This window comes from Anomalospiza imberbis, chromosome 5, assembly GCF_031753505.1.
Source record: "Anomalospiza imberbis isolate Cuckoo-Finch-1a 21T00152 chromosome 5, ASM3175350v1, whole genome shotgun sequence".
NCBI classification, from domain to species: domain Eukaryota; kingdom Metazoa; phylum Chordata; class Aves; order Passeriformes; family Viduidae; genus Anomalospiza; species Anomalospiza imberbis.
In genome coordinates this window covers 41,474,026-41,618,204 of record NC_089685.1, presented here as the reverse complement: position 1 = coordinate 41,618,204, position 144,179 = coordinate 41,474,026, and the positions used below count along the sequence as shown (strand labels likewise).

The window sequence follows — 144,179 nt, the reverse complement described above, 5'->3', positions numbered from 1 at the left end:
ATGCTGATCTTTGCTGCAAGTAACATTTGTACTTGGATCAAATACAATAGTTTGTCCTTTAATTGTAGATATTCCAAAATGCTGTATTTCAGAATGTGGGAAAACTTCTCAGTCTTCAAGTTTCTGTTTTTGTGTTTCATTCTGGCTGCATAATGATTTAGGGAAGTTATATTCAATAGTTCTGCAAAATATCCTGTATTTGACATTATCTATCCATATTGTTAAGTGGGAAGAAATGTTTGATTGAATGGCATAACAAATCTGTATCTCAGATGAAAATTCTCATTTTGCTTTGTGATAGCTCTCAAAAAGCAGAGATGTTCTTCAGCTCAAGCATTTTTCACTGGGCTGATCTGTTAGCATATCAGTAAGGCATAATACAGCCTTTTCATCAGACAGAGGCTTAAAAGTCTGCTGCAGGTTTTTTCTAGTGACAGAAGAAGATCCCAGCAGAGAGGAGGCTGTAGTCAAATGTTTTACTTGGTTATAAATAAAGGATTGAAAAAGCAGTTCTCCATTCTTGACAGATCCATTGATTTCTTGAATTTTTGGCAGGTTTGTTATGGCAGATGTGCTCAGTGGAACTGTAGGGTATGCTCATAGCTCATTACAGATTTTTGGAAGCTGCTGTTTCTGCTAAGTTATTCAGTTAAGAAGTAGAAATCCACATTTTATAATAAAACTTGATGACATCTGTCACAGTTTGATTACTTATATTGAGGTAGTAACTTAATTCCTTTCATATGATTAAGCAACAGTGTGGTAGTTTATGTCTAATGCTGCCATCTATCCAAAGGCTCAAATCAGTTTTTGATCAAGTCTTGAAACAAAAAAAGGCTTCAAATAGATATAATGCCAAACCTTTTCACCACAAGGATGGTCAAGCATTGGAACAGGTTTCCCAGAGAAGCTTGTGTAGCCTCATTCTTTTCAACATAGACTGGTTAAAGCCCTCAGCAATGTGATCTGACCCTGCTTTAAGAAGGACCTCTTGAGGTGTCTTCCAACCTGAACTTGCCTATGATTTTGTAAAACCTATTTTGTTCCTGATTTAGGAACATCAGTGTTTTATTATTGCTCTATAGAAGTGCTAAGTCAACTGTACATCATCTTAATCAGACATTGGCTAATATGACACCTCCAATGAACTACTCTATAATTTTAACTATTGAAGTTCTAGTTTTTATATATAATATAAAAAGAAATTTTTAAAAACTTACACAAACTTGGGATGACTTTCCCCATAATCTGTAATTCTTAAACTTAGGCAACAGAAATTAAATTGCTTAAGATATAATAAGGAAGTACACTAAAATACCAGACTTCTATTGATAGTCTGGTTTTGGTCTACAATTTTATACTTTTCAGTGCTAATCCAAAGAAAAAAATTATTAATATTCTTTTTTTCATAGTTGGCAATTCAATACTCTAAGAACATGGATTAATCAGAGAAAGATAAGATCAGAGTGTAAGAGCAGCCATGACTACAAAAAAATGTTCACATGACTTGAGACATCTCCAGAAACAAGACTGAATTCAGACACAGCAGAGTAACAGAGAAGGGAGAGGAAATTTTGTTTTTCTTGAAGAGCATTTTTAGTAGCAACAGTGGTAGGAAGGCACTACTGAAATTTCAAAATATATTGCATTGCTCTGTACTCTAAAATGAAGGGTATAAAAATATTTAATAGCAGTTCTTCAGAAATAGAACTGCACAATGTATACCATAATTTGTAACAGTTCTGCTTTCATGTGCCAGCTCTACCTGCAAATTGCCCAAAGTTATCATCTACATGAGAATTAAACACAGTATTTTACAGAACTGGCACTGAAAGGCTAGGATTTTGGGTGGATTTTAGGAGGTTAAATGAGTTTGTGGTGTCAAGGAATCAAACACTAGTTTAGTATTTTGTGACCAAAACTTCTCTCTAGAGACTGAATTTCTCAAATAACAATGGAGTCCATTAAAATGTACTGAAATATGAAAAAAACAGACTAGGGCTGTAGGAGAAAACTACTTCAGCTCATGTGAAAAGTAAATTGGACTTATCCAAGATTTTTGCTTCTGATAAAGAGAGAACAAAAGGGAAATATATGTTAAAAGAGATTAACAATGTTAATCTCTTTAATTTTTCACATTTTAACTATAAAATAAGGAGGAATAAGGCAGTTATCATTATACTTGACTAGTCTGAGGGTTCTATTACAATTCTCTTTGTAACCCTAAAACTGGGTAACTTCTGAGCATTCATGTAAAACTAAACTTGTTCTGCCGAGTTAAAAAATATTTTCAATGCCAGTAGTAATTTAGAATCTATTTTTTGGAAATGTATCCAATGTAGATAACTGTTTATTAGATTTTATAGTGGTCCTCAGGCACATAATATTTATTGCAAACTCCATCTGTGGGTACCTTTTGTTGTGCTTGGCTGCGAACAGATGCATCTAACATTAGCATCTTACATTAACATCTAAGAGTAGCTCTCAGAAGTTCCTCCGCACACCAAAAAAAGAGGAAAAAAAAAAAAAAAAGGAAGAAAATGTCCAGTTTATATAAAATTGACCTAATTACTAGGAGCTTGGCAAATGCAGTAATTTTTTTGGGCATGCTCACAGGTAGGCTACACAGAAGTACATTGGACTTCAGGGTTTAAGTATAATGCAACTAAATAAAAAGACTAATTCTTGTCCTGAAAAGCAGTTAGATGAGATGGAGCTGGGAACAAGCACTAAATCTTTCAACAGCCAAAGTCCCTACAAACTGCTTCATGCAACAGATGTATTCTAAAAGTGGAGGTGTGAAAAGTGTATTTCTAGTATCCTTTAAAGGAAAGCAGACGGCCGAACACAAACACCCCAGATAGGAATGATTCAGATCAGAAGTCTTCCTTCTCTCAGAGCCCATACTGATCTTTGGGGGGAAACAGCCCATAAGAGAAAGGATGCTATGACCATAATTATTTGTAATCACACGGAGAAATTACAAGATGAGGCAAAGACACTGACTACAGCGTCCAGGCACACTGATCCATTTGCATTTGGTCACCCAAACTGTGAAGGACAGGTAATATTTTAAACTATTCTGTTGTCTTACATAATGCTATGCACCAACAAGGCAAAGAGTGTTCTGTGGAGGTAGGCTATTTGCACAGAGTACAAAGAGTGTTCTCAGCCTGCAGGTTTATGAGGACTGCCTGCACTGTGGGCTGCTGTGCCTCATGGTGCATGCATACTCTGCTGATGCAAGGGGCTCCTTCTAATAGCACTTGACTCTTACCCTGCCAGACACTGTTGGGGGCACTGGAACTACAAGATACCCTCGACATGCACATCTCTATAAACATGCCATGAGTTCAGCTGGTGCCAAGGCATAAGGGAACTTGTTGGTCTGCAGCAAGAACAGAATAAAAGAACATGTGATGGCATGACTGGTTAGAAAACAAACCAGCTTTTAGATAGCCTGACTTTATGATGTTTTAGGCTCAGTGATGCCTGTCCCGTGGTTCTTCTCCTCACTATCCCCAGCAAGCTGGTTTTCTCTTTCTGGTGCTTTCTCTTTCTGGCCTTTGTTGTGCTCAAACAATCCAGAATGCTGAAGCTGCCTCACCTGGAACAATACCCACAGCCATGGGCCCAGAAGAGACCTGGGCCTGAGCTAGAGGAGCACTGGTGGGTGGTTTAGGCAGGTCATAGCTGGTGGGGGACCATGTTGACCCAGTACCAACTTGCAGGCTGACTCCCTGGTTTTACTGAGCTTTGCCTCATAACTGTGTACCCACCAGGTGCTTTCTGGACCTGATCCTGATCCACAGATTGAATTCCAGGCTTGACTTCAGAACTACTTCCTCACTGTACTACTGATCTGGACTGGAGGTCAGTCCTGGCTGCCATTCATGTTCAGATGTGCTCCCTGGTTGCTATATGTGTATCCCTATTGTTTCCACCCCTCATCCCAAAGGGAGAAGCTGGCCTGGTGGCCCAGGCATATTTTATTTGCCAGTATGAATTTATAAACGCAGTGCCTGCGCTGACAGGCTGTCAGCCCCCCAGTTCCAGCGCTGGTGCTCAGAGCAGTTCCTCAAGGAAGCATTCTCCAAGGAGGGACCCTTCGGCAGTCCCTCTGTCAGTGCCATCAAACCAGTTAGGGGCACCAGTGTATTCCAGGTTCTGTGCTAGCAGTAATTTGGGAAAAGTTTCAAAGCTGGTTTCAGTGTCTTGGGTTTGATTTGGGTTTGTTTGTTTGTTTTGGGGTTTTTGTTTTGTTTTTTTTTTTTTGACACAGAGGTTTTGTGAGGTCTTTTGTCAATCTGTTCTGATTTTAAAAGGAGCTCATGACATTGCTGATGGATCTGGCCAATGTCAAGGCTTGACATTCCTCTAGCAGGCTGGTTTTGACTCTCAGTGCTGCAAGGGGCTGGTACACCTGCTGTAGTCTTGTAGTCGTATTTAAGAAAATACTTCTATGACATAAGTACAAGCAGGAGAGTGGGAAGAAATGCTCTAGTATAGAGGCATTATCTAGAGCTTGCTGTGCATATGAGCATATGTTCTCAGCGATTGCCACCATGTTTGACTAAAACTTTTAACAGGTGATTTTTATGCTCAATGTTTCTGTTGCAGGTCTGTAAGAAGCATAAGTTTGTTTGCCTGAGAGCTGGGTAAAAAATAAACTTAAAATGCAAATGTTGGAATGAATAAGCAGTGCTAACTTATATAATCCTATTATGCATCATTTGCAGATCTGCCCAAAGAAAGCTTTTCTTTGTATAGTAGGCATCTGCTTCAAGAATGGTCCATAACAAGACCTCTGAGAATTCTTGGTAATTACACTAAAGGTTGCAGTATTAAAAACATTCTAAAATACCAAGGAAGATTTTGTACCACTTAAGGTACTTTCTTCTATTAACTACTTTCATCATTCAAAAGTGAATTGCTTCTTTGATAATTAATCTGTAAGTCTTCCGTGTTATCAGCTATTTGCAAAGTGATTGATTTTATGGGAGATTGTAATTTGTGGATTTAAGCAGCCTAATATTGTGTGATGAGTTATGAAAATTCTGAACTTAGTATCTGGTGCCTGTAAGATGAACAATTGTCTTTACAAGAAATGGAAGGATAAGGAAAAAAAAAGTTTATTACAACATAAATGCTAGTTACAATGTTTCAAAGCACAACTACCCTTGCACTGAGAGTTAAGTTTCTGACACCATAACAAAAAGAGCAAAAAAACATTTAAATTTTAGTCTCATCCATGTGCCTCTTCCTCATCTTAGTCCCTCTCCCTTACATTCACATGCACACATGCACGTCTTTGCATCCTGTTTCCTCACTGTTGTGCCTGCCTAAGTCATTATTTCCACATTGAGGAGGTGCTAGCAGCCACTCAGCAGGAGGCAGCTCCCGAGAGAGCTCTGGTTCCTGAGAAAAAGAGACCATGTTTCACCACCATGGTATGCTATGTGTTACATGACTCCACAACTGAATCCTAAGAAATTGAACATGGCAGTCGCCCGAACACAACACTGTTTTGGGAAAATTACAGCTTGAGTACAGTGGAAATGCCGATACTCCCCTATGGCAAATATTCTTGAAAAACAGAGAGACTGAAAACAGTCCTTGAAAGCATGTAACAGCTGCAGACAGACTCAGAGCATAATAGCTCTTTGATCTTGTGTATGATGGGAAGAGCAACACTGGGAGCTTAATGCCATCAATTTATGCAAATGTCACGGAAGGAGACTCCATGTAGTTAAATTGTTCCGTCTCGAGTGCAACATTTATGAAAGGCATCACTTCTTCATCATCCTCCAGGTGGACACAATAGATCGTTATATAATATAAATTAAGTCTAAATATTATCTTTGAGTCTGAAGAACTTGAAGATGCTTTAAAGAGAAGGAAAAGTGCCTGTGATATATATAAGCCTGTTTGCAAAAAGCTACTTTTGAGAAATGCTGACTGTAACTAATAATTCAAACCCTATAATATCATAAGGAAAGCCCCATATAAAGTAGCAACTGAAAATGCACAAAGAAAAACAACAGTCATTGTAAGAAAAAGAAAAATCTGGGACACAATTTTCATTTACTTTGTGCAATCTTACTGTGGCTGAGATCAGCAGAGATTTTTTACAAAATGGACTCTGCAAATAAATTATTTTTGAAAATATGGTTATCAGAAAATATGGTTTTGAAAATATGGTTATTTTGAAAATATGATTATGTTTACAGACACTGTCTTTATATTAAAGAATAAGATTTCTCCTACCTGATCTTGAGAACAAAATAAGAGCAGTAGAGCAGTACTGATTTCTGACCCTGCTCTAAATTCAGCCTTTTTTTTCTTTTTTTTTTTTTTTTTTCCTCAGAGACGTCAAGGGAATTTTTCTTTTATTTATCTAAATAAAAGTGTGTTTGTTTGGTTATAGCTTTCTCATCTTTCATGGGATGAGTGAGTTTTAAAACTCCATGGAAACAACAACGATCATCTGAAAAAACTGCATCTTTTAACTTGCAGCAAATATTTTTACAGTATAGATAGAAAACACATAATGAGAAATTTGAAGATAAAAAAATACTCAAAATTGCTTGCTAGTAAAAATAGATACATAATTTAAATAAAATTCAGCATAAAACTCCTTGGTTAAAAACAACTGAGATCATAACATTTTTTGTTCAGTCCTATGCAGCCAAAACCAAAGCCAACTAAAATATAAAAGTTAAGGGTAAATTCTTATCCTGGACACAAAGTTACTAGATTTTTTTCTCTTGATGTAATTGTTACAAGGTACTGATTATGGCTTAAATTAAAAAAACTAATGTGGACATAATTGATATGTAAGATTTCTTCTTTAAGCATAAGGATTTGACAGCTATAGATGACAACTCCCTGTTAGCTCCAATATGGATATATCCTGCACTTTTAATGACTAGCAACAAAGCGAATGCAGTAATTCAACAACTGAGATCCACTCGCTAAAGAAACAGCAGAGCTTTAGATCACATTGCAGTTAGCTGCTATTACCACTCAGGAATAAAGTGGTGGTAGATTGGTCATGCTGCTTCCAGTGGAAAGTCTATGAGTTTTATTTGCTCACTTATTTTTGCAGTAGCAGTAGTAGCAATTGCAGTAAATGTCATACTTTAGCAAATATAGAAATGAGGGACTGCAGTAGGAGACAAGGATTTGTAAACTGAACCCCACTCCAGTGGGTTAATGATCAACAAAGCCTTATTCCTCTGTGATTTATGACCGTTGGGTAAAAGTAGCCAGCTCTGCCCATGAGCCATTCTGCAGGAGCCCCAACTCCTCCACTATGTTTCCCTCTTAGCTTTGGATTAGGGGATGTGACCACTGGCCACGCACGTCCTATTCGACTGTTACTGTAAGGATGGTGGTGTGCTGCACTGATTTCTTTTTTTCTTGTGTGCCAGCGCACATCAGAGCACAGTAAAACCCTTCTTTGGCTCTCCTTCAGAAATCTTTCCTAAAAAGGAAAGAAAAATAAATCTCTCCTCTACCCTACTTCAATTTTTTTACAAAGCTTATACAGTCTGGTGTTATTTTGATAGCTCTACTGCTCTGATAAATTTGGTTGCAATTATACAGTAAGTTCAAAAGCTATTGAGAAAGTATCAGCAAGAGATAAATATGCCATCTCCATCATATAACTGAAATTATATCTGCCAAATCAAATGCACTGGGAAAAAAATAGGCTACATTAGGAAAAAATAATTAAATCAGTTAAAAAAAATGGTAGCAGAAAACATAATTGATTAATCAATTTTAGCACGATTTAAAAGGAGAAATGAAAGATCAAGTAGGCTTCTCATAAAATAAGTAACAGGCAGCACACCTTTTTCTATTTACTACCTATTATTGAAAATGTTTGTAAAAAGTATAGGGTTGCTTTTGCAAGGATATTCACTTAGGAAATTTTTTAAAATTTTATCAAACAAAAGGATTGATCTATTAGAGAAAAACCTGAGATGATTCCCTTTTCACATAATGCTGACAAGCACAGTATGTTTGCTAAGGTAATGCCTAATAAAAATTCCATTGGAGAGCCAACCCTGGTATCACTGGCACACTGCAACAGCAGATGTTTCTTGCTCTAACATAGCTGAAATACATAGCTCTTAACTGTATCCTAGAAATGAAGAGTACAAGGGGGAAAACTTGACAAGAATATGGTATTGTGATTGATAAGAATTGGACATCATAGAAAGGCTCCTGAGAAAATGGAATTGTCTCCTAAGCTCAGGGAAGTCTTTTGTCATGGACTAACTTTGTTCCCATGCTCTTTTATGAGAAAACATTTTCATAGTGTTTTTAGTAGTTTTCCCTGAATCTTCTTTTAAATACTTCATGTTATTTCATGAATCAAGAATTCTGTTCTCAAAACCATACAGCTTGGTGCCATTTTTGGTCCCGAGCCCTGCTCCAACAATGGATTTAAATATATAATGAGACGTAGATCAAGGTTCAGATTTTTCCTGGGGGGTAATCCAGCTAGATGCACTATTACTTCTGGGATTTAAGCTAGTAGTTCTGCCTACTGCCTCTCTTTTCAGGACGACACACCCTACAACTTTGAGCAACATTTAGGTCTGATCAGGAATTCCTGGCATCCTTGTCAGGGCACATGGTGTCAGCTACTGCATTTTTGTACTGATTAGCACAATGGAGCTCTGTTCTTGGATGTCCCTGGGATGCCACCCTGTTAGAAATGATAATATCCTTTCCTGCTCTCTGACCATCTGAATTTCTCTGAGAAATTCTGAATACTGATGGCATTACAGACAGAAAAGCCAAAACTTTCTTTGAGTTTTATTTCTTGATATGCTTCTCAAAATTAAATTACTGCCTTAAATGTCATGGGCCATGTCTACAAGTCATGCATTATACTGATTTTCACAGGGTTTTTTGCAGATCCATCAATAAAGGAACTATAGGGAAGATTCATTATAGCTTGCACTCTGCTTTCAGTAAAGGGAGGAGCAGTCATATGAGTAACTGCTGGTAAATATTATCTTACCTTTCTCACATTAAAATATCTTTCACCTACAACCTGAACAAGATGTATCAAATTACTACATTATAAATAATCACTTTCCACTCATCACTCAAAGTGCTTCTTCCGCTATTAGTCATTTTCTTTCCTTATAAGATGTGTAATTAACTACTCAAGATGAAATACAGAGGCCATTCCAAGTTCTGAGCAACAGCAAGTTCTGAGCTTTATATGAACTTAATGTGCTGTCAAAACTCAGTAGGGTTTTCTGGTTTTCTTCTTATTTTTCCTAAAATGAAATGCAAACAGTTTGAATATTGAATAGTCATTGAAAATGGGTTTAATTTTGATTTGCAGAAGCCATGTGTCAATCCCTCAAAATCACTAGATTTTTATATGGGTTGCGGTCCCTAATAGAGCTAACTACAAGCTGTGGGCTCAAAACACCATTTTAAAACATATTTGAAGAGATAATTCTTTCTGTGTTGGGTAAATACCACAGGAGAAACAGAAGTGTTCAAGTTTTTTTCTGTGTTCTATGAGTATGCTGTAAGTTGATAATTCCTAACTTGAATAGAAATCCGTCACATGTCCTTTCAAACAAAGGAAGTCTAGAATCATAGGAATGTGATTGCTGTGGACATAAGGTATGGTTGGATGGGGTTGTGCTGATGTGTATCTACAAAGAAGAGGAAAAGAAGCAAGAAAGCACCACTGGGCTAAGACCTCTTAGATGACTAACTTTTTACCAAAAAAAAAAAAAAGTACCTTGGGAAAGAAAAAGCATTAAAAAAAAGAAAGTAGTTTTTGTTTCCTATAACCACAGTAGAATTCCCAACCCTATTTATCCCCATGAATGAAGAATTCAGATTCCAACACCTGGTTAAAAGTATTCATAATGCCCACTACTATGGGAGGACATGGACATCTCTAATTGCAAAAGCACCTGACAGATAGAATTGCACTGGCAGAGATAAAGCTCAAGAGGTTTCAGGCAGAAAATAGCTTTTAAGAATGACACTTGGATTCTTCAGCCCTGCCATATTCATCAGAGTCCTGACATGGCTTCTGTTGATGCTCTCAGAGCACTGGCACAGCCAAGTGCTACTGGTGGTTTAGGAGACAAGTCCTGGGGTCGTATCTTACAGTTCCTTGAGGTCTGTTATTTTCCAGTGCTTTCTTGTTGTATAAGCTCAACAAACTTTTCCATTGCTAAAGTATCATACATGCACTCAAGTGCAACTGTGAACATTTACATCTACTATTTTTACATCTACATTTTTACAAATTTTTTATTTTTTACCAAATATGTAGGCCTATGAGTATTATATCTAAAATGTCTATCTCCTGTCAGTAGAAGACAGTGTGACAATCTAAAATCAAACATATCAGAAAACAATAGTGATTAGTTACCATATCTAAGTGCTGCAATCAGGGCTTTTTTATGTTCATTTGAATTATGCTAGCTTGGTGTGTCCAAGTTTCGAATGTGAATCCAATGTGTCTCATAATCAAAGACAAATACTGTCCCTCAAATAACAAATAGAAGGTATCATATGTAGTGTAATAAAGATGCACTGCCAGTTATGACCCTCAGTTTCTCTTTCCTAAAATCTATTACTGGCTCCAAAGACACTAATCCTTATCTTTCAATGCACCACTCCACCACCTGCTGTAAAGCCCTGTAGCACATCATCAACTTCAACTTTCAACTTCACGTGCTCTACCTCATCTCTGTTGAGCACATCATCAATGGCATTTGGTGGGATCACAGATATTGCACTTGTCTAATGAGAACTCTGGATTTAAATTCTTCTTTCTACATCTGATGTGCTGCCATGGTTCAGGGCTTTCATGAAACAAAAAAATGACTATCTATAACCTCTAATTACATGCAGACATAAAATAAATAGTTTTTTAAGAAGTTCTTCACTTTTGTTTATTGTTTTGGAATCTCCAAGGGATCTGACTCCTTCCTTTCAGGCTCACTCACAAGAGAGTAACCCTGGCACTTAAAACAGTTTGTCAGTATGTTTTCCATACTCTTCAGTCAGGTCTATAAAGTAATCTGATACCCCCTTAAATATATTATCTTGCCTTTCTCTTATTTACAGTCTCCAGGGTAAAGAAGCATTCAGTATGTTGGGACAGTTAGACATGCTTGTGTTACTCCCTTCCAAAGATACTCCCTTCCAGAATATGGACAAGAGAGGAAAGATTTACAGAAAAAAAAAAAAAAAAAACAAGCAAATAAAATAAAACCAAAAAAGTATTACACAAAACACCAAGAGTATTCTGACAGGTAAGTGCCAGCACAGTACAGAACCAAACACACTGCCACAGGCCATGCACAGCACAGAGCTCCTGTCATTTACATTCAGAGATATGCTGAAATGCAGGGTACTGAGCTGCACATTGCAAGAAATATTGCTGTGAATAACAGCCCACTTTTCTAGTAGTCTGAGAGACAATAGCTGTATTCACATGAATCTTTAATCTTGCTTATATTAAGCAAGAATGGCCTGGAATCTGTGGTGATACAAAACTATGGGATTTCTGGAGACAGTAGATCCCCCTAACACATAGGAAAAGGCAACCAGGCACAGGTAGAGTATTGACATTCATGGTTTGCCTCATAGCTTGTACAATGGCTTTCCCTCAGTTAATACAAAACAGATTAGTGTCTCAGGAGGTGATAGAGGAATTGAACTGTCTTGCAGGAGCAGAAATAATGGCCTAAGACAGGGAGAGGAAGGAAGCCCATAATCTGGCATTACTTGTGTAACTGCTGCACTGGGGGAAGCACCCATTGCTTTAATTTCCCTTACCATCCAGGCCTCCTAATGAACTACAGCTTATTGAATATCTGGGGCTTTGCACACATCCAATTGTTTTAAATTACACCTTCATTTTTAGCCAAAAGGAGAAATTAACAAGTTTAATTAAAGCAAGATTGCAGTTCATGCCTTGCATTTATTTATTTTCAAAGAAGCCATTAAGCATTATATATACATATATATGTGTGTGTGTGTGTATTATGTGTGTGTATTATGTGTATGTGTATGTGATAGATATATTATATATATAATATTTTAAAATATATGTGTGCAAATACATAGTCAAAACAGGCAATGTATTATGGGCATTGCATATAAATATGTTTGTGTGAGCATATATATAGATATATATGTGTGTGGAATAATACTGTGTACATATTGATACATATATATTCTTTAGTTTGTTGACTTTTCCCTTTTGTACTTTGACAGGAATCTCGCAAATGAAATTATCAAAATTTTCTGCTCCCCTGTTTTTTTAAAAAGTAGTAGAATTTCTAGCTGAAGATCTAGCTAGTCTCCAAAATTGAAGCTAAATTACTAGTAGCACTTATTTAGCACAGACATGTTTTCCTGCCAGAAATAAATGTTTATAACTTTCAGATTTGTTAGTTTGATTCCAAAACAACTTAGGAAGACAGTAAACTCCTTTTGTAAACTAGAATTAGTATGGAAAAGTTCATTACTGCTAATGTTATCTAAACCTTACATTATTAAATCCTTTGAAACCATTCTGAGATATCATCTTTGACAAGAGATCACCCAGATACCACTCAGATGATGTAGATTGACTGAAAACTGTGTTGTCAGTACAACATTTATCCTTACACAGTCTGTCAACATGACTGTTTTTTTACCCAACAAAAATTACAAATATTTCTAAGAAATCCAAACAAATGCAAAGGGAATACCAAACCCATAGATATAAGACAGAAGCAATGAAAGGTTTCAGGTATCATGATTAATATATCCTCTGTCTTTGGATTTTTTTTTATTAACTACTTAGAGATATTTATTGCAAATCCTGCTAACTAAATTTCAGCACTCACTGTTTCAAAGTAGCTACTTGGTCATACTGATCATTCCAGGTTCACAGCATACAGTTTATCCCTATGACTTCTTACAAAGCAAGAGAAAAGCTCATGTGGACAGAAGATGTTATTATGGGAATTGAAAATATCTAGTTCTAACTAAAAAGTAAGCCAAAGTGAGCAGTCACTCTAACAGATGATCCCTGAGGGTATACACTGAAAAAAAAAGTATTATGTAGTAAGAAATATATTCTGAAGTGTCATATCATGCATATCTCGCTGTTATGGCTGACTTTTCTGAACTAAAATAAGCCTCTGTTATTGAAGACTTCCTCTATTCATTGTTTCCTGATATGAATGCAACAGGAGTCTCTTCCTGCTTCTCTGTAAGGGAAGAGATAAGAAGAGCAGCATCATACCAAAACCAGTTTGAATGAACATTTATAAAATCATTCCTCTTTAGTATACTTTGAAAAATTACACAATTGCAGTCTGTTTTTCTGTAATTATTTTTTCCTTTACATTAATGAGTGACAAGTTCAGGTGGCCATGTTAGAGTTTGGGGCAGGGGGGTGAGGAGGGCAATGTCACATGACATTCCTAATGTGTAAGGTCTAGTGATGTGTCTAAGATGTCCAAGGAGTTTCAGTGTTTCTAGTTTATGCATTATGTATACCCATAATTTGAGGCAAAAGAGAAAAGGATATCATGCAAATATCTAATGGTATAAAAGCTGGCCTCTTCTCTCCAAGTAATTAACTGAAATACAGCTTAACTGAATTTTGCAAGTAATAGGCAATATGTGAACAAAAACAACCAATAGGACCAAGAGACCAACAATATATGCTCAGATTATGCAGTCACCACATTCTTATGATATTTTCTTTACATTATGGATCATCTACTTAAAAAGAAACAATTATCAGACAAATCTTTTTCCTAATGAATAAAATAACTTATGCCTTTATTTTTTCTATACCAGGAACTCAGTTTTAACATGGACAATACAGAAGTGCATGTTTATTGAAAAAAAAAAAACAACATTGCTGAGAAAGTCTCCCAGTACCTGTACCAGCAATTGCCGTTTGAATGGCAGGGCTGGCCCACTGTAGCACACTTATAGTTAAACCCAAAGATCTAGCATAAGGGGAGTGGCTTAATTAAATATGACACAGTTCTGTTTGATTTATTTCCTGAGAGCTGTTTTAATAAAACACCAATGTCTGCAATACTGTCTGTCCCAGACATCCTGTCTTCAAAGTGAAGTTGCTATAAAGACTGTTTGTAACAGCACATCTTCACTTGCCAGACCAGCGAAGCACCAACAATAGCTGTTATGCAATACAGAGCTTCAAGGCCTTCTAAAATTGTTCAGTTAGTCTCTGACATACCTTATTCTGCCTTTTGGACTTGGAAAACTTCTTGTTCTAAACATTGCTGAGAGATGGAAAAAGTAATTTCTTATAACAGTACCATGTCCTGCTATTTACGTGTCTTAAATTGATGTTTCTTTCCAGGAAAAAGTGCAGAATAAATGTTCTTATTCCTCACCAACTGAACACAGGAAACATGGCAGTAAATCCTTTCCATTATGAGTCTAACTAGGGTGGATGTATAACAGCATCCTTAATGTTTCAATGTCTGGCAATCACTGACTCCTACCATCTCTAGCACCTGCACTTTTCTTCTGAAACACAATATTATACAAGTAATTTTGAAATCTTATCTCTCCATTTCTTTTTTTTTTCCTTAATTCCCAGTTCTTGAGTATTATGTCAGTGTCTAATAGCATGTTAATCTGTGCTCTTCCATGGCAACCATGCTAAATATGGATCTGTGTCTGACTGCATTCTTTTTTAGTATGCATTTTATTAGTCTGAGCATTTTCTTTCTGTCAGCCTTTGACACTGGGTTATAAGCACTAGCAGTTACATATCTAAATCCATATTTCTTTGTAAACTGCCTAAATCATGCCCACATCTCTCAACAAATAGACCCCTGTGACTATAGCATGACTGAAACAAAAAATGAAACATATTATTTACTTCTTATCTAATAGAAGTAAAATAATTAAAATAAATGAATAATTTAGTGAATTCAAACCTGTTTATACATATTTACTTTATTTACTCACAGTTTGGTGTATATATAAAAGACAAATTTCCCTCAACATTTCTAGTTTTAGGGATGAATACGCTACTGAAAGACAGGATAAAAAAAAGAACATGGCATGCAGAGAGACTGTAAAACTTGCAACCTCTTTTCACCACCAACCAAGAATGCTTAGTGCTGTATATTAACATGTGTGCAGGGAAGGTCAGATTTTCTAATAACTAAAGAGTTGTGATCTTGAAGCTATCAAGCAAACCACTCCAGTGAACTTTTGCCTTCTTCTGGCCTATATAGGCGTGGGTCTGTTTGGAAGGTGCTTCTAGAAAACTGTCCTGTAGAGAAGAGAGTCCCAGGAGAGCTGGTGATTTTCAGGGATCTTCTCCTACAGGACCAAGAAAGACAGATCTTGACGAGTAAGAAATCAGGCAAGGGTGGCAGGAGGCCTTCATAGATACCCAAGTAACCTTTAAAAATCCCAGCTTCAAAAGCAGACACACAAGAAATGGAAGCAGGATCCCATCACACAAAAAGAATACAAAACCACTGTCCAGTTGTGCAGAGATGGTGTTAGAAAATGCTCAGCAGGAGCTGAATCTGTTAAGAGGCATGAAAGGCAGCATGAAAAGCTTCTACAGACAGATAAGCAGTAGAGTAAGAAAAGGGAAAACAGAACTACAGCTGACATGGATGGGACACCCAGTGACAAAGAACATGGAATAGGCTGAGGTATGCAGTGTTTTCTTTGGCTTGTCTTTACCAGTTAGACCAACTTTCAGTAATCCAAATTTCCTGAGACAAGTGAGAAAATCAGGAACAAAGACCATCTACCCTTGGTGTAGTACCAGTAATTTTAGGGGGTGCTTAAACAAACAACACACCCTTAAGTCCATTGAGCCTGGTGGGATGCACATTATAACCCATTCAACGCTATAAATCCAATCACATTCAGTAAGATCCCAGATGCACCCAATAGCATGGGTTATACTATAAATGTCTGTTCTCATTCATGATCACAGGTTCACATGTAGTGTGGTTTACCAATTCAACACTTTAAGTCTGGTTGAGCCCAACAGGAATTTTCATGAGCAAAGATACAGTACTAGTAGGAGCAACAGATTCTTCTACACTGATGGTCATAAATTCACTAGACTTGCAAAATATAAATGTATAGTGCTGTGTACAAGTGTTCCTGAGTATAGTCTGATGTGATTGGAGATGCAAATATTACTGAAGAGATGTCTTTGATTTGGGGAGGAGAGATGAGAAAGCCCACCAACTTGCCTGTAGGTGGTCATAGTCTTATCCTCTGCCCCTGAGGATTTCAAATTCCAATTTATACTTTTAGGAAAGTGAAGGTGAGACTGTAGTCAAACATTCTGTTACTGCCATCATCAGTGTTGGAAAGATTATAAAAATAAAGATTACAAAAGCTGTGGGTCTTGTGCAAGGGTGGAACAGAACTGTGACATCTTAATATCACTGCCTATTCCATCTGGTTGATTGCATTGCACAGGTTGTCCAGTCTCCATCTGGCAACCTCTTGGGCCACCAACATGCCACCATGTCCATGGGAATCCTGTAGAGGAATTTCTGAGAGAAATGGGTCACGATCTAGATGTGCGTGATTTATATATTTAAAGTGAAGGTTGAGCTACCCCCACCTAGGCCTCAGATGTGGGCCTCGGTGAGGCCTTGAAGCCTGTGGCGCAGTTAAGAATGAGTTTGTGGCACAGTCAGAAATTATGTTAAGGTATAACAGAAAGTACTGAGCTATCTAGGTGTGAATTAGTATAGGTCTGCAGTGTGAAACTTTAGCCACCTTAAGACAGGAACAAACAATGTTTGTTTGTCAATGAGAGTGTGCTCACGATTGTAAACTGTCTAGAAGTGTATAAAAACTACTGTCTGTAAACAATAAACGGAGAACGTGGATAAACCATATTGGTTTGGATCTGCGTTTGTTCCTGTGCAGCTCACCTTTTTCTTTTTGGTCCCTGTATCGAATCCTATCACCACCACATATCTCACAGGATATCACATGGCTGTAGGCCCCATTCCCACAAGGCTATGGAGTGTTCACCTCCATTTTACAACATACTGCTGTAAAAATTACCTTTGTACTTTGATTAATTAGATTTTTTGCAAGTTTTTTAAAGATTGTGTCTGCGACACTCTAGCAGTTGTAGCACAGGTCACTTATTGAATTCCTCCCATGTTAAACTGTAACACATGCATTTATTTCCTACCCAGTTTTAAACAACAGCAGCATTAGTTTATAATCTGATTCATACAGACTTAGTTAAAGACATGAAACTTTCTCATATGCATTATCTGTTCAAACTAATTTTGTGTGTATATATATATACACATACATATATACATACATATATATAGATATATATATTTGGAGGTACTTAAAGTAGGTATAATATGACCAAATCCGAATAAATAATAAATAAAGAAGAATAATCATGCCTGTTCTTTTCCATTTTTTCAAAGGCCATCTTGTTCAACACAGATAGAAGCATTTCAGTGGGGGTTTCATAGTACAGTAATAAACATCTTAGGATAAATTATACTTTCAATCGTCATTAGTACTCAAAATTCCTAAATCTCTACATTTGCTTCTAATTCTTTAGAAGAGAACTATATCTCTCCATGGAAGTACCTGTGGGGAACTAAATTTCATAGTTGTCTCTGACTGGGAATTTGAACCTTTATAAGTTTTCATTTTTTCAGTCTTTTATCTTTACTGTGTATCTGTGGAGAAACATCGCTCAACAGCGAATGTTTGAAGACAAGACCTGCAAGACACCAGGTTAAGTAACAAAATTTAATAAAAATTTTCAAGAATAACCTGTCTCATGGACACTCTCCTCACCAGTAAAGGCAGACACATTGGTGGTTAACTCAGCTGTGCTGTGATCTATGTATACATGTCCTGTCTTAATTTCTTTCAGATCCCTTTTGTCTCTGAGAGACGTTTTTAAACTATTTAATTGCCCTGAACCTCTAAACCCACCATGAGGCTATTCTTCTGACAATAGCATAGACCTTGGTGCTTGGCTAGTCCAATAACAGCAGCTCTTTTCCTTTGCACTATATCTCTTTAAATGTGTTATTCACCAATGTACATATTTCATATTCCTCCTTCCTTTAGGAGGAATGTGCATATTTCAACTTCTATTGTTTCAATCTTTAAATATGCCAATAACTCAAGCTGTTGTATTCATTCACTCATTATTGTCATAGTTTGAAAACTTTATTTTTTTATTTTAGGAATTAGTTCCAAGTCTTGCAGCAATCCTTCCCTCTCTAAATTTGTCTACAGTGCCAGATGCCAAGAAAAACAAAAACAGGAGAAACTAAGACTCTCTGGGAGAGATTGTCTATATAAAGGTGTGGTGGGTGAATATCTACTCCACAGTGGATCATAGGCTGCAGGGGCACAGCTGCCTCACCATGGCATTGACCACAGGCTGCAGGGAATCTCTGCCTCTGGTACCCGAAGCATCTTCTCTTCCTCCATCCGCAGTGATCTTGCTGTCTGCAGGGCTGCTTCTCTGAAATATTTTCATTTCTTTCTCTCATCTGCTGTTGTGCAGTGTGTTTTTACCCCCTTCTTGGAACACTATCACGAAGATGTTCCCTGCATCACTGACAGGATCAGCTTTGGACAGCTGTCCGCATCTGGCTTTGTCCAATGTGGGAGCAGCATCTGACATCTTCTCACAGATGCCATCCTTGCAGTTCTGTCAGCATCAAAACCTTGTCACATAAACCCAATACATTTTCTCACAATCCAGCACCTGAATGTCTAGTCACTTCAGATCTCAGCTAGGGTATGCTCTGTTCATTCACAAACACAGGATCCTACCTTGAAAGTATTTGTACTTGGTCAGATCCAAGTCATAATTTTGTCTTCCATAGCCCTTGGTGAGTACTCCTTAGTTTTGCCAAGTCTATCATACTCCAAATTATTAGTGTCTTCAACTGAGTTAACTAAAACTTTGTGAACTTAGTCAGTGTTACATAACAATCAAAAATAAAGCTGCCTTTTTCAGCTGGCCAGCCATGATCTGTTGAGCATCTCTTACAACTTCCACTAAAATTAATGTTGATGTTTAATTCTCAGTATGCCATGATTCATATAAATTACTCCTTCTTTGTTCTTAGAAAAAGTTTCTGTATCTATTTTCACAGTTTGCAAACATTCATACACACACACAAATATATACCCATATATATTTTTTCTATAACCAGATTATGCTTCACTAGGAGAAAAGCTTTTACTCAAGAGAATAATAATAAATATATATATATATATATACACACATGCTGAATTAGCTCTTGCTTAGCCTTAAGCTCTTTAGAAATTGAATACAGTTTAAAATAAGAGTTAAGTATATGGTTGAAGCATGAAATAAGTGTGTGAATTAACTCCAACACCCCAGACAAATACTAACTCTACTCATTATCTTCTATTGCACCTTCTGTTTCAGCTCCATCTTTTTATGCCTGAGTGAATGATTATGGAAAAGGTAAAGAAGTATTTGTAAAGCTAATTGTAAGCACATCTTAAAGACTAAAGATAGAATTAAAACTCCAAGGTACAAAAGGGGGACTGACATAATATTGCAAAGGCAAATTTATTTCCAGTGTTTCCTAAATTTTAAGAGCATCCCTTTGCAACCTAATGATGATACATGAAAAGAGCTGCATTTAGGTGGATGAAATGTAAAGATGACTCTTTGATGCAGTTAGACATGAAAGACCTACTTTCCCCAGAATTCAAACTCTTTTAATTCTCTGACCAGCTTAAATTGAAATTGGAAGTGAAAATAGGGACATGTTTTGTGTTTAAAGAATAAAGACAATGTTAAATTTTAGAACAGAGGACAAGGTACTGACTACAATAACTGCGTCTTTAAAGATGCCAGACAATTCTGGGAAGTTTATCAAAAGTATCCATTTTTAAAGAACAATAATATATAGAACATCAAAGAAAAAAATCTTGCCAAGATTTTAATTAACTTCTGGAAATAACAAAAGCTGCATTTAATTCAGATATTTTTAATTTGCTTGTTGGTCTGCTATTACACCTAACAAATATATTCACATATATACACTTGCCTGTGTAACTGCTTCTGCATAAGTAATGTAGCCATGGAATATCTGCATTTAATTTCAAAATAGAAGTCCTACCATCTCAATTATTTGGATTAATTTTCACATGAGAGCTATACTTGCTTTTCAGTTGTCCCATAAGTAGAAATTTGTTCTTTAAAGGGGAAACCATTAGAAATGCTTCAATTTCTGCAATTAGTCTCCATTCTCCATTCTCTAAAAAGATGTGCTTTCCTGTTGACAGTAATGGGATCATGCTAACACAGCTTCTAGACAAATTTGTGAAAGAAAAATAGTGTTATATTTGATGTAATCAAAGAATGATGAATCATAGAATGATCTGTGTGACTTGATAACGTGACAGGTTACAAGCATGGCAGCTTGTAGTTATATGTCCTTTCTTAGCACAGAACATTGAGGGAAAAATTACTTTTCTTCAAGTGAAATTTAGATAACTGTTGACTCTAAAACTCAAACAGAGACAGTGGACAATAGTGTTTAGCCATCAAATTTTGCCTCATTCAGGTGAACTGCAGGCTTTGTTCACTTCTCAAATTACACCTGTCTGATATACTTTAGAATAGAAGATTTAATTGCTTTGACATATCTCACCTGCACATTGCTTCTTATGTTCAAAATACATCAGATCTACCATCCACTTCTCATACCAGCTTCCCATTAAAAAACCCACACATCAGTAACACACAGAGTTTCACAGAATCCTAGAATGGCTTGGATTGAAAAAGACCTTAAATATAATCTATTTCCAGCCCCTCTGCCGGGGGCAGGGACACCTTCCACTAGACCAGGTTACTCAAAGCCCCATCCAACCTGGCCTTGAACACTGCGAAGAATGGGGCACCCATGGCTTCTCCAGACTGAAGAACCCCAGCTCTCAGCCTGTCTACATAGGAGACATGCTCCAGGCCTTTGATCAGCTTCATGGCCCTCCTCTGCACCTGCTCCATGTCCTCCTTACGCTGCAAGCCTGAGACCTGGACACACTATTCCAGGCAGGGACTCGTAAGAGCAAAGAAGGGGAGAATTACCTGCCTTGACCTACTGATCACTAATACTAGTTCTATTACTTACCACTAACACTATTCTAAAAACCTGTCATATTAAGTTTTGTTTTATTTGTTTGTGTTTTTCTGAGTGAAACTGAGCCTTAATTTCATTTAAAGACTGACGCAGTAACCAAATTAAAAACCAGTACAACAAATAACTACAGGTTAATACAAGTATTAAATTGTCACTTATTAAATTAAATATTAATTTAATTTAATTAAGGTTTTATAAGAAGAGGATCGAATTGTAATTCTTAGGCAAAGGTCATTTAAAAATCAAATATTTTGAAGGAGAAAAGATAGAGCTTTCCTTAGTGGGGCTAATGTACTCTGCCTTTGACTCAGTCATGGCAGAGCATCTTCATCCATCTAATCCTCTAAAATATTTCACAGGAACACCTACCTGAAAAACAGTGATGAATCTTTAAGTTTACAAATTCTTCATTTCATAGAATCATACTGCTTCAATAATTCTTAAGTCTTGTTTTTTTAAAACAAAGTCTTAATTTTTCTTTTGCTGGAAAACATACAAACAAAAGAACTGTAATATGTCTTCATGCAGAAACATTTAACATAACATTTGTTATTATAAAAGACAGTGCATGTTTTGTTAAAAAGCTTAATAAAGGCCTCTGAGTGCAAGACAAGAATTTAGCAGTGTCAGAAACAGTAATTAATGACCTTCCTTAAAAAATTAATCAATAATAAGTAAAGCAGGTATGGGTTTTTAAAGGATTTTCAAATTATTTTGGTACTAATTAGTGAAAATCCTGAAAATAATTTTTTCTCACATCTCTTCCATATTATTCCCATTTATTCTGTTCTCATAATATTCATTAAGCCAGCACTTGAATGTAAAAAGGTAATTTAAAGTCTTGTGCTGCCTCTCATCCGCACAGCTACCTATAATTTTTCTTTTGTCAACAAATGAGTGTCAGAGTACAGCTTTTCTGAAAAAGTCATTTATCTTCTCTGTATTCAGGAGAATGGAGCCTATGTGATAAGCAGTCCTACCATTTTAAATGAATTCAGAATACTGTTCAGAAAAACATATATTCTGTTTTTAAAATTATTATTAATTTACAGCATAAGATTTTTTTAACTAGATCATCAGATACAATTTTAATTAAATCCATTATATTTCATGTGATTACTTCTTTTTCCAACACATCAAGTCATCAATGTTTACAGAGAGGAGCAGCAGGCAAGAATAAGGTAAAATACATAGAAAATAAAAGGAAAAATAAAATGCAGGACCCTAAAATAAAAAATTGTGTCACTGTATTTAATAAAGTACAGTGTTTAAGACCAGAAATATAAACCCCATTTTTATTTCAAAGCATGGTAAAGCAAAATTTATCTTTCATTTTCTATAAATAAGGAACAACCATCAACTGCATAATTAACATGTAATGCAAGGCAGCCTCAGCTCTGTTGTCAATCTGCTCATCTTTGGAAGGTCATTGTGTGCAAGCCCACTACAGTCTGCTGTAAGAATTTAGTCTTGGTATACTGGAAGTACTGACGACGTTCCCACATTTTCTTTGTGAACAAAATGATAAATCTGAAGTATTGTTCGTTATGCAGCTGCAGTGCCAGCCTTTGGTCCAGTTTATGCTTAGTTAGTGATTGTGGCCTTCAGAAAGTGGCTTTCATTAGAACTATATAGCAGATTATTTTTGGGTTTTTTTTTTTTAATCAGGCCTAATTAATCATTCTGTAAAATATGCACTCTTCAATGACCTAAGAATCAGACACATTTCTGATTCCTTTAGAATATAAAATTCAGAGGGATTGGGTAATTTTGCAATACTGCCTTTCTTAAAAATTTTCTAGAAACTAACGTTAACAGTCTTAACAAAATTTGGTAATAAGGTACTGCATTAACAGACTCCTTATTGACAGCTGATTGTGAAAGGTGATTTCTAATCCCCTTTCCACTGATTGCTTATGATGAAATACTGAAGCATACCCTAGAAGCAAGCGTTGGTCTAGTTTATGGTAAGTGAACGTACTGACCAGCTGAATCACCATGATTCAACTAATACTTTCACACAGGACATGCAGTGCAAGAAATACAGACATTCTTTTGCTATTCCATCTATTCCCTCAGTTTGCAGGCCTTAGTGTTTTAAATCTGCCAGGGCTGAAATGTAGGTTTGTTGGTGAAAAGGGAAAAGGCCATGACAGGTTAAAGTCTAGCTGGAGTGAGGCTGTCCACATGTTGGCCATAGCACTAGAGCAGAGCAAGCCATCAAAAGAACCTGGCACTGTACTGGCTGTAGGACTGGAGGAAATTAGATATTTGCTCCTCTTTATCCCTTGTACACAGACACACTCCTTGGAACATGACCTCAAAGTGAGGATCTTGAACAAATATCTGCACAATATTTAATATTGTTTGGTACTTGACTGAGAATTCTTGTTTGCGTCCTTCATACCAGGTGAGTGTGGAACACTGAACTCATCAACTTATTTCTACTTTTTTTTAAACATTATCTTCTGATACCAGAAAATTTTGCCTGCTGGACTCACATCATATATTCAGATTTTACAGAGAAAGTACTTTGTTTCCCTAGAAAAATAATCATCTTGCAAAAAACACTTGTCATGGTTAAAAGCACAATGAAATGCTGCCAAGAAAAATCAGGCAATTTAGATTTCTAACAAGACTAGGTATATAGTACATGGCATTGAGAAAGTTGTCTAAACTCTATCTGCACTTTTTAGATCAATAAGACAGATTTGACATACATACAAACCACAAAAAAGTAAGTGGGTGAAATGCATAATTACTGCTATTGGTATGAACTTAAGGGTTTTCAGTTAGAACTTCTGATCCATATTTCAGTCAGAGCACAAGCTCTGTTAACAGAACACTGGGAAATGCTTTGTAATAATGTAAATACTATATTCTGATTCTGTTTAGCTTCAATATAAATTACACATCTTGATTTAATGGGCTGTGCAGGACTGTCACCTTGTCTCAAAAGTTTATCAAACTCACTGTATTTGAAGTAGAAATTATTAGCTTCAGTAAATAATAATCAATAGGCTTAATATATGTTGCAAAAGTTTAAAAACTGCACGGAATTAAAACTGTACAGAACACAGAGAACAGGACAGAAATCCAGATAGATGAATTCCGATGTTTGGTACACTTAGTTTGTTCATTGCCCAAAACCCAAATACATTAAAAAAATAAAAGTTCAAAGATATTGAAAAGTACTTCTGGAAATTAAAACAGACCAGGACATTTAAGACAGAAACAGAATTAAATTAAATATACCACATGCAGAATTGGTAAAAAAAGCAAGAACTGAAAACAAAATCAACTACTTGCTCAACTAAGACATAGAATACTTACACACAAAAAAAAGGTATTAAATTATATTTACTTAAAAGAAAGGTTGCTCTATCCAGAAGCTGAGACAGAATAAGAACAGCCAAAGAAATGGACATTTCTCAAATTCATATAACAAAATAGTTTGAAGAATGAAACTGAATTTCTATTTTCTGAATTTTTACTGAAAGAGGATAGATATACATGGCCTAAAGTGACTCAAAAGATAAACATTTATCAAAAAAAGAAAAGAGCTTCATCTGCAAAACTTGGGATTTCACATCTGTTGGGAGATGAACCAAAACAAATCCTGTCACGCTCTGAGTGTTTCCTGTAAAAGTGCAGAATGAGCCAGGTTCTCTCTTACAAATATCATCACTATGTGCTATGCATGGCTACAGCTTCCTCTCAGGTCTGCCTCATCAGTCACTTATCAGAAAGTGCTGTAGAAAGAGACATTTTGCTGATAAGCACCAGGTGATTTTGTCCCCCAAATTAGTACTAATACGTAGCCTACAGGAAAAGAAAAGGCAGGCCATCCAAATATTTCCTGAAAATAGTTTGGGAGTTGGAACTACTGGGAGCAGGTCAGGGAGTTTTCACTCCTCACCTACACCAATTTAAGAGATGCAGCACAAAGACAATAAAGCTACACACACCTCTTAAAAACAGCTACCTTACTAATAAAAATAATTTAGAAAAGGAAATAATCTAAATAAATGCAATAAAATTGGAACATAGAAAAAAATTTCCCAAATTCTTAGTTTTCACTTCAATGATATTTTCTGATTTTCCAGTTCACAGAGATTTTCCAACAGACATTACAGTTTCAGAATATTAGAACAAGAATTGATCTAATCTCCTACAAAAAAGAGAAGACCAAAGTTTATTTCACCATAACCTATAGCAGGTCTTACCTAAGTGCAGGAATTAAAAGGTTGGAGCATTAAAAGCTAACTTCAGGCTTATTTAACAATTATTGACAGAAAAATTAAAATTAGTATCTCTGTAACAGCACTAAGCTGAACATTTTATTACTAATAAGTGAGCCTCCAGATGCTCCATTAAACTAAATGTTGATTTTTGGTACTGTACCATGGCTTCTTTCTTCCTTTCTGTTGTTTTGCTGCTGCTCATGGCTTGCTAACGAGACTGATTTCAGTACTGAAAGAGCACGAGAAAAAAAATTGCGCAGCAGAGAAAACTGGAAATCAGGAAGCAAAACCAGATTAATTATTAATCTTTCTCCAAGGTGTCACCAAAGTTGGGAGAGTTTTCTCAACTTAGATGTACTCAGCTAATACCCTTCAATGTTTTTCAGTTTTCAAAATTGTAATCAGAATAAGCTTTAGTGTATTCTTGACCTCAGTTGTCTTAATAGAAAATCCTCTACTTCATTGTTCTATTTGTTGTTGTTTGTTTTGGGCTTTTTTGTTTGTTTGTTTTGCAGAGAGAATGAATAAATTATCCTTAATATTAGTGTTCTAACTATATTTGTTTCATTGGTGTTCTTGTAATTCTGTTGGGAGGTAATACTAATAAAAACTTTCTTTGGACCAAAAAATAAATATATTTTAATGTCAAGAAATGTAAAAGTATTCTTTTCTTTATCACTTTCTTAATGATAATTAATTAGAGTACCTAAGTACCTTCCTTTATTTGCACATCAACCATTAATTTTCACATAAAAGAGCTATCAGGCTCGCATTACACAAATTTTTACATTTAAATACGTGTAAATAAATATAATAACATCGATTTGAAGAGAGAGATAATCAAATACTGGTAAATGCCAGGATCTTTGACTCAGTACTTAGATAGTATTGCAGGGTACTATGGGTTTATTTCAGAAGAAACTGGGCCATAATTTCTTGTGACTATTAAAATCAAAACATGATAAACAGAACAAGAGAAGTGATGCACCATTTTGTTACCTACATTCACAGACAGGAATTTCTTTATCCATTTAACTCTAGTTTCTGAAATGGAAATATTTCCCAAATATTTCTTAATCCTTACTAGCTACACAATTGATTTTTTTTTTCTTTTTCTTTTATTTTTAAATATTTTTTCCAGATTTGGGTCACAACGAATTACTGTACTTTTACATATATATTCATAGCATACTTAATACTGATTACTAGGTAAACCTCACCAGTGTAACTCAACTTACTGCTTTTGGGATTTTTCAGACTGACAGGCTTTAGAAGAAGAAGGTAGAAAGTAACCCAAACTAATGAACATTTTACAAAGACAAAAAGTATTTTCATTTGCAAGCAGAAGGTGGGCTGGACATTACCAAGATATCATCTAAAATACTTCAGTCATTAATGTTTTACTACACAGCAGTGAGAACCTGTGTGCCTTCACCAAGAACCTGTGAGAACCTGTGTGCACTGAGAAACGTGTGTGCCTTTAAACTACACTTCAGTCTACGCACCTTTAGAGTTCTGATTTATAACTAAAGGCTATCTCTCAGTGAAGGCAAAAAATATTCACACATGGTACTTCTAATAAACATACAACGCCCCTGAAGAGTAGGATTCTGCTTTGATAGAATTTGTTTACTTTCTGAAAGTACTTTCCAGTAAATTGGAAGATTTTGGCCCTGACTTTCCTCCTATGTTCTTGGCTACCTCACTGCTAAGAGAATTGGCAAATCTCCTAAGAAGACCTAATTCACAAGGTCATTTACAAGATTACTCACAAGGTCAATTACCAGGTCATTACAAGATTGGTGGCCACACTGCTTCCAGCAATGCAGCTTTTCTCAACCTGCTGCTCATCCACCAAACATCCTGACAGATTTTCCCTCTCCCAAAGAGACTGCTATGCTGATATTGCCCAGAATTTATTGAATCTTCAAAAGTTCAATACACAATAAAGCTCTATAAATTTGATTTTTTAACAACGCTTTACTTAACCATATTTATTATCCAGTATACTGTTGAATCGCTAAAATATGACTCTTAGGAATAGCATAACTGATTTTCCTATGACCCTTGATATAATTAACTCCCATTTAAATAATAAATTTTCTGAAGCATGGGAGTAATTGCTAAACAATTTATATACAAATATCTCTTTTAAATGGGAATATTTGTTACAATTGAGATTATTTATTTTTATTTATTGATTTTCCTAAATGATTCTTTCCTAATTTTATCTGCCATCTGTATGATGGCAGTGGTCCAGTAATAATGGTGGTGCCTTGGGTTCAAAACAGAGTATTTTAAAACCTGCCTTTAGAATACATGCATAGTATCTGTTCTGTGAGATAGAAACATACCTCACTACCACCAAGAAAGAAAGACCAGTGGTTAATGACACCACAAAGATTTCTTTGGAATTTAATTATTTGATCCTTAGTTCCATTGTGAGTCGAAAAATTCTATCTCTGAAAAATCATTGAATCAAAAGTCACAACAACTTCATTTTTCGTACAAGTTTTGAAGTGTTCAATGCAAGTTACATACACAATATGTACATAGAATTCATTTCTGCTCAGAATACATAGATAATTTGGATTTCATTCAGTTCACTAGCCAGCATTTCAAGAAGTGTACTGGAAAAGATTCCAACAAAATTTTCACGGAGAGTAGTGTTTCATACTAATTTTTTAATATATTTTTGACTTTAAAAGCTAAGAATTTTTATTTTAGTCATATAAAAATGCAAAAGGAAAGAAAACCAAAGATCACATAGAGTGTTTTCTTCTGATCATTCAAAAAAAAAAAAAAAAAGCCTAGAGTTTATTCTAACAGCATGAAATCTTATAGATCTACTAGAAAAATGGTCTGGCATGCAATCAGAAGTGCTGACCTCTACAAATGCAAAAGAAAAGCTGAATCTCCAGTAAGGTCAAATAAACATCGGGATTATTGAGATACTCTGAGGCATTTAATGTTTTGCATACTGTTAAATATCTACTATTAGTAGCATTAATTATTAACAGGCTAACTGCAACAAACTATTGACCAACAGATTTTCAGGATTCATTTTTCAGGTCACTTTGAAAATTATTCCTCAGATTCTCAGTCTGTTAGGTTTGATTTCTGATATGTACATTCTAATACACAGAAAAGGCTTTACAAATATTCTTCTTTTAAAATATTGCTCTCATCAAAGATCCCACATCCTGAAGTACAGGTCTACAGAATTTGTGATTAGCATTATTAAAATTATATTCCCTCCACCACATTACCTATGTTTTTAAAATCTCATTACAAATTTAATCTTTAATCAGGATTTTACAACAAAGTTAAATGAATTCATTGCTGACTCTAATGTTCAGGTACCTGCATAGTCAGTGTTTTAAACCCACATGAATTTCTTTGGAGTTAATGTGTTTTTTCATGTGTTTAATTCATTAGAGATTAAAAAATCCAAACAAACACTGTGATTTAAGAGCAGAACAGTTTGTAAGCATGTGAGAGTTATGAAAGAGGAGATTTAATCCCAGGACCTCATTTTCTTTCAAGTCTTCTTGCTCTAGATCCCACACAGTTTTCTTCCACATCCGATTTCACTTACCTCTCTGTGTGATGTACTTACACATATTACCTGAAAATGTATGTAAAAATTTCTATTATTAAAGGAGTTATTCTATTTGGATAACATTATTTCCAAATATAATTACTCAAGTGGAATAAAAGAACAACCAAAGTGTAAGTAGAAGTACAGCTTCCATTTTGAATGTTTTCAATGTGTTTACATAGTAAAAAACATCTGTGAGAATAGCTGTGATAATGACTTATGAAATCTTTCTGGGAATACTATTTGAATGGGGAATACAGTGACAACTCCACATTCATTATACAAAATTCTACTTAATCAAAGTAATATCTTGCAGAACACATCTACTGAAATATTAGGACAACATTTTTTGTAGTTTATTTACTTACTAATTTGAGTGATATGGCAGGCTGACAGTACTGTTGAAATCCCATCCTCCCAGATTTCTCTCTTCACTTCACTGTTGCTTATAATTTTTGGGTCCGAAGCTGCAACGCTGTCCTTGGTTCTCAGGCTGGAAAAGAATTGTTTTGTCTAAAGAGAACTTGCTAACACTTTATATGAAGTTCAGAGTTATATACTATATGCAGTACTGAATCCGGAAAATATGAAAGCCAAAACTCAAGGCATCATTGTAACCAATATTGTTATTGGCTCACATTCACTTATTGTGAGAAAAAGGCAGGCTATGAATCTGTAATGCATTAGTTGATTGGAAGCTGCCACCTTCAGCCTAGTGTTACATTCTTTTCATTTACTGTGGAATGAAGACATGGGCACAATCAATTAGGATGGGGTGAGTACTCTGCAAGCATTTGTTCGGTCACACTAGATTTCCCACTTCAGTCATACAATAGCTTATCCATGTGGCAAATACGAATCTTTCTGAAAATTTCAACCCCCCACAGGATCTGATCAAATGTGCTTTCTGCTTTAAAAGGAAAGGATACAGAAAAGGATACAGAGCTATGAAAAATAACATAGAGGCATAGACTCTTCTCAGAAAACCATGAAAATGTATGAATAACAATGTGGTAAAACAGCCAGAAAACTTTTAAGGACATATACATTATATAATATATAATCTTTAGTAGACAATATTATATACCAGTATGAAATAGTATATGTGGGTGAGTACAAATCTTGCATATACATATATAATATATAGGTATAATTTCCCCTCTTCCTTACTCCCATGGGTTTTTTCCAACATATTCCTTTCGAATTACACTCCAATTATATTTTGGAAGTAAAATTGCCTCAATAGATAAATGAGAGTTGCTTTTGCCTGAGATTTATTTGCCCTATTATCATTATCCTTGTATTACCTTTAACATTTCCTATTGATGCTAAACATCTCTCTCTCTATTTCATATGTTTTTCTATAATTATAGAAGAATGCAAGATCTTCTTCACAAATTGAATCAATTTTTTCCTGGATTAACCGAGTATGTCTTCTACATAATGAGACAACTAACAAACAGTGATTTAAACAGACAATTTTCCCAAAAAGAAAATTAAAGCAAAACAGTTTTTCTTCACCAGATTCATAGTACAGAACAAAGAAACAAAAAAACATACTCTGGAATAGAAATGACAGGAGGAGGAGGAAACATTTTTTCCATAACTAGTCGTATTTATCCCAGACTGGGGAAATCAAGAGACATATCTGGGGTCTGAGTTCAAAGCAGAATAACTAAGCACTTAGTTGTTGTAGGTCAGAACTCAGAGATATTTAAAAAGCAAAATCCTTATGTTTTTCCATTAGATAGTTTAAAAATGTTTTTTTCCTTTACAAAATAGATCATTCTAGCTAGAAAAACAAAACAAAACAAAACAAAAAAAAAAAAAAAAACCCGCCCAAACAAGATCTTCTCTGTGAATACAGGAGAGAATTAAATAAAAAAGCCCCAAAACTGTCATTTTCAATAAAGATGAGATAAAGCAGTATGAAAGATGATGCAAGAACTCAGATGTAATGTGACTAGGTCCAGTGTCCAGGGAATTCCTGACTCCTAACAGCTTGTGTCCTAATGAAGAACTAAACTAAATCCCTATAGTTCTTAATGGAGTATTCTCAGGCAGAGAGGATGAGAAGCTTGCCTTAGAATGTAGCCCCTCTGCAGACTGAGGCCAGTCTCAGTCTTTGCATACCAAGCAAACCTGTACTAACAGTTGCTAGAAGCAAAAAGACCAACCACAACCCCCCACAAAACAACAAAAATCCCCAAAACCCAACCAAAGAAATAAAGAAAGAAACAAACATTTAAAAAAAATTAAATGTAAAAAGATTAAATGTATTTTTCTTATGTTTTGGGCAAATCTGAATCTTCCCAATGCATTTTAAGAACAGCCGAGGGAGTAAGTGCCCATAGGAACATGAGCTCACTTGTTTCCACCTCCTAAAGGCTGAGAACTGAGCACCTGGGTGCCTTTAATGACTTGGAACACACAAGCATGTAGTAACAGAAACATCACCCCAAAAGATCTCGACAAGTAGGAGCTGAAGGTGCCCTTGAGGTGCATGAAGAAACCTCTGCAGGGCAGCAGAGTAGGGTTACTGAGGACTGGCACTTCAGCCCCGTATCCCTCATGCCAACCATTTAAGCACCTCGCAGGTCTAGCACATGAATGCATAGAAGTGTTCAGAAACAGGTGAAACCATACATCTTCTAGGAAATAAAAGTTTTGAAGGCAGCCAAGAGTTGCTGGAAAGATTGCAGGTAAGGGAAGAATATGATCCTTAAGGGAGGAAAAAAGTGGGAAAAGCTATAATATCAGAATGAACACAAAAAAAGCCTCTTTGGATTGTTAAATTAACTGTGTAGCTAACTGGTTTTGTGTAATAAAAATCTGAAATAAAGCTATATTTACTTTTTAGAATTTGTTGAATAGGGATGGGTGGCAAAGTGCCTTTATCCTTTTTTTTAGAATACAGACACAGAAGGATTTGACTCTAGCACAGCAGGTAAAGACACAGAGGGACCTGTGCCCAGAGGGAAGTAAACTCTGGAAAAGAGGTTTTTATACATCAAGAAGGCACTGAGGGATGAATACTCGGACACCTTCCTAGGTTTTGGATTAAACCTCTGCTGCTCAGGAAGATTATTTTAAATAAGGCACAACATTTTATATTTAAGGATACATACTCTATGTCTTTGGGATTGTCATTCCTGACTTCTGAACTTAGATTTTTTTTCACTGCTCTTTTCTTCGTCTGTTTTTTTTTTAATTGAAATTTAACAAATTACTTCAGCAACCATTTTCTCCTTATATCTTGAATAACAGAATACAGTAAGTTCTACTATTACATTGTAATTATTTTTTTACCTTAACTATTTAAAAATGTTTCTGGGAAACAATTCTGTGCCTATAATTTACTTTTCATATAAAGTCAGAATTGCATATTATAGTAGAAACCAAGAATATCATCCAGTACTAATAATACATTTTCAATTTTTAAAATTTACAACCAGTTTTTCATCATCATAATAATGATAATATTATTGTTATTATTATTATTTAGAATAAATAATTTTCATAACATAAATGTTTGTAGCAAACTGACCTACCAGGCAGAGGGCATGGAAGCAAAAAAAGGATGGCAGAGACCTGCATGCTCTTCTCTAACTTCACAATACTGATTCACTCTAATATTTTGTAAGGCTTTTAATACCATCTCCAATACATATAAAAAGGCAATTATTTGCATCTTCAGAAAAAAATGAATTCTACTGCAAATGATCAGTTAACCTCATGTACTACCTCATGAATTGCACCAGTAATTTGGCACACACAGCTGTGGGACTTGTACATCAAATTGTCTTAACATCATTGAGTTGGCTCTTTAAAAGGTCATTTATTTAACCTGTAGAGAGACCATCTCAGTACAAAGGAATAAGATGGCAAAATAATTCCAGAAGACAATAAACATGCAAGTTTAGACAACTTTTCACTGCTACATTAAGATTTCAGTAAAATTATAACCACTGAAAACAAGACATTTTAATGTGATCTATTTTTGTATTGTTCTGTGCAGAATGATTTCACATGTCAAATGTTTGCAATAGACATTGTTGCTTTCACAAGAGTACCTCCAATTTAAACATATGCTTTAAAATAAACAGAGGATAGGATGCAAATTCCTATCATTTCTCTAGCTTAGAGTGCTTTCAGGAAGCACAAAATTAGAATAAACTTCCTGGATCACAAAATTTACTTCTTTATTATTACAGGTAGCATTTGATGAATTCACTTTCAAAACTGTTCATAGCCTTAGCTTAAAATAACTTTTTTTCCTTCCCCCACCATTCTCCTTCAAAGATAGTCCCAAAATATATTGTTCCAGTAGACTGGGCCTTTTGCCTCATTTCCAGCTTAAGTGTATTTATAATTGTTTTCTCCCTTTTTGTTCTTGTACAAACATTGGCTTTTAGCCTAAATAGCAATATTTCTTCCAGTTTTAACCCTCCTACTGAATATCTCAACAAAGACCTGCCCTTTTGACTTGTTTAGCCTCAGATAACAAGCTCTGGCTCTTTGCAGAAGACATTCCTCCTGTTTACTTTTTCATCCAGCAGAGATTTTGCGTAATTATTTTAGTTTTAATTTATTGATCTTGGACATAGACAATGAAAACTAAGAAAGTATTCCAGATAAGCATCACCAGTGTCTTTTTTTCTACTGGAGCTGCCTTTCCAACACAGTCATATAATTTTTGGGCTAAATTAATTCACTAATTTTTAATCTCGCTGTTATGTAGGACAGCCAAGTACATTTCCACTTTATTTCTTTGCTAAATTCTAGTTTTCAACAAAAGTGGGATACCAGTATCTGGGTTGTGATGACCCACCCTTTAGAGGAAGAGTGCATCACTTTATATTACCTATTATTGAATTTAATCTTATTTCTGATCATCCACCTGAAATAAGCTATTTTTCTACAAGACCATACCCTATATTGACAATGTTTAAATGTTTGTATCATCAACAAGCTCAATCAGTATTTTTACTGTATTTCCACCACGGTCATGACTGACATAATAATAAAGTTCAGTGACAAGATATTTTTGGAACATCTCTAGTAACTACTGTGCTATCAGATATTGCAGAACTGTCTTTCCCTGTTAGAAAGCTTTTATCCATCTTCTAATAATTCCATTAATTCTTGTCATTTGTAGTTTAATTATTAGTTTCTCCTGAGCTCAATTTCAGGAAGATTGTATCAGGTGTTTTATTCATCTGTTAAATCAACCAAAAAATAGCATTTCAATTTACATCGATTGAGAACTTCCACCTTTTGCTGTGGTCTGTTGAATTGTTTCAGTATATCTGTACATAAAATCTGCCTTTTGCAGATCCAGACATGAATTACAGCCATTTAATTCCATTTAATTTTAAATAAATCCTTTTTTTTTTAATTTTTTCATGAAATCCCAGTTTTGATAGGCTGGGATTTTTTTACAGTCATAATCTTTTAAATACGCTACTCCTTATCAAAAATAATTTTAAATAATGCTACTTTCTGCAGGTTCATAACCTAACTAAAAAATGGCTGGTCAGGATGCATACAAATACCCAGGTCTTATCAAAGCCTCAGCATTTTTCCCCAGTCTGTACCTGCACAAACTTCCCAAACATTTCTCTGGTCAAATACATCATAGCAAGACCTTCATTTATATTGATATAGCCAAAGCTCGGTTACAATAGATAATTTTTCATTCCATGTTACTCCAAGCGAAACATTCCTACTTTTTTTCTCTAATGATTTTGAAGTTGAGAATAATATTTTTTATGGCACAGGTCAGACCTAAAGTCCATTTAGCTTTATGGAAACCCTGACTGTTTCTACTGCCAAATGGTTAGGGGAGGAGTTTAGGAACAAGTTTTGGAACTGTGCATGGTGGATTCTTCTCTTGGTACGTCCTATGAGGTTTTGGGAGTTTGCACACAGGTACCTTCCTAAATCAAAAGTTTTATGGCATTTTACAGATCTTCACTTTCATGAATTTAGCTATTTGGTTCTTGTTATCTTTAATACCTCACCAACCCTAACATCTTGCAATGAACAACAAAATTTAATTGTGTTCTGTAAAGATATTATTTTTACCAACAAAATTTTCATCCATTTAAGTCATTCAGCCTTCTATTAAGAGAAATAGTGAGTCACTTCCTGTTCACCTGTACTGTAAGTTGCATGATTCTTATCTGGAAAATCCTCACATAAGTAATGCTTGACATTGCAATGCCTCTGCATTAATTGAGCTGCTGTTATCTTTCTCTGTACATTTTTGAATTCTAACACAGATGCCAGGAGTTAGCCCCAGTGGTATTTGTCATGCAAAATGTCTTACTCTGGCTCTACTGAAGTGGTTGGCCAGCACAGTGCTGTCCTCACCAGGGCATGACTGCTGAGGAGCCTGCAGAAGGCAATATGCCAAGGGGGTGACGAGCCTCTGAATAGCAGGATCATCTGCAAATGGGAATGCTGAGAACAATTATTTTCTTGCATTTATTTAGAACTACCCTTGCTGCAGCTTGTGTTCATTACCTTTCAAATTATTTGCTTCTGTGTAAACACTGTCAAGAGTTGAAGATGGCAGTAAGAAGCCTCTCTAAATTCTGTCTCTTGAGGCAAAAATTAATCAGCTACTTCAGCCTCTCTTTACACATCACATGCCACAGCCTCTGGCCCCCTTGGATACGCTGCAGAATTCCTTCTCAGACAGCCACACCAAATGAAACCAGTCTATGTAACCCACTTTCTGTATCTGAAAGCAAATGCTTAGAAAAAGTGCAAAGCAAGTTGGAAGTGATATTAATCTAGGGTTTACTCAAGTATCCAGTAATCTGGATGTATGTGGAATATACATGTCTTGACTCACTGGTGGTATCTTTGTGCACAAAAATCTTATTAATTTTTTATTATTCCACTTAAGCCTTTCCAGTCACGTTGTACCTGCAATATTCCAAACATGGTCTTCCCAGCAGTCTCACTATTTGGTGCCATTGTATGCACATGAGCTTCAGGATCTATGCATAATCATCTTGAATTAAAACTAAAAAATAATTGATATAGAAATTGACGGTAACATTAAAAAGCAAATTGGTATTTTCTCTTTAATTATGCAGTTGAAGAAAAGCAATAAATTCTTCAGAAGAAAATCACAGGCTTGGAGGAAAGTTAACAAAAAATAGCATGAAGACTGTTATATTTCAGTAGAATTAAGAAGCTTTGTAAGACGCTAGATTTTTTTTTGCTAGTCCCAAATATATAATGAAAATGCCATTTTTATTTATTTCTTGGTTTAGATCATCACATTCTTCCATGATGATAAGTTTCTCAGGTCAAAGGCCACATCTTACAGTGGTGTTATTTAGAGCACTGCAATTTATCCTGTCACATGGAGAACATGGGTTGGATTGTTGCTTAAGATTTATAGTTAGTTGCCTAAGGTATACAAAAGTTGCTACCAAGACTATGAAGAAAACATTCAGTAAATAGGTGAATTCAGGACAGAAATACAGAACAATTGTGTCTAATTTTGTCCTCAACTGTAGAGTGATACAATCACGATCTTCTGCAAATCGTGTTCTGGTTTAGCCTGTTGAATGAACCCTCTGTTTCACATTTTAACGAGATACTTACCAAGACGTACAAAGATAGCAGCCTTCACCTCTGAAGTGGTAATGAACAGCAGATAACAAGTTTGAACAGCTGCTGCCCTTGGAAGCAGAAACTCTCACCTTCTCAAAACCCCGCCAGATCACGAGCAAAAGAAATTCAATCACAATACACAACAGCAAAATCAGCCACATGTTGTTATTCTCTATATATTATGCAACTATACTGATTTATTTATGTAAGTCACTGCTTTCAGCTGATCATTTGTGTGATTTATGAAGCTGCCTCACAATGGGTAATAACCTGAAGCAGCTACTTGGTCATCAGTCCCTGTAGGTATTTTTCTACATTGCTGTTCCAAGGACAATAATGAAAGTTTTGAATAATAAAGCAAAATTAGCACTTTTCATAGTGAATGTGTTCCACTTTTTTGGCAAAGACTTACATGTGCAATTTATATACATATATAAATATATATATTGCATATGTATTTAACCAAAAGCAAAGAGCAGAACACTTAAGATGCTTATTAGTTATAGAGAAAGACTTTAATCCTTCAGTTACCTCCTCTTTTCAGCTATCTGTCCTGGAACACTGGCAGTGTGTGAAAGTATCACTACCACAGAAACAAACAAAAAAAAAAGATGAGAACAAAGGAAAGAGAATATAAAGACATCACAAACAACACAGAGACTGTGCTGCTGAAATCCAATCTCACCACCAATCCCTTTAAGCTGGTTCATCTAGAGCTAAAGAAGTAGCATCATAAATACTAAAAACAGCCAGATGGCACAGCTTTTAGACTCCGAAGCTGAGATTGTCAGTAATTGATGAGTTAAAAGTTTGTTTTATTTCCTCATAAGCCAGAAGGCTCTTAAGACACCCAGACACAAAACAGCCTAAGATAACAGTGTTTGTTTTTTGGTTCTTAATTTTTAAACTGAACTACCCCATTTGCTTTCTTGCATTTCAGTTGCTTTCTCTCTTTTTCTAGTCACAATATGTCTTATGTTTGTAAGCTGAAGGATCATCAGTCAATTTTATACTCACAATTGTTTAAAAAGCTGTTACTTAGGGGAAGAGGTCTTACAGTCAGTAAAATAATCAAAATATAAAGGAAGTAAATGGAAAGAAAGATCCTTTTTAGTATAAGATAAACCACTGCAGATAATTGGAAAATCTTAAAAAAATCTTTATGCATCTTTGTAATTTCAGTGGTGCTTTTATCTTCATGCAATACATCTATTTTTTGGACAAATACATAATTTTTCGTGCATGCTGATCAGAAGGAAAAAACTCCCTAAACTCAATTATACTTATTTTTGCTTTTCCTGAACATGCAAATTAGCTCCTTTGCAATATCTGTTAAACCATCTGAAGGATTATCCTTGGAATGGTAAATTTAAACCTACTAAATATTTGTACTAAAACTTTGACTATAATCACCCAAGAGGCCGAAATACAGTGTGAATTATACAAATAGTAGTCAGTGTTACAGATCATACTGTAATGTCATGAAAACCCTCTCATAGAAATACATCTGAAGAAGTAGTACAGAATTCAGCTTCTTTTATGTTTTTGTCCCATATTTGAATTTAATGAGATTTAAGCTGTCACATTCCTTTCCATTCTTTTTATTTATTTGTTTGCAGATATTTATACTGGAAAATTGATAAAAGTATATGCATAGAGTTGACGAAAACCCAGTATTTCAGACCTTTTAAAAATTTGTTAAAGGGGTAGAAAGGGGGTTCAGAAGCTCCCTTTAAGCCTCTTTTATCAACAGAAAAATTACTGGATCTGGCAAACTGAGATAATCATCCAAAATGTCTGATATTCCTGTAGATGAAACGAGCAGTGCACCCAAACAAACAAGCAATCCTTGATTATTCAGCTGGAGGCTGAGGAGTGGTAACAACTAATCCCCCAACCTGTCAGCTCCCGTTGTCACAACCTCCCGCCAGCTCTTGGTACTGGGGAGTCGGTGCTACAGATCGTGCTCCAGTGATGCTCACGTACAACTAACGTGTAGGGCTGGGTTAACAACTGCAAATGAAATCAAGGTGAGTGCATGTTCTAGATGGTATTTTAAAAGCCAAGATTTATGACTTCTACTTTTGGTAAGACATCCTGCAATTGTTGTATTTTCCTCCTCCACCTACTCTCATTGTGAGCAGATGAATACTCATGCAATTAAAAATACCTTGCCATGCCTATTTAAAAAGACAATACGCTGATAATGACATGCAAGGAACAAACATATATGCTAAAGAGGGGTAGGATATCTGAACAACATGCTTTGTTCCAATGCATAGAGTACTACGTGGAGTCCTTCAAGGCTTCGCATTCAAAGCAATTACAGAATTCACAGCCTCATATAAATCTTCTAAGTTGTATGACACTGCAAAACTGCATCAAATATACCAAATTGCCTGCTACAGTGATCTATGAGTAACTAAAATTTCGGAAAGTACATATAAATTTTTCCTCGATAAAAAAGGTGTAGTCTTGCATGCAACACCTCAAGCCAAGCTTTTAATTTCTTTGTTTCTGTCCATAACCTCAAAAGACTGAACTCACCCATGCAAGCAGGTAACCCCTAAATTTACTGTAATGTTATTGCCTCTGTATGAGTATTTAGCAAAAGACATTTACAGTTCTGTAAGCACTGGTGAAGATACAAGCTGAACAAGAATTTTTTACTCCCCTTTTTTTTGGTAGTATCTTTCTTATACTGGTAAAGATGTAGCAGCTAACAGTTGTTTGCATCATGCTGGAGTAATAACATGATATTAATTTTATTCTAAACAGAATTCCTTAGTTGACAGTAGATGTTATCAAAAATTCCAATTCTCTTTCCAGCAATTTTTTAAATTTTGACCATGCCAGAGAGGGTTAAATGTTTTTCTGGGATGATTTCCTAGCCCAGGAAAATTATAGAGTTTATTATGTTGTTCCCAAACCAGGATAATTATGAATAAAGTTCTCTAATTTGTTTTTTTTTTTGTTTTTTTTTTTTTTTTTTTTTTTTTTTGTTTTTTTTTTTTTTTTTTTTTTTTTTTGTTGTTTTTTTTTTTTTTTTCTTTTTTTTCTTTTTTTTTTCTTTTCCTGGTTTGATTTTGATTTTGTCATTATTGCTTTCCATTAGTTAATATCTGTATGTGATTTCCTCTGGCTGTTTGCAAGGGACATATAACTCACATGCTGAACCACTAGTTTGTAGACAGGCACTAGATTGTAGAAAGCAGTTTTAAAGGTTTTCTAAGAATATTAACTGCACTACCACTCAGAACTATAAAAATGTCATATCTACCTAAGATGTAGTATTGCAGTATTTGTAACATACCAAGCTATGTTATTTTGATTTCCAGAAGGAATGTCTTATGCTTTTATAAGCTCTGTTGGAGGTTTGGGGGATAGGTTCTTCTTCCTGTAGTTGAAACACTGCACAGAGTGTTGTATTTTTGTATGGAAAGGAATTGAGGCAAAGGATGGGTGGAAGGTGTCTTACATCCTTTCCGTTCTCAAGGTTTCTGTCTAAGCAAAGCAGGATTCCTAGGCTCAAAGTCCAAGCATAGTTTTAGTTACATAGCAGCAGGTGAAGCAGGACTTTCCTGGAACAGCAGGTTCTGCTGCAATTTCAGACACTGTGCCAGGCAGAAGTGAATTATAGAATTTGCCAGGAAAAGCCTAGCCGTGTACACTCACCCAAACAAGTACCCTTCCTGGAGCTTTTGTGCAATGCAAAGTCTGCAAAAGACTGGGATGGGCTGAAAACTTCCCTGAATTGTTTTGATCTTCATTGAGTCTTTCCATAAGAAACTTCAGGAAGGCACAGATGCCTGCATTCTTAGCCCAAAGGTCCACACCTCTGATGAAGGCATGTGAGCTACAAGGCTGTCATAGTTTGACATGGGAGGAACTCAGGGAAATGAAGGAAAAGTTTTTGTGTAACAAAATTGCTTTTTTGTTGCTCCTCTACATATGCACAACCTCTAGGTATCCGAGTGTCCCAACTATATGCATTCATATCCAATTAATCCATATGCTTATGAGTCTATCTATGCATATACTCACCTGCAAAAGATCAAAAAAGTAATCTGACAAATGCATGTGTCTGTACTCAAATCACATGCACAAATACGTGTAACGCTTAAAACGCTTACTCTGCAGCTCTATGTGTAAGTGGGAAAAATTTTGCATATGGATGCAAAGATGATATAAGACATCCATTCAATTTTTTCAGCAACCACAGTAATTGAACTGTATGAATAGAGATACAAATTATTTTAGTATGCCTGCCCCACTCTTAGAAATTCCTACTTCTTGCATTTTCAGTGAAATTAGGGAATTCAGAAAAGGGATGATATTTATGGTGTTTTGCACATGATGATGGCAGGAAGAGAAAAGATAGATTGAACTGGAAGGGGAAAAAATATCTGTTGATTATTCTGTTCTACCTGCAAGCAGAAAAAGTGAAAATCACTCTCTTTTTGACAGTTTTCCTATGTGCAAATGCTATTTTGATAGCTTTTCACAAGCTATGTCACTTCAATTTACTGAACCATTTTGTTGTGAAAGCCTAATTTTAAAATGGCTGACCCATCCTAATAGGATAAATACAACTTGTTAGTCAAAATACTTGTTTCTACTAACATTTCTTTGAGAGAGACAAAGGGGGAATAGAACTTGAGAACAGACTGAAAAACATCGACCAACATTCAGTATACATCCATCTGATGATTACCTGATGGCACTTCTTAGCATCAATAAATCTAACACTTCTTGCTAGTACGTAAAGAGCTACTTGGATGGTCAAGATGAGACATAACAAGAGGCTCAGATGCAGAGACTGAGACTGTGTCTTGACTCCCCTTTTCAATTTACACATCAAATAAATATGGTGTGTCAATGGCAATAACAGGACGTCTTGATATAGAAGAGAGGAGAATCCTGACCTTCTCTATCAGAATACCTTTTCATACTATGTAGTTCCTACCATTTTCAAATGAATGTTCCTTCATCTTGCCCAGAACAATGGCTAATCCTTTTGTAAAACAAAGATTTGGAGGAAGACTTAATATGCAATTTAAAGTTTCTATAAAAATCAACATACTCGCTATTTTAGGTGCAAGTATCTGAGTTATTCACAGACAAGTGATTTTCAAGGTGTGGTCTACAGATTCCTGTGAGCACTTCTTTAAAAGCAGCACTTAAATATTCTTTTGTATGATGAACAGCTGCACACCATGTACTTGCTCCTGTCAGCTGCTTGTAAATAACGTTTTTTAAAACATACTCCCCCCCTGCCCCACTCCTCCAGTTATTACCATGCAAGCAATTGTTGTGCTGACATTAAGAATGACATGTAATAAATAAAAGGTCTGTGCAGGGAAGCCCTTTACCCATTTAAGATCTCTCCCACAGAGATAATTATTACATCTTACAGCTAGATTACTACCTGAGGCAGAAAGTTGAGCAGGTACAGAAAGGATTAAGTTTGAACAGCAGAATTGTCAAGGAATACTTCCACATCATGAAATAAGACAAAACATGAAGAGTAAGAGTTAGATTTAATGATCAGTGAAAATTATGAGTGAACTCAGCTCTTACACTTCTTTTCTTTCTGAGAATTAAGGAAAACATCAGTTTTAGGTAATCAGTAGCATATTTAAACAAAAATGTATGCATTGCATAAGGATAAAAGCAATACTGAAATTGCAAAGATTTTCATTTAGTGTAAGAAATTAAAATGATGCATTAGTGAAAAAGTGTAAATGGGAATATTTTAGTAGTCAAAATAAATATTTAATAAAAACCACACACCCAAGACAAAGTATCAAAACAACAGAACTTAGTATTTGAAAGGACACTACCTACATTGTCTTGTGTTAAACATGACTAAATTCAGTGGTTTAATTATCACACTGCCTTGACCAAACATTACTTATATTAGTGTTGTAAAAAGTCATGAGACTAGAAATACTGTTGCAATGATAGAAATAGAAAAACCAGATTGCTATAAACAAGGAAGAATTTACTACACCAAGGAGTCAATCCACAGCCATTGATATAAAGTCAGCAAAATGGACTACTGCATAGCATGCTGGTTACTGTACCAAAGTGCATTTATCAGCATTCAATGAACTGGGGAAGAAACCACCCTTTATAATATAATTTTTAAAAACAATCAGATGATTGACAGTTGAAGAAACCCCACGCATTTACTTTAAAATAAAAAAGCAGTCTAAAGATTTTAAGAGCACTGTAAGACTTCTTACCAGATAAAAGAGTACAAACCATTAGCATTGTAAAGAAAGAACATCTAAAAGTTAATATAGCATTCCATATTTAGAATGCAACTGAAAATTTTAGTGTGTTGTTGCATCCTCCTATACTACATCCAGTGGCGTTTTGATGACTTCATTAAGTTCTGGAAACAATGCAAAGAAAAACTGTTTTTCTTGCACAGCAGAGGTCTACACGAATTTCTGCTGATGTTTAAACTGAAATGTAGATAATGAGAATACAAACAGATTTGTTAGGGGAAAGAAGGAGTGCCTGGCTTATCCCACTAATTCACCATTCAGTTCTTCCACTGAATCTTTGAAAGTAGCATTACTTAGTATCCCTGACTACCAATGACTTTTATGAGTGCTATTTTCTCATTATTAAGGATTCTGCATTGAAGATTTTTCTCAACCCTTTATCCTTCAATTCCCACCCATCCCTCCATCATATTTAAAAGTTGTGGTTTTCTCACATAGAGCATTGTAATGCCTTATGCTGCTTGATAAGTGATATGCAGTCAACATTATTTCTATTTTCAAAGCACTGAGAACACTTTCCAGTTGGCTCACAAATGAAACAATAATTAAAAATAGTATTCTCCCCTTATTCTTTTGTGACATGGTAAAGACTATTCACCATTTAATATACGTTCAATTTCTTCTAGTCTTTTCAATGCAGCAACTCTCTTTTTCTCAATGTCTTTGATTTCTTTTGTAGATTTTTTGGGAGTCTCATTGTCCACAATGCTTTTCTCAATTGATTTCTTAGTTTTTGAGTACTCTTTATTATCATCTGTTGATTGGGTGGTTCTCTTCTCACTTTTTGCTTCTTTCAAATTCTGAAATGAATTTTTTTTTGCTTCTGTAGCTGCAGTCCCATCTGATGGAAGTGATAACTGTTCCATAGCACCAAGTGATGCAATTTTACTTCTAACTATGTTTAGATGACGCTGAATGTACTCTTCATGAGGTGCCAGTGCTAGTGTTTCAACCAGACATTTTTCTGCCTTTATTAAATCTTTTTCTTCAAAATAAACCACACAAAGATTGTGTTTTCCTTGTACATTGTTGGGATCCAGTTCCAAAATCTTTTCAAAACACATTTTTGCTCCAACAATATCCTTCTTTTGGTTCATAAGGATATCTCCTTTCAAAATCAGACCTTTGGTATGATCAGGGTAGTATCTCAGTAGGTCTTCCAAGACAGGCAAAGCCATTAATTCTTTTCCTGTCTGAGAATAAAGCAGAGCCAAATTGAACAACGCACTTCGGAAGTTCGGTTGTAACCTTATAGCTTTCTTCATCCATGCCTCTGCTTCCATGTCTTTTTTGTCATCCATTGCTAGCATACCCAAATTGAAGTATCCATTTGAATCCTGTGGTTCTTCTTTCACATAATGTAGCAGTCTTTGTTTAGCTTCAGGTCTAAGTCGAGCATCACCTAAGTAATAGAAAACACATTCAATTCTCAAGATATTTCCCGAAACATTTATTTGAAGTATTTTTAGACTGTAAAATGGTAATCTTTATAGAAGTTAAAATACAACTGTAAAAGGGAAAGGGTTTAAAAATGCTACTTTTCATCATAGCAAAACCATTTCAACAGCAAAACCAAACGTTATCTACCTTCTTTATAGAATGAAACTATATACAGTTGACTTCTAGCCAAAGTCAGCATCATTATTCTATTAGCTGTTGAATGATAGTTAGGTTTGGTATAACAGATACAAGAGGTGTCTCTACAAGCTTAAGAGAAATTATTTTCATGCGCAGTTGAGCAAATGGAATGCAGAGCAGACATGAGTTCTGACAAACCAGCTCCTACAGAGGCAAACTTTGAGTGGAAGATCTCATTTTATTAAAGATAGATTTGAAGAGTTTAGACAGAGAGCATATAGGGTGACTTCTAACATAGCCAGGCTGAGATACCTTCTAACACCAAAACAATAAAACCTATAACCCCTATATTTTAATTTGCATCAAAGTTTAAAAAAGATTTAGTAAAACAATTTTATCTGACAATACCAGGATTAGCTAGACACGCTTGTGGTCTGTGCTATTTTACTGTGAACATATTTTAGTAACAAATTCCAGGCACAGACTTACTGTAGGATAGGTGAGCTGCTTTCATCTGCCCTCTTTCACACCCTGAAACAATACTGCACCTTCTAGTATGAATAAGTGAGTACTAAACAGTTAATACTTCTGTTTGTTTGAAGCTGCTTGTACTTCTACAGATAAGGAACAAAGCATGTCTTGAACTACTTAATTTACCATGTGAGAAGAGATGGAAAATTATCAAGTGTCTTCAGCTTCAATCAACTCTGTTTTATTTTTCTTAGGGTCAGTTTACCATCTCAACAAAAGGGAAACAAATTTTAGCAGCTCACCTGCCAAATACTCTTTGCAACAGCCTTAATTCACTAAGGGCTCAGCCTTATCCACAGAGCTATACATATGAAAAAACAAACACATGAAAATCCAATTGAATTCATCCTAATTAGCAGTATCACAGAAAAACCTATGAAAACATTCGTATTTCTAGAGCTGGATTCAAGTCCAGAGACGTAAGCTAGATTTTTGAGTCAATAATTAAATCTATTACTATAAATGTGAACAAGGTATTAAACATATTTTACTAAATATTATCTTTAAAGATTATACAGGCATTATTTTGAAGATGTTTGAGTAACACTATTCTTTATACATATATTGTAAAATAGCACTTGTATAAAAGATGCTGATCAACTAAGGTGTATGTACACTTCGCACAAATTCCATACACTACAAATTACAAAGCTATAATAGTTTCTTTTTTGATGATGTTATGTACTTCTCCTTTCCAAAAACAAAAGAGTTAAAAGCAAATAAATAGTATGGATCCTATAAAGGCAAACATGCAATATGGATAGAAGGGACAATTAACATACCAGATTCCTGCATTAGCAGCGCTGAATTGAATAACGCCAGTTTATGTGTTGGGTTGAGTTCTAGAGCTCGGTTGAAATTCTTCAGGGCTTCTGTTGGATCTTTCAGTTCAATGTAAACAATTGCCAAGTTGTACCACAGGTCTGCATTGGTCCTGTCTAGTTCTAGAGCTCTAAGGTAAGCTTCCTTTGCTTTCAGAGGTTTATTCATTTTTAAAAGTAATTCTCCCCTGTTGAAGAACCATAGTCGTTACCCATATGAAAATTGACAGGTTTTTTTAAAGTTTGTCTTCCTACAGACAGCAGATGTTAGATAACAGTGTTTTTTAATTTAGTTTTAAGCACAAAACAATACAACACCCTCTTTTCCTTTCCACCTTCCTTTCCACATTCTATTCCTAAAGCTTTCAGTTCTCAAAAACTTGTATACAACAAATGCATAAGCAGCACAAGAACAAAAAAGGAAGTGATCAACAGTGCCTGATTTGGCTCTATAATTACACTGCAAAGCATAGTTCAGGCATCTTTGAACATCCCTAAGTCCCAGTGAGAATCACAACAAACAAAGTAGAGGACAGAGCCTCAATACCCACATCCACATTACTCTTAACTAAAATGCAATAATGTCAACTAAATAGTTAGACTTGCATTTTCTGGACCATTTTTAACAAAAAAGTATAAAGAAAGCTCCATGATTCACATTAACCAAAGGCTTTTTAGATCAAAACTAAACTATGAGGTAAGAAATTAGAGATTCATAAAGAAATCTAATGGAAGTGTCTTTCTATACAATGTTTGAATACAGAACTTACATGGAAATTTGCCATTTGAAGCAGGAATTTAAAAGAACAGACTTGTAATGAATAATTGATTATTGTCCTAAATCTTCATAATCTCACTTGGAAATGAAACAATTTCAGCAGCTAATTGAACTGTACAAACTAAGTACTGTTCATAGTACTACAAACACATATTTTTGAACAAACTTTTTTATGTCTCTAAAATTAGAAAATATACCTGCTGATGTAAGCCTGCTTGAAATCCGGCCTCATACTAATTGCTTGTCGATATAACTGATCTGCTTCTTCGAGGCGAGATTCGTTCGTTCGAATTAAGTTTGCAAGATTGATATAAACATTTAGATGGTTAGGAGCAACTCTTGCTGCATACTTTTTCCCTGGAATAATCTGTCAAAGACAATATATACACCAAACACAGATGGGCAAAAATACGAAAGGTGATCAGTATAGAACTCCTTTTCACTCTTCCACATTTGTTTTAGGATACTACTGGACATTATTGTGTAGGCTATTGATAATGACAAAGAGCAGCAATTCTTTTCCAGAAAAATCATACTGAAAAAAAAATAGAATATTATCTGTGGTTTTTATAGAAATAAAGAATAAAAAACTTGTACAATATTTAAGCTCTGCTGCTACTTAATTTGGTTCATGTAGATAGCCATTTGAAACCAAAAAGACCTGGCAAAACTTTCCCAAGTCAGACAAAAATATTTCCTAAAGCCTAAACTGACATTCAGTCAGACATTTTAATTCCTTTTTATGATCCTTCAGCCTAAGAAAAGTGTAAATAAGATTTTACAGCCAATGATTTCCCGACTGATATAGAAAATGAAAAGTAACAAGGAAAGATGAAAATGCTATGACATTGAAACTGCTGTACTGTTTATACTTTATCCATTTAGAATCTTCATAATGTTTCACAGAGCAAACTTTTAAATGCCATGCTTCTGCTCAACAGGCTGCTCGTTTTTGTTGCCAATCTCATTTTCAGCACAGTTCTTATTATCTTCACATGTTCTTCAAAATACTAGTCTGCTTTTCTCTAAAGTAAAGTTTCGTAGGTATAAATATAACTTAACACCTAGAAAAGGTATCAAAACACATGTTTATAAAAGCATGTTAAGGCAAAATTATTTTGTTGCTGCTGGGGCTACCTTCTCCAACCTCCAATGCTGTATTTAAGCTTTCTCTGAAGGGCTCAGAAACTCAGTCACCATCAATGTATTAGCTGTAAGTGAAAATAAACCAATTGTGACAAGAAACTGTAGGTTTTGGCTGCTGCTTTCTTTCATAACCTTAATTTCAGAAAAAAAACCCCCCAAAAAAACCTTAAAACATGACACAGCAGTATAAAAAGTAAATTAAAACAACTGTAGCAGAGTTCCAAGTTAGCATTTTTTAACAGCCATGAGTATATAGCTTATTTTTTTCATAGATAGCTTTTAAAAGAACACTGGTAAACTTTAAAGTATACAACCACACAAAGCAATAGGAAAAAAACAAAAATTGTATCACAAATAGAGGTTCTGTGCTGCAATGGTAGATAAAGTTCCTAATTACCTGTGGCATCAATGATTTAGCAATCATATATGATTCTTCAGCTTCTTTTGTTTTGTTTAGGTTCTTGTAAGTTCTTCCTACATTCATGTGGGCACCAATATCATCTTAATAAGAAAAGAATGAAATTTAATATATTTCCATGCACTGAGTATCATGAAATTAAAGACTTCTGCGTTCAGGTAGCGTGAAGTACAGGTACTCTGATGAAACATGTCCATCACCAAAAGAAGAAAGCAATTCTATAATTTTTCCTCTTAATGATAAAGCTAATAATTTAACCAGGAACTGGTTAAAGGGGGATTATAAAATTATGTGGGAAACTAAAAAGTTTAAGGCCCTATCATACTTCCCTGTATCTAATTTCTTGCTATAATAGAGGCATATAAATTGAAGGTTATTTGTTAATCTTCTTAAAGGAAAGATTATCCAGTACTACCTAGAAGTTCTTTTGTAACAATATGTAAAATGGATTAAATGTGCATTTTGATATTATCTAGATTTTTAAAAATTTTCTTACATACTTCTTTAGTTTTGAATAAAAAAATAAAGCAATATTTATACTCCATAAGAAATCACAATTTAAGTCAATACATGAAGAATGTCATGCAAAGAATATTTTTGAAAGTATTTGCAGCTTTTTATAGATAGAAACCTTTTATGGAGGAATTTTTTAGTTTATTTCCAAAAACCCCGGATCAATTAACTTACTATATGACTTTGTTTGATGTTCAGTTGAAGTAAACAGTTCATTGAGCAACTGTTAGTAAGCCAAATATACTGAAATGTCAGGAGTGAAGAGATGGCAACTAATCAAAGCTTTACCTGGTTGCACTTGTGTAGCCTGTATGAAAAACTGCAGAGCTCTTTCAAAATTTTTTTCATTTTCTAATGCATGCCCCACATTGTTCCATAGTTTTGCATTGTTCTTATTTACCTAAAAAGAAAAAGATACCAAAGCATAAGGTTTTAAGTTGAAATTACTTAACAATTTAGTTTCTCTTAACAATATCAAGACATAAAAACGTACTGCAAATGACAGAATTCATCAAGCTTCTATATGCAAAGAATAACAGAACACTGCATATGGAATGATTACATTGATCTTGTTGTGCAACATCAATTTATTTTAGTTATTTGCTCCTAGAAATACTAAACATCTTAAAATTCACTTTAACTGTTATGGGATATATTGCAAACTGCCTTATCATGCCATATGAACTTAGGAGAAATAATTCTATGCCTCAAACTTTTTGTAGATTTTTGCATTGAAACGTATCCAGCTTTCATCCAGACAACAGAATAAATGCAACTGCTTTGACACAAGAAAAATTATCATCTATTTTCTGCATATGAATTTCTATGTGTGCATCACACTGCTTTTAAAGCATTCCCAAAAGCGACTAATTAGATGCCAATACTCTCAATAAAGAAATTAATGTGCTGAAACAAGCATCATTTTTGTCCGTTTTTATCATGTTCCACTGCAGCTTCTCAAGAACAGCAACAAGAACTTCCCATTTTCCTTTCCAAACAGAATACAGTACCTTCAAAGCAGACATAAACAAAGTGTACTCCGACTCCCAATCCCAGTTTCTGTGCAGAGTTTTTAAGGCATGAGTGAAAAGCACCGCAGCCAAACAAACCCAAGAAATTTTTCTTAGCACACTATTAAATAAAACAAACAGACTTGTTGTTAGCACACCAACAATTCTAATTTTTATTAGAATAAGTATCTCATATGCTAAAAGGCAAACAAAGGACCACATTTGTGATTAGCACACTCTAGAGTTTGAAAAGAAATAACATTCAATTTCAAATTAATTTTGTTTACCTGCTTTTGTTGTTATGCCCATGCAAGTCCCTTAATAAGAACAAGCCCAATTTGCACAACACAACACAAGTTGTGTGGAATGTTTACAGAAATTATACTTCTCTTAAAACATATCTGTAATGTAGGACAATAAATACGATGCCAAAAAGTGAGGTTCTCCAAAACACTATACAAAATATTAAAAAATGAAAAAAACAACTAAAAATCATTTCATACTTTTGTTTCACATCAGACAATTCCATGCACATTCTTTACTGCACATATTGCCAATCTTTCCCACACTGAAGAACACACCTTAATGGAGAGGTCTGTGGAGACTACTCAATCTTCCATAAGCAAATGTAATCCTAGTGCTACTGTAATATCTAAGTAGGAGAAAGGTTTAGTGTCTTTATAGCAATTTTATTTTTAAAGCTGCAAACTGGGGCAAAGGTCACTCTCTGTGACAAGTTTGTCAGGAATAATCTTCATTTTGTGCAGTTTATTTTTCTGGAGTTTAAACATGACAGATAGAAAACATACACATTAACATGCTGATCATTTGGTTTCTGGATTCTAATTCAAATATGAAAAAAGATGTCAAACATTCAATAGCCTTCCCACAATTATGAATACAGTTTGTTTTAAAATAAAATCTCATTCTTGAGTGGACATACAGGTGCTCACCCTTAACCGCCATTTCTCACAAATTTACTTATGGAACAGCTGTTCACTTTGCTACCTACTTCACAAGGGTTTGCTAAAAACTGCAAGGTTCTTTCCCTATCCACTTCTAAGAGAAACAAAATGCATATTTTGTCTACCATTTTTGGTTTTAAAAATACTAAAAAAGTGGAACTGTAAAATTAAGAGAGTAATTCTAAAACACTACCAAAGTGATCAATAAGAACTGGCATATACAGTAATCTGCAAACCCATCAGGCTTATAACAAAGTTTTCTTCTTTCTACATATTTCTAAAGCAAGGAACCTTTTCTTTCTCATTTTAGAGAGCTGATTTCCAATATTTTTTGTAGTAAATGACACTAGCGGCCTAATTTTTCTCCCCAGACATCCTCTCTCTCCTGGTTCCTTGCTTTCTTTCACATCACTTCTATTTTTACTGCCTCATAGTGGGATTTGTGATAAATCCACACTCCCACAATATATCACTAATTTCTCATTATCCATTGCTGTCAGCTTAGGCAGTATCAGTTAGTGTAAATTTTACTGCAAGGCCTCATCTCTAACAATGGTAGCCAACACAGACTGCAAATTGCTGCCTTTCCATTTGTCTGAACTGGCATTAGGATACCACTGGGCTAAGGGTAAAGCATCCACATCAGTGGGAGGTTTGTCCAAACCAATGCAGAAGATATCAGAAAACACAAAAGTATGTGCAAAACATGCTTTTAGAGCACAATTTTTAAGGACAAATTGTTAATGAAAGAATTGTTTTGTTTAACAAATACTGAAGGGCTCTGATATCCATTCCTAGCATGGCAGTTCTGAAAATTTAATCTTTTACTGATTAAATTTTCAGCAACTTCAATTGGCTGACTCACATGCATTGTATAAACTTCAGTCAATAATCAACTTCGAATAAAGTTAAACCAGTTTTGATTTATACTCATCTATTATTTTCATAGAAGATAATTATATTTATGGCTATGCAAGCTTTCCCATTAGGGCTTTTATCAGTATAAATTTATTTACCTTTTGTTTGATAATTTCTTCCATCCATGTGCTACTAAAATGCAGAATCCCATGCTAGGAACATATAACACTCGCTCTGCTACTACAAATCCAACAGGAAAAAACAGATTTGATGCAGGAATGAATGGTAGCACTATTAAGCAGAGAGCCTAGAAAGGAAATACAAATAACATTAGTAATCAAGATATTGGCAGTGACAAACTGTACCCAAGAAACAAGTTAAAAATTACAAAAATAATCCCATAAAATCAGACAAATTGTACATATTCGGTATTTTTTTTATATATTCAGATTTGTTTTACATTGAGATCACTCTGAATATGGCAAGTAGTAACCTGCAAATTATTCTATTCCTTACTTAAGGGCTTGGAAGTCTATTTGCTTTACTATACTACAAAAAGAGGACAAATAAATAGGATCAACAGATTAATTAAATTCAAAACAATGTTTTAGTAAGAGTTTCAGATACAGAAACAAGACAGCATAAGAACTTTGGACATTATCTGACAATTAAAAATTTGTTTCAGCCTATTTGAGGCATAAAGAAGCTATTTTTACAGTACAATAGTCTGTTTCGTGTTTCTGTAAGAAATGTGAATAACAAAATCAGAATCAGTCACAGAATAAACGTCAGTTTTTGGACAGAGTGCTAAGAGCATCCCAAAGTATCTGAAATTACAATGAACTTAAGAACTGCACAATTGTAGTTCTTAGGTTGGGGACTGACTTCTTATCAAAAATTGTAGTTTATTAAGAGGCAAAGAATTCCATCTGTTGCAAAGAAAGTGGATATGACCAGTTGCTTTAAGTCCTGGATGACTGTTAAGTAGCAGATTTCCAATCTCTGGTTCCAGAAAAGACATGAATAATTATTTCAAAATATCTGGCCTCCAAGTTACAGAAAAAAAAACCCCACAAAAACAAACCTACAGAAATGGAATTTTTCTTTGAAGAAAGAGGAATTTTCTAGAAACGTTCAGTACAACTGGCTATCTAGAGTTAAGCATGACATTAACTGCCTCTTCCATGCTAAAACAGTTAAATAATCTAGTGTGAAAATCAACTCAAGATTACATATATAAAAATACAACACTGATTTAAAACTTTAAGATTTTATCTTATACTTCAAGGATATTTCAAGAATATGCACATGGATCATTGACACAGCTCAGCTGCTGATCCACAGCATTTCATTAAGCTCCATGAAAACAAAACCACAACTGAGCCTCACACCATACAGAATACATTGATTACTTGGGGATATTAATGACTCACTGGAATGCAGCAATAGGCTTTGGCCTATCATATTGTTTCATTTTGTAGCACATAACAATTAATATTTAATATCAAATATTGCATTCCCATTTCCTATAAAATTAGCTCCCAGGCACTTCAATGCTGAAGAAAATCAGCATAATATTGAAAGTTATATCCACAATATAGGTATAGATTAAAGGAAAAGAACTTGCATTAAACCAGGACTATACTGTCAGGTGACATTGAGGCTTGCACGCTGGAGTGAATGATCTCAGAAAATCCTTCCTATAAAAGGCACTTGGAATAACAAAAACACATGTAAAAACAAAAACTGACTTACACCAACATATGCTAACAAAAACATTAACCCTTTCCTCTTGTGAACGTCACCAGGTAGGGAATAAACAGAAATGCAGGGGAATAAACAGCCTTAAAATTCAAGAGCTGTCCTATAAAAAAAGTGAACCACACTCCACACACATTTTTCCTGCTAACAGTGCAGTGGAGAAAAACTTACGCTTCAGCTTATATAAGGAGGAAAATGCAACTACTCTGCATATTTGAAATGCTGTGGAACTTATTTTCTAAGCATGTCACCTTGCACCTTTATGGTATCAATAATTTCTTCTCTTCATATATAGTTTCCAAATTCATGGCAAGAAATTTTATCAGCAATACTAGATATCATTTTCAATGGTCTTCTAGGGAAGTATATTGCCTCTCTCCAGTGACAAGACAAGAAAAAACATGTGAGTCAGAACTATAACACTAGATCTTTTAGAAGTGCATCAAAATTTGTCAGCTGCTTAGCAAAGAACTACTTAAATCTTAGGTTATGCATAAATATTTCCATCCATCTGAAACTTTTGTTCGCTGATTAACATACTAAAAAATGCATTATTTCTGAAGGAGACTAAGATAAATGCATGCAAGTTTGTGGTACACATAAATTCACCACTTAACTAATAAAAAGTACAGTATCAGGTTTTCATTCACCTTGTAAAAATTTGCAATGGAATCAATAATTGATGACTGTCTTTTTTTTAAAAATACCAGCTCCTTTGATCCTTCCCATTTCCTCCAAATTATTCTTTTCTGTTAATCCATCTCAGTTTTAAGATCACATGTAATAGTGAACAGACACAGGAACTGATCTTACAGCTTGACAAAATTAGTTTTTCATAACATGAAAACAACTTACAGAAGAAAAACAAAATAACAATAATGAAAGTAGAAACCTTATTCCTAAATGCAAAAATATGTCCTTTCGTTTACACCTATGAGAAAGAAAATAAAATCTCTTGCTAAATACACATCACGACTACTGACATTTAAATAAAGTAGACAGCTTGCAGGATTAAAATGCATTCTGGTCCTTGAAACACATTTAAATTCTATTGAAAGCCCCCATGTGCCAGTTGAGCTCTGAATATCTGAGAAAGGCTGCAATACAGTTTACAAATACTCTAACAGAATCACATACTTAATTCCAATTTAGCAGTTTTCTTGCCAGACAATTTTCCTCTTATGTGTTCATTCCAGCCTAAAAGGAGATGCACAAAGTATCTCTGGGTCACAGCAGATTACACATGTGACCATAAAACCTGAGCCACTTACTCTTAACAAAAGGACAAAAATGGTGCATCATTCATACCATCAATACTGTCTTGGAGGAATCTCCAGGGTATCGGAGACTGAAGACCATCAAAGATCCCAGAAAGCAAAAGAAGGTAAGGGTGGCAATATTTCTAATATCTAACAAAGACTCCACAAGAGGAATAGTTCCCATTGTCCAGTCACAGCATAATTCTGAGGGATTGAGAAGAAGCCAAGCATTTACAGGGAGGAGGTAGTTGAAAGTCAGCTGTCTTGCTGGGGATGGACTAACAGCAGCTGGGTTATCAAACCTAAAGCAAAAGAAAGGAGAAAAAGGAGCTTTTAATGAAGAAAGATATGATCTTGATTCACTTTGTGGCAAACTTTAGAGTCATAGCTAGAACTACTAATTACAGACATGTAAAATATCCTAATCTTCCTGCATTTGTCAGGTGTGAAACCATGCACAGTGATTCATTGAAGAGAGGGATAGAACCGCCTCCATGTTTATGAAACTGTTTGGGATATAATCATTGTAAGTTTGAAGAAACAGAATGATTTGCACCTCAAGTTGAATTCAGTGGTGCTTGTTCATGTTTTTAATAGTTCGTCTCATTTTTTCAGGGACAGTTTTAGATTCTTGTATTCCTACATTATTCAAACTTAAGATAAATTAGTTTCTCAGTTCTAATGTCATTCATATACATCTTAAAGTAGTCTATCTGAAGACAACCATGTTTTCCGCTTAGTACATACCTAAAATGTAAAATATATTCTGTATGTAGAAGAGGAAAAATTTAAGAGGTTTGGAGAATTCAGATATGGTTCAAATAAAGAGACAATAAAAAATACTTAAGCAATAAGACATTTAATTTCTGAATGACTAAGATGAACTATCAACTGTAAACTTTTTAAAATGGCTGCCTGCTCAGATACCTCAATATTTTGGACATTTTATTCAACAATTGCTGAAATATATCATTTAGCAATTTCTTCTCAAAAAATTTCTTCTCAACAAAAAATGCAATATTGTACAGACACTGAATAATAATATTAAAATAGGTGAATAACACTTAAGTTCATATATTTTTGGCCATTTTATTCCAACCTCATTAAGTCACATCTTATTTATAAACAACTGTAATTAAGAAACACTTTACTATTACCTTGTAAAGACTGGAAGCTGAGACTGGATAACCTGGACTCTGACAACTACAAGCAGGAGTGTACTGAACATTAGGACTATGAGCTTCAACAGTGTTTGGAGCATAGAGAAAGGAATACTGCCCTTCCCTCGAAGAATCTGTACAGCTGTGTCCAATAATGCTGGCAAGGTGTACTGCAAATTAAAAAATAGTTTATAATCAGACAGGGTACTCATTAGTTCCTTAGATAAATATGAGCTACCTAATACTTTTTTTCTTGGTTTTCTGTAAACGTCTGCACCCAATAGTTAATTAATTCAGCTTCTTAGTGCCTTCAGGACAAGTCCCCAAAATAAGGTCTCCATTCTAATATACTAAAGTATTCTAATATACTAAAGTATTCTTGCTAACACTATCACAGCTGAACCTGTACACCCACAGCTATTTTGTGCTGACAGATCAAAAAATTGTACCATCTTCAGAAGCTTGAACAAATGAATCAAAACCATGACAGGAACTCTCAAGAAGAAAAATCACTATTTTCAGAATCCTCAGCCCCTCTGAAAACTTGCCCTATGAACAAAATTCCTTATGAATGACAGAAATACTATTTGCTTCCTGATTAGCCCTGGCTTTCTATTTTATGCCTCTACTGCAGTAAGTCATCACTCCTTGCCTCATGAACATCATAATCTTGCAGTTTCCTATTACATAAGCTATTTCCTTCTAGTGTACCTATTTCCTTTTGTCTTCAGGACTTCTGCTAGTGATGATTTATCACTTTACATATACCAGCTGGCTAAACTACAGAAACTGAAATGTTTTTGAGGACTGGTTCATGTGACACCTGTGCTTTCAGAAGAAGCCTCAGTTTGCATTTTATCTTTCCTACTCAACTGACTTGCACAATCTTTTTAAACTTCAGTGAAACTGAAGATCAGATCAAAAGTTACTAAAAGAAAGGAAGAGTGGGCTGAAAACCAGTCACGTACTGGTGATTTCCTTAAAAATCCAGCTAGAAAACTGTATTTTAATTCACTAGATCTGCAAAGGCAATAGTTACAAAGACATCTATGTGATTTTGGTATTTCAGCCTTGATTATGTGTCCCCAGGATAGACAATCTTTTGGCTTTTATTTTATTTTTTGCAAAATTTTCCTGCAAGCAGAATGCTACATTTTTAATTACTACATTTTAATTTTAAACTTATTTTGGTTATTAAAAAGTCTAGAATTATTTAATTGCAGGAAAATCTTGTTTCTTTAAGGAAAAGTTACTATTAATTTAAAGGCTTATCAATGCTTAAAATGAAATATATCAGATAACCGTCTTCTTAGAACAACAAATTTCTTAAGAATATTACTTATTCAAATAGGACTACTCTAAAACATTTGGTTACTCAATAGAAAATTATGAAATGAATTTGTATATAATATGTTCTCTATTTTTACTACAAGGATTAAAACCAAATAACCCTCCACCTTTTTGCACCTCAATCTTTAATCAAGACTGTTATATGCTAGGATTTGCAAATCTCAATCAGCTAAAACCATAGGCTTCCATTAAGACCTGTTAAGTCTTTACTGAGTATATTTGCTAACATCTCTGCATGGCACATAAAGGACAACATGGAAGTTATTTGATTCCCTAACTGTCAACTGTCAAACATGAAATGACTCAAAATCTGAAAAATGTAATACAACTACTGAGTTAACCTTAAATGAGAAAGATCAGTGCCAAAATATGATGCTTCTAAGTACTTAATGTCTCATAACAGAAATCCACTTTATTTTTCAAGAGCTTACCCCTTGAGCAATAAAGACTTCATACACACAGCATATCCCCACCACTGTTATTCCTTGCTCTTTACACAGTGTTGCAACAGCTACTAGAAACACAGTCACTGCAATTGGAGTCCACACTGCAAGTAAAGAAGACATTATTGAAAATGTTCCATCTTACAAAAAACACATTTAATAAAGTAAATTACTTTAAAAAGTGAAGGCTTTGGCTCCTCACATCTGAATATGCCATGTTCTGTAAATTTGTTTAGTATATGTAATGTCTTATGAAAGATGACCACTTTTACTCTATAGAAAATAATACACATGCACCAATTTTTAAATTGCTTCTCTTAAATTGAAAGAAATAAATTAAGGGTAAAAGACTAATTTATAATAAGTTAAAGTATCTCAGTATTTCCTAAATCACCAGAGCACTTCTTCAAATGGAATACTTTATAGGGAGTCATGACTTCTCACTATGTCAATCTGACTGGCAAAGATGGAAGCCTCCTTTATCTGCACTGAAACTTTGGAATTTACTTGTGACTGACCATCTGAGGCATCTCAACACACTTCCGCTTAAATTGCAATAATAAAAGTCAGTGCGAGCATCTCCTAGGGCAGGTGTTATAAAACTAATTAAAGAAATGCCTAAGTCTTGGGGGAAAAATGCAATTTATAATGGAAAGTAGTATTACATGGGTATCTTGGCTCTGAAGGAGTCTTGGTACACACTTGCTGAATAATCAGTTCACCTCTTTATGGTTTTAAGAATGATTTTATCAGTGATAAAGAAATTAAATCATATCTCTATTTGTCAATCATTTACCTATGGTATTATCAGGCCCTTTAGATTTTGTGTATGACAAAAAAGCAGCTAGGAAAAAGATAGATGATAAAAGCTCTGCTCTGCCCACAACTCCAGTTACCTGAAAAATAAAAGAAAAACCTTAATTATTATTCAGTATTAATTATTATTTGATATTTTAAGACAGTATTTGCTGAGCATTTATTAGCAATCTAGGTATAGTATTTCTATGTTACCAGATATTTATTATTATATAAATATAGCAGATCTCTAAGGAAGTATTCCATAGAGCACAGGAGTTACCAATCCCCAGGAACAAGTAATTGGGTAAGGAAAGCAAGAGGTCAGCGCTGATGAGTAGAGAACTGTTGATCAAACTAAACTGAAAGAAGCAAATGCCCAGGCAGCAGAAACCTGGGTAACCTGGGAAGAATAACCTGGGACAAAGCTCAGTTGCGCAGAGATGGGGTGTGGAAGGCCAAGGCAAAGCTGGAACTAAACGTGGCAAGGGACATAAAGAATAACAAGAAAAAAAAACCTGAAAAAAACCTGATAACAATGGACGAGGAGAACGCTCAACAACATTTCTGCCTCAGTGTTCAACGGTAACCTCTCTTCCCTTGATGAGACAGACAGGAGTGGATTTTATGAAATTCAGAGAAGCATTAAAATGCATGTGGCAAAGGGTTGTTTCAGAATCCTCAAAGAAATACAGATTCATTCCCATTTCAAGAACTGTTTTCAAAAAACACTAAAGTGAAACTAACAATCTGATATGGAAGACAGGTCATTATGCTCATGGTTACCGCAATAGTCACTGTGCAGCCTACAGCACCTTCTAGGACTACCATTCTTCGTCACACATCCTCTTCTGTTATGCCTTTGATTGCTTCCAAATTTTTACAAGTAACATGGCTGAAAAATAGCATGCTGTCCTGAGGCAGATGGTCATATTTAGCTAAGGAAACTGCATAGCTCATGATTTAACTATGACAATGCTGAAAACTGACTTTTTACCATCTGGACCCAGCTAGAAAGTTTTATTGCTAGTACATTCTTGGTCAAGCATGATTGATCCAGCACAGCATAAAATGAGAAAGTAACTCAGTATCCAAGGTCACAGTGTAAAGAAAAGTGTTCTAATCTGAAATCATACTCTAGTATTTAGCTTGGGACTACTACACGTTTACCAAAGGATTCACTGAATCACGCACAGACAAAGTGTGTTTCACAGTTGGTAAGACACCACATTTTGTGTTAGTATTTTGAAGAGCATCTAAGTATTTGTTTCCAAAATATCTTAAGATGTTTCAAAGATTCCTGGTCTGCATTCCAAAGTCGTCTAGCATTAAGACATTAAAGAGAACTTTATCTGTAGATCAGTTGAAAGAGAACGTTAATAAAGCATGTTGGTGTGCCTCCACAGTTGACTGCCACCAAAAGAGAGCTTTTATTTCTGGATACAAACGTGACTTATGAGAGGAAATTTCAGCACTCACAAGGTAAGTTGACATCCTGTAGTTATAAACGTGGTTTACATACTTCTGGCCAGAACAGTAGCAAAGAACTAGGAAGACTGAATTGAAATTGTAAAGACAAGGAAAAATGAAACTATGATGCTGTAATTCAACTCATTTCCTAAAAACTTCTTCCTCAGAAGAACAGATACCATCACTGCAAGAGCCTAGCTTCTTTCTGAACTCCAGCAGAAAATGATCTTCTACTTATCCTGCTCTGATAACTTTTCCAGGAAAAATCTGTTTATCGTAAGATAGCTAAAGGGTTGAAATATTTATGCATTGTATCTGCTGTTTCAAACTCTTGTGCAAGTGATTAATAAGTAGGAGATTAATCTGTAGGGAATTAAGACCAGATACCTTTCAATTATAATTATAAAAGATATAAAAATCCCTAGTCCCAACATGCATCTAATTATTACCTCCTTCTTTCTGTGTAAGGAAACTTCCACTTGTTCTTCTTTTTACACACTGAAAAAGGTGAGGTAAGAAGAAATCGAGCCCTTCTCTGACCCTTCACTGAGTAGCCGAGTACATCAGCAGGATGATTCAACTAGAATGGCAGTTTCGCAGCGTTTCCAGGCCAGCACCAAGTTGCAGCGATCCTTGTGTTACAGTGCCCTCCCGTGGCCGCCACCAGGCCTTCCACAGCCGCTGCCCAACGGCGCCGGACTACGCAGCACTGCCTCACACCATTAGCTTCTGTCACACTACGCGCTCTAGGATTTGCACGGTACCTTCGGCCAACTCTGATGCACAGTACTAAAAGCATCTGTGCTACCTGCTATTTCGAGCAGAAGTTCAGGCATAATAAAGAATCACTGAAATTTGGAATGAAAGTGATAAAATTACAATGGTTGATCTAACCTGTGAGCCACTAACCTAAGTCACTGGCAACTTGCTAACCCTGCTGCGAAGACCCTATCACATTTACTACAAAGAGGCAAAGCCAAATTTACAATTTAAAGCATGTTTTTTCAACGAACCAGAAAGCCAAATGAAGTAAAGAATTTTGCCCAAGTTTTTATAGGGCTTTTGCTTTGGAGTAAGCAGAAATTTTTAGATGCTAAACTTCCTCATTTTAGACATTCCCTTAACTTCTAGCAACCATGTAGCTTAAATAAGAGCCAACTTTATCAACTCAATTCCTGTAAAATTTGCTCAAAATACATGGATACAGACATTTTAATTATTCCTTAAAGGGATCTGCACTATTAGTATATAAGAGATAGAAGGAAACTCTTTACCCAAAAAATCAGGACCAAAAAAATTACAACATAAAGAGCAAACCCCTCTCATTTTATTAAAATCAAAATACTCTACTCCCCGCTCCCCCACCCAAAAAAACTCTCTCCACTCAATAAAGTGGTATCACCTCCAAAGCAGTAAAAGATTCAAACATTTTCAGTTTTCTGAAAATAAGCTAATACTAATAAAAAAAAAAAAAAAAAAAAAAAAAAAAAAAAAAAAAAGACAAGGCTTTGCAACACCTGTGTATTGAAATCCAGGAAAGCAAATTGAAGGGGAGCAGAAATAACAGCAGAAAATGCCAAAAAATGATCTGCTTTATCAGATTTTCTGGCAGAAAAAAATCTTATGAATGGTGATCACAAGACTTCATTTCCTCCACAACACTGCAAGCCTGGTTGGCCATTAAAATGTATATAATCAGAAAATTTGTACAAATAAAGCTTCTTTTTTTTTTTTTTTTTTTTTTTTTTTTTTTTTTTTTAATAGCAGTGAAGAATTCCTTCAGAATCAAAGAAGAGAGGAGAGAAATGTATTTTTTCTTCCTTTATATGCTGTATGTTAAAAAAGTGGAAGGTTCAAACAGAATTGGGCCTAAGCTGGCTATAGCATAGCAGTGACAATCCTAGAGAAAGTCCCACTGGGACAGACATATTGACATAAAAGAAAGTAGACAGAACAGACACAGTGATTAGCCAAAAGGGATTCTGGAAATGCATTAAGAGGCATTCATAGTATTTGCAAAATAGGATACTGTATGAATCATCACAGGACACAAATGTCTATGTAAACTAAAATTATAAAAGCCAACGTATATAGCAGAGGCCTAAATTACTTAGTCCCTAAATTCATATTTCTTTAATTATTTTCCAGTAGCTGCATGTAACATAAAACAACTCTTGAGCGTGGAAATTTGTCACTTCCACCACTCACTGCAAAGGAAGAGTAAGTACAAATAAAATCATAATTTCTGGAGTTATATATATAAAATCAGATATAAACACCATGAAATTTAAGTTTAGTTAACACAGCTCAAACAAATTAGGCACATCACAGCTGTACTTACCGCTTCAGTATGTATTGGGTGCACTGCGAAGAGCAAGGATGCAATGACACTGCTCCTGTTGTCCAGGAAGAGCTTACAGACTTTGAGGAAGACAATGCAAACCACCACATGAAAGACCAGATTTAGAAAGTGGTAAGAAACTGCATTTAACTCGCTGAACAAGTAGTTTAAGCGAAACGTTAGAACTGTAAGGGGACGATAAGATTTATGACTCCTCTCCTGAAAGAAAACAAATAAATCAATCAGTCACCACTAACTTAAAAAAATGACTTTCACTCCAAAAGACCTTTCTAAACACCTATCTATACCTGAATCTGCTTCTACTGTCATGCATCTACCTTCAAAACAAAGATATGAAATTCAGTAGCCCTAAAAAAAAAAAAAAAAAAAAAAAAAAAAAAGGCTTTTTTACACTGGACATGGTTAAAGATTTTCATTCAGTAAAAACATGTTAAAAAGTACTATTTGAAACTTCACTTGGGGAATTTAGGAACCTACTTAACCCTCAATGAATACAGAACTAAATGGCATCTGGAAGCTTTGGTTACAGGGTTATGTGAAAATTATGTATCAAAGTCTATTTGCAGAGCTAGCAAGTTAGTTCCTCATGGAACTAACCCTGTAGGTTATGAACATAAGATTATAAAGTGGAATGCCTTGATAAGCAGAATATTTATGAATGGGTGTGAATTTCTATTCATTTGCTCAGCAATAACACCATGTGTGACTTTTAAAACTGTATCAAAATCCTTTAGCTATTGTCATTTAACAATGTTTATCAAGAGCTTGAACACCAATGATGCTTTTCAGATAACACATAGCCACTCTATATGGGCTACAAATCAGAAACTCTGAATTCATATCTATCTATCTATATATACTTAAATACATTTAAAGGATTCAATATCATAATTCCAAGATTTGTTGTTTAAGTGTTATCTTTCCTTCCAGGTTGCATTTGGAAATAAATGCCATTGTATGTCAATATCTAACTTCTGCAGGAGAAAATAAATTGGTGAGTTTCTGATATTGTGATTATATAGGAAACAACATCATGCAGCTGTAAGTATAACTTAATTTTCTTATGAAAATGAAGTTATTTTATTGAGCAAAGGGAATGAATACAAGCTATGTCTACCTGATGTTATTGTACAAAACTAACACCATCAAATTCCATCAAATCCAAGCTATTCTGTTAAAACTACATTAGGAAAAAGAAGTGTAAAAACACTCTGCAAGGTTTTTTTCAATTTCCTAAATGTTTCAAAGTGTTTCACAAACCAGTTACCTCAGACATTGGAGTGCCCCAGAAGTCATTTTGAAACAGATTTCTTAACGGAGTAGAAGGATGCAAATCTTTATTGTCCAAAATCGCTGAAACATCATCAAAAACAAACCCACAAAAGAGACTGTTCCAGTAGCAGGCTGCCACCACACCAACTATTAGTGCTGCTTCCTTCAGGCTTACGTCAGCCATCTTCTCAAGGAGGTTTCATAGACAAAAACTGAAATATAAGTAGAGAAACTTGAGTAGTTTTACTTTATCATGTTTAGTAAGTCAAATTAAGACATCAAATACTTTAGAAGTTAATGACACTCCATACCTAACAGTCAGTAATGTAGGAAGGTTTCCTCAAGTCATAATGTAACATGGTTTAGTGTTTATATTAAATACTCCCATTAAAATATCTTACCCTTAAGAAGCCTCTCAAAAGGTGGATGGATACACTGCTACTTTTCATGTTTTATTTGGGGGAAAAGGAAGAAAAGCATTGATAATAAATTGTGATGTAGTTTTCAGCAGACAGCTATGCAGTTCAGGAGAGTGCTGCAAACTGATAAACTATGAAAAATAAGTTCTCTGGAATCCTGAGAAATTTAACATACACAAAATTCTAAGTTAACAAAGAGGTAGATACTGTGTCAATTATTTATGGGGTTTAGGTTTAAAGGTGTTTCTCAAAATATTTCAAAATCAATTAAAACTAAAACAAACTTTAAACATTCTGATGAACAAACAGGAAACTTGTAGAACTTCATACAGGGGGTTCAAGGACAGGTAAAGGACATTAATAATAATAATAATAATAAAAAGTTAAACTTACCATTGAGGTCACACTAGGCTCACTTGCATTCTTTGTAGAAGTTCACAAAATGGTCATTTTTTTTTCCTCAACTCCGCCAGTTGCTCTGATGTCACTGACTGTTCATGAGACTACTGTCTAAAAAATAGCATGCAAAAAACCCAAAATTAACTTTATCTTATATTATTTTCTCTCATCTTGCTTAACTTCCTAAGCCCTAGAAATTATTAATCAGCAGTTTTATGATTATTTACATAATATTATATGGGTGGACTGATCAAAAGGTGAAATTACAGCGTATTGGGTTGTTTGAAAATACTGTTCTGCCTTGGAAGATTAAGAAGGTAACTACAGGTCAAAGGCATTTCTTTTGACCACTGGTTGAGTCTGCATAGAACACTGCCAACTGTTGGGACTGAAGATACTGAAAGGCTACAGACAGTTGAACACTAACTTCATTTTGAAAAAAATGGACATGACTGAACAAGAGTATCTTCCCCCCAAACTACAGAGGGGGAGCATCTGTAGGGACACAGAGCAGCTAATATTAGCCAGAAAATGTGGATCCATGAATACATAATGACTGCTGCCTTATGTTTATCAGAGTTCACACATCAAAGCTGATGAGCTATTTGAAAGCTACAGTCTGCTTTATTGTCCTAAACCCTGCAATTCTGGTGATTTTTTTCCTTTGGTCTACTGGTCTTTTTAAAAATTGTGTTCAGATTTATCATAAAACATACTGAGCTGGAAGGGACTCACAAGGTCCACTGAGCAGGACAACCCCAAGAATCACATAATGTGCCTGAGAGTGTTGTCCAAATGCTTCTTGAACTCTTAATACAGGCCACAGACATCTAGACAGGTGATCTTGTTTGTGGTTTGCAGTGTGGACCTGAGAGCTCACAACCATTCACCACCACCTAGTGGCAAAGGAGCAGTAGGTACAGGAAGGAAAACACGTGCAACAAGATGCAGGTGCAGCTAAACTAAAAACCAGGACACATATAATTCCAAAGAAATCAAACCAAACCATTTGGTGGTCCTCACATAATGGCAGTTAAGGGCTTTTGTAGTACTTGGAGCACAGTTATTGATGTTACTTCAACAAAGAAAGCCTTTTTTAAAGCTGCCACCACCTTTGTAATTAACAAAAATAAGTAAAAAAACCACCACAATGTTGAAGGATGTTGCTACACCTTTTTCATAGAATCATACAGTGGTTTGGGTTGGAAGGGACCTTAAAGATCATCTAGTTCCAATCCCCCTGCCATGGGCTCGATCTGAGTACTTTAAAACACTAAGATAAGTTTACAACTGAACATATCTTTGGTCTTCTTGGCAGCCAGAGAAATCTTATAAAAAAAGAAAACAAAGCATGCTACAGGAACACACTTTTGAATTTGAGCTCAGCACTTTTTTAGTTCCCCCTTCAAAGAAGGTGGATATGAAAAATGTGCTTCTACCCTGCCTTAATTTGAAATTCCTTTTTTGTAACAGCTTCTGAAGAGCCCACTTCCTACTTCTTGAAGTTAACTATTTCTTCTGAGAAGCAGTGATATCTGAAAAGGACCTACAATAAACATGTCAGGATTTTCCAACATACAAGCCTTTATTATTTTAAATACTGTGACATAGTAATATTACCACACAGAACCAACTCTAAGATTTATTTAAATTCAACCATTAAGAAAAGGCTTTGTCAGATGAGTAGGGTTTTGGTGACTTCTAATTCTTTAATGACACTTATTCAGAAACAGCTACTGTTACCCAACTAGAAAAAAACAAAATTGATTCCTAAGAATTGCGTCTTATCAGAATGAAAAGCTTAACCAGCCTTAATTATTAACTCTTTCAAATTTGCAAGTAGGTTTTTATTTTTGCACATGTGAAAAAGTATGTCAAAACATCTACTATACTTAATCCCAGGTGATTCTGATGCTTTCACAAGCCTTTCATTTTGCTCTGAATTTCTAGTATTCCTTCTACTCAGAACTCCACACTCTACACCACTATTGACCATGCTGTTCCCTGACAGAGCTCCACTCACCTACATGCCAGCTGCAGGGAAAATACTGCTGTCATTTGAATAAAAGGGAACTCTTAAGCATAAATAAATTCAGGTATTAGATAAATCCAAAGTTCATGTTTTAGTGGCTAGTCCACCATCAGAGAACTCCAGAAAATACCCACATTTAACATTGAAAGTTTTTATTGCAATTCACCTTCTCCTTTACACACACATTTCAATCACAGATAAAATTACAACTACATGCAAATACATGGCTATACTTTGGTCTTTCAAGACAAGTATTTGAGTCACAGACACTCCAGGCAATCCTGAAGAGTTTTACTAAATTTACGGTAAGCAATGAATACGTGCAACAAAATGCACTGTTATGGTTTTAGCAGCAAGTCACCCAACATACTGCATGAATTGTACCAAACTTGGTAACCTCTAAAGCAGCACATCGTACCCCTCTCAAATTTTGTGTGCTAAAGCACTAGGTCTTGAAAAGAGAGAGGCATAATGGAAATCTGGTAAAGCCCCCATATTCAAGCATTCTGCTTCCAGGCTAAGCACAAAGAGAAAAATGGGAAATGTAAGGCCATGTAGAACTTGTAGATTGCACAAAACTGCAGCACAGGTACTTTACTACTTCTGACTTGCATTCTGGCATTCTAAGGTCTTATTTTCCTGAAATGTACTATAAAGATACACAGAGTTAGGAAAATTACTTTTTTCCCCACCTGCTTTGATTACAGGGTACTTTTAATGCTCTTGCTGACTTAAAGCATAAATATGAAATACAAAAATTGCAGTCCTTTATGTTAGCATAACAATGCAGATTTTGAGCAAGTCTTACCATCAGAACTACTACTTCCTATCTGCTACTGTAGCTGGGTCCACCTTCACACTCCAAGCTCCAAACCTGCAATGATCATCAACATGTTGAGAATGCAAAACTAAAGCAGAGGTTTATAAAAGATCATCTGTACTTGGTAAGCCAGGCGAAAGTATGCCTGCCATTAAACTCAGTGGAAAACAGCAACTGCTTCTTGGCAACCAAAATTACTTTCACACCAACTAATCTATTATCAGTTTGATGTTGGAAAGTAAGAAGCCATGTAAGGAGTATATAAGACTGAGAACCTTGCAAATCACAGACATGCAAGAGGCTGCTGAAGCATTGATATGACTGGGCTGCTCATGTGAGTGGAAATATTCTCCTTCTTACCCAACTGACATGTTGATCAACCCAAGTATGGTCTTGCAAGTGCCAATACTTCACATCCAGTGATGGATGTATTTGATAAACACCTGCAAAATGCTGCCTAACAACTGCTTTGTTAAAACAAACGTGCTACAAGGGAGACCCACATCACTGCCTAGTCCTAAACATGCAAACAGACTGAACATCCCTCAGGTTATTTTTTCATCTCACCTACCTTCTACTTTGACAGCTTCTAAGACTGCCCCTCAGATACCTTAACCACTCCTTAGGTATGACTGCCAGCTTGTGGTCTAGTACACAGCCACAGAGCTACCATTTGACTGGATGAAAGCAGGACAGACATACTTTATTACAATGACTTCTGCTGGATGCTTTAATTTACAACAATATCTGACCATGATGAAGAATATACAGCTGAAAACCATGAACAGCAAGGTAAACCTTGAGAGTCAGAAAATGCACAGTAGTCATCAGAGCCAACTGTAAAAAAAAAAGAATACCCAGGCTGTGCAAAACAGCCTATCACTGGACTGAATTTCTGAGGCTGTTTGGTACAGAAGTCCGCTCTTTGCACTGCACCATTTTCACATTTGTACAAAGACATGAAATGGAAAGGACAAAAGAGAACCAGAACTCTCAAGTCCATTTGGCTCATGAAGCACATAATTTTCCCAGTTTTCAATAGCTTCTGGAGATCACTCTAATACTTCATCCAGTCTCACAGAAGTCTCACAAAACTGGAAAAAGTGCACTGACAAAAAAAAAACAACTAACAACCACCAAAAGAGTCAAAGCTCTTTTAGAAGGTAAGAAAACTCAATATTTCTCAACGATTGCTTCTAAATCCATGACACTACAGGTGGTTTAGCACACCACATGTTGCAAGATGCAGTAGTCTGCATAAGAAAACCTCTGTCACAAATAAAAAATGCATAATGACGGTCTAAGAGTATCCTCAGTTGGAAAATCTGGGAGCGCAGAAGCCATTTTCTGTCCATCAGAATTTGAAAAAAATTGGCAAGTGTGTATCGTGGCAAGAACACAGCTGTAATCCCGAAAACATGCAAAAGCTATTTAGCATTCCATAATTAGCTATCTGCCACCTTATATTAAAAGACCCTTGCAGGAACAAATATGCTTTTGTCTGTTAGACACATCTGACTATCAAACTTTAGAAACTTAAACATACATTTAAATTTTTTTCTTCTACTGAGTAATGGTGCTTGCATGGATTGAAAGGCATTAATAACGTGTTATGCCAATTTACTAAACAATAATCAGGCAATACTGGAGATTTATTTACTAGAGACACAAAATTAATCACTGAAGGTTCTGAACTGTTTAGAACATTACTTACAGTTCACACAGAAAACCTTCAAATTATCAAAGGTGGAAGAAAGTGAAAAGCTGTTAAAACCACTCCTAGGGTTACTTTTATTTTTAAACAGGTGAGCAACTAGTTCATCTAAGAGCTGGTAGCTGAACATCAGCAGAGATATATACAAACCAGTGGCACAGTCACTTAAAAATAGCATTTTAATTCAGCTTCTGAGGCTCTGCTAATATCCTAATTTGTATTGCCTACTTGCTAACCTTTGTTTATTTTTATTCCGAGTTAAACTGAACATTCTTTCTGCTGATTTAGTGCAAGTGTTTACTGACAGATAGAGATCATAATTTTGTTTCTGTTTTGCCTTTCCAACAAAGCCTTAAACTTTATCTACTCATGCCACTCCATGAGTGGCACACTCATGAGAGGAGAAATAATACAAAACATGCCTGAATTTCCCTTTCGTCTTGCTGAAATCCTAAGCCAGGATAAATATAACAAGAAAAGTTTTATTGTGAAAACCTTCTGCAAGGTTTTCACTACCAGATCAAGAGGCATGGAACTACTAGGAAATAACCCTTCGCTACATAGGAAGGTAAAAGTCTCCAGCCTTCTCTTCATATGGTTCTGAGGGATTAACTAGCAGAGCACTGGCGGTTCTGATACAAAGTCAGAACACGTGTTGCAAGCCAGATGAAAGATCTCCCACTGGAAAAGAACTTGCTGGCAACCAGGCGGCTGGACTAACACTTGTGACATCTTAGGTTACACTGATACAAACAAGGACGAAAATGTAACACAATTTAAAATGGGTGAGATGAAGACACTGGTTTAGCTGGTGGTTTAGTTTCAATTTGTTCAATTCAACTGGTACATGACAGTTGAAATACAAACCACACAGGTCTAGCTTGTACTTTAAAACTTAGAAACTTAAATCAGTAACAGAATCTCACATTTCAATGTCAAACCTTTAGGGGTTTTTGCTACATTCAAACGGTAGCAAAATAATACCCATTCTATTTAGAGCAACTACATAAAACAACTTTTGTGGCCTTACTGATGCAAAAAGTGTCTCTAAAATATCACTTATCACCACTCTCAGTGTTCCAGAAATGCAACAGCAGAAACTGCATGATTACTCCAAAAAATGAATGAACAAAAGCTACATGTGAGGTATAAGTTGAAAACACAGCCTTTGGACTCTGCTACTGTGTCCTTACTTAGTATGTTGGGCCTGTATACGATTTCTTGTGTACTTTACATAACGTTCCATTAGGCTTTTCATGGTTTTTCTATTAGGTCTTCGCAAGGGCACACTGTTATCAAAGCTGTGATTTAACATGTATGCCTAACTCTTCTATTAGAGTAGGTCAAACCATTCACTATGGAGCTGAATTGATTTCTTGGCTCTAGAACTGTAAGTATCTAATCCCACTAAAAAAAGATTCACTTACACAAAGTTCATCACATGAGGTGGTGCAAAACATAAGAAAAACTAATTTACTTGGTCCAAGCCATGCTGTATTTTAAATGTTTTCTCATTTTGTGTGGGGTTAATACTTCAATTCCTTTTACTCTTTTTTTACTTTTGCAGTTTCCATGCCCACCTCAAATCCAAACACCTTTTACTTCTGCACCAATGGTCTTTACTAGCTGCACTACACAATTACAGCCCAGATATGGTTTCACTACCAGAAAATGTAATAATGTGTTCTCTCCTGATTCTGCAACAGAACACTCAAAAATGCTGATGCATATTAAATAAAGCACATTAAATAGCTATACTGGCATTAACAGCTGGTTAAGATGATGAAGATGATTAAAAAAAAACCTATACAAAAGCATTCCAGCATCAATGGATTATTTTCTCCACCACAGAAAGATTCCTTTCCTGAAGGCTTAGTTTCTGTGTCACTTCCTATAACTATAAAAGTCCCTGCTACTAAGAAACCATTGTTTTACACTTAGCCATAATTAATTTTATAATTTCTTTATTTTTAGTAACATTACCCATTCATTAAATATAACCCAGTCTCCTCCCCTTCCCTAACTACACAGTTTGCTTTTTGCACCTAATACAGAACTATAATTAACCAACCCCTGGCTGAGATATAGAAGTCTTTGGAGTTGTGCTGTGACTGGAATACCAGCATAACTATAAGGAGCACAAGGCATCTTGCACCTTGTCAGTCTCCATTAAATAGCAACACTGATCAAGAGATAGCAAAAAAACTGAAAACAATTATTAATCCAAAAAAGGACAAAAGTACAAAGATAATGTTATAATCACCTTTCTCTTACCATTAAAAAAAAACCAAACCAAAACAAAAACCCCCAACAAATGCACTTCAGCCCTCCACAGCTGTTGAATAAACAAATACAAAGAGATAAACACGCCTGGAATGGTTACTAGTTTTCTTTTTTTTAGTTGCAAAGATGTCTTCACATCCATTTAACTAAAACACAGGATTCCAAACTTCCTCGGCTATCAGACCACTACCAAAACTCAGACTTGCTGGCTAATAGTACCCGAGGGATTCAAGTAGTTTATAGGTGTGATTATTCCCGTGCCTTCTGGCCCCCACTCTTCCCTACCTACCGCAAAGCACACGCGTACCGGGCAGTCCCGCAGCCCTCCCGCCGGCCGGGCAGGAACCAGCACGCTGCCCGCAGCCCTGGGGCGAGGCAGGGAAGGTAAAGGCAGGCTGGGCGGCGGAGCCAGGGCGCGGTCCCGTACGCCGCTCAAGCGCCGTAGTCAGCGGTCGAGGCCGCACCGCAGCCCGGCAGGCACGGGTGCTCACCGACGCGGCGCAGCAGGCACGGCCAGCGGACCGAAACTACCGCGGGCAGCAGCTACACCGGACCTCCTCCTTCCTTCCTTCCTCCCCTCCCCCCTCTCCCGGCAAGGCCCGTCGCGGGGCGCGGCCGCAGCGCGCCGTGCCCGCCCTACCTGAGGCCGGCACAAACCAGGGGACTGCGACTGGGGCCGCGGCCCCGCCACCGGCCCCGCCACCCACCGCGCGCTCCGCCGCCGCACACGACGCACGCGCGCCGCCCCGCTCTCCGCCCCATAGAGGCTGTCGGGAAAAAGGTGGCCGGTGCGGTCGGCCCGGACGCACGCTGGGAGCTGTAGTCCCGTAGAGCCCGCCCGGTGGCGGGGGTGGTGCTCGGGGCCGTTACCCCGGCGAAGCGGCGCTCTCGGACGGGATCGCGCCCTGCCCGCCTGGCTGCCCCTCGGGACTGGGAGAGCCCGCTTGGCGCCGTGGGGCTTGTCTGTGGGTGCCACGGAAGCGCTGACTTTCCCTGCGCCCACGAGTATCCGGGTCTGCGGGAGAGTCGGATGGCGTCGCCTGGCAGCGGCCGTCGTCATCCTCCGGGAGCGGTGAGGCCACGGGGCGGGGTGTGCTCTGGGCAAGGAGACCAAAAGCTGCCCCCAGCCTGAGCGGCCCGCGCTCCCTCGGGAGCAGCCGGGCTGGGGGCGGCGGCGGGGCCGCTCCGCTCCTGCGGGCCGGCCGCAGGTCCCGGGCAGACGCGGGTCCGGGCGCAGGCGGCGGCGCAGGCTGAGCCCGGGGATGGAGCGTCCCGTCGTGGGTGCTGCCTCTGCTGCGCCTCGTTGGGAAGGCGGCTGCAGAATAAGGCAAATTGTTAGTTCAGTGGAGCTGGAATGAAACGGGGACAAAGTTGTCTCAGCAGCATCCTGGAGGGATCCTGGGCTGTCACTGTATCCTGTGTCTGGGGTATGCCAAACAGAGAGAATGGGAACCTGCGAAGATCCTCTCTTTACTGGGGTTTTATAATTAAGATCTTGTGCTTTGCAGAGCTAGTCCGGGTAAATGCAATTTGAAAGTCGAAAGTAGCTTAAACTGGATTACCCCATGTAAACAAATGAGGAGTTAGCAGAGCCCATCTCCCACATCACTGTGGTCTTTCTTGATTTTAATTCCCCCTCGTGTGCACATGACTCTCTGCTGCCCATCATACACACCCTGGTGGGAAAAGATCAGCTCTTCCCATTACTATCACCCTAGTGGGAAAAGATCAGCTCTTCCCAGTGGTGCTTGATGTCACTACGATGGTAAGGTATCACCATGTGAGCTTGGCTGTCTCTTCGTGGTTTCCTGTAGTCAGACCAGGGCATTGTTGTTCTGGTAGTACTTGAACATACCCTCCAGACTTCCTTTTCCATCTGAGTTTGCTGAACTTTATAACATCTGGCAGTTTTATGTGTGCTTAATTCCCTGGGTAAGTCCAGAAAATCTTGCGGTAATGAATACCAAATCTCCATCTATTTCACACATTTTGTAGACCCATGAGCTCAGCATCTCATCACATGGATCATCTGTTTACTAAAACCATGGGTTTTAGTTGATGACAACAGATGAGCAAAATGATGAAAAACTTTTCAATTAAATAAATTCTCTCACAGTTTGTATATACTGTGGAACATACTCTGTGCATAGGTTGTGCCTCCCTACCTTACTGTAGCTGCTCTCCCACCAAGTTGGACTCAGTTGTTTATGTACAATCCAATTATATTTTATCCTTCTGGATAAAATTTTAGGACTGATGTTTTCTTAGAACATTATTTTGTAAGCTAAGGGGAAAAGATATATGAGAGATGGAAGGTAGGAAAGGATTGACAGTAGTAAGTTTGTGTATTTGCTTTCAGAATAGTTTTGATTGTTGAGCATTTAAAACTCCTAAATTTTACATCTCATTACTTAAGATAAAATAAATGTATTTAAGAACCCTGATCCTTAGACAAGTATGTTGCTGAAATCAAGTAGTATTCAGTTAACTGAATAAGTCAAAGTGCCAGTATTGTCCTTGTATTATCCTTTGCCATTGCAATAAAACAGAAAAGCAATAATGTATATAAGGTGTTGTCCTTGTGAAGTCATGGATTGAATGTAATGCATGTTATATGCTTAGCAATCTTTGAAGAAATATAGTAAATACAGGGGACCTTTCAAGTACTTCACATATTCAGAAAGCTTGAAGTCGTTTTTATCCTCCCTTAAGCATACAGTTGTATTTCTGAGTCTGACAGCTCTTCTTTCAGAATGCTTAGACATATTCATTTTGGAAAGTAATACCAGTTTCAGCCTTTTACTAACAAAGGAGGTTTCAGTTGTTGAGTCTAAACTGCTGAAGGAGGAACAGGGTGCATGATGGATCACATCTCAAAGTGCTGTGCTCAGCATACAGCATTGTTGAAGTTATTGATTGAGCTTGATTTTTTCCTATAAAATGTGTATCCTGCTGTGTCATTAGTTTTTTTAATAATACTGCATTTACTATTCTAGTTAGCTTTATTTCTTTCTTAATTTTTCTTAACCATTCGTGTTATATTCAGAATTTAGGGCAATAAGTAGATTAAAAATGTTCTGTTCTAAACTTGGCAGAATTTACTTTTTGAAATATTGATCAGAAAGTCTAGAGACAACTCCAAAGAACAGAATAATCCAAGATTTCCAATTCTTTCTGCCTTTTTCAGATACTGCATTGACTCTCAGGTATGTGAGAAATCACTGTGGCCCACAACAACCAAAAGGTAAGCAGTAGAAAAAACTTTACACCACTTTCTGATGAGACTTTTCTCAGTTTCCAGGTTGATTAATGTCCTTTGTCAATTCAAATAGTCTAATCAAAAAGAAACGATGTTTAATACAATGTCAAGAAGTTGGTGCTCACAGTATCAAACTGAAAGTGTTGGTTGTGTTTTAAGTATTAAAAATAATGATTTTTGTGTTTGTTTATTGGCATAAAAATACCACATTAAGAGATGGGGAAGAAAACAAGGATATTGAAATTAAAATACAGGTTTCATGTGTGTCCTGATCTTCACTAATAGTTTTAAGAATTCATTGAGTATACATGGTGTAATTATTAACATAAAGAAAAAAATGTTTTTATTATAGCCTCCTAGTTTGCAATAGATCAAAATGTGAACAGAATGTTGATCAGTGTTACAGTTATTAGAAGTCATCTGGTGTGTTCAGTGGCCAGCCTCCATTAAATCATTTGACCTAAAATTGGTTTGCACTGATAATACCTGATAACACCTGATAACTGTTATTTTAATCTTTGTTCCAGGAATAAAAAAGTCATACCTTCAATATGGCACCTGTTTTAGATTGGAAGAAGCTCATGAAAGTTGATCCAGATACTCTGCCTCATCAAGAGGAGCTAGTAGACAGATTGCTGGATATCATGATCAAGGTGCTTGAGAAGAAGGGAACTTGAGGGTTTTGTTGTACCTTCTTCCCTAAACCGTCTCTGGTCCTTCACATATATGAAAGATTTATTTTGTGTATTTCATTGATATTAGTGTAAAACCACTTTTGTCTCTTTTGTTAGGTTGATGGGAAAGACTTAAAAACTGAAACTCCAGAAAAAATTATACATCTTTTTAAAATTACTCAGTCACTACTGAAGGTTTGTATTAAGGCTTCTTACGTTCTTCAATTCTGCAGATGCATTTGTTTTGTTTTGTGGGTTTTTTGTTTGTTTTTGGTTTTGTGTTTTATTTTGGTTTGGGGGTTTTTATTTGTTTTTTGTTTTTTTTTTTTTTTTGTTTAAATGGAAGCATCTTTTTTTCTCTTGTTCCTGAAAATACTGCTTACTCCTAAGGTAATTTATATGCCAAATGTGGGCTTGCACCAGAATACCTTCTTGTGTAGCTGTTGGAATTTAGTAGTGGGAAGCAAAGTGAGTTGGAATAACATAGTTATAGAGATAGAAAATGCAAATAAATTTCTCAAAATAAATATGTTCTAAACATAAGGTTTATGGAACAATCTTTTAATTTATGATAGGAGTAAATATTTCTTCTTTGCTTGTTATGCTTCTTTTCTCAGATGAAAGCTCAAGAAGTAGAATTGGCAGTAGAAGAAGTTGAAAAAGCTGGGGAGGAGCAAGCCAAATGTGGTAAGCAAGCTTTTTTATGCTGTTCCTAAAAGATTTTTTAAATGTGTTTTTAGGTTTTTGTTCTTGATGTTTTGTGGCTTTTTTTTTTTTTTAAGGTTTCGAGAGCTGGACAAAATACCATCTGCTCTGATATCAGTTGCTTTAATATACTGGTTTTTGTGTTTTTTACCTTATTGGGTAATTCACTGTATCTGTTCTGTTTTAACAGAAAATAATTTTAAAACCAAGCTGATGAAACTTCAAAATGAATTAGAGGTATGTTTTAAAATTTTGTTAGTGTATATAGTGCTCTGGTGGGATCTTTTAATTATTTTATTTTAGACTAGAATTTAGTCTTGTAAAGTCATGAAATAGCCCTACATTTTAGCAAATGCTTTTTATTTGTTTTTGAATATGCACCAGTCTTGGATGAATAATTACTTGAGTTTTTTACACTTGAGAAATCCCGATTATTTTAGTCTTTGGCCCTTTGGCTTTTTGGTTCTTTCTACTTTGAATATCTACTTTATTTATAATGTTATTTTAATGCTTATAAGATGGCGCAAAAATCTGCTGGTGGTCGTGATACTCGTTTTTTGCGTGATGAGATCCGCCAACTGGAAAAACAATTGGAACAAAAAGAGAGACAGTTAACAGAGACAGAAAAAGAGTTGGAAAAGGAGAAGAAAGTGAATGAACAGGTATGGAGGGCTTGAGCTTGACATCTCTAGAAGTTACTCCATCAAATATTTTGAAAAGTTGATGTTCTGAAAAAAGCATCTGAAATTAAAAAAAAAAAAGAAACCATCAATGAAATAGGATTGCTGTGCATTTGTTTTCTTTTTTTGTTTCTGGAGTTCTTTGTGGAGTCAGTGATGTATGTAAATGTTTTCTGTCTTGTAGCTTGCTCTTCGAATTGAAGATGCTGAAAATGAAAACATCAGATTCAGGAGAGAGGTTAGCAAAAATGATTGCTGATTTACTGTATTTTCAACTTTTTTTATAAATATAGTACTATTTTTCTGTATTTATAATTTTTGGTGTGATGTTTAATTTTGGAACATTTCCTGTGTACCAATGCAAAATAAATATGTGGTACATGTGCTCCAATGAAATGTAGGTAATTGAGATCAGGAAGTCTCTACATTTCAGTTTGAATAGTCCTACTGTGCATTAGCTTGGCATGGATTTCAGGTTTTGAATTTTTAACATTTTTGTTAAATATTATTTCCAAATAAATTTGTTTAATTATTGTCCTGGGGTAAAACCTTGATAATAATTTGTCAAAATACCCTTCAATATATGTGTATGTATGAATGTATATGCATGCAGAGGTATAACAAAAGCTATTTTATTTTGTCTCTGTATTGGTTAATATTGATTAATATTTAGTCTTCCAAAAGCAAAGCTAATTTCTAATATTTTTCATGCTTTGTTCTCTTGGTCTTATTTTCTCCTTTTTAATGTGAAGAAAAAGCACATAAAGAAAAAGGTGAGGCTTCTAAGACTTCTAAAGCAGACTGTAGAAATTTGGATGGGTTTTGTGTGTCTTAGCTCTTTGTGATAGCTCGCTAGAAATGCAACAACTTTGTCTTCAACTCTTAGAAATGGATTTAAGTTTGGGTTGCTTTTCGTGCAGAATGACCAATTGCGTCAGGATGTGGTTGACTATCAGAGGCAAATAGATTCTCAAAAAGAAGCAATTCCATTACGAAGAGAAGAGGTATCTGATTACACATCACAGCTGTCCAAAAGAAGCTCTGAGCTTGTCCAGTATTTGGATGAAATTCAGGTAAAAATCTATGCATTCTATTGATCAGCTATTGGAGTTTCACTGACCATAGTGTCTTTCATGACACTATGTCAATTTACAGATAAAGTCATGTGGAATAAGGGAATTCATAATAAGAGTTCATAAGGGTTTAGTCATACATACAGTCTGCATCTATGAATTTGGTAGCGGTAATGAAGTTACTGACAGGGAGAGAGATATGTCTTATTTGCTGTGTCAGTTTGTTGAAATTGGTAACCTAGAGGGGAAATACTCTATTCTGTGCTAATTTTGTATAAGATTTACAAGTTCTTGTTCAGGTATTAGATTAGCACTTTCTAAAAGCAGTTTTTTCTTTTTTTTTTTTGGAGAATTTGACTGAAGCTAATGAGAAGTTAGAGATTCAAAACCAAGAAATGAGGAAAAACCTTGAGGAATCAGTGCAAGAAATGGAGAAGATGACTGATGAATATAGCAAAATGAAACTAATTGTGCAACAGTCTGATATTATTATGGATGAGTTAAGAAAAGAGAAAGATCGGTACAAATTTCAAGTAAGAAATGACTCATTATTTAGTATAGTTCCTTTTTATGTTTCTACTCTGTTTTCATATTTTAGCTTAAGTTAAAACCACACACTCCTCTAAAGTAATGCTCTTTAAAAGTAGTGTGATCTTTGGATGTGGTACGATTTTAAAATTTTACTGCAGATGACAAAAATTTTTTGTATAGAATGTGAGTTATGCATTGTTCTCAAAAGTCATTTCCTTGCTGTTGTAATTCTAATCTGTTAAATATTATGTACTTGATGTAGTGTGTTTGTACATATATACTGATTAGATCCAAAACTTTTTGTAATGTGATGTTTATCCAAATGGCATGTCTAGGTTCAGGACCTTTCAGACCAGCTGAAAGCAAAGAATGAGGAAGATGATCCACTCATGGCAGCTGTAAATGCAAAAGTTGAAGAATGGAAGGTATTTTTTAGTGCTTTTAAAATCCTTTTTAGTAATTACTTCAAGTGTTCTGATGGTATTTTATCTTCTTTTCAGAAAATCTTAGCTTCAAAAGATGATGAACTCCTAGAGTATCAGCAAATGTTATTTAACTTGGAAGAGAAAATGAAAATGGTCCAACTTGATGTAGACAGAAACAGTATACTGTCCCTTCAGCAGGTATAGTTCATGTGAGGCATTGCACACATAGAAATCACCATTAACTAAATATGCTATTGACCAAATATATATTTAGTCTTTCATAGTTTGCAAATATGAAATACTTAATTTTGAGAATTAAGAGACGGGTGAATTCATTCCACTATAAAGTTAGCTTAATAGACAATGTACAAAGGAAACTTCTCTGTATGTGTGTGTATGGCCTGAACTCTTGGTAGCTGGCTCTGTTACTTTCATATTTATCTTTTCTAACTATTATATAGTATTTCTAAAATATGGCTTTAGCTTCCACTAAATTTGTTAGTTAAGGAATGGTCTTTCCTAATACATAATTTTTTGTGTTCATCTGGCTCATCTTGTTAACTCTGTGGTTCATCACAGGACTATGATAGAGCTAGCTGAATTTGTGTATCTCTCATATTCAGGCAAAATTACATAGTTCTTCATGATTTTGAATGTCTCTACTTTCTTAAAAAACATAACCCCCTCCCCGTTTCCCCAAAATAATGTGGCCCATTAGGAATCCTGAAATAATCTCTATGGAAAGCATACTCTCCGATTCCAGGATGATTTCCTGCCTTGCTTCAAGTTTTTTAAGCAAATGTGTAATGACGTTTATGTTACATTTTGGGTTCTTGTAAACTGAGCAGTATGGTGAGATATATTTATGCAGTCTTCCAAACCTAGTGACAGATAGCTTCTCAAGAGAAAAGCACCTTAAATTACAAATCAGCCTTAGGTATCAGAAGAGGAAAGCAGCTGAAAATAACTTTGATAAACAGTTGTTTGGTTTTAGCTGATTAGATGTCTATAGAGGTTGCTTTTTTGGATGGGGTGAGGGAAGGAAGGGGCATTATTAGCGTGGCATCTTGTAATGTTTTGTGTACATAAGCATGTATTTTAAGTAGACATTTAAAAATTAATCAAGTTATTTCTCAGGTTTTTACTCAAAATGGACTGAGCTTGCTATCCTTCAATGTATGGTTATATTCTAAAGGGTTGTGTCTAGGTTTTTACAACTTTGCTAAGCTCTGTACTTTTAGGTTTCAAATATGGTTATATTTTTAAGAAATCCTGTAAGTTGTTTTTCAGAACATTGGTATAAAGGACCTTGAGATTTTTTTATATTTTTATTATTACATTCCATTTTATTATTATTAATGCCTGTAACTTTAAGTCTCTTTTTTATCTTTTACCACTTTTTTTATTAATCACAGAAAAAAAATGCTAAGCTTTCTATGTTATTTCTGAAGTTTATGTACAAGTACAGAAATACAATAGTATACATAGAAGTCACCTCCACAGTCTGAGTGTACCTATGAATGTATATGCATCCAAAACAAGATATGGCACGAATTTTGAATAGTGAGATGGCTTGCTGAAAGGCTGTCTGCAATTCACGTGTCATGTATGATGGATTGTTAGTCCTTGCTATCTTGAACTTGTATCTCTCAGTTCCCAATAGCAATTGTTTATGAGGAAGCTGCCAAGAAACCTGTATTACCTGAAACTTTTCATCTAACACTGGCAAACTCTGAGAATACTGTTTCCATTTCAAGTCATTATACTGAAACACTGCTTATTTTTCTGTGTTTGAGTGCTTTATTTTTACTTTCTCTTTTATTTTTCCTGCTTTGCATTTATATACCAAACTTCTAGATAATATCTGAACTCTCTGTTGTAAGTATAGTATATTTGATGTTCTATAAATTGTTTTGTATTAGCTACATGTAATTTCTTCATTTCCCATGTGGTGTTCTGTATTGGTAGTTTGTCAGTAAAGAAGGATCCTTTAATGGAGTTTCTTTTTTTTTTTGCATGCATAGGGTGTGCAAGAGCGAGATGCTCAGATAAGATTGCTCACTGAGCAAGTTGAACAGTATACCAAAGAAATGGAGAAAAATGCATTAGTTATTGAGAAATTAAAAGATGATCTCCAAAAAGATAAAGGTAACGTGACTGTTTTGTATTAATGTCAACATCAGGAAAATCAGAAACCACAAATTTACTTTGTATTATTTATTTTTTTTAGAAATACAGGAAAAAAATTTGCAATATTTGAGTCATTTTAGACTCTAATAATTTTTCTTAATTTTCATTTATTAAACATTCATGAAGAATTTAAATTTATTCAGATTACCTCAGTGGCTTTTATGGGTAATAGAATTTTACCTGATCTGTAAAAGAGCATAAAATATAAGGTCTCAGCTCCATGAAGAATTGAAAAGGAGTAATAGCTTGCAATTCCAAATAAATTCTGATGTTCCTTCTGTGCACTCACTTAGGATAATATTGTTTGAAGGCAGTGTTAGGGGGAAGAAATGACCCGACCTTTTATATGTAGTGTCTTGTAATTTCCTAATTAAAAAGAGCATGAAATAAAAATCTCCTTTATAATGTTTTCTGGAGTGTTTCTGTCTTCGCTGATGGCAGATACCAAGAATTCCTAGTTGAATTGTAAACATCAAGGTTTTTCTTTCCAGGTCACTCGTCTCTTGCTCAGCAGAACCAAATTGGGGCTATGCAAGAAAAGTTAAAAATGCTCGAAGAGAGAACTATGGAGGCTGAGAAATCAGCAGAATTGGCAGAAGCACATGCTAGAGACAAAGACAAAGAGCTTGTTGAGACTTTGAAAAGAATGAGAGACTATGAACTGGTAAACAGTTTGTCAGAGTGGAGATGGTATTTATCATATTTTTAGGAGATTGTTTTGTCCTTCCATATTTATTTAATTGTTCTGATTAAAAATTAGATAAATTACTTTGATGCCCTTCCCTTTCCTTCTTCCCTTCCCTACTGAACGGTAACTGAGTGCTCAAGATACAATTATTCAAAGGATCATGTAGTTGGAGGACTCACTTTTGAAATATGCGGGCTCCTCTGTGATCAAGGACAGATTTATAGGATCTGCTTTTTATTCATTAACTTTTTTCACTAAGCATAGTGCAGAAGAGTGATAGAGGTTGAAAAACTTTTTCTTGTCTGTGTAATGATGAAAGAAAAATTCATGATCTATTTTAGTAAGTCTTCTATTGGTTGTTTTGTTCTTACTTCCTGTTTCGGGTTTTTACAGGGAATATATGGTTTGGAAGAAGCTGTTGCTGAAATCAAAGATCTAAGAAAGCAAGTCAAAATACGAGAACATGAGATTGAGTCATTAATTAAAGAAGTCAATAAACTTGAACTTAAAATAAATGACTTTCTTGATGAAAATGAAGAACTCAGAGCACGCTTAGGTATGCTGTGTCTAGTACATGTTCAATTATTTGTTATGAAAAAAATGAAATAGGATTCTGTAATGGAAATTTTTTACTATACCAAGTTGCTGGAAAGAATTTGTTATATTCTGCTAATATTTCCAAGTACTTTTAATTAGTTTGGACAACTACATGAATGAACTTGGCTTACAAGTTCCTTTCACTGAAGAAGGTAGAAGAATAGGTTCTCTATTCTTTTTTGGTTTTGATTCTTCTTCGATCATGCACTGCCTAAGAAACTTCATAATATGGTATTTGGAAACCATATCCTGAAGTTGTAATGCTAGATGAAACACACAGAGAAAACTTCAGATAGACTTATTTTTAAATAAAATAATTTAAATGTAAATAAATTTAATTTTAGGTGCCACTTTATTTCATTTTGGGTTTTGAGTAACTGAGGTATACGAAGTATACGGAGATTTAAGTATGTGTGTTTATGTTATATAGGTAGTTATATGTTTTTATAGTTATTTGAAATACAATCAACTATCAACAAATAATTTTTTTAACTCTACTTCTCTAGTTATGTTCTTACATAAATTAACTGCAATAACTAACATTAATGTTCCTCCTAAATAAATGACTGTGATGTATTTTGTTTTAGGTCTTGAGCCAAAGACAATGATTGATTTAAATGAATTCAGAAACAGCAAAGCATTGAAGCAGCAGCAATACAGAGCTGAAAACCAGATCCTTTTGCAAGAGGTAAGTGATAAATCCTATTTTTGTGTAAGAGCTACATAATAAAAATGCATTTGAACAAAATGGAATACTGATCTGTGAATAATAATATGCAGATTGAAAGACTAGAAGAGGAAAGAATTGAACTGAAAAAACACATTCGTAAGTTGACTCAGGAGAAAGGAAGAAGAGTTGCAACGATAGGTAGGATGTTTTTAATATAAACTGTCCTTTCGAAAACATCCTCTTTTTACTTAAGCATAAAAATTCTGTTTACAGTTAATGTAGCCCTGTTATATTTACTCATTTGTTTAAATTAAAAGGCTTAATACATTGCATTAAATCTGTAGGAAGAAGTGAGTGGTTTTGGATTTCCTGATCTTACAGCCCAATATCTTCTTGAGTTGTGATGACTTGCAATGCATCACTGAACCTTCTGTCATTGCCTTGCAATAGTTGTAGAATGATCTCCCCAAAATTTCCAGTAAATATACTTAATTCATGTGTTTCAAAATTCTTAACATTTCAATTCCGTGCCACTCATGGTACCATAATACTCAGATGGAAAGGTAGAAAACTAGAACTCAGATATAATAAATGGAGCGTATTCGTTTGATTGGAAGCCAATTAAAATTTCCTAATAATTTATTACTTTTACATCTACTTGCACTTAGGATTGGATGCTGATAATATGCAGATGACTGATAGCTTTACTGAAGAGAAGGGAAAGAATACAAGGAAGTTGGATTTCTTGAACAGACGTGACATTGCTGAAGTAGAAGCAAAGGTACGTTCATAAAGCAAGTTTATGAACATTTCTTGTATTTCTCTTTCAAAAATTAAAATACACCTATTTTGTATATATTGGTTAAAATACTTATCTAGGGTCTTTTATTAACTGCTTTTAAAAAATCCCAAAATGAATAATTAATAATATTTTTTAGAAGACAACTGAATAGTCTATATTTTTTTGTAAATACATCCTAGCAGCTCATGTAATATGGAATGGAGAAACACACTTGCAGATACAATAGCACCAGCTGAAATTCTGAAGACAAAGAAAAATATAGCTGAAAACAGAAAGGCTGTGGGAAATCTTCTTAGGAAAACTTGTGGCATACATGAGAATTCTGATCACTTGGGAAAAAAGAAATACTTTTTCAGTTCATTTAGGTTCTAAGCCTATGTGATAGAGCAGCAACTAGTTAAACACAAGTGTAATTTTGAAGCTCTTGGTGTTTTTGTATCACTAAAGCTACAACTTACAAAGACCCACAAACTTCTGGTTTGTACCAGATCACTATTCCTGCTGCTGCATGACCCAAGAGTACATATTTTGCTATGGACAGTGTTATATGGGATACCCCTCATGTAACTATTCCAGTGAATCCATTTCTGTTCCTGTTTAGGCAAGAAGTCAGTATGTGGGTGGGGAAATTCTCATGAATGCCTATTTCAAATTTGAAAAAGTCTGGGACTAAAATATTAAACTGCTAAAATTAGATTATGTGTATTTTTTTTGTCTAAGAGAAACTTTGTTTTTTTCTTTAGAATGAATATCTTGCAACTGAATTACGTGAGAGAGAGAGAGATTTGGAGAAGAATAGGACTGTAATGGCCAAATTTCAATCTAAATGTAAGTTGCAACCTTTGTTTTAAAACTAGGGAACATTATCAGGTACCTGTAGATAGTTGCTTATTTAGTTGTTCTGTTTCTATAACAGTGATCATAAATATTTGACTTGTAAAAAAAAATCTTGTGTTTATATTGGTGTATATCCTTGTATCTATGTGAAAATATACATATATGGTGTTACCAAACCACCATAATACATGAAACATAGTTTATTCACACTAAATACATTAAAATATTATCTCTCATGTTTTTCCTTCTTGATTGAGACCTAGTAAGGACTTTACATGTGTGAGTAATCCCACTTGTAACAATTATACAACTTGTGTAGTTGTAGGGCTTTTCTGGCTGAAAGGAAGTACTGGGGAATTAGAGCCACTTGCTGCTTACAAATATATCTGTGTTAGCTGAAGTGCACTGTTTGAAAACTCAGAAATAAAAGTAATTGTAATTTCTCTGGGCAGGAAGCTTAATTTTTTTCCTCAGAAAATGTGAATTCTTAAAATTCTTTTTGAATTTTCAAAATAGACCTGGTGAAACTACTCAAATTTTTGCAGTTCACTCCTGGGTGTTCAGGATGATTAGCCACATTGTTTGAATGCAGAGAATGTCCTGACAGGTTTGTTGCATTGTTTTTAGTTTTCTGACTTCTCATTTTGTGCTGGAAATTGGAATTTCATTGAGAAAGTGCAGGTGGTAGGAGTCTTGAGAGTCCTTGACAGCCACATAATTTAAATGCTCCTTTTTTCTCATTCTGGAGAAGGAATTCAGGCAATTCCTAGATACCTCATTGTTACACCCAGACATTTCCAACACAGCCATGTTTCTGAACTGGTAAAAGACAGACTACTAAAGAAGTTTTAAATGAAGTAAACTTTGAAGACTGGAAGGTTCGGTGAAGTCAGTTGTGTCCCATGAAGCATTTAATTTTTTTTTTTTTTTTAATATTTCATCACTAAGATACGTCTCAGAGATATTCCTAGCAGCTCTTGATTTTAATTTCATAATTGCTTATGCCTATGTATGTGTAACATGAACATTCTTTTAATTTATCAAATCAACAAGTATCATGACATCATGAAATGTCCTAGGAAGCCTTAAATCATTTTTTCAGTGCTTTTTAACAGATTTACAACTTTTATTACAGTAAAAGAGTTAACAGAAGAGAATAAACAACTTGAACAAGGAATGAAAGAAATATTGCAAGCCATCAAGGAAATGCAGAAGGATTCCAGTATGAAGGGAGGAGAAACAGCCTTAATAATCCCTAGTCTGGATCGCTTAGTTCATGTAAGCTTGCCTTCTAAATTATTATTTAGCTTTGTAGGATTTACAGGGATAAAATGTCCTGCTTTTTGCTAATTTCATGTAGTCTAAACTTGAGGGCTCCAGTTTACTCTGAAAAATTTAAAGCTTTTCTACACTTTTTCTTTGTTATGTTAATTAACTGTTTACTGCATTAGGCAATGGAGTCAAAAAATTCAGAGGGGATCTTTGATGCTAGTGTGCACTTGAAAGCCCAGGTTGACCAGCTTACAGGACGAAATGAAGAACTAAGACAGGAGCTAAAAGAGACTCACAAGGAGGCAACAAGTTTGTCTAATCAGCTGGCAAGTGCCAATGAAAAGGTATATAATTTATTTTATATAATTTATCTGCTATTTCAGAAGTGGCTGTTCTGATAATTTAGAGCAATCCACATGATCTATAAGACACTGAATTCAGCTTATGTGAACAGTGTCATTGACAAATAGTACTGAAATTTGTGTAATGGACCTACTGATCTGTCCTTTTTAACTTCAGATCTTACTCTTCTTAATGTTACTTTATCCTTGCTATATTCCAACATGTTAAACACCAAGCATGCCTGTCTTCTGAGGAGAGTTGTGTCCAAAAAAGCTTACAGATCTATGTCTTCAAAAAAGCCAGGAGTCTTACATTTTTTATTTATAAATATGTAGCAGAAATTAAGTGTTTGAAATGATGAGTCATTATTTAAAGTCCTATATCTTGTTTTAAGTTGTACAATTTATTCTGTGGAATGGTTCTTCCAGGGAAGGAATGATGAATGAAATATTATCTTACAAGAAGCTAAGTTTAAATTTGCCTTCTATCATAGCTTTGGTGATAAACTAATACTCTAAAATAGTGGTTTAGGTACTGTTAGAGAACCAGAGTGTTTTTAAATTAAATGAAAAGACAAAGATTTGTTTAGAAAAAACTGTAAAATAACCGCTGCAATAATTCTTTCCAAAACTTAATCTTACTAAAGGAGTAGGAATGCACTGTGTTTTAAACAATTGGGAATAAAACTGTGATATGTGTAATTGCTCTGATTGCTGGCATAATTTGATAAATTTGAATGAATTTATTATGCATTTATTGATGTATGAAATCATAGCATTTTTTAAAGGTTATATTAAGGAGTATTGGAGTGTTTTAGAATATAAGTGAAAATTATTAGGTTGTTAATAACAGCTGATGTAGCAATATATTTTTAATCTTTTTTTTCTAATCTAATAGCAAGAGCTACTTCTTTATGAGAGTTTTGTATCCTGTCTTTAGATTGAGCAAATGAAAAATGAAATTTGCTTACTACATCAGTCAGAAGGTGCCAATATTGTCTTCCAAACAGTGAATCTTCCAGAAGGAATGGCTCCTTCAAGTGTTAATACAATTAATTCTCTGAACGAATATTTAATACATCTTACACAGGTAACTCACGTATTCCTTGAAATAAAGAGTGTTTGCAACATGTATCTAATTCCTTTCAAGTTCAGTAGAATGCCATGTATGGACATGAGAGATGTCGCCAAAATTATTTTGGAGTTCTAATATCTACTGAACTCTTTGGGATAGTCTGTAATTTAAAGCTATAAGTATTTTGCTGTGCTGTAAGCCTGAAAGGTAATAGCTAACCAAATTTTGGACAGCAATTCAGATTTTTTTGTTTTAAATCTGAATTTTAATCTAAATATTTGCCCACTCTTCCTTCTACTTCCACAGTTACACTTTTTCTATGAGAACTTCTCTCTTACTGCTGTCTGGATTCCACACCTGAGTCTGCATGTGCAAATCCTACTTGAACAGTTTTTCCCTATAGAGCCAAGGTCTCTATTAATTTACTATATGACTTTTCTTTCCATTATTTGTCAAAAATGCATCAACAATTGTAAATAAAGGCATAAATACATTGAAACCAATTCCAATGATTCCCATGGGAAGCATAGCAAACAGGCATATAGTAAGGAAGAACTATTTCAGAATTAGTAAAAAAAGAGTTACCTTTTTATTATTGTTAATTTATCTTTCTCTGTCTTTGATATTTTCTAATGCAAAAATTAAAAAAACAAATTCAACTCTATGTGCTTATAAAGTAGAAGGGTATTTGAGAAAATGAGAAGAAAATGCCACTTGCCAGTTAGACATTCAGTTAGTATTCTTTGTGAGCTAGCTACTAGCCATAGTGTTTTGAACTTTGAGGGCTGAAACCTGCAGTGCAATTGTGCTCTCTTTCACACCGATTAATGTGAATGCTGAAGCTCATTGGATTTTTTTCATCTGTTGCTTCTAAAGAAAATGCATACTTCATATTCATAGTTCACATAGAAGCATCTATCATGAAAACACAAAGGACTGCCATTTTGATTAAATTGCTAGTTTCATGTTTAAAACCTACATTAATAATTTTTGTATTTTTATTTGGAAAATAATGATTAGGAACTGGAAAACAAAGAAAAGTTACTTAAACAATTAGAAGATGCAGTGGAGGACTACAAGCGAAAATTTGCAATAATTCGTCATCAACAAGGCTTGCTGTATAAAGAATATCAAAGGTACTGCACTCTTTTCTGAATTATGAAACTTCAATTATCTAAATATTTAGCAGTCTTGAAACAAAATTTGCTGCTGTGTTGAACTAGTTCTTTGGTTAATGTCATAAGTGCTGCCATGTTTGGATATGGACTCCATACATTTTCTTTATTCCTGTAAAGATTCAGAAAACTACAAAACTGTCTTCTGCTGGACTCTTCTCATTTTGCATGTTTTATCATGAGGATTTTATTGTGCTTTCTGCATCTGATATCTTGCATGTTTTATCATGAGGATTTTATTGTGCTTTCTGCATCTGATATCTTCCATTTTACTAGAACCTGCTATGATGGAGTCTTTAGCCTCATTTTCTTTTGCTTTCAATTATGGGTTCTAATAGGTTTTTGGGAGCAGAGAGGAGAGGAGGGAAAAAAAGCAAACTGCTGTCCAAATACAGTCAGAGATCTCTGAAAATTTCAGGTGGTTGGGATTTTGTGGTTGATTTTCTTTTGGACTCCTAGTTCTTTTAGATGCTTCAGTGAACCTAAATTCCATAAAATTATTCTTATGGTCAAAAAAATTTAAAAAGTGTTTTCATCTGTTTGGAGGATAGGGATGAATATGATAATTTGGATTTTTCAGTTGACAAATTATTAGTTGAGTACTCTCGGGATTGGAATGAACAGTCACCTGGATGGCTTCTGGAATAAGGATTTAACCTTTCAGAAACTTCAGTTTGTTCTTCAAATCAATTAAGATTCCCAGACAATGCTATCTCTTTTTTAGGCATTAAAGAGATATCTTTTTTATTGAAGGCTGTAATATGCTGCCTCATTTACTGCTAGGTGAGATATCTCCAATGACTTGGATAAAATGATGATTCCAGATTCCTTCTCTAAACCTGGTACAGATTGAAGTTACAGGAAGAGATTCTTTGACTTGGCATCCCATTAAAGTCACTTTCAAAGAATTTTCTTTAATTCTCCTCCATTTTACTCCATTATTTAAGAAACTTAGATACCTCTTTGAAGAGAAAATACCACTTCCAAAATACCCTTGATGAACCATTTTTTAAATTATCCTAAACTATGCCATATCATCTATAAGAACTTCCTTACTGGACATGTATGAAAGATCATAGGTTATTTTTTTCCAAATAAATAAACAAAAATCAATAGAGGAGAGTAGTTCAAAGTGAAGCTGAATAAGCTGAATCTTTTTATGTTTTGGGTGTGGTTTTCACTGAAGTAACAAAACAAGTGTGGGAAGTTATGTCCTTTAAGCATCTGCAATATACATTTGAAGAACAAGTAAGACACTAAAGAATTATTTTTATCATTTAACCAGCTGTAGGCTAAACAGAGGATATTGTTTTCAGTAATCCATCTACAATTTATCATGTGCTTTTCAAATTATATTACTGCTAAAAGTAAGTACCTTGGTATTCAATATTTCAGAATTGCCGTTGAAGTTACAATTTTAAAAAATCATCAGGTCTTTCATTATAATAAATAAAAATTTGTTACTGTTTTAGTCAAAAGGAAAGCTGGCAAAAAGAGTCAGAAAATATTAAAAAGGAAATGAAAAAACTTGAAGAGCAAAAAGAAGAGGATGCTACAAAAATAAAGGCATATTCTGTAAGTAATTTTGTTACTTTCATTTTTCAAAAAGATTTTAGGACATAGAACAGAGGTTTTAATACACTACTCTAGTTTGTTAGATAGGGAAAATGTGTGCACACACCTCTTGTGTATGTCCCAGGGTGCTGTGTATGTGTGGAGATGCTCCAGTGTTGTGTGTGCCTGTTGGCCTTCCTGCAGTCTGCTAATCTGGGGAGAATCCACCCCAAGAGGTCACATCACACACCTGATGAGGTGTGGGTCCCTAATTGTTGCACTTAGTACCTCCAGACCATTATCTGGAGTGCTGAGGTGTGGTGCCCAGCAGGAAAGAGTTGCTCACAAATGCATAGAAGATGCAGGGACAGTGGAGAGGCTTCTGAAGCTGAACTAGGTTATGAGTGCTGCATTATAACCCTTTCTGCCCCTACTGTTAGAAGTTTTTATGGGGTTTTATGCCAGTTTTCAAGCTGACAACTTCTTTATTTGAAGTCTCTAATTTTATGGTTACTCTTCAATCTGGTTAATGGTGACCTTTCTCTTCAACATTATCGGTTTTGAGCAAATGCCTTCTAAGCCAGTCTTGGGTATTCTGTTCACACACACTATTTACACTCACACTGCTCTCTGAACAGCAGTTGTTACCCAGGCTGTTTGACTGGGAGGAGGAGCACGCAAACAAGCCCTAGGAAAACATATTAGTTTACACTAAGAATTATTACTTTCAGTTGCATCTTATTATATATTACTGTTAATGTATATGAATCAGTTTTTCAGAAAAACAGGAAACAGATTTCATCTTTCTATTTTGATTTACTTCCACCAAAACTTAATTCAATATTCCATTAAAAAAACTGAAGAGTGTTGGTGTTCCTGGAATTGATGCAGGTGTCTAATCACAAAGTGCAATTTTAAATGGCTGTGGTTGTCTTGTGGGCACCAAACTTTGCAAAATTTAACCAAAGGCATGTCAGCCACCTGTCCTTCTAGAGGAGCAGACACAGGGCAAGTATACCACAGGATGTTGAAAGTAACTGGATGTTTAGACAGCTGAGTTCTAATAGCTCAAATTTCTACTACCTGTCTCCTTGGCAAGCCGATGTGTGTGCCAGCGAAGCTAAAGCACACATGACTTCTTGGGACCTGAGTTGCCATAGTTTGCTCTCCCCACCACTGCCTCTCCTGGGATTTACACATGCATGCAAACACATACACATAAATGTAACTATACAAGGGATCCTGTGGTTACTTTACGAGTATGGGTTTGGTCTTCAAAGTAGGAGGTTATTAGGGTTTGTTTGGAACCACAGGACTTCTCTTTTGTTTAGAAAATTGTTCCAATGCATTTTTTTTTTGTTCTAGTATAAATGGGAAGACTGATGACAGTGAATGCAGAGAGCCATTCTTGTTCTAAATTTTGAAAGTGTCAGCATTAATTAAAATTCCAGTTAGTCGGTCAAATGTACTTAGTTACTGGTTTTGAAGATTCATCTTTTTCTTAGAATACTGTATGTATGAGCATATGTTGAGTGTGTGTATATATTTTATTAGATAAAAGAAATTATTTCAGACAAATTAATTGAATTTTTCCACCTAGATTAAAAAATATACAATAAATCTTGTGTATGTAGTTGTGCTTTACCATATTTATATACAAGGGTCTTGTTAAAAACATGTTTTACAGAATTTACTTGATGCACTTCAGATGGATCCTGATGAAACAAAGAAAGTACTTGCAGAAAATAATAGAAAAATAACTGTTCTACGAGTTAATGAAAAGTCACTAACAAGGCAGTGTACCACTTTGCTTGAAATGGAACGGCATCTCAGAAAAGAAAATGATAAACTAAAGGGTGAAATAACACATATGGAGACTGCAGTTACAGGGAAAATTGGAAACTTGCAACGATTCAAGGTATAGTTTTCAGTAGTAATAGCACACATTTTTATTTTAACAGTTGGGAAAGAAATACTCTTGTTTTTAAATGGAGTTATTACTAGTTTCTTGAATGCATTTTACAAAGGCTTTCTAATTGCTGTTACAAATATTGCAGAAATATTCTTTGTAGTTATATAAGTACTGTGACCTGGACAAGCTCAGTAAGTGGGTCTGTGGGAATCTCATGGTTTAACAAGACCAAGTGCAAGGTGCTGCACCTCGGTCAGGGCAAACCCTGGTACCAGTCCAGGCTGGGGAATGAACAGATGGAGAGCAGCCCTGCTGAGAAGGACTTGGGGCTTCAGGTGGATGAGAGGCTGGACATGACCCAGCCATGGCACTCACAGCCCAGAAAGGAAAACGTGTCCTGGGCTGCATCCAAAGCCCTGAGACTACTATGAGGAAAGGCTGAGAGAATTCAGACTGGAAATGAGCAAGCCTCTGTGGTGACCTAAATCTGGCCTTCCAGTATCTGAAGGGAGCCTGCAAGAAATATATAGAGAGACTTTTGACAATGGTATATGGTGACAGGTCAAGGGGGGCAGGCTTCAAACTGAAAGAGAGTAGATTTAGGTTGGATATTAGGAAGAAATTCTTAGCTATGAGGGTGGTGAGGCACTGGCAAGGTTGCCCAGAGAATTAGTGAATGCCTCATCCCTGGGGCACGTTGGATGGGCCAGGTTGGATGGGGCTCTGAACAACCTAGTCTTGTGGAAGGTGTCCCTACCCATGGCAGGGTGATTTGGAACTAGATGATCTTCAAGGTGCCCTTCCAAACCAAGCCATTCTGTGATTCTGTGATCATCGTATGAAACCAAATCTTACGTTTTGGTCTTGCAGGTTGCTAGGCCCTGTATTAATTTTATAAGATATGTTTTGACTGTGCCTTGAGAGGCAACTATTGATAAAATTACCCAGAGAGTTGGAATATCAGAGAAGTTTTGTTATTGCAGGTGATTTTTAAAGATGAATAGTTATTTAGAAAAATACTAGTTTCTAAAGCACTGTATTATTATTCTTTTTAAGTGGAGTAATTTTATATTTCAATTTCTAGGTGAACTTATTAACCTATTGTGTTGATTATTTTCATAGGAAATGGCTTGCTTTAAGATTGCAGCTCTTCAAAAAGTGCTGGATGGTACTGTGCCATTGTCTGAGCTAGAAGTGGCCAATAAGCAGTACAATGCATTAACTGCTAAATACAGAGAGATGTTACAAAAAGATAATTTGCTTGTGCAACGGACAACAAACATGGAACACATGCAGGTAATGTTTGTGTTACATTTTAACTCTAAGGGAAAAAATGGGCGGACAGAAAAGCATTTCATTTTGGTTGTTTTTTTTTGTTTGTTTGCTCTTTAAACTAAGCTTTGGATATGTTCTCTCAGAAATTATTTTTAGTTCTTTGATTACTAAAACAAGGCTGGCAGAAGAAATATTTGCTATCATCTTCAGTTTTGGAGGTCATAAGGAAAGTAGAATGAATGTAAACACTTTCAAAGCTGTCTCTCAAAGTATGTGCTCTTACTAATTCCCAGCTTTCACAGGAATGAAATGTTTAGTTCCCAGAAGAGTAAAGCTTTGGAATTTTACTTCCATAAAAGAAGCCAAAGATTGTTCGCAATGTGCTTGCAAAATATTGTAGATACTGCAAATATTTAACTCTTCCCATGAAACTTTTATTCTGAAGTAGAAGAGAGTTTCTTCTCAAGAACTGTGAAGTTGGCTTCAAAGATATGTTACTACCTCCCACTTCTCATGAGTCATAAAGAATGAAGGACTCCTATGTCTATTTTATGGAATTTTGTGTGTATGGAAACTTGCATTGCCTATTTCAGCAACTTCATAGAGCTAGAGAATAATGTATCAACTAAAAACGTGTCTAGAAAACTAAAATTGAAAATTACTATGAAGTATTCAATTAGTTTTATTGGTTAATGTGGAAATTCGTATTTCTACTTGGAGGAGTGAAAGAACATTTACAAAAGTAACATTTGGCATCATATTAGATGCCTAAAAGTACTAAAAGAAATGTGATCTGTCTCAAAGAGGTATTTATGTGCAAGATGAAGTATTCTTTGTGGGATGAAGTAATCCTCCAGAGGTACTTCTTTCCCACTGTTAATGAGTTGCTTAGTATGACAAGCAAAGATTTTCTCATCTAATTCCAGCCGCTGTAGGAATCACAGTTGCTGGTAATAAATATTCACAGTATTACTAGCTGTGACAGTAAGATACAGAGGACGAAGACTGACATTGTTAGACTTTACAAACCTCTACGCTTTACAAACATCTACTCTTCTGTTGCCATATATGTCAGTTATGGGTCGCACACAGGTAAAGTTGTTACTCTGAAAGATTTTGTAGATACTAAACATGAAATCTGTTACAATGAAATAGTTTGCTGTTATGTTGCAACTTTTCTGTCATATAGCGTGAGAATGAATCCTTGAAAGAACAGATAGCTTCATTGAATAAGGAACTGGAGATCACAAAAGAAAAACTTCACACTGTAGAACAAGCTTGGGAACAGATGACTAAACTGGGCAAGTATGAAAGATATATTGCAACATTAAACACCAAATGGTATATCCTGTATAAAAGTAATACTTCAAAATATTTTAAAATTGATGTGTCTTAAAATAATGAAAATAACAAAAAATCATCACTATTTTATGTCTTTCAGTAATGATGTCCATTTTTGTGCTGAATTTTTTTGTTTGTAAATTTCATTTGACTAAAAGCAAGTTCATTATTTTTCTCATGAAACTCTTCCACTTTGACTTTCTTGGGTTACTGGGTCAAGGGTTTAAAAGCTTTTAATGCAACATCACCCGAATTTATTTTTCTTAATATGTTCTAACTTGTTTATCAGTCATAGTTTTGCAGAGGTTGTCAAGAAAGTAATTTCATTTTGCTGGTTTCATGCCTTGTAACAAAGCATTATTTCTTAATAGGTGGGGTTCCTTTGTATAGATTTCATTCCCATTATTCAGCCCTGTTTCTTTTACAAATTTTAAATTAAATTTCCTGAAGGTTTGCCAGTTGTATTAAACACAAGGTGAAAGGCTACATTGAAAATAGCTATCAGTCTCAATAACCATGGTTGCAGATACATGCATTCATAATTGATAGTAGTATTTTATTCGAGTTGCATAATTTTCAAACATGTAGTAAGGCAAGATAACCGTGCATCCAGATGCACAGATATTATGATAGAGTTTACTTGACACAGAAAAAGCAAAACTCATGTTTGGTTTCGTGGTGGAAATAATTTTCATACTTGAATCAGTTTGTGTATTCCTTAATTTAAATGTTTTTTTCATGTAGGGGATGACAATGCCATGGATAAAGCCACAAAAGCAATAACCAACAGTGAAATTTTGTCAATTTCTAAGAAAATCACGATGCTGGAAATGAAGGAACTAAATGAAAGACAGAGAGCAGAGCATTCACAACAAATGTATGAGCACTTAAGGAGCACTGTAAAGCAAATAGAAGAACGTAATTTTGAATTGGAAACAAAATTTGCTGAGGTAAATGTGCTGAGATTTAACAACAGAATTTGATACATATTAAAAACATATTTTTGAGCTTTTCAAAAATTATTTATATCAAAAATATCAATTTGTGCCAATAAATAAGCGTATAAATAAGCCTACAATGCAAAAAATAGTTTTGCAGCCTTTAAGAGCTGCAGTTTTGCATATGGAAGACATTGGTAAAAATAGAACTAATGAATTTGTTAGTTTATTTTAAAAGTTAGTTAATAGTAAAATATATGATGAGCATCTTTACAGATATTTTCCTAGTTTTGTCAGCGGACTGAAAGAAAAAATTCTGTTCCAAACTTGTTATTTCTTTTGTCTAATCCATATGATCTCTTTTTCTTATAATTTTTTCCTTAAAATTAACAATTATTCAAAAAAAGGTTAGAACTTCACATCCCTCATGCAAATGGTATTGTTGTGATTCTGTTACGGACTGGCTATGTCCTGTGCCACACATTGTTCATAGTGATAGAAATAGAAGTCATGTGCCATTGAAGCTGATGGACCTTGATATTCCTGTCCTATCGCTTTTAAACTCGTTAGGGGTTTTTTTGTCCACACTATTAATTTTTGAATTTTTTATAGATACTTATTTTTTACTAGCAGGAGACTTTTGATGCTGCTATTTCATTGCAGAGTTTGAGCGGTTATGTGCTTAGGATACCATTTTGTTTGTTTGTTTCTGGTTTGATTTTTTTAAGCTCACCAAAATCAATCTTGAGGCTCAGAAAGTGGAACAGGATTTAAGGGATGAACTGTCAAAGAGTGTAAGTAAGTCAGTAAGTGATGCAGATAGACGACAAATTATGGACCTAGAGAAGCGTGAGATGGAGCTCAAGATTGAAGTATCAAAGTAAGTCTTGAAGTTACAAATTTTGATTTCAATATGTTGAGAAATAAGTGAAAATTCAGGCATACTAGTCTTACATAATACACTACTTGTGTATCACTAAGATCCAATTTTCAATGCCTGATTTTTGGGCATATATACATGTCAAGTTTGGCATTGAAAATGAAGCATTCAATTCCTGACTATAAATAATGCAATTTGTTTCATTTTAATTTGAACAAAGAATTAAGTGCTGGCTGGGATAGATAGGGTAAGTGTGTAATTAGGTACTTATAATAGTATTTTTACACTAATTAAGGTTGATTGTGTTTCTTTGCCACAATCCCCATTCTGTGTATGAAAATCTCATAGAACTAATTGGAAAGCAGTTCTTTCTTTGACAGACTCATATCTCAAACATTAAGGTACAATAGGAGGGAGTTTTTCCATTTACTTAAAAGAGATTACCTTTGCAGAAATTGGAAAATTGAGCTTTTTAGATATGTTGCTATGAACATTTGTCTTTGAGTAATTAATGTAATCCTGTTATATGCCTAAACCAGCAAAATCTATAGGGATACTTGCAGAGGTTTTTGGCTCTGCAAGCAAGTTATTAGATTTGGGGAAGCAGAGAAGAGAATTGAGAATGAAATGTTTTGAGCATTTAGAAAATGTTGAGTATTTATATACTGAAGTAGGAGAGAAATAGAGGACAGAGAGATGCTTAGGTCAGTTAAAACACCCATGGCATTATTTTCCTAGAGTAGGTCACTGCTAGCAAACTTTTGTATAATGTATAGGAAAATGTCCTATGAAAAAGTTGAGAGGCAATACAGAAGAATTTTCTTAAATAGAACTCTAAGTAGTAGAGAAGAGTATGCTGAGGAGAATGAAATCCAAATGTTTTGATATGAGGAAACACACTAAGTATCTTTTCTTAGTATTTTCTGTGTAGAAAAACTTAATAGGTTATTCACTGGTTTCAATTGACACAATTCTCTTGTTTTCCCTGCAAGGTTAAGAGAACTGTCTGATGTAGCACAAATACAAGTTGAAGCTCTGGAGGCACGCCAGCAATACAGAGATAAAGAAGTGGAGTATCTTAGAAGGCAAATTTTAGATTATCAGGTAAAATTCAGCCTTTATTAAAACTTCAGTTTGGATTCTTTTTTCCCTGGAGTGAGAAGAAATGAAGTAATTTTGAAATTAATTAGAAAACTGAAGAAGTATTTCAGAAGAATCTTAGCAAGCTAGTCCTTATAGTGCCCATACCCTTTCAGAAGTTCTGTATTACATTAATTATTCCCTTCTCCATTTATTCCATTTCTAGCTGTGCAACTATTAAAGATCCTGACCTTTTTTCATGTTGTTTACATAATATTAATTCCTGTATCATTAATAGTTCATGGTCAAGGAAAAACTCAGGGTGAGGAAAGTCTGATCGTTTTTTGCAAAGTGAGAAATTACTTGTAAATATTGAAGATCTGCGATAGGTTTACTATTTTGTTTTGTTATTAGCTAAAACAATTCATTGGAATTTGGTTTCACATTATAGAAAGGTTTGAAACCTTAAATCTAACACTTATGTCAGCTTTACATTACCATATTTTCTAAGTTAAGGTACGTATTTCTTCCTCAGTTTCTGGCATTTTGGAAAGAGACCATTTTTAAGATCAGTATCTGAAAAGGTGTACTTCTATAATGTGGCTGTGAAATAATTACCCCCACAGCCCCCTGGAGTTACTAGACTAGCCCAGATCTGAGAGGGCTTTGGGGGGAATATTTCAGGGTCAAGGCAAAAGATTCCAAAAGAGGCTCTTAACCACCGTGTAGTCCAAGACATTTATTCCAGGGGAGAAAGAGGGAAAGAGGGCGAACAAGGAAGAACAGGGCCTTATCTAGACTCCTGCTCAGGAAAAGATAATTGGCTCTCAGCCAGTTAGGTCAAGAAAGGAAGAAAGGGTTAAACTAACATGGTTACAGCTACAGGGTTCGCTGGGGAGCAGGGGGGGAACCCATTTCCCAGAGGAATACAACATGGCTGTAGAAACAACAGTGGAAAAATTAAAAGCCTGTTAGAGACTGATTCTTACTCTTTTCTGTGGAATAAAATACATGGAATAAAAACAGATACATATTTTAAAATAGCTTGTTTATATTTACATATAAACTGTGTTTACATATTCTGTGTTAAAATGAAAAATAAATTTGTTCTATCAATTTTGTTCTTAGGCACAGTCAGATGAAAAAGCAATTATTGCAAAACTGCATCAAGATATTGTAGCCCTTCAAGGTAGTGAATCTGTTGCTGTAGACAAATTGGAAAAGTTTAGGTTGAAACTACAGAAGATGGAGATCCATAATCGACGTTTGGAGCAGAAGCTTGATGAGAGAGATCAAGCCTTATATTTTGCCCGACTTGAAGGAAGAAATAGAGCCAAACATCTACAACAGACGGTTCAGTCTTTGCGGCGGCAGTTTAGTGGTGCTCTGCCTTTAGCACAGCAAGAAAAATTCTCTAAAACAATGATTCAGCTACAGAATGACAAACTGAAGATCTTGGAAGAAGTTCAGCATGCCCAGCAGGAGCGTAGAAATGCAGAAGACAAAGCAGCAGAGCTGGAGCTGAAACTGAAAAGTTTAGAAGAATTATTAAGCGCATTGAAGGATACAAGAGGAGCTCAAAAGGTTTGTGATTTTATAGCTTTGAATAGCTTTGCTTCTCTGATCTGCATTTAAATTAAGTTTCAGTTGAGTTTGTTTTCTAAATATATGTTTTAATGTAAAATTTACTGATTTCAAAATATACTGTTAGAATATGACAGCTATCATATTTTGTTTTCTGTAAAAGGCAGTGAAGTTATATGTATTAATTATCTTCTTTTGTTCCCAGTAAGGCACATAGAAACTAGATGCTAACTATAAATGCAGTTATATTAAATTGAATTAAATTATGAATCTAATTAAATAATGAAATATATTAAATTAAATACAGAGTAGCATTCTGAAGTTTTGTTCCATGAGCTTGCAGTGAAATCTTCACTCCAGATCCATGTCTTTAAAAAAAAAAATCCAGGGGCAGTAATTTAGACAGCGTAGTTAGAAATGTTACTATGCTCATGTAATTCTGCTTAAGCATATTTTGCAACCATAAGCAATGTCCCTCTGAAATCTTAAGAATGCTTTCTCACTTCTCTTTGAGATCACTGTATGTTAGATAATATGATTGTATCTGTTGTGACTAAAGTTGTCTGCATGTAAGCAATGCTTGTAATGTTTTGGACATGTTTTAGTTTTAAGTCAGTTTTCAAATCTTTTTCTAGAGCATTTTGACATAAGTATGTCTGTTATACTTAGTACATGTGCATTTTTTGAATACATACATTTTTAATAGTTTTGAATTCTCTTGCTCTTTTAGAAAATACAAACCAAACTTCTTGCATACTTTTTTTTGTTCAGTCTGGACAGATACATAAGATATAACTTGAATCATTTGAAAATTGTTTGCAATGTGCTTTTGTCAGTGTAAGGGAAACCTGTTGACTCTCCAGTTGGCTGCTGCACTTATCAGTCATTCCCCTTGCAGTTTCATACTCTTGTCATGCTTCCTCTCTCAAGAAAAGTGAAGAAGCTGAAAAAGGCAGAACATGTGATGTGTCTTCCAGTTAGTTTGAGAAGTTCCATCCTGCCTCAAAGCCAGAGTGAAGCTACATCTAGTTGGCCTGTGGTAAATTCTAATATACTGTGTGTTATCCATTGCAAGGTAATTGTATGGCACATGAAAATGGAGGAACTCCATCTGCAGGAACTTAAACTTAGTCGAGAATTAGTCAAGCAGAAGGAAGAGGTGAAGTATTTGCGTAATATAATTTCTGAATATGAAAGTACAATCAGTAACCTGGAAGAAGAAATTGTACAGCAGAACAAGGTATGTATTCCTGCATGCTATTGAAAAAATACACTCTCCCTAATTTTACTAAGTGATTTTCTAATAACTTTTAACACAGGTGTTTATATCTTGGTTTCATAATCCCTTTTAAGAGCTCATTTGTGTGTGTTACTTTTTGGTAACTATTTTTTCAGTTGAAGTTATCTATAAAATTCCCATTGCCTTCAATAAATAAACTACTTCTATCAAACATTTGTTACAGTTTCATGAAGAAAGGCAAATGGCTTGGGACCAGAGAGAAGTAGAGCTGCAGCGCCAGTTAGACCAGTGTGATCATCAACAAACTGAAATACTTAGCACAGCTTTAAAGGTACATGCACTAAAAGTAGACACATAAGCATGTTTTTCAGAGCTGTCAGATTACATGAATATGAATCTTTCTGTGCAGGTTGAAGAGGCTACAGGCTCAGTTCCAGACCCTAGTTTGCCAATCCCACAACAACTTGAGTTGGCTTTAAGAAAGATTCAGGAACAAATTCGAACAATCCTGGAAACTAGGGCAACCTGCAGATCACTGGAGGAGGTAATTTAATGTATAAATTATAATTTAAAGTGACTCTTCTACTTTTTTTTTTTCCCATGAAAAATATCCTTTTTAAAATGTCATTTAGACATTTTTAACACTCGGAAAATGTAAATAATACAGTCACACCATGAATAAAATGAAATGTTTTTTCCATTGGAAAAAAACATAGAGGAGAATTTTCTAATATTTTTATTCATCCATTTAGTAGGTTAAGATGTCTCTTGCTGTACAAAATTCAGTTGACTATACCTAGTTAAATTTAGTAAGTACTACAAAATACTTTTATTTTGGGTTGTTAAATTGCTACTCTGCTACAGAAGGTACTTTGTCGTTCTTAAATAATTTGTAAAACACCAGCTTCTTCATTTCGTTGGACAAAATTAGTTGTTTAAGAGTCATGTGCCAAGCAAATAATACATAAAGACATAGTAATGATATTCTGGGACATTTTCATCTAATAGTAACCCCATACAGATGGAACCCAGTACAAAGTGTTTTGTGTTTTTAAGTACATTTAGACAAATCTTTCTGGTACATTTCTTGAAAAGTAAGATCTTTTTTCAGTGTATGAATTCTGGAAATGCAGAAATTGCCTTTTGTTGTAGAAATTAGAAGAAAAGGAGACCGCTCTGTGGAAAGCTGAACAAAATGTTATATCAAGAGACAAAGTTATTAATGAATTAAGACTTCGATTACCTGCAACATCAGGAGACAAAATAATGGCTGACTTAAGCAAACAAGAAGATGACTCAGAGTACCATCATGCCATTAAAATTGCTCATCAAACCATTGCAAATATGCAAGCAAGATTAAATCAAAAGGAGGAAGTGTTAAAAAGATACCAATACATGCTTGCTAAAGCAAGAGAGGTAGTTAAACCTTTTTTCTGAAATTTCTTCCATTTTCAAGTTGTTTTAGTTGATTCTTTGTTTTCTCATTGCCAATGAGATCTAAAAACAAAAGTTTCCGATCTCACACAGAACAGAGAGAATTACTTTATATTTGGAAAGTTCATATAGAATTTTTTAGCTTTTTAGAATAGTAGATTTGCTTAGTCAAGAGGTTATGTATATAATGTCTGTCTAGGAATTAAAGTAGTGTGACATGAAGAAAATTAAAATTCTGTTGAAGTGGTCTCAGTCTATTTTGTATATTTCTTTGGGAGATATATTTTCTTGCAGCAGATCTCTGGATTGTATCTGGTAGTGAATTTGGGAAGTACAAGAAAGACATACATTTATGGATAACATTCCTCTTAAAGCATATTTAAAACTAAAGCATTTTTAAAGCATAAACAGCGTGTCTAAGCATACTTTATGTTATTTAAGCATAATTCATATTGTTCTTTCTTTATATCCATAAAGTGTATTTTAAAGTATAAACGTTTTGTCAAAGAGGTGCTTCAAGACCAAACATGCATTGGTTTTAGTGTGGATCAGAAGCACATTTCCAAAGCAGACTTTTTATCGTCTTCACTTAATGTGCTTTGATGAACACATGGAGCTATTTCTTTAGGGAGAAATCAAGGGGTTTTGTTTGGAAAACACCCAGAACATGCAGTCTTAAAATGAGCCTGTTGTGCTCTGTGTGCTAGCATTCCATGCATTGGATCACACTGTAGTCCAAAGTAGATATACCTGGTGTGGACATTACTGTCCATGTTGATAGTCACAGTTGGTGAAGACCAACACCAACTGCTTTGTTCTCCAGCTTCTGTGCTGTTACACCATACTACTTGTTACATAGTTTAAAAATGCAGGAGTTGATTTTTTCCCCAGTAGTGTAAAAAGGAAAAAAGAAAATCATTTATTATAGCCAGAAGAAAAGAATTTTAGAAACTTACAGAATTAGAGGAAAATCTGGGGAGCATTATTGAGCAAAGAGTGAACAAAAAACATGAAGGCACTGCAGTTTCATGATTTTCTGTGATAGTGTACATCACTAGAGTTTTATTTTGAACTAACAGGAACAAGAGGAAATAGCAAAGAAGCATGAAGAAGACATAAGAATTCTACACCAGAAGTTAGATTTGTACACTGACAATTCCCTTAATAACTTCAAAGAGACTGCTTTGGTGAGTCATGTATTTGTAGAAGTTGTTCCCATATTTTTTACTTTGTTGCTGGGAAGAACAGTTTTGCAGTCAAAAGTGAGTAATAACTGATGACAGGAAAAATAAAAGGGTGATTGATTTATAATTGTTGTATTGTATTTGAGAGATTTCACATGAGAGGCATTAGAAGTCAAGTGTAAAAAGCAGCTCTGGATTATGGGCACTTTGCATATCATCCTAATTTATGGAGAATTCTAGGGCAGAGAGTTATATATTGCTTTCTGTTTTTCTCATTCATTGTATGGTTATATTAAGCTAATCCATTTCAATTCAAAATTCCTCTCTGCACTTTATGATAAGGTGAAACCTGTATTTTGCTGTATTCTGTTGATCAATAGATGTACAAAGCTCTTTTCAAACAAGGCTGACCCATTCCTCTGTGAACTAGGAATCACATCAGTAAATAAATGATAGCTATTAATGCTTGATTATATTTAGAAATGAGTTAAAAATGCATCAATAATGCTTATTTTTTGCTTAAAGCTTAAAATGTTTATCACTTGCATTTGTTGTGTTTTACAGGAGTTAGGGAAAAAGACTTCTATGTCCCTATCCAACAGCAAATATTTTCATCACTTAGAGCAAACTGTAGCAGAACAGGATAATTCTCTTGCTTCACTTGTTGGAAAATTAAAGAAAACTTCATCTGATTTGGAGAAACAAAAACAAATTACTATATTGAAAACCAATGAGTTTGAGACAATCAGAGCCCAGTAAGTTTTTAAACTATTAACATCAGTCACAATTGGAGTGGTTCAAGTCAATTATGTATTGCTGCTACTGAGCTATCAAATTGGTTCAAGTCAATTATGTATTGCTGCTATTGATCTATCAAATTGAACATGTTTTTGCTGACTTTAAGATTTAGCTAAAAAAAAAAAAATCTCAAAAGCATTACTATAGTTGACAATTGAAAGTTATTTTTAATCTTTAGTCCTTCACTCGGGCTAATACTGTGGCTTGGAAAAATGCTGTTTAGTTGTTAGTTTTGTGCCATTTAGTTAAAAAGAAAGTTGTTTTTAAGTTACTATATTATTTGCTGGCTTGTGTTCTGTCATTTTTTTCCCCACGACATATCCATTTGGGTTTGCTGCTGAACAAGTTTAAACTCATGAAAGTTTAACCCATGTTTAAAAGGAAAAAAATATGATGCTTTCTTTACCTGTAAGGGCCAGGAATGAAAATGAACAATGCTGTAATGTCATTTTGCTGACCTTCATAAGTAATTCTTCTATTAAATGAGGGTTGCCTTAGTTGAGTCAGTCATTCTTTGCTGTTTCCAAATCTAAGTGTCTTTTTCTTTAATAATAATAAAAATAAAATATTGTGTCCTATGTGATGTATTTAGAGTTTGCTAATTATTACACTGTACCCTATTAATGCTTATTTTTTTATTAGGCTTCAAGAAAAGCACGCAGTTGATGTGGAACAAATCAAAGAAGAAGCAAATGAACTGAGGAACATATTATCTCAGAAGGAGAAGGAATTAGCAAATGTTAAAGCTGAACTAGAGTTCCAAAAAGAAGCAAATAATAGAGCACCCACAGCAACACTGAAAAACCTAGTGAAACAGCTGAAGAGCCAGTTAGCCATAAAAGTGAACCAGCACAAGGTTAGTCAACAAAAATTAATCTCTATGTCACTTAAAGATTAAATCTTTCGTAATGCTTAAGAATTCTTTGTATAGCTGAGCAGGAGATATAATGTAACTGCAGAACATGCCAAAGTAAAATATAACTGCCTTTTCTTGCTTAGTAGCAGCATCTTCACTTACAAAAAAATTGAATTAACTATTATCAGGCTCTGAGTAAAGCACTTCTAGAACTCCGAGCAGAAATGACTGCCAATGCTGAACAGCAAATTATTTCTGCTGCATCACAAAAAGAGGCAAATATGAATGTCCAGGAGATTGTTGACAGACAAACCAAGGGGCTTACGGTGAGTACTAAGTAATGTCATTGTACTGCTTTGTTGTGTTTTACAGAAATTAGGGAAAAAGACTTCAGCCTGCACTGCAGCCTTTGCTGACTTGTTTGTTTTCTTCTAGGCACAGATAGAGGAATTGAATAATCAGATTACAAAACTTACAGAGAACCTTAAAATAAGTAAAAACAAGGAAGCTTTGTTGTCTGATGAAAAGGATGAGTCAAACCAAGAGCTTCAGAAGAAAGAAAAAGCACTTGCTAAAATATTGAGGGAAAAAAATGAAATAGAAAAAGAAAATGAAGAGCTGAAGAACCGGATTAGGAGGCTAAGCAGCAGCATTCAGGTAGAAGTGACTTTTCAAATTTTGTTTAATCTTGGTCAAGTTTCTGTATAGATGAGCTTGTTTGGGGGATGAAAGATTTAAGTATCTTACGTTTGATTAAAAAATTTATTTTTTCCTCATCAGCTGGGTTGCTTGTAAGCTATTAGCTTGTTTCTTTGCCTCAGCTAAAAAAAAAAGGAATTATGTACTTCTTGAAATATGTTTGAAAGAGTCTGAGGAGTGGAATAACCACTTTCATAGCTTCTTGGAAAAATAGTATTTTGTCTTCTTCCTGGCTCTCCTTATTTCCCCTGTTACAAGAAAAGTAAGGGATTTACAGAGGAATCATCTATCTATTTTTTAAAATTCAGCTACTTGCTGCTGATTATTCAGTTCAGAGGGAAAAGTTACATTCCAATATTTTATTAATTTAAAGATAGTTTTTAAAGATCATTTAGGTTTTAAACTAATTTGACCAATTTGGAATTAAAATCCTTATTTTTTGACTAGAGAAAAAAACTCAGTAGTCACTAAATGTGAAGCTGTAAAAATTTGTAATTTTCCAGAGCAAAGCTGATGAACAAAATCTGATAGATGTGCTTCAGAAAAAAATTAAAAAGTTGGAAAATGAACTTGAGAAAAAGTGTGAAGAAACAGAAAAAAAGGGTCTAAGAGAAGACAAGGTATGTGATATTTATATCATGGCTTTGAAAGAGCTCATCAGCTGAGGTCAAGGTTGTTCACCTCTCCCTATTTCTTCTAAAACCTACCAGCCAAACTTGATCAGAAAAAAAGCAGTTTCATGGCTGCAACTTCTCATGTTTGCCATGCTCTTTGTTACCGCTCTTGTTACTTAATGTTTTCCTGCCTTTTTCTAATGGATGCTTAATTCTACAAAATCTTAGAAAACTAAGATTTTTTAGGTAGCGGTGAAATTGATTACATGAGTTCTGCCAAATGTGCTTTTGTGAAATCAATGCAATAGTAAAAGCATAAAATACTGAGGAGCAAAAGAGTGAATCTTGAAAGGGATGATGTCTCTGTAAGTGATTATTCTTGACAATTGTGATCTCTGCATACAAGAAGTTCCGAGTGATTACAGTTGTGTTAATTTATAAGTTTTTTGCTGTTTTCTTGCTTGTTACTATGTCAGTAACTAATTAGTGGCTTCTTATATTAATTATAAAATATGCTGGAATATTATAGTATACTTGTGTAATGAGAGTCAGACATGTATCATATGTATGATGTGAAATATTATTCTAGAACTGCACGAATGCTTCCAATTAATTTGAAATCTTTTAAATACCTGTTGCTTTGTGTCTAGAGATATTTTTCTCACACTTGGCATGCATTTTTTCCTGCCTTCCAAGATTTTCCTTTCATTCCATTGCTTCATAACTGTTTGTAACTGTGTAGAACAAAAACAGAAAATGAAGTACAGGGAAACATTCTGACTAAAAATAAAGAAAGAAAACCCCAAACCAAGCCAAACATTTCTTACAGGAATATTGACTGTGATTTTTCAGTAGCCATTAGTGATTCTATAGGTACAGGTTTCAACCAATGTATAATTTATAGTTACTGAGTTATTAACTCTAAGTAGAGATTCCATTTCTTGAAGGAAAAGAAGCTGTGCAGCAGGGGCATGCAAGCCCCTGGTGAGCTGAAGAAGACAGATCTGTTGTAAATTGCAATGCAAAAAGCCTACTTTGTCTTAAATCTAATGTGTATTTTGAAGTAAAAGGACACATTGCACTAGCACCTCTAATTTCATTAAATGCTTCACCCTGTTTTTTGTAAAATGAATACTAAAATCTAAGGAAGAATTTGGTGAGAGCAATCAACTGCATTTGCTTTATCCAGCAATCACAGCAGTGTATCCAGCTGAACCTACTACTTAGCTATGGCAAATAATATATGCCTGCTCTGGCTTCCTGGTTTAAACAGATAAATGAAGACTATATCATTCTTAGTTTTCTAATGTGTTTTCTTGTTTTGCTGTAAGAGAAGAAATCAAAGGGAAATACAAAATCTATTTATGTTCTTCACAGACCTCCAAAGAGGAGATAATTAGATGGGATGAAGGTAAAAAATGGCAAATCAAAATGGAAGGATTGCGGAACAAACTAAGGGAAAAGGAAAAAGAGGCAGATGCTTTATCCAAACAGTTGAATACATTGAAGGAAATTTATACAAAGTGAGTTGGTTTTAATTGATTCAGCTAAAAAATGATGACACAAGGGAAATCCAGATATGTTTGACATACAGTAATTATTGCAGTTTGTTACATTTATAAGATTGATGGAGAGAATTTGACATTGCTGTTGAAACTAAAAGGATTAGTTAATTTTCAAGCAGCAGGCTACTAACTGTTCTAGTATTCTTTCCCTTGTGGAAGCCAGCTACCTTTATTAGAAGAAAATGTCTCGAGATAAAATTAAGTTCTTTATTATGCTTCCTGGTTTAGCATTCTATGATTCCCATAAAGCAAATAGCACCTTTATGAAGACAGGCTGCTTCTCACAGTGATGTTATTTAACCAGGTTGCTAGGACTGGATACTTGTAGTGTTACTGCAGTAATGACAGTTCTAGGATTATGAGTTGGAAGCCTTTTCAGGACACAACCATATGTCCATACACTCTGCAGATGTTTACTTCAGTGAAGTAATGGCAAGATTTTACTGATAAAAGATGTGGTGGTGATTGTAGATGTTACTAAATTGTGATTTGAAACGGCTTCAAAATGGCTCTTATTCTTAGCAAGCCTTGCCTGAATTTCACACAGAACAACGCAAGACCAACAAGTGGTTTATGACATGCATGATACTGAATTAATGTCCATTGGTTTTTTTTGCGTTTTGAGTTGAGATTTTGGTAAGGCTTTAGTGTCTGTACAGTAACCTTAATAAATGGAAAGGGAGTGTGGTTCAGTGAGCAGATAAAATGCAAATGTGATTCTTTAAGACAGAAAATATTTTCTCCTCAAGAAAGCAGGTTAGCAAATAAGCTTTAAAATGTAAATTTACTGGATGTGGCAGGAGTGAAAAAGAGAAAATTACTCTGCAGAAGAAACTGAAAACTACTGGTGTCACCGTTGACCGTGTTATTGGAGTAAGAGCCACAGAAACTGAAAAAGAAGTGGAAGAACTAAGAAAACAGAATCTAGAGTTAGAAAATGAAGTTGCACACTTGAGGTGAGAGACTTTTAAAAAGAATATAAAAAGTGAGAAACCTAAACTAGTAAAAAAATATGTGGAATGAGATAGTCACTAATAAGCAAACTGTAATTCAAGAAGGAAAAAAAAGAAACGGGATTTTTAAAATTTCTTCTTAGAGTCCATGATGAGCAAACTTAAAAGTATTTGGGAGCCGTTGTGCATGTTCAGAGAATATGAAGCATTGGTTCATTATTCTAAAAAAGCTAAATAATATGAAAAACATATGGCTTCTATTGTGAAAAAATTTATCTACAGTTTAGAGTTGGTGAAAGTTACTGGAATTGCCAGGTGCAGTTGGGAAGTGCTTAACCAGTGTGTCCACAATCACAGTGGATGATGTACCTGAGTAATAGAGAGTGTATACACTGAAAAGAGCAGATTCCTTTTGCCAAAGCAGGTATCTTCCATTCATTGGGATTAATTGAAATATGGCCAACGTTGATTCAGAATAACTAGCTTAGAAATACTGGGAAAATCCCGCGTAAAAATCCAGAATTCCACTGTGCTTTTACATTAAGGGATGTTTGTCTGCATTAATATCCATTTGTTATTTTGGCTTGATTCATTTTTTGATGTAGAACACTGCAAGCAATCCCACGAGACTCTGTTGTAGAAGATTTACACTTCAAAAATCAATACCTCCAGGAAAAGCTTCATGCATTGCAGAGACAATGTTCAAGAGAGACGTTTTTGAAACCCTCGGTAAGTTAATTATGTAGCCATATTATATAGAATACTATTTATGAAAAGTATTTGTTTTCTATTTGCTATTCTATGTCATTTAGCTGGTTTTATTTAAATGACAGTATTCTACAGCAGGGTATGATATGCTCAGCTTTTAGTGGTTTTAAAAAAACCCAACAAACCAAAAACCACAAAAAACCTCCAAATCCCCAACAAACCAAAAACCACAAAAAACCTCCAAATCCCCAAACTTAAAGTTTCTGTGTCCTACAGGTAGAAGCTGGAATATTCAGCATCCTAGCATATGTGGAGAAATAAGGAAAATATCCTTTTAAATATGAGTCTGCAACTGAGAGACTACTTTTATATTATATAGTGATTAAAAATTAAGGATGCACAGAGTTTGGGGAAATACTGAGTTTCATTTCAGTTACATTAGCTGTTTTTGTCCCACTTTGATTTTTATAAGGCTGCTTACATTGCAAATGTTGCATTAAGTTTTCTTAATCTTTCAAGAATAGACTTAACAGTACATTCTTGTTTCCTTTATTTCCTGTTTTCTTTTACTGTGTTCTGCTTTTCTTTCACGCTTCACTCTATCTTCAACTTGACTCAGAGTATATGTGACCAAACTGAACTGACCAAGTCTGTTCCTATCACTATCAGTAAACAAAAGTATCTGAATTTCCTTCACAAGAAATCTATTTCAAATAAGGCTGAAATCAAACATCAGACTAATAATACAGTTACTGATGGCAGTGAAGTAGATGAGGACACAGACATGCAAACATGTATTCTGCCTAATGAAGGCCAGGAGGCTGCTGCAGATGTAAGCAGAGAAGTGTCTCCTGAAGAACACCCTGAAGATAGTGAGAAATGCAAGGACACAGAGATCTCTAGGGAAGGACTGAAAACCAAAATTGTAGCTGAAGCTGGTAAAGAGAACTGTGGTGAAAAAGAAGAAAATATAACCCAGCCTGAAAATGGAAAAGTTAATGAGAAATGTGAAGAAGAAGAGAGAAAGCAAGAAATCATCAAGCAATCAAATGTGGATGAAGAATGTGTAGAGGAGCCTGATACTGATAAAATGAGCTGCAATCAGTCTGATTCAGGGGAACCTCCTAATCAAGCTAATGACTGTGAAGCAGAGAAAATAAATATGATTAATGAAATGAATCAACACACTGCAGAGAATAAACAGGAAAATGACCAGAGCTGTACAGAAGGGGTTGAAACTACCCCAGAATTTGGTGAAATGCCTGAGGTTTGATACTGTAGTGGCCCTCTAGCATTTCTTCAGTACAAATGATGTAGAAATAGAATAGTTTTATCTTGATAAAGCAGTGCTTTCTATGCATGGTCTGCAGGGATATTGAAGTACTTACCAAGTGGTCCATAAAGCAAACCTTATACTTTCATAATAGCATGCATGTCAGCTTGCAAGTAAGCTACTGTCAATTCTAAAATTTTGATCCAAAGATTTTACAAATAACCCTAAAGATACATGGAGCTAATTGACGTCCTTCATTCTTTAAGAGACTTATGATGTGTTATTATTTACACTAAAAAATAATAAAAGCTTTAATGAAGCAGATACTTGATTGCTCTAATTAGTGATAAAGTAATGAATTATACAGTTCATTCTCAAATTACATAAGTAAAAAACACTGATTATTAAATTATTAAAAGGTTTTACTCTTTACTAGTCAGGTATAATAATTTACTGTATCTCTATGCTTTCAGTTGGCACTATTAATTATGCAAAGCTCTCTTTGTGTAGTTGAAATCACTATCCTCCATGGATAAAGACTTAAGATTTTGAGAACTAAGAGATTCAATGAGAGATACATACTACTATTCCTGGCTTGCTCTCTGATCTGTTTGACATAATTGAAATTTGTTATGACATATGTGCTACTTAAAAAACTACCAGAGTATGCCCTTAAAATTAGGTGCTGTTCCCAGGTACAGTGTCACACCTTACTTCATTCAGTAACTTCTTTATCTTTTAGTCTTTGAGGTTTACTTCTATAGAATAATTTGAGAAGTAATTTTGGTTTGACAAAATTTTTACTGATTTATACTGATTTGTAAACTTTCCTTAAAGGCTACGCAAGTTTAAGAAATGTAGGAGAAGGTGGTAAAATCAAAGCAGATTAGTTTAAAACTGGTAATAATACTTTTTCTTTTAATTTCTGTGAAAAATACTAGTTTCCTGTTGCTCTTAATCAGCTACAACTGATAATTGTATTGAATTAGTACATTACCACTTAATAATAATAATTTTTACCCCCCTTTTCTCAAGACATCAGGAATAGGATCAAGTGATCAGTATCGAAGAGAACAAGAAAAGGAAAATTTAAGATTGTCATCTGAAAACATTGAGCTAAGATTCCAACTAGAGCAGGCCAATAAAGATTTGCCAAGACTAAAGGTAACATGTTACTTTAGTCCCCTTTACTCTCACACTGGTCAGGGAATTGCTTAAAAAGAAATGGATATTTTTTCTGTACATACTGTAAATTTTTCATGTTTTTACAGACGATGAGAAGGTTGAATAGCTGGTAGAAATAGTGGAAAATGTCATTGAGATGGGAAATTGCTTTCTCTTAAATTTTTCAAAGTAAAACCACTGTAATTTTGTTCACTAGTTTTTCACTTCAATTTGAGATCGAAGTTGCTTATTACTTATTTTTTTTGTTGTTGCTTGTAGGACCAAGTAGATGACTTAAAAGAAATGTGTGAACTTCTCAAAAAAGAGAAAGCAGAAGCTGAACGAAAGCTGAGCATCATTAGAGGGGTGAGTATTCTAACAGCACTTTCATAAGTAAATGAAAAAAAAACAAACAAAAAAAGCTATGTATTATTGGAGCAAAATCATTTAGAATCAACCAAAACCAAACATGAATTGTTCTTGTTTATTTTATTGACAGAATGCTATAATTAATTAATGACATTAAGCTAACAGGACCATTAGAATGACTAGAGCTAAACTATTAAATATTTGCACTATCATGGCCTTATTTTGTCATTAGGATTAGTCACCTTCAGAAGCATATTTGTACAATAAATAGCAGTTATAGCCATAATAATGAAAATTATATTCATGTATTTATGTAAATTATTTGATGCAGCTGTAGAAAGGGTAAGTTACTGATAGTGAAGGTTTTTGTTTGTTGTACTATGGAAGGTGACACATCTAAATTTTACCCTAGCTGAATAGAACAATATTTCCAAAGTTAAAGGGAAAAAAGTACTCAGCAGTGTATCTCCTGCTGCTCACTTAGCAAACTATTTGTGTGACCTTCTAGAGAAAGCTGATCTAATAAAAGCTCCTAAGTGACTTTGTAGCTCCTTGTAGCTCAGTATACAAGGAGAATTGAGTTCTGTTTCTGCATACCTGGAAAAGATCAGATATTTTTCATTCTTTTACTCATGCTTTGCATGGACTGCTTGTGTACCTGTCTCTCTTATGCAGTGGTATTCTTGGACAAGAAAATTCAGTTTTTACAACTGTTTCACACAAAAGTTCTGAGGAGAAAGCAAATTCTGCATCTTTCTCCATTCACAGGAATCTGTGACAGGTTTTTCTTTAACTCTACTGTGTACCAACACATACCTCCTAATCCCTCCAATTATTTTAGAGAATAAAAATAAATAGTTTTACTCTGTAAATTTGGTCACTATATACATTTATGTTGAAGCCCAGAGAGTAAAATCCTCCCCATTTTCCTTATGGCCTGAGAAGCAGAATCAGCAGCATCTTTTCATTAGAAAATCAACAGATTTTCTAACTCATTAATTAAGGTAGTGAAAGAAGAAAAATAGAGAACTTACAAGATTTTCCCCCACATTTATTTATTTATAATTTTGCAAGAAGAATATATTCCTTTGGAAAGGGAGATTTACTTATGCTTTAATATATAGTTCTTCTGTCACTTCAAATTCAGGAGAAGAAGGGTTGCTAAAAAAGGGCCCTCTTTTCTTCCCTCAAGCTCCCAGCCCAGCATTTTTCCCCAGTAGTAATTGCATGTTCTGTTGGATTGAGGAATTTTTCTACAAGAAAAGCTAAATAAACTAAATAGTTCTTTGATTCATTTTCCTAATGTTTCAGTTTAGTTGACGAGTATAGCAGATTTTGAGATTTAACTGCAGCTCTTTAGGATTACGTAGAAAATGAAGAAGTTGATTTGTTGACTTGGGGAATTAATAACATTAAAACATTAGGTGTTTTGGAAAGATAAGTATGCTAGAAATTCTAGGGTTCAAGTCATATCAAAATAAAGCATCATTTTTCCTATAAATATGAATTGCAATGGGAAAATAAGCAATAAAGTAAGATTTGGAGTATCTCAGAATGTTAAGATGAACTATTTGCTCACTTTTACTTTTTTCCTTCTCCCTTCTGTAGGCTGGTAGAAGTGGAAAGACAGTCCCAGAACTGGAAAAAACAATTGGCTTGATGAAAAAGGTTGTAGAGAGAGTCCAAAGAGAAAATGAAGAACTGAAAAAAGCTCCAGCTGTGGTTTCTAATGAGAAATTACTTGGTCTTGAGCAGGAAAATGAGAGGCTAAAGGTATAGATTTGTCTCCAGTAACTATATTTCGGTAACAGTTTATATGCAAGTTAGTAACAAAATGGAGTAGTAAGCCTGTTGATGATGACTGGCACAAACCTGTTTTGAAAATGCCAGATATGAAATATATAGAACAGAAAGGCAAGACTTCATTTTAGCATAACATACTGTGCAGTTTAAGGTACTTTGTATCTTAAGGATATATTTAATTATGTGATAAAATGTTCACTGTGGGAAGTAGCTGTAACTATGGTGTGCTTTAAAAATGGAAATCTGAAATCTACTAAGTAATGTAAATGTGTTTTTACAAACTGTTTGATCTTTAGTCTGAAATGGAAAAAACAAAACTTGATCTGGAGGGCCAGCTGAATGTGCGTTATGAATCTAAAACCAAAGGAATGGAAAAACTCATTGCTGAAAATGAGAGACTACGTAAAGAACTGAAAAAGGTATGATCATTTTAATGCATCCCTTTATTTCCAGTAGGCACTGGTAATGGTAAGTATGTGGTTTTTATTTTTCTTAATGGTTGATATAACTCTGATATTGCCATGACAGATTTATTTCACTGTATGTGGAGAGGAGATATCCAAAGACCAGCCCAAGATCAAATCTGGAAGTTGTAGCGCTAGTAGTCTGGATGCAGTTTTCCTCTACATCAGCACTGACCCTATCTCACTGTCATTTGAAATAATACCATGCTTCATGTGAGGTTAAGTATTCCATAAAGCTTTGCTTTTATTGAATAATAGGAAGCTGACAGTGGAGAGAAGCTACGAATAGAGAAGAATAACTTGGAGATATTAAATGGGAAGTTAAATGTACAGCTGGAGGAAACCATTAAGAAGCTAAATTTGGCTGAGAGCCAATTTGATGGAGCTGATAGCAGAAACTGGAAGTCCATTGTAACAAGGTAGGAATTGAGAATGTAATAAGAGGACAGAAAAATGATACAATGCTTATGCTATTAAGATAAATAAACAACCTTTGTCCTGCATAAGGACAGAAGAGAGCATATTTTTGCTAAGAAATACTTAGTCCTGGACTCCTGGATGACTTCAGGGCGAAATAACTTGATGTATTGCTCTTTACTCTTTAATATATACTTTAAATAAATAAATATATAATTTAAATAAATATAATTTAAATGAATAAATAAATAAATACTTTAAAGTTCTCTTTAATAAACAGAAATTGAAGGTATCTACAAAATCTGGCAGTAAACTTATTAGGGCATAAAATCAGCTGGACAGAAGAGAGACTTGTCTAATTTCATCTTAAGTCAGATCACTCTTGATGTCCAAGATTTTACTGCCTTCCCGGTCTTGCACTCCCACAGGACCCCTTGGGGAGTCTAGTGCTACTCTGACATATTGCTGAGCCGTTTCTTCTTTGATACTTCACATTTGGTTTAACCTTCCCCTGGACTATCCAGTGAGTTAAAATGTCTCTATGCAAGGTCCAATGACAGCCATAATTTGTCTAAGGAAGGAGAGCAAAATCGACAGCAGAACAGGACAGAAGTAGCTAATGGCCGCAGCAGAGAGAGAATATGAGCATGCAGTGAAGATGGTAGGCCCTTAACAGCTGGCATATTGGCTCAGCAGTATTCATACATTTATTCTTTTTGTTCTTCACCTCTTTTGAGAAACATTTCTACTTGCTTTTATTTAGTTGAGAAATACATAATTGTGTATAGGTACAAAATACATGGTCATGTTTAATTGTACTTGCTCATTTCAACTCATGTGAATAAAGCCTTCTATTTGCATTTACTTTAACATTAATTTAACGTAAGTTAATAACATAACGACCTTACTAACCTAGAGAAGCTGCTTGGGGAACTTCAACATACAATCCACCTCAACCAGCACATCTACCAATGCATATGCATGGTAACAACAGTAAGCGTTTCGTAGGGCAGACAAAGGGCTGTCATCCCAGTGACCCTTCAGAAGACTCTGTCAGGTAGCAAGGTGTTGGACACTGCATTGCTATCAGAAAATCCAGATGGATTCAGATGGGAGACTGGGCTATGTGACCTCTAGAGGTACCTTACAACATTTCAAATTCTACACAAACCTTTTTGTAGCCTTGTAAAGCTCAAAGCAAAATGGAATCTTCCTCAGACTGCTCTTCCTCCAGGGTAAACAACTTACTGCAGAATAGTTTTGGCCTTGGAGTCTTCATCTTCTTCATCTGTATTAGCCCTTTTCTCAGTACATTTTCCATAAATTACTAAATCATTAAAAAATACTTTAAAAGGTATAACACTGAAGTAAGGTCCAACTGGTGTACATAGTGCATCAGTAACATGGATCCTTTTAGCAGGTGTTTGGGGTTTATTTGCAATAGCATGAAAACATTCCTGTCCCCTTTTAATAAAGTGTAGACACCAAAAGAGAACCACAGAAGTAATATCTAGAATAGTCTTTATTAATTCTAGGATTAAAGATGTGTTTCTCATTATGTATCTTTCAGCAAAATAAGGTCACTGGTTATTTCAAAGCCAATGCCCCAAACATATTTTAGTGTGTATTTTACAGCATTTATTCTCCTAAAGATATTTTAATCTCTGTTTCTGCATAAGTGTTAAGTTTTGCTTTTATTTTTTCTAAATAAAAATACTGCCAGAATGCATGAAACTAAGTTGAAGGAAATGGAAATAGATATTGCTAAAAAAACCCAAAGCATTGCTAACCTTAAACGGCTGCTTCAGGAAGCAACAGAACGTGAACACAATGCTGATAAAAATTTACAAGATCTAAAAGAACAGGTGAGTAAAATTTAGCTAGATAACTCTGAAAATAGAATGCTTAATTTGTCTTTGTAATGTCTGTAGTGGCAGAATACTTGGTTTTTCTCCAATCCTTTATTTTATAGGTTTTTATTTCAGTCATAGTTGCTATATTTACATATTTTAGCCAATTAATGAGGTTTACCACATATTATCAATATATATTCTTGACTTGCAGTCTGAGGAAAACTATTATTTTTCTACTGTGCTCTTCTATAGGGTTTTTTTTCTTATAGTTTCAGTGATGACATGACAGCCTGTAGAGAGATACTTCAAAAGGTCTTACAATCTTTCTAGCTTGTTCTGCAGTGAGGTTGCTGCAGAGACTTCCCTATTCCCTCCAGTCTGGTTTTTTTTTGGTGGGGGGCAGGAGAGTATTCAGTTTGCTATCCTAAACTGGATCCTCATTTCTGTTTCCAGTCTGGCCTCTTACATGCAGACTCCAGTAGTCCTACAAGTACTATTGTATATGTGGAAGAGTTAATGAATTTTGAACTCAGGTACCTTTGGACAGATGTATCACATTTTGGCTTTTAAAGTAGAGAGGTGCAGTCCTAGCACTGCGCCTACATCAGCTTTCATCTTCTCATTTATTTATATGCAGATTTCTTCCCCAAGCACCTTGTACTCACTCTTCTCAGTGTAAGATATCAAATACAAAACTTCCAATTTGGGAAGTCATATATATATTATGTAAGGAAGTAGATGTGTTCAGTAAATAGAACTTGGAATTGATTCCTGTAAAACAATTACTTTGTTAGTTTTTCCCTGTTTTTCCTTTTCTAACATCAGTGTTATTAACATGAAGTATATACAGCAGCAAATTTAACACAGAGATAGAAGTCTTTCATTTTGTGATATTACTCTGGAAGCAACATACTTTCCAGTTTCTTTCATGTCTCAAGTACTGATGAAGGGATGAGGTCAAAGTTCAAAGTTAACTACATTTCAAAAAACAGAGCCTGATTGTGTAAAACAAAAAAATCCAAATCCTTACCATGTTTGGTAGTAACAGAACAAAAACCTATCATTGCCAGTAGCCTCAAGCAAGTTCATGAACTGTCACTGCATTTATTAACTGTATATAATCACTTATTTAATCCACTGTTGTGCTCCTGCATCTTGAACCAGGTGTCTCTTTCAGAGGCTCCCTCCCTCTCTGGTCAGGGACCTCTTCTAACTTAACTGTAGGTCACCTCTAGGCAGTGTACCCTCATTGGCTGTCATTGCAAAATCACAGGGTTTTCATACAATCTTTCAAAATGAACTGGGACAACCAGGTATGCAAATAAGCACATCAATAATATTTTTAAATCATTTAAATCATTTAGGCATATCAATTCCTTATGCACAGGTATACTGTATGTTGGTGTAGTTATGTATCCAACTGTCTGTGTCTAAACAATTATTTCTTCATCCTTCATGAAATACATAGCAATGATCTTTACTAACTTTGGAAAGGCTATCAAGAATGAGCTTTGTGTGTAAAAACTGTACAGGAGCATTTTTTTTTCTGATAGCTTAATGTTTGGTTACATCCTTTGTACTATTTTCATTCTTTTTTTAATCTTGTGTTCAAGAGAACTCTATCTGAACTGCATCGCCATGGATATTGTTTTCAAGAATAAAACTTTCTTAATTTTTCTTTTAAGATTGAGCATCTTAAACATCATCCTGAAGGTGCAGGGACAGAGCAAAACATCATCAAGGAGCTTCAGCTTTTAAGGTAATGTACTTCTAAACTAACTAAACACCTCAGTAAATACACATGAAATAAGAAGATCATGAAATGGCCACTGCAATTTTCAGTTAAATATTTTATGTTTTAAAATACTTTAATTTTTAAAAAATCTATTTTTTTTAATATTCCAGATTAACTAATAATCAATTAGAGAAAGAAAAAGCAGAACTAGTGCATCTGATGAAGGCTTGTAAGCAGGAAAGACACACCTCTATAAGTGACAGTCCTGCAGCTGGTAATAATTTTCCATACCTTAAAATAATGGTATTCTTGTATTTAAGGTCAAAACTACTTAGTATTTGTGTGCAAAGTGATAATAAACCTACAGAATTATTTGAAGTAGACTAATGCTGAAGTAGTGTAAACTGAAGCAGATTAAGGTATTGAATTTTTGAGTACATATACAAGCTTTTTGAAGAGAATTTTCAGTAAAAAAATCTCCATAATCAATTATTTTGAGCAACAGGCTGTGAACTTTATATGATTTTCCCCTCACAAGAAGGTATGTAGTTCCTGCCCCCACTTGCTTTATTAACCTCAAAAGACTTTAAGATGTTATTCATTCATTGAAATCCTCTTTCCTACACCTCTGGCTTTGGGTTCCAAGATGCTAGAGAATGACTGTTTATTTCCAGTTACCAGCTCTGTGAAGGATTTAAGACCTAGCAGGCATCAGTCCATGGGAAAAGCAGAGCACTATAGAGCAGCACACTGCCGCATGACTGGAGGGAAAAAACCAAAACTAACCCTATTGAAATTATGAATATATGCAACAAGATCCTTACAGTACTTACAAACTTCCTGCATTTAATTCAGAGGATTTCTCAAGTTGTATTTCTCAAAGGTTTGCTTACAGACTGGCCAGTGGGCTACTGCATTCAATCACAGGAACTAGGCACCACTGCCTAACTGGTACAAGAACTAAGGAAAAGCCCAGGTGACTTTAATGTTTGGTGATCCTAATTGGTTTTATTTAACTGTTTCAGCTTTCAGGAGATGCATAATTACTGAAACAAGATTATTTGTGCCATGGGTTTTCACTATTTAAAATTTCATTTAAAAAATCATTATTTTTGCAGGACATAATGAAACGGTAGAGGATAAAATTGACAAACTGCTGACGGAAATAGATGACCTCCAGTCACAACTGGAAGTTTCAGAGCTCGAAAAACAGAAATTAAAGGTGAGCTGCGAGGATCATCCTAGGCAAGATAATAAGCAAAACTATGGTTAGCTAGAAAGAGCTATTTAATAGCTGAATTAATATTTAATGACAAAGTCTATTTTTAAACTCTGTTTACAAAGCCTATTTTGTCTTTATGAAGGTACTGTTTATAGGTAGACCTTTTTGCTTCTAGACAAGATCATTATTCTCTTATCATATAGTCGCTCAAGAAAAAGGCAAAAAAAGGTATTAAAATAGTGGTATTAACACAATTCTGGATAAAGGTGGTACTCCCTCATTCTTTTCAACAGGAAGAGACAAAAGAGCTGAGAAGAGAACTAGAAACCTATAATCCTTCCTTTTTTGAAGAACTTGAGGATCTAAAATATAACTACAAGGAAGAAGTAAAAAAAAATATTATCTTGGAAGAGAGATTGAAGCAGCTTTGTGAAGAATCTGGCATTCAGGATAGTCCAAGCAACATTTCTGTTGATTAGAGTAGTGTTCAGTATCCTCATCATTGATATAAAAAATAAAATTGTCTGTGTTTATCTTGGAATTATACAAGTCTCTTAAAGTTATGTTAGCTTGCACACACCTAAGAGTGCAGAATTGGATTATTCAACAGTTCATTGTCAGTATTTATATACAACAATCAAAACAAAAGCAAGTTTTACCTCTCCTGCGCAATATCTTTTCATTCAGAACTGTTAATTTGGGTAATAAGGTGTCATGTGAAATTGAAATTTTGGGCTTCTCTTAAAAGTTAATAAACCTTTAAACTGTCAGCATACTAAGTATGCTAAATCCCAGATCAGTAATTTCCTCTTGTTGCCTTGTGCAACCATAATGTTTAACTCTGAACTCAGGATGAGTGTGCTGGTTATTTTACTTCAATGTTAAAAAATCCAAGAACAAAGAACTGAAAATGAGGCTATAATATTTCAGCCAAACCAGTGGTCTTTTTGTACATAATTGAGTTTTCATTTTGTTTATTTTATATTGCTGGATGTATACTTTTGTAGCAGAAATGAAATAAAGCCAACTCAAATGATCATTCAGTCTCACCTTTATTATTTATATACCTTATCTTACTTAATATGCCTGTGATTAAATTTCCTAATTGAGAAACAGTTGTAAATGGGAATTACTAAGCAAAGTCATGACTCTTTCCACTTAGTAGGCTCTCCAAAACTAGCATATTTTCTATTATTTACTCTTTTTGTCCTAAAATAGTGCAAATGCATGAAGGATACAGGTTAACTGGGTTTTTAAATAATAGCATAATGCTCCAGATGTACAGTTAAATGATAACCAGGAAGTTTTCCCCCATAAGAAACTGTTACAACTTAAAAAAAAAAATTGTCGAATTTTAGGACAAATTCTGGTCCCAACTGAAATATGTCTTTTTACTGTTAAGAAGCTTGATGCTAAGTCTCAAACCAACATACAACAGTGTCATAATAATTACATTTGTAGAAGCACAACCTATGTAACTTTTCCAGTTGATTGCACTCATTAGTAAAAAGCTTTTAGGACCAGCCAGTGGTAGAAAACATACTTCCTACACTTAATGCTAACAGTTTCCAGGAATGTGTTCAAAAGTTAAGGATTTTTCATAAAATAAACATGCTGGAAGCTAGATCTCTGCTCTGGCTGTCATATCTCTGTTATTTAAAGTTAGTCATTTAGGATAAACTTAAAATGATACAGTATTACCTTGACTGTTGCCTAAGTTTGAAGAGTATTCATAAAGAATTCTGTGATAGACACAAGTAAGAGGAATGCAGGACATACAACAATTAACTTAAAAGGAAAAAATAATTTCAAGCATCAAACTTGATATCTTTGAGTCTGTCAAATCTTTGTCCATCCAACATTGAAAAATGGTGAAACAAACTCTTTGGTTCAAAGTCATAGTCATATTTAGTTCTATTAAAAGAAATTACAACAGGCTGAGAATTCAGGTACGTCTCTGCAAGTGGCCAAGGTAAACCAAGATGATGGCGATGGAGCTAAAAGAAAAGGAAAGAAGATAAGTTCAGCCATTTTGATAGAGTACTGCAGCAATTCCCAGCTTCGAAGTGTCTGTGGATTCCAGGATCCTCTGCATCAGGGCACTTAAAACCATTAATTAGTTATCTCTATAACATGAACAACAAAGTGCAAAAAGCAAACCAGAACCAAGGTGTCCTCCACAGTTTAAGAAATAATACAAACCTGCTAATTAATCAGAAATCACATTCTTATTAATAATACTTGATCTATTAGTCAACATTATGAGAACTAAATTTTTAAATAGAGGAATTAAGCTTTAAAACGAATGATTTCTATACAGAGGGGCACAAAAATATATTCTCAATTAATTTATAAGCATGTTGGGAATGAAAAAGTTCAATATGTTATGTTATTGTAGTTCAGTAGCTTTACTAATTGTACTGTCATCTCATCTGTTGGAGAACATTTACCATTAAAAAATTTGGGAAAAAAAATGAATACAGTACTTCACATTTTATGAATTCTTACAGTGTTTTCCACATGTCCATCCACATACTTACCTTGATTAAACATCCATCATAGCAGTGCCACACAATTCCTTCAACTTTACCCTCCATACAGCTTTCAAACCAAGACAGTATGTCATTTTGCTTCAAGGCAGGTGGATTCTTTATTTCAAATGCTCCATGTGGGACCAGAAGATGTAGAGGGTGCTTCTTGCTTCCCAATCCTACGTTTAAAGAAACAAATACCTTCCTCCTAGTTACTGTGTTCCCTCACTTTTGTTATTGCAGACATCTTTAAAGCACTCTGTAAAGGCAAACTTCTATTAGATACTACAATATTGTCCTGCCTTTAAAAGAACAGTAATTGCATTTTTAAGTATCAAATGCAGCTGTCTCTCCTCACATTTTAATTTATGTTTATTAAAACCTCCTCCTCCTTTGTATAAAATAAACACGACACAGATTTATACAGTTGTCTGGTTTTCCGTTGTGGTCACCTCCCCAGTCACCAGAAAGTTACCAGCTAAATCCTTCATGCTTCAGATCACAATCAATGGCACAAACACCTTAGTTCCTGAAAATCTGGCATATCGTCTCATGAATACTTAAAACCAGGCTGTTAACAACTGCATTGCCTTTTCCTGTTAACATAAATCTTCATTTAAGGACACAGCTATTAGAACTTTTTGTTGCAATTCTTGTACATACCGAGGAAATGTTTAGGACCAGGTAGGATTATTTTTCCTATCCATCCTTGCAAGTTATCCTAACAGCAAAGCACAGAAGTGAGAACTCACTTGAGCTCATATGTAATTAGTTTCTCATTATAAGGCCTTTAAAGGAAGAAGCCACAACTGAAATTTAGCCTAAATTACATTTCTTAAAAAAAATTCCTATTTCACAATTTAAAAATTGCAACTTGTGACTAACTTTAGGGACGCCAAACAATGGCTCAATAAAGTTTTCTACCTCAATTAATCAAAAGTGCATGCAAAAAAAAAAAAAGTGAAGGCGCCAAGAAACAAACTTTAAGAATTCTACCAGTATTTTAATAATAATATTTATAACAGTTTTCCCAGTCAAAATCTTTTTGAAAGACAAAAGCAATGTATTTTTATAGTAACTGAGGTTTAATAGACATAACTGGTCCCATGACAACACAGCTTTCTAAGGTGAGTATTTTTGGGTGAGAGTTTCTTCAGCCAGCCCCTTCTCTCCTTTCTAAGAAGGTTTCTACTGGAAAACTTTTTAAAAACTTACACAAAGAAAATGCACTGATTTCCCTCAAAAATACCACTTAGAAAAAAAAAAGGTATTTAAGAACAGACTATGTAAACTTACCATATGGATTTGCATTGATATTAGTTCCAATAAGCTCCAATGTTTGTTCTAAAATTTCTGATAATGGCACGGGACTGATTTCCAGAAGCCCTGGCTCAGCATGGTGTTTCAATACCAGTGCTATTCCAGCCTCATAATTTACAACAGATGAGTGCCAGCAGTACTGCTGACTATTCTTCTCCACGGGCACCCAACCTATGAGAAAACACTACATTTTACTAAAGTACATATCTGATGTTAATTAAATGCATACTAAAAGCTGTTACAGGCATTTAAAAAACCCTACAGTTAACTAAACAGAAAGAGAAAAAACTGTTCTCTCTCAGAACAATGCAAATGTGAGAATTATGCCTTCAGCTGAAGGCCTGTAAGTTTATACAGCAAACTGCAATTATTTCCATGTGTCAGAAGAACAAAGCCTTTCTGGATAGTGAATTAATGACATTACAATTTTATCTTTTCTGGATACGTTAACTACTATTTTTAACTCTGGAATTAATTATAATTCACTTCAGAAATTCACACACACCTTTCCCCAGTTTTACCTGTGCTGCATCATAGGTACCTGGCATATGTCCATTTTCATCGGGCAAAGGATTGCCATTAGAGAACTCTATGTCCTTTGCTGGAATCCAGGTATCTGGAACAGGCTTGAAATCCTCTTCAACATTCCAAACAAATTCTAGACATAAATGCAACACTTTGGTTTTGGTAAACTGTTAACCAACTTTGCTTTAGTTGTCTTTCAATACAATTATCAAAATACAATTGATCTAAACCTTGTTTTATAGACAGTTGTCCCAGTTACTTTGTACAACCACCAACATCTGTCACACTCAAGTGGTTTACCATCAGAATAGTTTAAAGATGCATTTAGCCTTTAAGAAATTTAAAGGTTCAAAATTAGCATTAAAAATTTAGCTACTTTTTCCATTTCAAAGCTCTTCAATGTAAAGGGTGATGTTAAAAAAACTGGAGCAGGATAACTGATTATTTCCTGTGTTAGCCTAGCTGTTTTTCTAACTGGCTAACTTACATTGCCAAAAAGAAGGAAAGAAATCTTCACTAACCTTTGCAATCTTCCAACGAATACAAGAATCGTTTAAACCTTTTTTCACCTTGTTTGGTGGGTTTTCGATCCAACCTGGCCCATAGATAGGGTTGTCCTAGGAGTTTCCAAAGACAAAACCAGCACTTTACTGAGGTGACCATACCCTGCAGAGTACTGAAATCAACTACATAACAGGCAAGACAGGAATTCCCATTTGCCACTAGAGAAATTTTATAAGCAAAGCCATCCACTATTTAAATTCAAAGTACACTATGTGAATTTCCAAATCTATTTTAGACTCTATGTACAGTCCTGCCTAGCAGAATACAAAGTTCCCTTACAACTGCAGGTGAAGGCATGAGCCCCACTGAGTCAATGAACCACAGTCTTCTCACTTCCTCCCAACCTCTGTACTTCTATAAATCTCCCCCAAGGAAATCAGACACTCTATTATACATGACCCAGTTTGCAAGAAAGACTTATTAATAGGAAATTTAAAAACTGGAATAGTTCCTGGATGTTCATATTCACTTAAATCATACTTCATATGTTTTAGAGTAAATGCTAGAACAACTATAGAAACACCTTTTAAGTTTATGGTAACTATTATTTTGTGGTGAAGATGCTTAATGACACTTGAATTCACAACGGCTGTAGATAAATCATACCAAAAAAAGGTGAAAAACTAAGTAAAATGAGTTCTAGTCAGCATGAGAAATCTGCAAATGGATCTTCCTTTATTACCTTTATATGTTGTTACATAACAGCAGGTTCCATCCACTTTTTCAGTAGGAACTGCATTGTGTACATCTGCCTCTAATGCTTTTCCAGTTAGAGTGTCAGTTGCCAAAACTTTAAATGGCTGAAAAGAAGACAAGTGGCTACGTTACTGCCTTGCTCTCATACAGATTCTTGCTTCTTTTACAATTGGCCTCTATATATCCAGCTGTTTAAGCATTACACATTATAGGGCTGATTTCAAATAGTTTCTTCAAAACTTGATAGTTTGCAAAGTACTCTAAGACAGAAGAACTAGGGCAATCTGTAAAGTCTCTCCCTCTTCCCCATCCTTGATTATTATTTAGAGATCATTTTGCTTTCCACTTTAAACAGGGCATATAAACTAGAAGGGTTCCAGTCGAACACAGCAACATTTTGAGATCCACCTTCTTGCTGCATTAGGGTGGCAATAGAAATTCCTCCCGACTAGCTCTCCCCAGCTTTCAGTTTGGAGATGAAAGTCAATAGCACCATGTTAGTGCAATATACAGAGCAGGTGTGCTTTTGCAAGGTAGCAAAAGCATCCTGGTATTAAACACTTAGGATCATCAATGTCAGTTAAACACTTTCGCACTTCCAAAGAGCAAAGAAATACATGACCCGTAGATCTTAAACAAACAGCCACCTAGTACAAATTTCTAGGACTTCAGTACAGCTTCTCTAACAGTTTCACTGCAAACATGCACTCAGTTGTGACTGGATTCAAATCCTTTTCTCTATAATCATCATACCTCCCTCTTCTCTCCCCAGTCAACTTTGTCTTTTAATCTGGACTCTTTCTGCTAGCAAAACACAAAGCAAGTCCTTGTCTTGCAGAAGTCTTGAAACAGAATGTGGAATGCATAAAATGAGAACCTGTGTGTTACATGACATGACTGTTTCATATTATAAGATGTGTAACCATAACAAACAGCATATATGAAAATTACATTAAAAATTTCAGGGCAGTGACAAAACATTCCCATTTGTTTTACCACTCCCTTTCTTCCCTACCAGTCATAATCACGTTTTATCCTTGCCTGAACTTTGAAATCCAAAGCAAAAACAAAATCCAAGCAACAACAAAAAAATACAAAAAACCTAAACCAAAACAAACCAAACAAAAATAGCATGTGCCAATTCCAGATCTATTACTCTTGTATGTTTATCTGTGTGAAGAATCACCAGTGTAGGGAGGTACCCTTGTATTACCATTACTGAGACGGTTTAACTCTGAGTTGAACAATTATGTTACTGTTGTTTTGGCAACCATTTCAGCTCTTTCATCCAGAAGCCAATCACCAATGGGAGAAGGTCACCCACAGTTGCATTCAATCTCACTACACAGCTGCTACTAAAATCAGGGAACACAAGCTGGAGGTCTGCAGCTAGGCAGGTGGGTGTGCCGCCCCAATCTGTCCACATCTCGCAGCCTCATTCTTCTTCTGTCTTAAGCTAGATATTTCAAAAACAAAACAACAACAAATAAAAAAACTAAAACTAAAAGGGATACTCATTTTTCTTCCTACGAGGCTCACAGGCGGCAATGGCAGGATGGTTTCACACAGGCTCCACGTGCGGTCATGCTGGAGTGGCCTTCACTTAGAAAAGCAAACACAGCATCAGGGTGAACACCTGTATGCACTTGCCAGGAAAAGCGTGGGGCTGAGCTGACACGGCACGCCGACGGGCCTTCCTCCCCGCATTTCAGCGGGACAACCCTATGCAAGCCTCTCCCGTGAGGTTCCCTTAGATCTATAGCCGGCCTTCTCGCCACTCGGCCGCGGCTGGGGGCTCTGACACAGTCCGTGCTGTAGCAAGCCGCGGCCCAGCGATTTCCCCTGGGCTCGGGCACGGGCCCAGCCCCACCTGCCCGGCCCCCGTCCTCCCGTCCCGGTGCTGCCCCAGCCACCTGTCGCTCCCGCTTGGCCGAGGGCTCGTCCTTCACCTCGGTGACGAACAGACACGGCACCTTGCGCTGCACCGCACCCCGCCGCCTCATGGTCCCGGCCCGCCGCCGCCGCCCGCCGCCGTGCCTGCGCCCGCCCGCCCGCGCTGCGCCACGGGAAATGGAGTCCGCCGCGGCCGCCGCCGGGGCGCTGCTGCTGCGCGGGGCGGGGCCGCCTCCCGTCTAGCATCAGGCCCAGCGACGGGGCAGCTGCGCTTTCTCCAACGCCGGCTCCTGCAGTAGTAGACTCCTATGGACTCCTGAGTCTATAGGTTCTGCCAGGAACTTGATCCAGCGCGGGCTTCTCATGGGTCACAGCCTCCTTTGGGTGCACCAACCTGCCCTGGCCTGGGGCCCTCCACAGGCTGCAGGTCCATCTCTGCTGCACCGTGGATCCTCATGGGCTGCAGGGGCACAGCTGCCTCGCCATGGCCTTCGCGAAGGGCTGCAGGAGACACTCTCTGCCCCGGCGTCTGGAGCACCTTCTTCCCCTTCTTCCCTGACCTTGGTGGCCGAGGGTTCTTTCTCTCACACATATTCTCATCCTCTATCTGACTGTTGTTGCACAGCAAGCTGTGGTATCTTTGTGTTATCAGAGATTTGGTTTTAAGACCACAGTTGCATCAGCAAGAAGTTGGGTATTGTTTAAGCTTTGCTAAATTGGTTTGCTCCATTTCACATTAAAAAAGCACCAAAATGGACAACTCTTTGTAATGCTGTGATATTCTATATTTTACTTGGATGCAATAGAGAGAAAGGAAGGTGTTCAGCCTGGACAGGTCATGCAGCAGCATCATGCGGATGTCCCAAGCTGGAAGAGCAGTTGGCAGCTGTTAAAATGTAACATTCCATCCTGGCTAACAACTGCTCTCAGTTCAGTTCAACAGTTCAGCCTCATGGAGAAGGTACCACTTGCTTCCTTCAGCTATTTTTTGTTTTAGCTACACTATCCACTGAGTTTTATGTCATCTGAAGGTTTGGCATTAGGAAGAAAACTGATTTAAGGATAAGATTATTTGCCTGACTGCTGATAGCTTTAAATCAAAGAAGTACTTGCATTCCACCTAGTAAAAATCCAGGGATGGTTTTAGGGCTCTTGGTTATTCCATCAGTTTTTAAGGGTCAGGATGTTAGGTGTTAATGCCTGGGAGATAGGCTTTGTGTCTCAGGGGGTGGCCCAATTGTAATGACTACAATCCAAAAGTTTTTCGAGATGTTACTCTTAGACATAGCTGTTAATGTCTTGAACTGGGAGAAACCTGCTTCCAAATAGTCCAATATTTTCAAGTACGGCCTTGTCTTCATTTAAAAAATTACTCAGAAACTCATTCAGAAATAACCCCCAACCTGGCATTTACAGTTCTCAGGCGGGATGCTGTTCACATACAGGATATAAGCCTGAGTTTACATATTCGGGGTAAATCTCATGAGCCCTTGCCTCTTTGGAGTTACAAGTTTATCATATGTTTGAGAAAGATACCTCAGGTTATAAGGATAAGTGAATTGTATCATCAGAGATGGTGCTGAAAACTGCGAACTCTGGTAAGACAGAGATGCAGAACAACAATTTTATGTGTGACTAACAGAAGTGAATCCTGTTGTGAAAGTTCTATCTCTGCAATATTGTGCAGCATTTTTAGCTGGTGCCACATTGATCAATAGAGGGACAGCAGCAGTATGAGTAAAGAAGCAATAATTTAACAAATCCATGTAGACAGACTATTATTCCCATTAGGTTTTTATTTGTCATCTTTAAAAACAGCTGGAGCTGAAAGATGGTGTGAACAGTGTAATAGCAGCAGTGCCAACATCAAATCCCAATTTTTTTTTAGTTTTTGTTGGGAATCTTTCTGGGTTTTTTTTCTTACCACTTTTCCCCATAGATTCATGTCCTTTAATAGTAAGGCAGTACAAGTACAAGATTTGCACTTGTACAGCACATTTCATTGGAGATTGATCTGATTTTTCCATTGTACAGAAAAGTAAACTCAGCCACATGTCAGTTAAATGACTTAAGAGATTTTTTTCCTTCCCACCTGCTCATGAAAAGTCTGCAGTAAACTGAATAGACTGTCTTACCCCTATTCTAATCTAGAAACAATTTTACATCACCGAACACCATTGTCTTAACTCAGTAACTTTAGAGCTATTTACAGTTTATGACAAAAGTCATAAAAGATAATTTGAAATGTTGTAAACTATAAGAATATGGTCCCACAAAATCTTGGTCATATGTTTATAGCACTGTGAACTGTCATATATTCAATCCTATGTTCATACAGCATGTACTAATTCATTTATTCCATTTTGATTGTTATATTTAAAACACCTGAAAACTGTTTTCTCCTGCAGCAAAACTACAGCAAGTTCTCCTGTTTCTGGGAGACAGAGCCCGTGGGCTGTAGGAGGATAAGCTGTGACTTCTTTCACAGAAAACCCCGTAATATAAATGGACTTTATTTGCCACCTAGTAACAGTGAGTAAAAATATTTTCTCAACAATTTGTTCATTAGAGTAGCGAAATAGACAAAAATATCCTTCCATTGCTCATATAAGAAAGCATAAGAAAGCATTGATTTAAGGTCAAGAAATGCACCACGATGAATCAATCAGGTATGATCTAGCCCAGCAAGTTTAAGGGAAAGAAAGGAATTTGAATAAGATTGCCACTTTAATTATTTTAGCTGTCATATTATGAATCTTCATACCTATTAGTGATATAAAAGATGAAGTCACATTTAGGTTGTTGAGATCCATGAAACAAAAATGTTGCTTAGCTTGAATTTCTATTAGATTAAATCTCTCTAGTAGTTCAAATGGTTAGTATGCAGGTAATAATTTAAGAGAAATCAAAAGTAGTGTGTGTGGTGGGAGGAGGAGGTTGGTAGGGATACCAATATCTGTTGATAGAGCACAACATGTATGGACGAGACGCCCCTTGTAGAGATAACATCAGATTACAGAGCTGTTTGTACAGATATATTTCCAGTTTGTTGTTTTGAATAAAAAAATTAGGCCTTGAGCTTTGGTTAAATATTACTGAAGTACAGTAATAGTGTGTAAGGCAGCACTCTATTTGTGGAAACGAGTTGGGTTTTTTCCCTCATCCGTTTCTAAGAGGAGCTCTTGACTACCAGAAATCCCAGTAGGCAGCTGAAACCTGAAGAGGGTCAGAGTCCAGGGCAAGGAACAAAGACAACTGTCAGAAGCAGGAGTGAGGAGAGCAAGTCACCATGAAACCTGCTGTTCCTGAAATTACCTCAGGAAAATGTAGGCTGTCATATCTGGGCATGTGGAGCCTAACTAAGCACACAGGATCAAGGCAAGACCTGGAGTGCTGTTTTTCCAAGTACCCATACTGCCTTCAGCACAGCTCCCACTTACACAGCATGCTTTTGGCTGTGGTGCAAGTCAGAGACCGTACCCAAAAGACACTGTGGGCCAGGGTATCCTGTGCAAGAGCAATGTCCGACAATCACAGCTAGAAAACAGACCAATTACTTTTTACTGAAATATGTACAAGTTCAAAGCCTGTGTGTACCACAATAGCATTGCAGATACTAAGCCTGCAATTTTTTTTGTTCTTATACTTAAAAATCTTGTTAAACTAATTTAAGTTTAATTTGGCTTATTCTACCTGTAGCTAAAAATAGCCTGTTCTGAACACTGAAAAAGGCTCCCTCAAGTTAGTGTTGTATCTTACACGTCTCTTACATGAGATACAACAACAAATTTAATTTGCAATCATGTTATGAGAAAAGGTTTAACATGATATACGTGCTGCTCATAGGCATGCAAGAGATGCACATGAATAAAAAAAACCTGGAATAATAGAAAAATGCACATACTTTCTTTTAGACTGGAAAATATATCTTACTTCAATATTTTTAATATAATGTGCAGAATACTGTGGTCTAAAATCAGTCAGCTTGAACAATTCTTATACACTCAACATCTTTCATAATTTTTCTTTTTAGTCCATTGTACTTCCTGGCTCTTGGAATGTGTTATCCCAGTAATAAAACCATTTTGCTGAAAATATTATGTGTGGAGATAAATTCCTTAGGAAAATAACCTATTTTCTGATCTTTTTTTCTGATTAAGTGTAAATTATTTCATCTTCACATTCCTTCACAAAATCTACATTTGTACCTAGTAACGAGAGTTGAGATTTAGTTGCATAGAAAAAATTTCCAAATTTAAAATGAGCAATCCTGTGGTTAGCATTGTTAAATTGTTCAAAATGGTTGCTGGATTGATATAACATGTTTGCAACTTTTTAAAATAGTGCAGTGATGATAATGTTCCTCTTTTCAAAAGTCTGTTTTCAGCAGTGTCTGTGTCCATTCAGAGGAGCTGGCACCTCTGTTTTTCATACTTTCTGGAGTAGGAAGGTGCTCTCTTGCCAACCTCTGCACAAGATAATGTCTTATCCTGATAATGTTTTTAGAAGTGTCCCTGCTGCTGTCAGCCTGAATGTGATACATTAGTTTCTTTCTAACAAAAGAAATTCAATGTTCTTGTCTACAGGTGTCCCATTGAAACAGGATGTCCAAGGAGTCATTCTGCATCCAGCCCATCGCCAGGATTCACTCAGAAATCAAGACAATGTTTTAGTACCAATTCATCCTCCACTGATTATAAACCTCAGTGATGAAGAGGATGATGAAGAGGAAGATGAAGAGGATGATGATGAGGAAGACAACTGTAAACAGTTTGTTTTCTTTTATAAGCAAGTTGAATGGTTTTGTCAGCTCTTGCAACATACCTCACAACTGATTTGTTATAACCATGACATTTTTAGAAAAGGCTTGTTGAAAAGTTTTTTGAAATAGTTTTCAGCTAATATTTAAAATGTTGGAACTGGTAGTCACCAGATCTGAGCAACAAAGTATTTTCTAATGCCTGCAATCCAATTCAAATGGCCATCAAAAACTCTTCAAAATTTTGGGATGAAATTACAAGTTTAGGAGATAGTTTGTTTCTGGAAAACACATTTTTGAACAAGGGCTACATACACTCATCAGTGAAGGTGAAGTCACAAGTTTTTACAAAAGTTAGTTGTGTGACTTTAACTTAAGTAATTTTTTCAGCTGATTTACCAAACTCTGTAGGCAGTCATTTTTTTAGAGACAGTTACTCTTAAATCTAGCAAAGAGAATTGATGCAAAACTCTCTGCTAGTTGAACGGAATGTTCTTACATATATGTGACATATATGTTAATACAGTTAAACCATTGACTGTATCTCACTTAGAGATAAGAGACTCATAGGAATAGAACAAATTACACATTCCTGGTGAGTGAAAAGTGAAAGAATGACTACTTTCAGGCATGCATTCAGCAAATTACTGTGCCAACCCACCTTTCACTTTCCCACTGCCCATCAGCTTGGCTGGTAGACCAGCCTGTTTGTGCTTCCTAACTTGGTTTCAGCCTAAGTATGCCACTTAAACAGTATAAAAAGTAGGACTCTGCTAATCTTCATAGCTTTAACTGAGTGATCTGGAGCACCCACTTCACCAGCTCTGCCAACAGGCATTACAGGGTAGTAACTTTGGGCAGAGGTTTTGAGACAAGCACTCTCTGATGACACCTTGATTCCGATTTCCTTGTGGGTATAAATGAAAGATTATTTTGAAAATGAATATTTGAGATATTTTTGAATCCTTTTGAATTAACAAACATTTGCTTTTTAAACTGCGTTTTAACTGCAATCCCATTGCACTTGAAAATACCTAATATTAAGTAATAATTTTTCAGTCCAGAAGCACAGTTGCAGTCAAAACCAAAAATAACCAATGACAAAAATTAAAGTCACTATCATATTTTATTATTAAGAATTATTGAAGGTCTTTGTCTAGTTATCTTGTAATCTTTTACAAATATTTTCTGCAGATGTTTCTACCTGGATGCCTAAGACTGTTACAGATATTGAAGAGGAAAGAGCAATAAGGGATATATGCTATACATCTGGTAAATATGAAATCAATCATTCTTTCCTTAAAAGCAATGCTTCCAATACAGTAAACATTAGGGCTTTTTTTTTTCCCCCTCTTGGGGAATGTGTAGGAGAGTATTATGGGATTCAGAACCCTTACAAACACCAATCAACAAAAACTGTGTCTTCACCATGGCAAGATGAGTTATTACCCTTGGAAACTACTGAACAAAACTTGCAGAAAGGCAAGTATTTTAATTTCTTTGGATTGTATTTACCACTTATCTAAAACTGCTGTAACAGGGAGAAAGTATTACATAGTTTGCACTTCCTCCCTGCTTTTTGAATTTAGTGAAAATAAGATATTGCAGAAATATATTTGTATTTGTCAGCAAATTACAAAAAAAAAAACTTCATTTCTTTTTTTGTCATATATATAGTCACACTTGTGCTGATGACCTGCATCAATTGTGTATGGAAAAGGTAGAAATGGGCTATTAACCCAATCTTTTCTGATATACACAACATAGGTATTTAATATAATTTCATGATAAACATTTATGTAGTCTAAATTTTAACCATCCTAAGGTTAGGAATGTAGTTTGAATTTCTCATCTAGGCCCTCTGGTGAAAATGCAAGACAGGAACTCCAATGAATCTCCTTTTTATTGAATCACCAGGCAGTGCCAAAGGGTGAGATGAACCACTTTTTCAGAGGTGCTCCATGATCTCTGCTGGCTATCTTGGGTGTCTTGATGTCAAAATGTAGTGTTAAATCAAACTTTTCTGTAACTAAATTTAATTAAATACCTTTTAATTGCCTTGTAAAAGAGAAGAACAAAAGAGTTACTTTTTTTTTTTTTTTAATTCTGGACTATCCAACATAATTAATGTTGAAGGAATACAAATTTATAAACATTTACCCCAGTTCTTTTGGTTTTTCATTTACTATTCTATTCTAATTTCTAAATTTGAAATGTTTGTTATTAAAATAGTTTTGATAAATTCTTTCTAACAAATGCATAGATATATTAGGCTATAGATGAGAGACTCAGTGACAAATGCATGAACATACCTTTTAAGAAGTATCTTTATTTATCATTAAATACATTAAGAGAAAAAGATTGATATGTTTCTCTAAAACAGTTTTTCAGTTGAGTTCTCTGAGGCTTCAGGTACTATGATGACATGCATCCTGAAAATGACATAAATTCAATTAAATAGGATTAATAAATATAATTCATGGGTAGTGGGAAGCTCATGAACAAGCAGGTAATTTATAGCTGGGTCTTTACTTTGGAGCCATAGTCTTCTTTAGTCTATGAATTACGATATTTTCTTACATAGCATGAAAGATTGACATCTGTTACACTAGACAGGATTCAAATAATTAATAAAAGAGAAAGAAGATTATGAAATGAGAGGTTTAGAGAAATTGCGCTAAACTAATCAATGGCTCATAGGGGTGGGAGAAAGAGAATGTCAGTGCCATTACCTGTGCTTACATATAGCTAAACATGCTTTCTGTTGCCTTTGCAGGTGATGGAAACACAATTCCTACAAGATTTAATAATACAAGAAAAGAAAAGGAGAGTTCAGAAAGGAGGGTATCAATAGAGAGTATTCCCAGAACAGATCATAAATCCTTTGACAATGGAGGTAATATACTGTAGTATCAGTTTCTCATTGCTCCATGTCATGTGGTAAATAAAATAACTAAATATGAATGCATTAAACTTTCCCATTTTGCATATGAGTTATTATATGTTCTTTATATTTTAGACACTTTCTCATGCTGAACTATTAATTATAACAATAAATCATTAACATTGTTTATGAGTATATACTATGCTTATTTTAGGATTGCACTGGAAAAAATACTTTATGCAGATTATAGTTGATTTTGGGAAAGAAAGGGTTCTGTGGAGTTATGAAAAAGCATAGAGATGCAGACAAATAGGTTAGATCCTGGTGCTAGTAACACCAAGGACATGGGTTTGATCCCTGTATGGGCCATTCATTTAAGAGCTGGACTTGATGATCTTCGTGAGTCCGTTCCAACTCAGAATATTCTGTGATTGTGAGTCTGTGACTGTGAGTCTGAAGTCAAAATGCTTTCAAAACCTGTTATTTTTGTGAGACTATCCATATTTAAGATGAATGAGCTTTGTATTTTTCAGCTATCCTACAGAAAAATAGCAAAGCTGAAATCCTGCAACTTGTGTAATATTATCAGATCCCTCTGCATAAACTTAGTTCACCTTAATGAAGACATATTGTTTTGACCAATTGAGTTCAGTGTTGAATCATGTCATTAAAGTCGAAGAATGCCCCATTCTCCTTGAATTTGCTTAATACTTTGTGGTATTCAATCCTTTTTTCATAAATATTTATTAATGATAAAAACAGTAATAACTGTAGTACTCTTTTTTCCCCCTTAGTTTGTCAAGGAAAAATAGTGCAATACCATGCTAGGGCTGCTTGCTCTAGCTTGCAGCAAAGTGTGTCTGCTAGCTCCAGAACTACTGCAGAGTAGAAATTAATCTTGCATTCTACATCTTTTCCTATGATCTTTATGTACAAAAGTATCTTTCTTTTTAGATATCCTTTATGTCTGTGTAAACATTTACCACTGAGCCACAATTCAATAATTGAATCTCTGTTCAAAATTATATGTATTTAAAGCTTTTAACAGACTATTTAACAGCTCTGATTAACAGACTACTTTCTCTAATTTTTGTGGGCTTTATTAAATCAGCTATTTGGTCTCTACTCACTTCAGCTAAAAACATGCAATTTAAAAAGCAGACTCTGCATTGTTCACCTTTCTCAGGGTGCTCTCAAGTATAGATAACTGTGAGACTCCTTTCCTACAGGAGGTGGTGGTTTTGTAATGCAGAGGAACACATTTGTTGATGGGAACAGATTTGAGGCACTCCCTCAGGAAAAAGAACCAATTACATCAAAGTATTCCAATGTGAAAGGTACTTCATTATTACATATTTGCAAATTTTTAGACTAGATTACTTTTTTTCCTCTGCAAGTGTGTTGAACATTATATATTTTGTGTAAAACCAATCTGAAGTGAAATTTCCATTAACAGTGGAAATTTCCATTAACATTCTTTCACTGCAAGATGACAGCAGTTGTTGTATGTTATGATTTAATTCTGCTTCTTTCAGCCAATTTTCATCTTCTGATAGATTCATTTATGAGGCCCTGAATTACTAATGTCTTTGATGCTCATGTTACATCATGGGGAATGCTGTGCACTTTCCACTTCAGACAAGTAAAACAGATTTGATGCTAGGTAGTATCTCACAGAACACAGGACTTCATAAAACCAATAAAAATATAGTTAAGGAAAAAGCATAACACTTTTGATAGAGTATGTTTATCAAAAACTAGTCACATACGGCAAATTAAAATACCTACACTAAAGTACCTTCATGATAAGTTTCATCCTTTTCACAGGAGAGTTCCAGAATACTTTTGTCAATTTACGAAATGTTATTGTGAGTAGATTGTTATCCAGTTATTTCTTTGCAATTTTAGGATAAAAGGGAGAAAAAGGACAGATTTTGGTCTTTGAACTATCCCATAAACTGAGGCAGAAATTGAGCATTTCTACTGCATTTTGGCCTGAAATGAGAGGAACGAAAAGTGCTTATTTATGTTAGCAGGAAAAAAAGGAGAACAAAGCCCCATCTTCCCAAAGAATAGCAGGGCCAGGAGAGGAGTACTGTGGTTACTTTACAATGCAACTTTCCCTGTGAAGTTCAGTTTGTAGTTTGAAGTGGGCTTACCTATGCAACCAGTGCTGTTGCAAATTTATCTCATTCATTTGTAGTATTTTGTTATGTGCATCCACTGCACATGTCCAGGGTGTATCCAGATGCTACAGGCAGAAGTCATTCACAGTACAGCCAGGCATGAAGTGCATGGATTGGTCTCCATGGGCTCAGCCATGGGTGTTCCAGAGGTTCACGCCTATGCAGTGTAGAGAAAGGATGATCTGATTTTTGTATTTAGAGTTAATTTTTGAGTTGGTCTTCAAGATTTCTTCTGCTAGAGGAAATACAGACACTTTTGCTTTCCTTCTGGGGAATGACACTTTTAGAATAATTAAAGTGTGAGACCATGTTCTACCCAAAAGGACCTATTTATGAATTAGGAGATTATAAAATAAAAATACCACCGTGTTTTTGGCTGTGAACATTTTTTGTGCTTTCTAAAAAGTGAATATTTGTTATTTTAATCCCTCAGAAACAAACTACACTGAACTGGTAAAGAACCACCACTTTAAGGAAGTAAAGGAAAATAAAAGGATTTCTGAGGAGCGAAGAAATTCAGCTAATGCAGGAACTGGCAAAGGTATTTTGAAAAAATCATCAGCTTATTCATTTCTATTTACTAAACTGTGAGATGATTTAGCACTATCTAGTAAATCTCTGTTCTTAGTGTCAAATATGGACAGTCCATACTTGAATTGGTCTATCTACAAAGAACATTTTTTAAATCTTCTTTGGTCTCCAGTTGTATGCACTATGTGAAATTTTGAATAATAGGACAACCTTTTTGGTTGTATTTTCACTTTTAGGAATTCACACTCCAGACCCCAAAGTAAAACCAAGTTATCAACAAAGGGGTCAAAGTAAGGAGGATGAAACTGCTTCTTCCAGTCCGTATGGGAGAGACACTGGAAGATACACTCATTTAAATTCTCCAGAACCTCGACAATCAGCGTATGTAGTCTACCGGACTGTCATTCAAAAACCAAAATTCAGTGGATCTACAGGTGGGTTCCTGTGTGCACAGAATTCTTAAAATGCTTGTCTATATTGTGCTGCACTCAACTGGGTCCCTTCATCTCAATAATAAGTTATTTATCCTTAAATACAGGCATGAGTAAATTTGATCAAGCATAATTTTCACAAGTAGATTTCAGCCATATCGATAGACAGAAATGTAAAGATTTATAAAACTTTGCAGTTTGTCAGACAGAATATTCATTAACAATGTTTGAGCCATCATTACAGCACGAATTCATGGATGCAATGAAGTAGTTATGTGCACAAATATAGCGATCCTCACTTTTTACACTATATCTTATTTAACTTGTTCTTTTGAAATATTTAATAAACCTTGAAAACTCCACCTTTAAGCTCTTATTTCATTCTAACTACTTATAGTAGAAGTATGTTTTGCAGTAGAATTTCAGTTGTGTCTTGAGAAATATTTCTTGTTCAACCTTCTTTTTCCCAGTAGGAAAAATATGCTGCTTGCTTTGCAGCATATATTTCCATAACTGGGATTTCACTGGAGTTTTCATGATTATGAATTTGTGGTTATTTTCATTATTTAGGTTTTTTTTTGTCTTGAATAAGCAAGGGTTTTTGTCTTGTTCACACTTCTGTTATCAACTTGAATGCAGTGTAAATCTTTGTGTTTAACATTAGTATTATTTTTTTCACCTTAATTATGTTGGACATCTATTCTTTCTGCTGCTCATAAAGGATGGTACTTTCCTACATCTTACTCTACTGTCTTCTTGATGGTACATGCTATATCATCAATTTGACAAGAAACCTGCAGGTGGGATTCTGAGTCTTGCATCTTTCTTTCTGGCAATCTGCTTCAGATTTATTACACCTTTTGCTTTATTTTTATCTTGCTAATATATTTAGCCTCATACAATCTAGTACATCATTTGGGCTTTATTTGAATTTTCAGTTTCTGTGTCCATGGTTTCTCTGGATAATTTGTTTTTTCATTTGTCATTTTGTCAGCAGATTTAGTGTTAAATAATTTAAATAATCAGAAATCAAAAAAGTGATTTCATCTTGCCAGTTTCAGTCATCTCTCTTAAGATGGGTTCATTCTCCCTTTTGAGATGCCTTCCTGTCTTAATTTCTAACAAGAGGGACCTCCTTCAGACAGAGTAATGCCTACTTTAAGGTGAATAAAGTAAAGAGAAACAAATTCCCAACATTGGTGCTTTGTCTTGAGGACAAATAGTTATGTCTTTTTTCTTTTTTCTTTGAATGTTTGCTTTCATTAAATGTTGACAAGGTGGTATAGAGATTATAGAGAGAACATTCTTTATGTGAAGAATGAATTTTATTAAATTTCCAGGTTAAAAAGGATAGAACATTTTTGAAAATGTGGGAATCAGAATTTTTGTTGTAAGAACAATCATTAACATTTTTGCTGCCTTTCTTTCCAGCAGTACCTGAGTCCTATGGTCAGAAAGGCTCTAAACAAAAGAATCAGCCTGACACCAATAGGAGATTTTGGACACAAACAGAACACTATGGTAACATTTACACATTGTGTATAAACTGAAAATTGCAAGATTATTACAAAATTAGTAATTTTAATTAATCACGTTAAGATGGAATTAAAAGAAGAATATTCATAATATTAATTTTTAATCAATTTTTAAAGAAAATGGTTTGTGGTTAGGCAACATATTCTGAGGCACAATCAACTGTCTAGCAAAAAACCCATAATATAGCCTTATATATAGGGTTTTCACTAGGAGGGATAAAACAGAAGCCATTGATGTCTTTAGGAAGGTCTTCAGCCCAGTAATATTCCCTTCATTACAACCAAGGATGTTCGTAGCAGAATCTCCTCTTTTCGAATATCATATGAGCCTCATGGAAATGCTACAATATTGCAAACTAAAGTTCTAGTTCTGCCTTTAAAACTAGCTTGTATTTCAGAGGCAATGTCTGACTCATATGATACATTCATTGAAACTTCAGCTAATGCAGTATTTAAATCACATATCTGTCTGAGAGACTCTTTCCTGAAATTGTGGCTGAAGTTAGGAAACAATGTGTATGTTTTTATTACAGGCAAATATACTTCAGGATATTCTAATTCACCAGCATGGAGGAAAAGAAATCCACAAGCAAAACCATTCTCTAAATTAAAAATAACCACACAGGTAACTGATAGAAATGGTTACAATTCAGCCTTTTTAGGGGAATTGGCATGTCTCTGCCCACCTAGAAAATGTAAAAGTGCTTGTAAAACTTCCTCATTCAAAACCTGCAAGATTCTGATCAATGCTGAGTCGCTGAAAGAGTAGTTAATAGTTTTATTTGTTTTCAGTCATATACCTTTGCCTGAATAACTAGCCTGTGATTTCTGTTTTTTTTAACAATAGTACTTAGATGAAAAAAAAGTATGTACTCTAAAGTGCTACAAAAGGCAAGTTTTGGATTCTAGCACCAGACAAACACAGTAGAGACCATATGAATTTGATCTGTTTCTTTGCTGGATTGTTCTTGAAGCTTCAGCAATGGCTGAACAATAACCAGCTGAGGTCTGAAGCCATGAAAGGACTCAGGCTACAAAATGTTTGCAAGATACCCTAAAGACCATTCATACATTTTACAGCTGCCTTGAAAGCTGAGATTTGAACCTCTATCTCGTGTTTCATGTTGAAATTTTACTTCTTAAAATGTTTCTGAGGGAGCATGTAGTTTTACTGTAAGAAATTATGCACAGAATTTTGTGTACATCTGTTTTGACAGCAGAGTAAAGAAGACATGGAAATGAATAAAAAAGGAGAAAAAGAAACATCTAAAGGGAAATAAGGAAATTATCAACTGGAATATCCAAAGATGCAGAAACTGCAAATTCCAAAAAGAAGGTGCAGGAAGGAAGCACACTCTAATGTTTCAAAACTGGTTAAAATTCTTAAAAGTATGCTCTTCATGGTGACATATAAAGATCTATATTCACTATGTTTAATCTACCATAAAATTTTGGCAGTTGAAGTTATTTTTACAGACTACGGCTCCACACCATAGACTGATAGTTCATAGAGAAAAAAATCCCTAAGCAGAGTCTTCTCCTATTTTATTTGATAAATGTTTTAAGGCGTAATTCCTAATATTAATAAATATTATTAGTTATACTTAGCAGTTTCAGAGGACTTTTAATGTAAACAGCAATAGTGTAATACATTCTAGAATGTAGTTTGCTGGTACAAAAGCCAGATTCCTACATGGTTTAGCTGTTTTGCCAGATGTTTGGGGACTCAGTCTGAGTTTGATCTTGAGATTTTGCAATTTTAGCAGAGCAGAAGTTCATAACTGTGTTATGAACTAAATGAAATTTACAAGAAAATTCAGAATTAACTGAAATATGTATTTAAATGTGTTTCAAATTAAAATATGATGAGTTGTCTAAAGACTGAGAGAATGACTGATAAGAAGGATACTTTAATATTGCTTTCTGGAGAAACAAACCTCTTACTGAAGTGTTGCATATACATAACTTCATGTCTTTTTCTTAGATTTTTTTTTCAGTTTTTTTGCATTTACTTGACCTTTGGTCATTCTTAGAACATAATCAGTTTTTGTACAGAGCCCTTCAAACTTCTTTCTGTAACACTAGGATCCAGTAATTATCTTGGTGGTATCTATAACTGTGAGAATGAAAGTATTTTGCCACCTTGGAGCCTTTTCTTCTGTGACTGCTTATAACATGAGGCTGGATCAGACACCTTCCAGGGTACTTCTGGCTGAAATAATTCTATTGTTCTATGAGAAATATAGTCATATGTTTCTCTGCCCTAATTGATTATCTCAACAGTGGTGTAATTTTTATTTTATTTTGAAATTTAATTTTTAATCATTTAAGTTAGAACATGCTATACTGATTATAGGCATGTATGCAGTTACGCATCACTGTTCTTAACTGAGAGAAGAATAAAAAAACCTAGAGGATTTGCTTTAGCTAAGTAATAATGTACAAAACAAGAAGCATCTTTTTAAAATCAAACACTGGGTGTGTTGGAAATGTTCCCTCCACCGCTAATTAGACATTGGTGTTCAAACTGTAGCACATGATGCCTTGAAGCAACATTTCACATGTTGTCTGCCCGAGGCAATTTAAAATCTCAATTCAGAGAGCTGTTGTACCAAGTTGTTTTTTAATATCTTGATAAAGGTCTTTAATTCCTTTTTTTTTTTCACATAAAAGAAATATAAATCTTACGTTTGCTATTTGTCCAATGTCTCCACAATTTAGAGTATTAAATTTGATAAGACCAAAAATAGGCATGGGCAAATGTTGTTATGCTGGTCTGATTTTAGCATTCTGTTTAAAAGGATTTCAATATTCAATTTGTGCAACTGGTTGATATTATTACTATATGTATGTATAAGTGCAGACTGTGCTGTGCTGCATGTGCTGCCTGCTGACTTGTGCTACACAGATTTCTTACCACAGGAGAAAATCAGCAGCTCCTGCTTGGTACAGGTGATTACACTCTCTGCTGGGCTTCACCTTTATTTAGCAGTGCAGCAAGTTCTGAGGTGGATGTCCTTTCTGTTTGACAGTACAAATGGGGAATAGAGTTGGCTTCTTTGGGAAAATCCTGTAAGAGTTCCAGTGACCAAAATAGCGTAATTTCCCATGGGTGAAATCTGCAGGGTGTGCTGGGCTGTGGTCAGAGGACCCATTTGGCTTGGAGCTCCCAGCATCTGAAGGGTCACATGGTTAATTCTACTATCTTTTTCTTTTTAGTGTGGTCTCAAAAAATCAGGATCTTAAGAGGTTTTTTTATAGAATCTGAGCACCTTTCTGACTGGGGTCATAAAGAACAAGGCACCTCCTTATACAGTTTAACCCACCTCCCCACCCTGACAAAGCAACCCAACAAACCAAAGCCAAAAGAAAGTAATTTTCTAGCATCTTAAGATGCAAATATCCCAGCATATGGTTGGGCTGTCAGGCTCTTCTCAAGGGAAAGACAAGGAAATGCAGGAAGAAAAGGATGTGGTCGTGAAGGTAATATTGGACTGATCCCCAGTTTTTGTGGAATTACAGCTTCAGTACTCTTTTCACTGGAGCTTCCTGTAGAGAAATTACAAATACGGTTCTTTTAGTCATCACTTGCTCAACCCAGGAATTCACAGATACCAAAAAATATCTCAGCATTGCACATTAAATATATGGCTCAACAAGGTATTTGCAGTTCCTGTGAGGTATTAGCTGCTCTTGATAGAAATCGAGGAACATTAAGGGATCAAGTGCTTTGTGTGATAGAATCTTAATTAAGATTTCCCTTTCACAGCTTCAAAGACACTAAGGTTCTCTAAAATAATAAAAATACCAGTTTGTTTTCCAGATCACAGACACTTTCCCTGTTATATTTTTTAATCTTGCCTGGTTTTCTCTGTCATTAAAGCCCCAGAGAGGAGCCAAAGAAAACTGAGAATATTCAGTATTTCATGCAGTAAAACCTTAAAGATTGATTGCATTTCTGTACTTCCACATAATCACTGCATGACAGACCCCCCCCTCCACCACTGATTTACACTTATAGTGGTTGAAAATAAGCTCTGAGATAATGAGCCAAAGATCAGAGGCAAAGGTCCACTGAAGCACAGTTGAACTTGCCCTGGTATTAAGTATGCGTGGCCATAATCTGCTGCTGAATTGGAAGGTCCAGGGGAAATAAGTGATTTGTTGCTTTCATCCTAGACATGTTAAAATATGTTAATGTTTTTCCAGATGATACTTCTAAAAGCACATCAGACATCTAATCTAGGTAAATCATATTCCTTAGTAAATAGAATAACAGTGCTACCACCTGTATTTTGACAAAAGTTTGCAAAGCTTCCAGTCTCAGATCCTGCATTCCTTTACAGACCTATATGGCTAAATTAATACCATTGACTCCCAGAATCTCAGCAGCACTGATATTTTAAATATTCTGTTTATTAATTAAGGTAGGAAAATCTATCTCAAGTTAGCACCTGAACAAGAAAAACATTGGTTTTTGTAAAATAAAAATGGAGTAAATTTTTATTTACTCTGGGAATTGTAGACATTGTTTAAAAATAAGGATTTTGACATTTTTCCCCAATAAAGATATTTTCTGATGAAAGCTCCCTTGTACAACAGTGCATTATGTAAATATATAAATTTATTAAAAAACTGAGTCTGTCAATTATTTAACTGTGTGTGCAGCCACCAGGGAGCGGTGCAACCCCAGGAATGGGTTTGAACAACACCCACCAGGATCCTTTCTTGGTGTGTGCTTGGTTCCCTCCCTCTGGAGCTAAAGCCTCCCTGCTATGTTCTGCAAGGGCTTTACATTCAGAGAAAAGGCCACAACAGTCTTCTTACGGCCAGCTGGGGGAGAACTACAATAACCTACGTACAAAATTGCTAAATAGCATTTTTTTCTCATAAAACAGAATGGTGATATGACCCTCTCTTTCTACACACTTTCCAAAAGGTGTTTTCTATTATCTCCTGTGTGGGAGGATGGATTGTGAAGGAAGAGAGATGGTGCTGAAGGCAATCTTACCCCTGAGGAGTTGCAGCTGTACTAATTACCAAAGAGCAGGAACAGCCTTGCCTTTAATAGGTCACAGCTGTGTCCAGTAAGGATGGTTCAATAAGGATGGGTGTTATAAAAGAGTGGGTCAGCTGGTTGAGAGGAGTGTTGGAGTCAGTTGGCTGTGCTATGAGGGTCAGGCAGTTGTGCTAGGGACAGTAAAGGGTTTGTATATGCTGCAAGGGAGAGGAAGGGTTAGGTGGTCATGCTAGGGCCAGGA

General features: G+C 35.3%; 4 protein-coding genes and 1 long non-coding RNA gene across 11 annotated transcripts; 2 read left to right on the top strand and 3 right to left on the bottom strand.

Moving 5' to 3' along the window:
- Window positions 1-42,222: 42,222 nt before the first annotated feature.
- TMTC3 (transmembrane O-mannosyltransferase targeting cadherins 3) lies at window positions 42,223-63,724 on the bottom strand. 2 transcript variants are annotated; one of them, XM_068190337.1, is made up of 13 exons: window positions 63,483-63,724; window positions 62,195-62,413; window positions 58,385-58,484; window positions 57,577-57,692; window positions 55,793-55,965; window positions 54,685-54,937; window positions 51,774-51,922; window positions 49,793-49,913; window positions 49,071-49,182; window positions 48,249-48,352; window positions 46,903-47,072; window positions 45,889-46,115; window positions 42,223-44,399 (listed from the first exon to the last, which is right to left on the bottom strand). In XM_068190337.1, the coding sequence occupies exons 1-13, from the start codon at window positions 63,669-63,671 to the stop codon at window positions 43,588-43,590; spliced, it is 2,745 nt and encodes a 914-aa protein (XP_068046438.1). In that variant the 5' UTR covers window positions 63,672-63,724; the 3' UTR covers window positions 42,223-43,587. The 2 variants fall into 2 exon arrangements, with proteins under 2 accessions (XP_068046438.1, XP_068046439.1); XM_068190338.1 differs by lacking the exon at window positions 62,195-62,413.
- A 575-nt stretch (window positions 63,725-64,299) lies between these two features.
- On the bottom strand, window positions 64,300-71,890 carry LOC137474070 (uncharacterized). The gene is made up of 3 exons (XR_010999124.1): window positions 71,795-71,890; window positions 67,146-67,211; window positions 64,300-64,416 (listed from the first exon to the last, which is right to left on the bottom strand). It is a non-coding gene; the product is annotated as an uncharacterized lncRNA (long non-coding RNA).
- A 112-nt stretch (window positions 71,891-72,002) lies between these two features.
- Window positions 72,003-120,473, top strand: CEP290 (centrosomal protein 290). Its single transcript, XM_068191964.1, is given in 56 exon segments — window positions 72,003-72,226; window positions 74,342-74,398; window positions 74,941-75,066; window positions 75,205-75,282; window positions 75,705-75,774; window positions 75,983-76,029; window positions 76,311-76,454; window positions 76,657-76,710; window positions 77,393-77,545; window positions 77,896-78,078; window positions 78,412-78,501; window positions 78,577-78,699; window positions 80,526-80,649; window positions 81,183-81,355; window positions 81,773-81,935; window positions 82,564-82,664; window positions 82,757-82,844; window positions 83,315-83,427; window positions 84,192-84,276; window positions 85,421-85,563; window positions 85,737-85,901; window positions 86,839-86,988; window positions 87,994-88,109; window positions 89,621-89,723; window positions 91,390-91,620; window positions 92,737-92,910; window positions 94,079-94,190; window positions 94,975-95,180; window positions 95,897-96,048; window positions 97,041-97,152; window positions 98,257-98,712; window positions 99,788-99,952; window positions 100,176-100,283; window positions 100,362-100,496; window positions 101,105-101,368; window positions 102,466-102,573; window positions 103,135-103,325; window positions 104,011-104,224; window positions 104,413-104,550; window positions 104,660-104,881; window positions 105,427-105,543; window positions 106,915-107,060; window positions 107,903-108,058; window positions 108,661-108,784; window positions 109,383-110,030; window positions 111,072-111,200; window positions 111,480-111,566; window positions 113,178-113,342; window positions 113,669-113,791; window positions 114,095-114,255; window positions 115,977-116,118; window positions 117,792-117,865; window positions 118,012-118,115; window positions 118,960-119,063; window positions 119,357-119,543; window positions 120,466-120,473. Coding segments are annotated over 54 exon segments (8,031 nt in total). The 5' UTR covers window positions 72,003-72,226; window positions 74,342-74,398; window positions 74,941-74,964.
- Window positions 120,402-126,765, bottom strand: RLIG1 (RNA 5'-phosphate and 3'-OH ligase 1). 3 transcript variants are annotated; one of them, XM_068190344.1, is made up of 7 exons: window positions 126,613-126,765; window positions 124,686-124,803; window positions 123,961-124,056; window positions 123,456-123,572; window positions 122,891-123,085; window positions 121,604-121,773; window positions 120,402-121,060 (listed from the first exon to the last, which is right to left on the bottom strand). In XM_068190344.1, the coding sequence occupies exons 1-7, from the start codon at window positions 126,700-126,702 to the stop codon at window positions 120,872-120,874; spliced, it is 975 nt and encodes a 324-aa protein (XP_068046445.1). In that variant the 5' UTR covers window positions 126,703-126,765; the 3' UTR covers window positions 120,402-120,871. The 3 variants fall into 3 exon arrangements, with proteins under 3 accessions (XP_068046445.1, XP_068046447.1, XP_068046446.1); XM_068190346.1 differs by having other exon boundaries at window positions 126,649-126,753; XM_068190345.1 differs by lacking the exon at window positions 126,613-126,765 and adding an exon at window positions 125,856-126,041.
- Window positions 126,766-127,124: 359 nt separating this feature from the next.
- C5H12orf50 (chromosome 5 C12orf50 homolog) lies at window positions 127,125-139,702 on the top strand. Of its 4 annotated transcripts, XM_068190343.1 has the most exons (11): window positions 127,129-127,553; window positions 129,001-129,124; window positions 131,179-131,355; window positions 132,546-132,623; window positions 132,720-132,833; window positions 134,128-134,247; window positions 135,465-135,572; window positions 136,855-136,962; window positions 137,189-137,386; window positions 138,815-138,904; window positions 139,452-139,702. In XM_068190343.1, the coding sequence occupies exons 1-11, from the start codon at window positions 127,431-127,433 to the stop codon at window positions 139,685-139,687; spliced, it is 1,476 nt and encodes a 491-aa protein (XP_068046444.1). In that variant the 5' UTR covers window positions 127,129-127,430; the 3' UTR covers window positions 139,688-139,702. The 4 variants fall into 4 exon arrangements, with proteins under 4 accessions (XP_068046443.1, XP_068046442.1, XP_068046441.1 ...); XM_068190342.1 differs by lacking the exon at window positions 132,720-132,833 and having other exon boundaries at window positions 127,125-127,553; window positions 131,179-131,353; window positions 132,556-132,623; XM_068190341.1 differs by lacking the exon at window positions 132,720-132,833 and having other exon boundaries at window positions 127,126-127,553; window positions 138,818-138,904.
- The last annotated feature ends 4,477 nt before the right edge of the window (window positions 139,703-144,179 follow it).

Bases quoted from the DNA above. Each gene is read 5' to 3' on its own strand.
- TMTC3 (XM_068190337.1), bottom strand. From the start codon at position 63,671: ATGGCTGACGTAAGCCTGAAGGAAGCAGCACTAATAGTTGGTGTGGTG. The intron at 62,414-63,482 runs GTAACTGGTTTG...GTTTTCTTTCAG, and splicing joins GGGGCACTCCAATGTCTGAG to GAGAGGAGTCATAAATCTTA. The intron at 47,073-48,248 runs GTAATTAGGAAC...TGTCTTTGACAG, and splicing joins CTAAATCATTGATGCCACAG to ATTATTCCAGGGAAAAAGTA.
- RLIG1 (XM_068190344.1), bottom strand. From the start codon at position 126,702: ATGAGGCGGCGGGGTGCGGTGCAGCGCAAGGTGCCGTGTCTGTTCGTC. The intron at 123,573-123,960 runs GTTAGTGAAGAT...ATTTATGTCTAG, and splicing joins TTCGTTGGAAGATTGCAAAG to AATTTGTTTGGAATGTTGAA. The intron at 123,086-123,455 runs GTACCTATGATG...GTTTTCTCATAG, and splicing joins TGAAAATGGACATATGCCAG to GTTGGGTGCCCGTGGAGAAG.
- C5H12orf50 (XM_068190343.1), top strand. From the start codon at position 127,431: ATGCAGCAGCATCATGCGGATGTCCCAAGCTGGAAGAGCAGTTGGCAG. The intron at 135,573-136,854 runs GTACTTCATTAT...TTAATCCCTCAG, and splicing joins AAAGTATTCCAATGTGAAAG to AAACAAACTACACTGAACTG. The intron at 137,387-138,814 runs GTGGGTTCCTGT...CTTTCTTTCCAG, and splicing joins AAAATTCAGTGGATCTACAG to CAGTACCTGAGTCCTATGGT.